Source organism: Tamandua tetradactyla, chromosome 16, assembly GCF_023851605.1.
Source record: "Tamandua tetradactyla isolate mTamTet1 chromosome 16, mTamTet1.pri, whole genome shotgun sequence".
Lineage (NCBI taxonomy): Eukaryota > Metazoa > Chordata > Mammalia > Pilosa > Myrmecophagidae > Tamandua > Tamandua tetradactyla.
Window position 1 is genome coordinate 19255097 of NC_135342.1, and position 133220 is coordinate 19388316.

The 133220-nt window shown below is 39.1% G+C and overlaps 1 protein-coding gene, 1 non-coding gene and 2 pseudogenes across 3 annotated transcripts; 1 reads left to right on the forward strand and 3 right to left on the reverse strand.

The window, feature by feature from the left end:
* The first annotated feature begins 34483 nt into the window (after nucleotides 1-34483).
* On the forward strand, nucleotides 34484-100543 carry LOC143659029 (uncharacterized). Of its 2 annotated transcripts, none has more exons than XM_077131525.1 (5): nucleotides 34484-34593; nucleotides 75916-75976; nucleotides 87971-88097; nucleotides 89080-89172; nucleotides 91651-100543. In XM_077131525.1, the coding sequence occupies exons 2-5, from the start codon at nucleotides 75962-75964 to the stop codon at nucleotides 93843-93845; spliced, it is 2430 nt and encodes an 809-aa protein (XP_076987640.1). In that variant the 5' UTR covers nucleotides 34484-34593; nucleotides 75916-75961; the 3' UTR covers nucleotides 93846-100543. The 2 variants fall into 2 exon arrangements, with proteins under 2 accessions (XP_076987640.1, XP_076987641.1); XM_077131526.1 differs by lacking the exon at nucleotides 34484-34593 and adding an exon at nucleotides 34600-34924.
* LOC143658333 (UBX domain-containing protein 2A pseudogene) lies at nucleotides 61546-64457 on the reverse strand (annotated as a pseudogene).
* LOC143659031 (protein MEMO1-like) lies at nucleotides 86245-86952 on the reverse strand (annotated as a pseudogene).
* A 4693-nt stretch (nucleotides 100544-105236) lies between the features above and the next one.
* On the reverse strand, nucleotides 105237-105343 carry LOC143660504 (U6 spliceosomal RNA). The gene has a single exon (XR_013164100.1). It is a non-coding gene; the product is annotated as a U6 spliceosomal RNA (small nuclear RNA).
* Between the last annotated feature and the right edge of the window lie 27877 nt (nucleotides 105344-133220).

A 133220-nucleotide genomic window follows, 5' to 3' on the forward strand; every position in this document is an offset into this window, starting at 1 on the left:
AACACACCAGAGATGGATTGGCTTTTAATAAAGTGGGGCTTAGTTAGTTAGAAACTTATAGCCTTATAGAAGGCACATGGCGATCTTTGCTGGCCTTCTCTCCCAGCTTCTGGGTTCCCATGGCTTTACCTGGGGTGATTCCTTTCTACATCTCCAAAGGTCTGGGTTGAGTGATGAGTACTGAGATGAGGTATGCTGAGCTGCTTGGGCTGTGCTGTATTGAGCTCTCTCATTTAAGCATCCAGCCAATTAAATTAAATATCACTCATTGCAGGAGGCACTCTCCTTAGCCAACCACAGATGCGATCAGTGATAGATGGGTTTCACATGCCAATAGCTCACATCTTCAGCAACAGACCTAGGCACCTTCACATGGCCAAGTTGACACTGGAAACTGACTACTACAGTTATCTCCACGGAGTTGTGATTCACCCACTTGTGGGTATTAACCTTTCATTAGTGGCAGTTGTGACTTCACCCATTCCAGGTGGGTCTTGATTACTTTACTGGAATTTTTAAAAAGAGGAAGCATTTTGAACAGACTTGAGATTCTAAGAGAGACAGAGGCCATGCAGCCAGTAGTGTGCTGGTTTGAAAGGATGCATGTCCCCTTGAAAAGCCATATTTTAATCAAAATCCCATTTCATAAAGGCAGAATAATCCCTATTCAATACTGTATGTTTGAAACTGTAATCAGATCATCTCCCTGGAGATGTGACTTAATCAAGAGTGGTTGTTAAGTTGGATTAGCTGGAGGTGTGTCTCCACCCATTTGGGTGGGTCTTTATTAGTTTACTAGAATCCTATAAAAGAGGAAACATTTTGGAGAAAGCAAGACATTCAGAGAGAGCAAAGAATGCTGCAGCGCCATGAAGCAGAGAGTCCACTAGCCAGTGCTTGTGAAATGAAGAAGGAAAATGCCTCCCAGGGAGCTTCGTGAAACAGAAAGCCAGGAAACAATGCTAGCAGATGATGCTGTGCTTGCCATGTTCCCTTTCACCCAAGAGAGAAACCATGACTGTGTTCACCATGTGCCTTCTGACTTGAGAAAGAAACCCTGAACTTCATTGGCCTTCTTGAACCAAGGTATCTTTCCCTGATGCCTTAGATTGGACATTTTATTTTAATTGGGACATTTTCTCAGCCTTAGAACTGTAAACTAACAATTTATTAAATTCCCCTTTTAAAAAACCATTCCATTTCTGGTATATTGCGTTCTGGCAGCTAGCAAACTAGAACAACTTGGTTTAGTTGGGACGTTTCCATGGCCTTAAAACTGTGAACCTGCAACTTAATAGATTCCCCCTTTTAAAAGCCATTCTGTTTCTGGTATATTGCGTTCTGGCAGCTAGCAACCTAGAACAGCTGGGTACAGAATTCTTGGCTGGAAGTCTTTCTTTTTCATGGTCTTAAATATGTCATTCTACTGCCTTCTCACCTCCATAGTACCAGTTGAGTAGTTTGAACTCAGTCTTATGTGGTTACCCTTGTATGTAGTAGATTGTTTTTCTCTTGCTGCCTTCGGGATTTTCTGCTTCTCTTCAATATTTGACATACAACCTATTTGGATTTATTCTATTTAGAGTTTGTTGGGCTTCTTTGATTTGCATATTTATGCCCTTTTTAGGGGTTGGGAAATTTTCCCCCATTATAGCCTCCATTAATCTTCCTAGCCCTTTACTCTTCTCTTCTCCTTTTGGGATACCAATCATTCTTATATTTGTTTTGTACATCATTTCCTTGTAATTCAATACAAATCTTTCCATCTTTTTTGTCATTTGCTGTTTTGAGTGCTTGAAATCAGTTTTCCTGTCCTGTAGTTTACTTATTCTTTCTTCTTCTTCAAACCATCTTCTATGTTCTCTAATATATTCTAATTTTGTCTACCACATCTTTAATCTCTGTGATATCTATTTTTCTCTTTATTCTTTCAAATTCCTCTTTATGCTTTTGCAATGTGTTCCTAATTCCCTTTTGTCATTAGCCATCCCATTTATTTTATTTAGTAAAGTTATACGAACATCTTTGATTAGTTGTTCCAAAGTCTGTGTCTCCTCTGGTGTTTTAATTTGGACATTAGACTGGGCTGTATATGTTTTCATCTTTGTATGGTTAGTGATTTTCTGTTGTCTTCATGGCATGTAAATATCTTGATAGGGTTACTTTGGATGTTGATTTCCTTTAGTAGTCTAAAGCTTCATATTTGTGGAATGTGTATGGAGCAGGATGCAGGGCTTGGGGAAGGGCACAATAGTGCAGTGATCAGGGACTCTATGATGGAACCTATAAGCATGGGGTGTGGGTCATATGGTTGTGGATGTGTAGTGCAAAGACCATGGGGGCAAGGTGCAGCTCAGACAGTACTTGGAGCATAGGAGCAGAATGCAGCATGGGGGTCACAGAGGTAGGGCACAGCAGGAGGCAGATGGGGCACAAAGCAGATGTGCTGGGGCTAGTATTTGGGCTGAATGTGAGTGGGCACATGAAGCATGTGGGTCATAGGTGTCAGGATGTTGGGTACAGAGTACAGAATTCGGGACACAAGGAGGTTGGGGCACAGGTGTGTTCTTGAGCAAGTGGAGGGTTTCAGCTGGGCCAGGATGCAGATATGTGAGTGTGTAGGAGTGGGGCTCAGGTCATGGAGGTTGTGGGATGTGTGCCAGGGGTGAGTGATGATAGGTGGGCAGGGCTCTGGCCCAGGTCCACAGGTGCAGGGGTGGGGTGGGATTGGGGCGCCTGCTTGTGCAGAGCAGAGGCTATGTGGCACAGATGGCCAAAGAGCCCCTGCCATGTGTGTGAGAAGGGCATTTTTGCTATGGGATGGGGCAAGAGTGTGCACATGTGTGGAGCAGGGTAGTGGAATGCAGGGTTAAGAGGTCCATGCACAGATATGTGGGTACCTGGCAGGGAGAATGTGGCTGTGCCAGTGTGTAGATCTATGGTGCAGGGCCCTGGTGTGCATGGGTCTGGAGGGCAGGGCCTGGTGTGCATGTGCACAGAGCTAAGGGGCATTGGGGTGGGATTGTGCATACTTTGGCTGGGAGTGGGTGTGGTCCATATGTGCAGGTGAGTGCTTGCCCAGAGCTGAGGGTTGTGGTGTGAGTGGTTGCATGTACATTCATGTGTCTTGGAGTCTAGATGTTTATTTGTACATGTACTGAGCTTGGGGGTGGGATGGGAGGATGAGCAAGATTGAACAACTATATGGTCTTGGTGCAAGTATGATCTGAACTGCAGCTCAGATGCACAGGTGATTGCAGTGGGCAGGAAGAGGGAGGTGGGTTGGTGGGTATGTGGGTCTTAGGAGGGTAGGGACAAGATTGTTGTTTCTGCAGGAGAGGTAGGTTAGGCTGGGCAGGCTTGCATGCATGTGCTGCATGGAGTGGGTGTGTGGGGTGGGATGCCAGGGGAGGTGGTTTGGGGGCAGGGATGCCTGGAGTGCAGTTGCGGGGTGAGTGACAAAATTAAAGGTGCATAGGGTGTGGGCTAGTCACAGGTCACAAGGTGGGATCAGCACATGTGAGGTTAGCACTCAAGGAATGTGGCTTGGCTTACTTCCTTTTCCCCTCTCCCTGTCCATGCACTCCTGATGACTTCTGGTCTCCATCTGGAAATGGATGAATATGCTAGGCTGTTTGCACTAGCTGGCAGGTCTCTGGTTCTCTGCATCTCAATTCTTCTGCTTTTTCAATAAGAGCCACTCTATGGGGTGTGGAAGGCCCTTCCAGGTCACTTATACCCTGGAATCACTCTCCAGTCTTTTTTTCTTTCCCTTCTCCAGCTTCTCTTTGGAGCAGGGGTGAACTTGACTGATCTTATCCTGCCATCTTCCCAGAGGTTGAGGTTTGGTTTTAAAGTTTTAAATGAGTATGACAGGATTTAGGTCCTCTAAGGTGGTTTAGTATTGAGAGTTCCTGTGCCCCTCTTTCAATTGTTTCCAATTATTAGATCTATTTTGCCTAAAACTGTGCCTTTGCTATTTTCCAAGGCAGTCCCTGCTCCTTTTAGGGAATTTCAGAGGGTTATTCCTTTTCAATGTCCAGATTTTTTTTTTAGTAATTACAAGAATGGAAGCTTTGAACCCTGGTGCCAGGAGGGCTTTTTCCTTTTGGGACTCCATGAATACCAATATACTTATATTACAATTTACAACATATGTTCATAATATATGCAATATATATGTGTGTGCTTTTTTATCTTCAAGCAATATCAATAGAGCTCCTTCAAGAATTTTTGTTTGCCAATTTGGTTTTACCACAGAGATAGCAAAATATGCATTGTAAAACAGTCGCAAATAGAAATTCAGACACAGAAAAAGCCAGAAACATAGAAATATAAAGCTCACTAATTTGGAATCTACTTTTTTCATCTTTTCTGGTATGTTTGACTATTATAAATCCTCTCGGGCCTCCCTGAGTGGACAGTTTTTTTACTCACACAGGCACTTGCCAGAGGGATAGAAGTTTTGCTAGTCACTTTTGCACCTCAGAAAAACACCCATTCATAACATTAGCCAAATTCATAAATGGGTTGTTTGTTCTTTTGTTGTTGAGTTGTATGATTTCTTTATATGCAGGATATCAAACTTTTATCCAATGTGTGATTTCAAAATATCTTGCTGCATTGAGTTGGCTGCCTTTTCACCTTTTTGACAGTCTTTGGAGGTACCAAAGCACTTGATTGAGGAGTTCCCATTTGTCTACTTTTTCGTTTCTTGCTGTGCTTTGGTGTAAAGTTTAGGGATCTTCCTCCTATTATTAGGTCTTGAAGATGCTTCCCTACATTTTCATCTGGAAGCTTGATGGTACCAGTTCTTATATTTAGATGTTTCATCTACTTTGATTTAATTTTTTCATAGCATGTGAAGTAAGGGTCCTCTTTCATTCTTTTAGCTATTGATAACCAGTTCTCCCATGCCCATTTATTGAAAAGACTATTTTGTCCTAGTTCAGTGGATTTGGGGTCCTTGTCAAAAATTAGTTGACCATAGATTTTTTTGTCTATTTCTGACTCTCAGTTTGATTCCATTGGTCAATACTTCTATCTTTGTGTCAATACCATGCTGTTTTGACCCCTGTGGCTCTATAATAACTTTTAAAATCAGGAAGTGTTAATCTTCCCACTTCATTCTTGTTTTTTAGGATGCTTTTACCTATTCAGCATCTTTTTCCTTCTCAAATGAATTTGGTAACTAGCTTTTCCATGTCTTTGAAGTAGGCTGCTGGAATTTTGATTGGTGCTGCATTGAATTTGTAGATCAATTTTGATAGAATTGACATCTTAACTATATTTAACCTACCTATCCATAAGCAGGGAATGCCTTTCCACCTATTTAGATCTTCTTTGATTTCATTTAGCAATGTTATGTGGTTTTCTGTGTTCAGGTCCTTTACATCCCTAGTTAAGTTCATTCCTAGGTACTTGATTCTTTTGGTTGTTATTTTGAATGGATTTTTTTCCCTTAACTGATTACTCCATTAGGCCATTGCTTGTGTATTGTAATGAGCTCGAACAAAAAGAAAGAGATGGCAGACTGAATGCTGTGTGAAGCAGAGGGCTGAAGCTCATTAAGGCAAGCAGCAGCATCAGCTTGCTCTGCATAACTTTTATTGCTTGTAAGAACAAAGAGAAAGTGACTGCTTGTGAAACATAAGCTAAGCAGCCAACTCAATGCAGCAAGATATTTTGAAATCACACATTGGATAAAAGTTTGATATCCTGCATATAAAGAAATCATACAACTCAACAACAAAAGAACAAACAACCCATTTATGAATTTGGCTAATGTTATGAATGGGTGTTTTTCTGAGGTGCAAATACAGATGGCTCAAAAGCACATGAAGAGATGCTCATTTTCAATAGCTACAAGGGAAATGCAGATCAAGACTAAAATGAAATACCTCCTTACACCTGTTCTGGTTTGCTAGCTGCTGGAATGCAGTATACCAGAAGCGGAATGGCCTTTAACAAGTGGAATTTAATAAGTTGCTAGTTTACAGCTCTAAGGCCAAGAAAATGTCCAATTAAAACAAGTCTATAGAAATGTCCAGTGAAAAGCATCCATCCAGGGAATGATACCTTGGTTCTAGAAGGCCAATGAAGTTCAGGGTTTCTCTCTCAAGTGGAAGGGCACATGGTGAACACAGTCAGGGCTTCTCTCTCAGCGGGAAGGGCACATGGCAAATAGGGCATCATCTGCTAGCTTTTTCTCCTGGCTTCCGGTTTCATGAAGCTCTCCGGGAGGCATTTTCCTTCTTCATCTCCAAAGGTTGCTGGCTGGTGTACTCTCTGCTTTGTAGTGTTGTTCTCTCTGAATCTCTCATTCTCCAAAATATTTCCTCTTTTATAGGACTCCAATAAACCAATCAAGATCCGCCCAAATGTGTGGAGACATGTTGTCCCCTAATCCAGTTTAACAACCACTCTTGACTAAATCACATCATCCAGGGAGATGATCTGATTACAGTTTCAAACATACAGTATTGAATAGGGATTATCCTACCTTTATGAAATGGGATTTATATTAAAACATGGCTTTTCTTAGGGGGTGTCATGGTTAGGGACACGTGTCAACTTGGCCAAGTTGTGGTACCTGTTTATTTGATTGGGCAAGCGCTGACCTGTCTGTTGCAATGAGGACATTTCATAGGATTAGGTCATGATCACGTCAGCTGCATCCACAGCTGTTTCATTTGTAATCAGTCAAAGGGGAGTGTCTTCTGCAATTAGTGATGCTAAATCTAATCATGGGAAGCCTTTTAAGGAGGACTCAGAGGAGACAGGTTCCATTCCTGCTTTGGCTGGTGAGTCTCTCCTGCGGAGTTCATCCAGGCCATCCATCGGAGTCATCGGCTTCACAGCCCGCCCTGTGGATTTTGGACTCTGCATTCCTGCGGTCACGTGAGACAGTTTTATAAATTTTATATTTGCAAGTGTTCCCTGTTGATTCTGTTTCTCTAGAGAACCCTAACTAATACATCTTGGTACCAGGGGTAGTTCTTAAGAAACAGAATCTTAAAAATGGGTTTTTATGAATGGTTTTCTACTCTAACTGGACTCAGAGACACTAAGGATTCTGATTCCCGTAATCAGAATGACACTCCCAATCCATGGAGTGAGTTGGCAAAGGAGATAGTAAAAATATCATCATTCGATTCTCCTAATGCTTCTGAAGCCAGACTCTGGGGGATAATGTTTTTGACACCTTCACAGAGTTTTGTAGAAATAAGAGTTATAGAGATGTTGGTTGGTTGTTGTTAGATACACTGTCTACATTAAGGGGTGAAAGGGATGGGCTTAAGGCTTCAAACAAGAAGCTTAAGCGCCGTCTGAAAGATGTAGAGGTTTCTATGAGTATCCTGAAGGAAAACCTTATTTCCTGTAGCTGTAGACTTGAGATCTCTGAAAATCAGACTCAGAATCTTATTGTTAGGGTAGCAACTTTACAATGTAAACTGAAATCTCAATCTTGCATGGTGTCTGCCATTAAAGTGAGGGCATTGATTGGAAAGGAGTGGGACCCTGAAAAATGGGATGATGACATATGGATTGATAATGATGTTGGGGGCGAGGTTTAAACCCTAGGCCATGCTGAGTCTTCTCTAGATAACCCTGTAATAGTCTGCCCTGAGGACAGAGCTGCCCCACCTCTAGCCTGCCTTGAGGAATTGGCCACCCAACCTCCTCCTGAAGGGATTAGCCCTAGAGTGATTATTCCTGTTTCACCAGATGAAACTGCAAATGAAGGCCCTGAAGCAAATGGCTTGGAAGATATTTCTAATTCTTTTCATGACCCACCCCCACCACCCTTCATTTCTTCCAGACCTATAACTAGACTAAAGTCCCAACAGGCCCCTAAAGATGAGGTACAAAGTATCACACATGAGGATGTACGTTATACTCCAAAAGAACTGTGTGAGTTTTCCAATTTATATAGACAGAAATCAGGGAAATATGTGTGGCAATGGATTTTAAGAGTGTGGGATAATGGTGGGAGGAATATAAGGCTGGATCAGGCTGAATTTATTGATATGGGCTCACTAAGCAGAGATTCTGCATTCAATGTTATAGCTCGAGTGGTTAGAAAAGGTGTTAACAGCTTGTTTGGGTGGTTGGTTGAAACATGAATCAAAAGGTGGCCAACATTACCTGAGGTTGAAATGCCAGAACTGCCCTGGTATAATGTAGATGAGGGGATCCAGAGGCTTAGATAGATTGGAATGTTAGAGTGGATTTATCGTGCAAAGCCTGCTCTTACACCCCAGGAATGTCCAGAGGATGCACCTTTTACCAGAACAGTGAGAAATAAATTTGTGAGACTAGCACCATCATCCCTAGAGAGCTCTGTGGTTGCACTTCTCTGTAAGTCAGATATTACTGTAGGAACTGCTGTCACTGAGCTGGAATCCTTAAACACAATGGGGATGACAGGATCCTGAGTTGGCAGAAGCCAAGTGGCAACACTTAATCACCAAAGACAGGGTAGGCATGGCTATTATAATAGACAGCAAACTCAAAGGAGGCATCAGAATTATATGACACGCAGAGATTTGTGACATTGGCTAGTAAATCATGGGGTACCTAGAAATACAATAGAAGGGCAGTCTACTAAATTCTTGTTGGAGCTGGATAAACAAAAGAGTTCTAGGTCAAGGGAACAGAAGTCTAACCTGAATTACAAAAACACAGAGTCACGGCCCCTTAATCAATTTCCAGACTTGAAACAGTTTACAGACCCTGAGCCCCTTGAATGAAGGGGAGGCCAGGTCCCTATGGGGGAGAAACCTATTACACTGCCACAAATTTATACTGTTAATCTTCCTCTAAGTCTTCCCCAAGGAGACCGATGGCCTTTTACCAGGGTAACTGTGCATTGGGGAAAAGGAAATGATCAGATATTTTGGGGATTATTAGACACTGGTTCAGAAGTGACATTAATTCCAGGGGACCCAAAACGTCACTCTGGACCACCAGTCAGAGTGGGGGCTTATGAAGGCCAGGTGATCAATGGAGTTTTAGCTCAGGTTCATCTCACAGTGGGGCCAGTGGGCCCCGGACCCATCCTGTAGTTATTTCCCCAGTTCTGGAATGTATAATTGGCATAGACATACTGAGCAACTGGCAGAATCCCCACGTTGACTTTCTAACTCATGCAGTGAGGGCTATTATGGTGGGAAAGGCCAAGTGGAAGCCACTAGAACTGCCCCTACCAAGCAAAATGGTAAATCAGAAGCAATACCATATTCCTGGAGGGATTGCAGAGATTACTTCCACTCTTAAGGACTTGAAAGATGCAGGGGTGGTGATTCCCACCACATCCCCATTCAAATCTCCTATTTGGCCTGGGCAGAAAACAGATGGGTCTTGGAGAATGGCAGTGGATTATCATAAACTCAACCAGGTGGTAACTCCAATTGCAGCTGCTGTTCCAGATGTAGTATCATTGCTTGAGCAAATCAATACATCCCCTTGTACCTGGTATGCAGCTATTGATCTGGCAAATGCTTTTTTCTCAATAGCTATTAGTAAGGACCACCAGAAACAGTTTGCTTTCAGCTGGCAAGGTCAGCAATATACTTTCACTGTCCTACCTCAGGGGTATATCAACTCTCCAGCCCTATGTCATAACCTTGTTCGCAGAGACCTTGATCGTTTCTGCCTCCCACAAGACATCACACTGGTCCATTATATTGATGATATCATGTTGATTGGACCTAGTAAGCAAGAAGTAGCAACTACTCTAGATTTATTGGTAAGGCATTTGCATGTCAGAGGATGGGAGATAAATCCAACAAAAATACAGGGGCCTTCTACCTCAGTAAAATTTCTAGGTGTCCAGTGGTGTGGGGCATGTCGAGATATCCCTTCTAAGGTGAAGGAAAAGTTGCTGCATCTGGCCCCTCCCACAACCAAAAAAGAGGCACAATGCCTAGTTGTTCTTTTTGGATTTTGGCGACAACATATTCCTCATTTGGGTGTGCTACTCCAGCCCATTTATCGAGTGACCAGAAAAGCTGCTAATTTTCAGTGGGGACCTGAACAAGAGGAGGCTCTGCAACAGGTCCAGGCTGCTGTACAAGCTGCTCTGCCACTTGGGCCATATGATCCAGCAGACCCAATGGTGCTGGAAGTGTCAGTGACAAATAGAGATGCTGTCTGGAGCCTTTGGCAGGCCCCTATAGGAGAATCACAACGCAGACCCTTAGGATTTTGGAGCAAAGCCTTACCATCTGCTGCAGATAACTACTCTCCTTTTGAGAAACAGCTTTTGGCCTGCTACTGGGCCTTAGTAGAGACTGAACACTTAACCATGGGCCACCAAGTTACCATTAGACCTGAGTTGCCTGTCATGAGTTGGGTGTTGTCTGAGCCACCAAGCCATAAAGTTGGATGTGTGCAGCAGCACTCTATTGTAAAATGGAAATGGTATATATGAGATAGAGCCAGAGCAGGTCCTGAAGGCACAAGTAAGTTACATGAAGAAGTGGCACAAATGCCCATGGTTTCCACTCCTGCTGAAACTTTTCCTTCTCTTTCCCAGACCAGAGCTATGGCCTCTTGGGGAGTTCCTTACAGTGAATTGACTGAGGAAGAGAAAACTCGGGCCTGGTTTACAGATGGTTCAGCACGATATGCAGGTACCACCCGAAAGTGGGCAGCTGCAGCATTACAACCCCTTTCTGGGGTGTTCTTGAAGGACAGTGGTGAGGGGAAATCCTCCCAGTGGGCAGAAATTCAAGCAGTGCACCTGGTTGTTCATTTTTCTTGGAAGGAAAACTGGCCAGAGGTGCGTTTGTATACTGACTCATGGGCTGTTGCTAATGGTTTGGCTGGATGGTCAGGGACTTGGAAAGACCATAATTGGAAAATTGGTGACAAAGAGGTCTGGGGAAGAAGTATGTGGATAGACCTTTCTGAGGGGGCTAAAAACATGAAGATATTTGTGTCCCATGTGAATGCACACCAGAGGGTGATTTCAGCAGAGGAAGATTTTAATAATCAAGTGGATAAGATGACTCATTCTGTGGATATAAGGCAGCCTCTTTCCCTAGCAACTCCTGTCATTGCCCAATGGGCTCATGAACAAAGTGGTCATGGTGGTAGAAATGGAGGTTATGCATGGGCTCAGCAACATGGACTTCCACTCACCAAGGCTGACCTGGCTACAGCCACTGCTGAGTGCTCAATCTACCAGCAGCAGAGACCCATATTCAGCCCCTTATACGGCACCATTCCCCAAGGTGACCAGCCAGCTACATGGTGGCAGGTTGATTACATTGGACCACTCCCTTCATGGAAGGGGCAGCGGTTTGTTCTAACTGGAATAGACACATACTCTGGATATGGGTTTGCTTTCCCTGCATGCAATGCTTCTGCCAAAACTACCATCCGTGGGCTTACAGAATGTTATCCATCATCATGGTATTCCGCATAGCATTGCTTCGGATCAAGGAACACACTTCACAGCAAATGAAGTGCGGGAATGGGCACATGCTCATGGAATTCTCTGGTCTTACCATGTTCCCCATCATCCAGAAGCAGCTGGATTGCTAGAACGGTGGAATGGCCTTTTGAAAACTCAATTACGGTGCCAACTAGGTGGCAAAAACTTGAAAGGCTGGGGTAATGTTCTCCAGGAAGCTGTGTTTGCTCTGAATCAGCATCCGCTGTATGGTGCTGTTTCTCCCATAGCCAGGATCCATGGCTCCAGGAACCAAGGGGTGGAAATGGGCATAGTACCACTCACTATTACCCCTAGTGATCCACTAGGAAAATTTTTGCTTCCTGTCCCTGCTACCCTGAGTTCTGCTGGTCTACAGGTTTTAGTTCCAAAATGAGGTGTGCTTCCTCCAGGAGAAACAACAGTGATACCACTGAACTGGAAGTTAAGATTGCCACCTGGTCACTTTGGGCTACTTATTCCACTTGATCAACAAGCCAAGAAGGGGATTACATTATTATCTGGGGTAATTGACCCTGACTATCAGAAGGAAGTAGGACTGCAATTACATAATGGAGGTAAAGAAGAGTTTTCTTGGAATATAGGATATCCCCTTGGGCGTCTATTAGTACTACCATGCCCTGTGATTAAAATCAATGGAAAACTGCAACAACACAATTCAGGCAAGACTACTAATGGCTCTGAAAGTTCAGGAATGAAGGTTTGGGTCACCCCACCAGGCAAAGAACCACGGCCAGCTGAAGTGCTTGCTGAGGGTAAAGGGAACATGGAACGGGTAGTGGAAGAAGGAAGTGATAAATATGAACTTCGACTACGTGATTAGTTACGGAAACGAGGACTGTAATTCTCTTTTGTTCATGTTATACTATTTAAGTTGTAAGATATCAAGTTTACGAATGAATGTTGCCCAAGGATTTGCACGCTATTCTGGAGAGATTTAATGTGTTTCCAGTTATATGCAGGACAGTTGAGTATTGTCAGGTAAAAGAAAAAATGTGTGCTTATTTGTTTTCATTTGGAAATTAAGTATGGTTTAAGGCGATATATATATAGGTGCCAAGTTGACAAGGGGTGGACTGTCATGGTTAGGGACATGTGTCAACTTGGCCAAGTTGTGGTACCTGTTTATCTGATTGGGCAAGCGCTGGCCTGTCTGTTGCAATGAGGACATTTCATAGGATTAGGTCATGATCACATCAGCTGCATCCACAGCTGATTTCATTTGTAATCAGCCAAAGGGGAGTGTCTTCTGCAATTAGTGATGCTAAATCTAATCATGGGAAGCCTTTTAAGGAGGACTCAGAGGAGACAGATTCCATTCCTGCTTTGTCTGGTGAGCCTCTCCTGCAGAGTTCATCCAGGCCATCCATCAGAGTCATCGGCTTCACAGCCTGCCCTGTGGATTTTGGACTCTGCATTCCTGCGGTCACGTGAGACACTTTTATAAATTTTATATTTGCAAGTGTTCCCTGTTGATTCTGTTTCTCTAGAGAACCCTAAGTAATACAGGGGGCATACTTCCTTTCAAACCAGCACATTCCACCCTCTGGCCCCTAAAAAAGACATGTTTTTCCCATATACAAAATGCATTAATTCCATAACAATATCAGAAATCCTTAAACTTTTCAGTAGCAATACAAATGAAGTACCAAATTAGAGACAGTATAAAATCTCATCAAGTCAGTTATAGGCATGGTCTGTCCTAAGGCAAAATTCTCTCCATTTGCTCTGGACCTTTGAAAATTCATAACAAGTTATTTGCTGCCAACATACAAAGGAGAAACATTCATAGGATACATATACACATTTCCATAGGGAGGAAGGAACACAGGGGTCACCGGACCCATACAGTTTTGAAAACCTGCAGGGCAAAGTCCATTAGATTTCAAAGTCTGAGCATCATTTATCCTCAGGGCTTTAGAAAGTGCCGGTCCCAAACTTTCCAAATGCCTATGCCTGCCTCTCTCTGAATGCAACCTTGGGGGATATTGGGAGACCATCTTTTTCTCGACTCCACCCTCTCCAAGCATTGGGGCCACACCTGGGCTCTCTGCCATCTCTGGGGCATACACTCAACCCCTCCATGTGGTGGCAGCCAGGCTCTCCCCAAACCCCAGGGAATTTGCTTCACCCTCTCCAAGGCCCGAGGTAGCATGACTCTTCCACTGCAATGAGGTGGAAGGCCCATCCTCTGCCTTTGGGGCAAACTCACCCTCTCCACGTGCTTGGATGGATCCGCTCTCCTGGCCTGAGGCTTCTTGACTTCAGACCTCAGCCTCCATGGTTTTGCCTCTGAAGTTATTTTTCCTCCAGTGTGTCCCTTCTCTGAACCCCTCAGTCCAGACTGGCAGCAGCTCTGTTTATACAGGTCCCACAGAACTCTCCTTGGCTTTCTATGCAGTAGTGTTGGATCATGCCCATCAGACATAAGGAGTTTCCACAAATCTTTCCTGGATAACTCCATGTCCCATCCTGGCTTTTTCTGAAATGGCTGAGTGGTTCCACATTTGGCCAAGACCTCATGTGGGGCACCATTCTCTGGGGTCTCTCTTCTTGGAGGCCCAGAGTTTTCCAGAACTTCAATTTCTGATTTCTTTGTACCCAAGAGTTTAGTTCTCAGCTTATCTCTTTCCTGATACATTTCACTATAACCTGCAAGGAGAAACCAGGCTGCACTTTTGACATTTAATTTGGAGATCTCTTCTGCTAAATATCCAAGTTCATGGCTTTTAAAATCTGCCTTCCAGCCAATGCCACTAGTCAACTTTGCCAGCTTATCTGCCATTTTGAAACAAGGATCACCTTCCTTCCAGTTGGTAATGACACATGTCTCATTTCTGTCTAAGACTTTATCAGAGGTATCTTTAGAGTCCACATTTCTACCAATAGTCTCCTCAAAACATTCTAGGCCTTCTCTATCAAGCTTCTTGAAACTCCTCCAGATTCTTCCCTTTATCCATTTAAAAAGCTGTTCCAACATGTTGGTGTCTGCAAACTGCAGCAGCAGCACCCCAATCTCTGGTACCAAAATCTGTTCTAGTCTGCTGTTGTGGGGTGCACCAAAAGAGAGACCACACAATTCAAAACTGCAAGCCAATTTGGAGTCTTTATTAGCCAACCGGCGACTGCCTCAGAAACCTCCAAGAAAGAGGATTCAGAGAGCAGCCCCTAGAGGTTTTCAAGGTGTGCTTATAAAGGCTAAAATCATGCTGTGTTTTTTTGTTTGTTTGTTTGTTGTTTTTTTTTTTTTTGCAGTTGCTAGCAAGCAAGCAATTCATAGGAGCAGAAGAATGCCATTAGTCATTACCAAAACCTATCCCATTCCCACAGTTTCTTAGCATTGGTTATTATTTAACTCTCGGGGATCTTCCGCCCCACTGGTGTGGGGACTCTCCCTGCTTGTGCCTGATTGATTCCTCCCGCTTGGGCCTGATTAATTGTTCCTGGCCCTACACATTCCCCACTGGTTTTATGAGAGAATCAAATCATTGTTTCTTCATTTTGATTATAAATCTGTTGATATTGGGTTCCAAGAACTAACAGTTTAACAGTTTGTATCTTTCTTTGCACGTATGAAGTTAGACAGTTGATTACACAGGGTCCAAACATTAAGCCTAATAATAGTGAATTAGGGGCCCTGCTGCAGCAGACAAGAGCGTGGTTAGCCATGGAGACCAGGAAAATAAGTTTTCATACCAGTTGGTTTCAGTTTGTTGGCATTCTTCCCACTCTCTTAACCTTCTATGGACTAGGGATAGACTATTTCTAATTATTCCAGAATGATTGGCATAGAAGCAGCAGGTTTCTCCAAGGGCTACACATGACACCCCTTGTTTCAGAAATAGGAGGTCTAAGCCTCTGTGGTTTTGGAGGATGACCTCAGCCAGTGAATTTAGGGAGTTTTCCAAATAGCTGATGGAGCTTTCTAATTCACTAAGATCCAGATCAACTTGTTTACTAAGAGTTTTAAAATTTTGGTCCCCGGTGATAAGAGCTGAAGTCCCGACTGCAGTTGATCCTGCAATGTCCAGTCTGACAAGGATGGGCACTAAGATTGGTAAGTGGCTTCTAAATGTTCCCTACCTCCTTCCCCAGAATAATAATATACTTGGAGGATAATATGACCCAAAATACAAAACTCCTCCTCGACTGTCTTTAGTGGGTAAGTTATACAGGGGGTGATGCCGGATATGCAGGCAAACCAAGTACCATCAGGGGCTACAAGGAGGAGGTTCCATCCACCTGGGGTTGAAGTTAAAATGCCCTTTAGTGACATGATGAGACCACAGGAGTCACTATAGGGGCATTTAGCTAGATTAAAATTCTCAGAATAAATACAGGTTCCCTGCCCTTGGAGATCTCCTAGGGTGAGATTCAGTTCCTGTCCCCACTTGCATAGGTGTTGGCCTTGTGCTTCTTGGACTGAGAGGTTTCTGATATGGGTATCCATGAGGCCTAGGGAGATATTAGCTCCTATTCCAATGTAATAAGGAGGTTCAGGGTTTAAGCAAAGCCAACAGTCTTTAGTAATAAGTGGATTGGTTTGAATCATAAACTGGAAAACTGAATTTAACATGTCAAGCAGGGGTTTCTTAGGGGAGGGAGAGGAATTTATGAGTCTGGGGGGCTGTGCCAGTTTAAGCCAGGGTTGAGAGCTCGATTAGGTCCTATGGGGTTGTCCACTTTATGGGGATGGAACCTTTGAATAATAAAAATGGTGCCCGGGTTGTGACCTGAGACACATAATTTCAATCCCCAAGTTTTTCCACCCACCCAGGTTTGGCTACACCAAGAATGGATAGTAATAATCACTTGGTTACAGGTGCCTCAGGTGCAACTGTTGGGGTTATGGGCTGGTGCCCTTGTTAAAGTTATGAATGGGTCTTGGTTAGTCCATTCTGTGATTGTTTCACAACCCCAGTTGGCACAGTAATATTGGCCTCCCCCTTGCCAGTTAGAACTTCCCTCCTCAGGACAGGCATAGTATTGGGTATGCCATAAGCCTTTTTCTTGTTTGGGGGTTGCACACCCATATCTGAGCATGTTACCATAACTCCCCTTCCCCAGGTGTCCAAACAGTTGGCAGAGATGTTGGGAGGGAGTGGTGGTTGTAGCCACCAGTACTCCATCCACCATTTTTGTGAGTTTTCAGGTATAGTTTATAACCTGGTGAGGGTTTTTTTCCGTGACCCCCACCAGGGATATTAAGAGGACCCAGAGGGATTTCTGGAAAATCTTATCTTTAGTGGATCCTCAGTTCATTGGATGGTCCATTTTTCAGGGATCTGGTCCCTGAAAAAAGGGGTAGCCTTTTTTATCTGGGTGTGATGAATCCAGTGCCATTTTCCTGCAACTTTCACTGCTGTTGGGGTTGAGAGAATCACTGGCAGGGATCCTGTCCATCGGGCTTCCAAAGTGGCTGGCTGAAGTTTCTTTATCCAGACTAGGTCTCTGGGCTGCACCTGAAATAAATCTCTTTTAGGGGCAGGATTTGTTGGTCCCAGATGGGCTGCCTTCACCAGTTCCCGAGTTTGCTGGGTGATAGACTGCAGGGCCTGTAATTATTTTAGAAGAGAATGGTTATTTAATTCAGCTATTTTTTCTTTCCCCAATTTAGGAATTAGTGGAGGTGGTTGTCCAAACATGATTTAATATGGGGTAATTCCCTTAACATAGGGAGTACATCTAGTTTTTAGGAGGGCAAATGGAAGGAGACTCACCCAGTTTTCACCAGTCTCAAGCTTTAGTTTATTTAAAGTTTCCTTGATTGCTCTATTCATTCTTTCAACTTGCCCTGAACTCTGTGGCCTATAAATGCAATGTAATCTCCACTTGATATTTAATATTTTTTGCTAGCAATTGGGTAACTTGGGCGATGAACACTGGCCCATTGTTGGACCCCATTGCAGTCGGGAAGCCAAATCGGGGACAATTTCAGAAACTAGTTTTTTTACTACTATTTGTGCTATCTCGGTTCTGGTAAGAAATGCCTCAGTCCATTCAGAGAAGGTGTCGATGAAGACTAACAGGTATTTGTATCCATATGGACCAGATAATATTTCTGTGAAGTCTATTTCCCACTGTTCCCCTGGGGCTTGTTCCCTCAGCCTGGTTCCTTGGGGCATTTCTCTCCCTCTGCTGGAATTTACCTGGGTGCAGATGTGGCATCTGGAAGATATCTGCCGGGCTTGTTGCTGCAATCGGGGAATGTAGTAATCCCTTTGTAAGAGTTCAGTTAGTTTTGTACTGCCCAGATGTGTACTTTGGTGAACCTGGGCAACCAAATTGTGCCCCAGGCACTCTGGCACTAGGATTCTCCCATCCGGGAGAATTTTCCAACCATCTGGATCTGTTTTGGTGCACAGTGTTTCACCTAGTTTAATTTCTTCCCTGATACATTCTGGAGGGCTCAGCAGCACTCACCCCAGTAAAATAGGAAGTATCTGCAGCATCCCCACTGGTTTTTGGGCAAGCTTTCTTGCCATTTTATCAGCCAGGGCATTCCTCTGGCAATTTGAGTTTTGGCAATCTGATGTCCTTTGCAATGTATAATGGCTGCCCTTTTTGGTAACCAGATAGACTCTAGCAAGGTGAGTATTTCTGGTATATTTTTAATTTCCTTTCCCCCCGATGTCAAATTCCCTGCTCCTGATACAGTGCCCCATGAACATGCACAGTTGCAAAGGCATATTTGTTGTCCATGTAGATGTTGACAATCTTCCCCTTTCCCCACCTTACAGCCTGAGTCAGAGCTATTAGTTCAGTCTTCTGGGCCGAAGTCCCATGTCCTAGGGTCTGAGCCCAGATGACCTGGTCCACAGTTACCACCGCTGCCCCTGCATACCTGATTCCCTCTGAGATGTAACTGCTCCTGTCTGTATATAATTCTTCATCAGGATTTGGTCAGGGGTTGTCAGTGAGATCAGCCCTCAGGTTAATGAAAGATTCTAAGATCTTGCAATAGTCGTGGATGGGCTTGGACAGGTCATCATCCGGAAGCAAGGTGGCAGGGTTAAGAGCCACCATTTTTAGGAAGCGGATTCTTGGGGGATCCAGTAACAATACCTGATACTGAGTTATCTGGGCATTTGAGAGCCATCTCTCGGGTAGGCTCCTTAGTAATGTTTCTACTGAATGTGGGGGCATTATGTGTAAGTCCTGTCCCAGAGTTAATTTAGATGCTTCTTCTACCAAAATGGCAGTGGCTGAAATGGCTCAGAGGCAGCTTGGCCACCCAACAGCTACATAGTCTAGTCTTTTGGAAAGGTAGGCAACTGGCCTTTTCCATGACCCTAGCATTTGGGTGAGGACTCCTTTTGCTATTCCTCAGGTTTTAGCGACATGTAGTTGAAAAGATTTGGACAGGTTAGGCAAGGTTAAGGCAGGGGTGCTTACAAGCACCTGTTTCAGTGTTTTAAAAGCTTTTTGCTCAGGCTCGGTCCAGGTTAGAGCTTTCTCCTTTCTCCCTGTGCTAGTGTACAGGGGTTTTGCTATTTCTGCAAATCCAGGAATCCAGAGCTGGCAGTATCCAACTGCTCCTAAAAACTCCCATACCTGCCTTTTTGTTTTTGGTTGGGGTATTTTTAGGATAGCTTCAATCATATTAGAAGACAGAGCTCTTTTTCCCCCTTCTAGTTCATACCCTAAGTATGTTGCTGAGCTGGTACAGAGTTGGGCCTTTTTGGCTGAGACGCGATAGCCCAACTGGGCTAGTTCCTGTAACATGTTTTTGGTTGCCTTTTTGCAGTTTGACAGATCATTAGCTGCCAGTAAGAGGTCATCCACATATTGTAGGAGGGTTATTTCTGGATGCTTTTGTCTAAAACGAGCCAGATCCTGGTTTAAGGCCTCATCAAACAGGGTGGGAGAATTTTTAAAACCTTGTGGCAACCGAGTCCAGGTTAGTTGTCCAGAGAACCCCCCCTCGGGGTCAGTCCATTCAAAAGTAAAGATGGGTTGACTTACCGCAGCCAGGGGAAGTGAAAAGAAGGCATCCTTTAAGTCCAGAACAGTGTAGACCTGCTGGCTGGGAGGTAACAGACTCAAAAGCATATATGGATTAGGCACAATGGGATGAATAGTTTCAGTTCTTTTGCTTACCTCTCTGAGATCTTGCACTGGCTGGTAATCATCGGTCCCAGGTTTTTGGACCGGGAGAAGGGGGTGTTCCAGGCTGAATGGCAGGGGACCAGAATACCTGCCTCCAGGAGTCTTTTGATATGGACTGCGATGCCTCTTTTAGCCTTTAAGCTTATTGGGTATTGTCGGACTCTGATTGGGGTGGTGGTGCTAGTTAGCTGGACAATGATGGGGGGCCAGTGGGCAGCTAATCCTGATAGGTTAGTTTCTGCCCATATGCCTGGTATTTTTTCTTTAAACTCCCACAAATATGGACCTGGGGCCAGCAGCGCCACCTCTGCAGTAAGTAAATACTCTTCTGATAAGGGGAAAATGAGGAGGATTGCCAAGGGGGTTGTATTGAAGGAGAGCTCAGCCGAATCATTTTTGAAAGAGATGGTGGCTTGCAATTTCTGGAGAAGATCTCTCCCCAAAAGGGGATATGCACACTCGGACACCACAAGAAATGAGTGGGTGATAGTTCACTTCCCCAAGACTAGTGATCCTAGTCTTAGTCCATGGGTAAGACTTTGTCTTTCCTGTTGCTCCCTGTGTTCCCCTCCACCTGCCCCGAATGGGACCCCAACACTGATAGAGGTAAGGAGGCTCTTGATCGGTATTGCCAGACTCTGCTCTGGGGGATAAGAGTGGCAGCCAAGAAGTCGACCAACTTGTCTTGAGTGAGCAAAACCAAACAAAAGCCAGACGAATCTCCAGCCGCTTTCCTTGAGCACCTCCTTGAGGCATACTGCTTGTACACCCCTATAGATCCAGAGGCACCTGAAAATAGGTGAGCTGTAAATATAGCATTTGTCACCCAGTTAGCCCCAGACATAAGAAAAAAATTACAGAGGTTAGCAGGATTTGAGGGTAAAGTGCTGTTTGAACTGATAGAGATTGCCCATAAGACTTTAATAACAGAGATGATCCTGTGACCACAAAGTCCAAAAACATAGCCAAAATTTTAGTATCCTCAATGGCTGAACAGGAAAAACAAAAAGAAAGATGGGGAACACAGCCTCTAATTGGGTTGATTCAATAGTAGGCTGTCCGTCAGGTCCAAGAATTAACTTCGCCTCTCTCCTGACTCAATCTCATTCCTTGGAAGTGAAGTGGGCCTGGAGGAGCTGTTGGAGTCATCCCAGGTGGGCTGGTGGGTAAAAAGACAGTCTCCAAAAGGGAGATGAGCCCTTGGGGCTTTTCAGAGAAAGAGGGATTCTGGTTTTTCCAATTGTACAGATCACTAGAGGAAAAGGGGACATAGACCATGAAAGGTGGGTGGTCGTCCCCCGGGGCAGGGCCAACCTGCCTTAAGGGTAAAATTGGAACTCTGGAAGAATCCGGTGATTGTGAACAAGAACAAGGGTGGTAAGCAGAGCCACTTCTGGTATGGGGGAGGCTGAAGGGCACCTCCCAGCCATTAGAGGAGCTGGTTGCCGCCTCTTGGCCGTTTGTCCCCTCTGGAGGTGGAGGTACTGTTGGGTATGGGGGAGGGTATATTAAGAGCGGATCTGCCAGTGGTCCTGTTAATGCTGGTCTCCCATTAGTTTTTTTTTTTTGAGAGGTTTTTATTAAGAGGGCTGTTTTAGCTCTGGGGGGGGGGCTTTCTTTTCAGAACTCCATGCAAGTCCGTAACCACTTGGGTTTTTCTGTTAAAATTTCAATCCAACTTAGTATATAGTGGATTTGGTCAGGGTGGTCTGGATCACCAAAAATCACCCTTTGGACTTTATAAGCTATAGATAGGTCTCTGGTTCCCTCAGGAGGACACCCAGAACCAAAAGTTGGCCACACCTGTGAGCAGAATTTTTCCAAGTCAGAGGCACTGACAAGGGCTCCATAGTCTCCAGCCTTCTGCCAAAATTCCTGGAAATGTTTCAAGAAACATTGAAGCAGAGTACAGACAGATGAACTTGACTGCCCCATGACAATTACAACAAAAACAACACAAAATGTGATGAGACCAACAATTAAGAGGAGGGACAACATGAACTAAGACATACAAATGCCTTATCCCTAATAGATTCCTAACCAGAATCCCAGGCAATGTCTTGCTCCGGGACTGGACCTTGAAAGTAATGCTGTGTCCAGCCTTCCAGAGGTCCCCATCTGATCCAGTAACAGACCTGTACTCACCGGTGAGGTTTCAATAAACAGATGACTCCACCAGATTTTGTATAATTTTGGAGGGTCCTGTAGAATGGGTCCAGTTCCTGGTCCTTGCCTGGGGCGGAGGAATGTCTCTCCAAGGTCTTCCCCTAGGCTGGACCTCAGTTCCGGGGGCAATCCCCAGGACCTGTGGTCACCAGATGTCCCATTAGAGATGATCTCCCTGGGGCCTCCAAATGTTGTGGAGCACGCCCAAAGAGAGACCACACAATTCAAAACTGCAAGCCAATTTGGAGTCTTTATTAGCCAGCCAGCGACTGTCTCAGAAACCTCCAAGAAAGAGGATTCAGAGAGCAGCCCTTAGAGGTTTTCAAGGTGTGCTTATAAAGGCTAAAATCATGCTGTGGTTTTTTTTTTTTTTTCATTTGCTAGCAAGCAAGTGGTTCATAGAAGCAGAAGAATGCTGTTAGCCATTGCTGAAACCTATCCCACTCCCACAGTTTCTTAGCATTGATTATTGTTTAACTATCAGGGACCTTCCACCCCACTGATGTGGGGACTCTCCCTGCTTGGGCCTGATTGGTTGCTCCTGCTTGGGCCTGATTAATTTTTCCTGGCCCTCCACATTGCTAGCTGCTGGAATGCAATATACCAGAAATGTAATGGCCTTTAACAAGTGGAATTTAATGAGTTGCTAGTTTACTGTTCTAAGGCCAAGAAAATGTCCAATTAAAACAAGTCTATAGAAATGTCCAGTGAAAAGCATCCATCCAGGAAATGATACCTTGGTTCTAGAAGGCCAATGAAGTTCAAGGTTTCTCTCTCAAGTGGAAGGGCACATGGTGAACACAGTCAGGGCTTCTCTCTCAGTGGGAAGGGCACATGGCAAATACGGTGTCATCTGCTAGCTTTTTCTCCTGGCTTCCGGTTTCATGAAGCTCTCTGGGAGGCATTTTCCTTCTTCATCTCCAAAGGTTGCTGGCTGGTGTACTCTCTGCTTCATAGTGTTGCGCTCTCTGAATCTCTCATTCTCCAAAATATTTCCTCTTTTATAGGACTCCAATAAACCAATCAAGATCTACCCAAATGTGTGGAGACATGTTGTCCCCTAATCCAGTTTAACAACCACTCTTGACTAAATCACATCATCCAGGGAGATGATCTGATTACAGTTTCAAATACAGTATTGAATAGGGATTATTCTACCTTTATGAAATGGGATTTATATTAAAACATGGCTTTTCTTAGGGGGTATACTTCCTTTCAAACCAGCACACACCTATAAGAATGGCTGCTATTAAACAAACAGAAAATTACAAATGTTGGAGAAGATGTGGAGAAATTGGGACACTTATCCAATGCTAGGGAAGACAGTTTGGCAGTTCCTTAGGAAACTAAATATCGAGTTTCCCTTTGGCCCAACAATAGTACTACTCAGTATAAACCCAGAAGAGTTGAAAGCAGGGACACAAATAAACTTTTGCACACCAATGCTCATAGCAGCATTATTCACAATTGCTAAAAGATGGAAACAATCCAAGTGCCCATCAACAGATAAGTGGATTAACAAAATGTAGTTATACAAATGATGGAATATTATGCAGCAGTAAGCATAAATGATGTCCTGAAGCACATGACAAGATGACTGAGCCTTTAGGACATAATGCTGAGTGAAATAAGCCAGACACAAAAGGATAGATACTGTATGACTCCACTTTATGACTATGGTAAAGGTAGCTGAGGGATGCACTGACTGAGAAGTAGATTGGGAAATGATGATGTATACATATGTTTGAATATTGTGCTGCTACAGAAATGAACAAAGTTGTCAAGAAGCATGTAACATTGTCAATGAACCTATGAGACATTCAGTGAGGCAAAGTAAGCCAGAAACAAAAGAGCAATTATTGTATAGTAACCTTTAAAAATGCTTAATAAGAAAACAGGACCCTAGATTGTAAGCTCTTATAGCAGGCACATTTTGTCTAGAATGGTAATTATTATTTCTGGATTTTTAGATGCTATTTTATATATATATAATTTGGTATTCAGAGATAAAAATGAAGGCAATCAGGTCAGGGTTAAGATAATTCAGAACACAGGGTTAAGGAAGATATTGTCTATATTTTAGAACCTCATTTACTTTTTGAGACCAAAGGAAGGAGGTTTATTTTGTCTAGAACTTAAATTTTCTGTAGCACATAATCTAACTCAACCTGTCTAGATAGCTCATTTAAACAATCAAAACATAGGGAGCCCAGAACAAAAGTAAGGCCTTTAATCCTTATATCTTAATGTAATGCCTGGGTATATCCCAGAATATATTAAGCAGATAATTTAAAAAGTATCGGCAAAGTTCCTTAATGGTTGGGAGAAAAAATATGGTACTATTAAGCTTTACCACTTGGGAAACCCCTGATACTATGTCAAATGTTAGGGACCTTGAGGCTTGCTCTTGTGAAGTTTATGTAGGTGGTGGAGAAGATTAGCCTATCTATAGTTATGCCTAAGAGTCACCTCCTGAATGCCTCTTTTGTTGATCAGATGTGGCCTCACTCTCTTTAAGCCTAACTCTGCAAGTGAAATAATTGCCCTCCCCCCTAGGTGGGACATGACATCCAGGGATGAAAATCTCCCTGGCAGTGTGGGAGATGACTCCTAGGGATAAGTCTGGCTCTGGCACCAAGGTAGGGTTTAACAAACAAGTATGATTGCTGAATCATTATATTGATATTTCTTTTAGTCTCCAGTATCTTAGAGCAGCTTGAATTAAAAACAGAAAATTGTGGAATTGTAACCCATCCAAACTCTGAAATCTGTTCTGTAACTAATACAACTGTGCTTTGAAATTTATGGCTTTTTTGTATATATATTAGTTTTCAAAAAATTTAAAAACTGATTTTTTTTTAAAAAAAAGGGCTGTGTTTTCAGGAGAACCATAGTCCCACAGCACAGTTCCTGTCCACAATGCAAGACTTCCAGATTTTACATTAGCTTTCCTAAAAGAAGAGCTATCAAATTCAACTTTCCTTTTAATTACACTTTTATTGAAGCCATTAAAAAACTTTGATGTGATTTTGTAATGTTTGTGCATTTATTGTTACTGAAATGGTTTAAGATTTTTGTGATATAGTGATGGAATGAATGTATTTTGTACATGGAAAGAAAATGTATTTGGGGTCCAGAGGGTGAATGTGCTAGTTTGAAACCTGTATGTACCCCAGAAAAACCATTTTCTTTTCCTTCTCCAATCTTGTGGGTGCAGACCTATTGTTTAGGGGGAAAACTTTGATTAGATTGTTTCCAAGAAGATGTGACATGTCCAATTGCAGATGTGACCTTTTTATTAGATTATTTTTATGGAGATGTGACATACCCAATTGTGGATGTGACTTTTTTTAATAGATGGATATGTGACCCCACCATATAATATGGGTCTTGAATACTTTACTGGAGTCTTTACAGAAGCTCACAAAGAAAGAAAGACTTCAGAAGTGACAGAGACACAGATATAAACATTTGGAAATGGGTGGAGTGCTGAGGGAGATGCTTGGGATGCCAACAGAGAAAGCAGATGCCTCGACACAGATGTTTGGAGATGCAAAGCACAGTAGACATTGCCATGTGCTTTCCCATGAGATACAAAGCCAGCAATCAGAAGGATTCACAGGGGCTGAGATGGCCATTTGAAGCCAGAAGCCAGCACAGGATTCACTGCCAGCCATACGCCTTCCCATGTGACAGAAGAAACCTGAACACCATCTGATTCTTTCTTCAGAATCAAGATATTTTCGAGGTGAGGTTGCCATATGATCCTGCAACCCTACTGCTAGGTATATACCTGGAGGAACTGAATGTGGGGACACAATGGACATTTGCATACTGGTGTTTACGGCCAGAGTGATCCTGATTCAGGATGTATGTAGGAGGCCTAATGGTACAATGACTGAGGGAAGGAAGGGGGAACTGTGGTGTATACATACAGTGGACAACTGAATAGCCACTAGAAGAAATGAAGTTGTGAGGCATGCAACTAAGTGAACAAACTTAAGGAATGTATCAAACAAAATGGCAGAAACAAGAAGATAAATATTATCATGCCTCATTCATATGGACTGTGCCGGTCTGAATCTGTGGTGGATCCCAGAAAAGCCATGCTGTTTAATCCTCATTCAGTATTGCTGGGTGGGAGCATATTGATTGTTTCCACGAAGATGTGACCCACCTAATTGTGGGTGGTAACTTTTTTTTTTTAATTTTTTTTATTAATCAAAAAAAAGAAAAGAAATTAACACAACATTTAGAAATCATTCCATTCTACAAATGCACTCAGTAATTCTTGGTATCATCACATAGATGTATGATCATCATTTCTTAGTACATTTGCATCGATTTAGGAAAAGAACTAGCAAAACAGCAGAAAAAGATATAGAATGTTAATATAGAGAAGAGAATTAAAATAATAAAACTAATAATATATATATATAAAGGAAAAAGAAAAAAAAACAAAAACAAAAGATACAAACACACAAACAAACAAACAAAAAACCATATTTCAGGTGCAGCTTCATTCAGTGTTCCAACCTAGTTACATTACACTTAGGTATTATTGTGCTGTCCATTTTTGAGTTTTTATATCTAGTCCTGTTGCACAGTCTGTATCCCTTCAGCTCCAATTACCCATTATCTTACCCTGTTTCTAACTCCTGCTGGTCTCTGTTACCAATGATATATTCCAAGCTGATTCTTGAATGTCGGTTCACATCAGTGGGACCTTACAGTATTTGTCCTTTAGTTTTGGGCTAGACTCACTCAGCATAATGTTCTCTAGGTCCATCCATGTTATTACATGCTTCATAAGTTTAGTCTGTCTTAAAGCTGCATAATATTCCATCGTAGGTATACGCCACAGTTTGTTTAGCCACTCGTCTGTTGATGAACATTTTGGCTGTTTCCATCTCTTTGCAATTGTAGATAATGCTGCTATAAACACTGGTGTGCAAATGTCCGTCTGTGTCTTTGCCCTTAAGTCCTTTGAGTAGATACCTAGCAGTGGTATTGCTGGGTCGTAATCCATTCTGCCATTCTATGTCTTTTGATTGGGAAATTCAGTCCATTAACTTTTAGTATTATTACTGTTTGGATAATATTTTCCTCTACCATTTTGGCTTTTGTATTATATATATCATATCTGATTTTCCTTCTTTCTACACTTTACTCCATACCTCTCTCTTCTGTCTTTTCGTATCCGACTCTAGTGCTCCCTTTAGTATTTCTTGCAGAGCTGGTCTCTTGGTCACAAATTCTCTCAGTGACTTTTTGTCTATAAATGTTTTAATTTCTCCTTCATTATTGAAGGACAATTTTGCTGGATATAGGAGTCTTGGTTGGCAGTTTTTCTCTTTTAGTAATTTAAATATATCATCCCACTGTCTTCTAGCTTCCATGGTTTCTGCTGAGAAATCTACACATAGTCTGATTGGGTTTCCCTTGTATGTGACAGATTGTTTTTCTCTTGCTGCTTTCAAGATCCTCTCTTTCTCTTTGACCTCTGACATTCTAACTAGTAAGTGTCTTGGAGAACGCCTATTTGGGTCTATTCTCTTTGGGGTGCGCTGCACTTCTTGGATCTGCAAATTTAGGTCTTTCATAAGAGTTGGGAAATTTTCAGTGATAATTTCTTCCATCAGTTTTTCTCCTCCTTTTCCCTTCTCTTCTCCTTCTGGGACACCCACAACACGTATATTTGTGCGCTTCATATTGTCATTCAGTTCCCTGATCCCCTGCTCAAGTTTTTCCACTCTTTTCCCTATAGTTTCTGTTTCTTTTTGGAATTCAGATGTTCCATCCTCCAGTTCACTAATTGTAGCTTCTGTCTCTTTAGATCTACCATTGTAGGTATCCATTGTTTTTTCCATTTTTTCTTCTTTGTCCTTCACTCCCATAAGTTCTGTGATTTGTTTTTTCAGATTTTCTATTTCTTCTTTTTGTTCAGCCCATGTCTTCTTCATGTCCTCCCTCAATTTATTGATTTGGTTTTTGAAGAGTTTTTCCATTTCTGTTCGTATATTCAGCATTAGTTGTCTCAGCTCCTGTATCTCATTTGAACTATTGGTTTGTTCCTTTGACTGGGCCATATCTTCAATTTTCCGAGCGTCATCCATTATTTTCTGCTGGTGTCTGGGCATTTGATCAGATTTCCCTGGGTGTGGGACCCAGCTGGTTGAAAGCTTTTTCTGTGAAATCTCTGGGCTCTGTTTTTCTTTTCCTGCCCAGTAGGTGGCGCTCGTGGCACTCGTCTGTCTGCACGGCAGTCGGCCCGGGAAACCGCGCGTGGAGGCGGGGGTCGCTGGCCGCCGCGGCTTGGGAGAGTGCTGGTCCTAATTGCCCAGCTGGCCCGAAACGCCAAGCGTGACGGGAGGGCCCCGCTATCCAACGTTCCCAGTCAGACCGGGGAGCCACGTGCGTGGAGGGGACCCCAGTCGCCAGCCGCCCCGGCCGGGAAAACGCGCGCCCCTCGGGTATCTCACCGCAGCAGATTCTCCCTGCCCGTTCAGCTGTTCCAGAATGGGGTATGCTGTCTTTTTGGTCTCTGTCGTGACTCCGGGAGCTGTTTCGTATTGTTTCTGTTTCTTTAGTTGCTTTTCTGGAGGCGGAACTAAGACCCGCACGTCTTACTAAGCCGCCATCTTCTCCGGAAGTCCCTGTGGGTGGTAACTTTTGATTAGATGATTTCCATGGAGGTATGTCTCCACCCACTGAAGGTGGAGTTGCTTACTGGAATCCCTTAAAAGAGGAAACATTTTGGAGAGAGTCCCTTTTAGTAGAACCATGAGAAAGCCAGCAGATGCTGCCACGTTTGCCATGTGCCCTTCCAGCTGAAAGAGAAATGTTGAATGTCATCGGCCTTCTTGAACGAAGGTATCTTTCCCCAGATGCCTTAAATTGGACATTTCTATAGACCTGTTTTAATTGGGATATTTTCTTGGCCTTGGGACTGTAAACTAGCATCTGATTAAATTCCCCTTTTAAAAAGCCATTCCGTTTCTGGTATATTGCATTCTGGCAGCTAGCAAACTAGAACATGGACTAACTATAATATAAAAGCTCAGTGAATTGAAGTTAAGAGTATGGGTTATCAGTTTGTGGACTATTGTAAAGGGTCCTACATGGTAAACTTTTACTCACATATACTCAGAAGTTGTAACTGTTATTTTAAATTCTGAGATATTGGGCTGTATTTATATAACCTGGTCATTCCCACAATCTTAGGGTATTTATGTGACACCTGAGACTCAGAATTAGAGTTCTGAAGCTATGAGAGTCTGCAGTACACCATACACACAAAACTGTTTAAAAGTTGAAAAAGAGATCAGACTTTGACTAGAGAAATGAATGAAGCTGACCTAGATAGGATGAAGGTAAATCAGAATACTGGGTAAAGGATGATATCATTCATATTTTAAAACTTCAACTTCTGTTTGAGCCCAAAGGGAGAGATGCTGTTTTGGTGCAAAAATTATATTATGGATTGTACATTACATAATTTAACTTTTATGGTCATTTTAGTTGAACACAATAAGTACATGGAATCTTGAATAGGGCATGCTGATTTGACCTAGTGTGATGCCCTGATATATCCCAGAGTAATTTGTGCTGTAAAGAAAAAAATATTTCCAAAGTTCCCTTGGGAGAATGGGTAGAAAAGAGAAAATACTCAACTTCTCTATTTACAGAATTCCTGATATTCTTGCAAGCAGTGGGTCAATAGGCTGAGCCCTTGATTTGAGGGTTCACCCTTATGTAACTTATTCCTGCAAATGATAGGCTAAGCCTATCTAAAATTATTCCTAAGAGTCAACCCCAGAGAACCTTTTTTGTTGCACAAATGTAGCCTGTCAACTTGGCAGGTAAAATCACTGCCCTCCCTTCTACATGGAATATGACTCCTAGGGGTGTAAAAGTATTCCTGGAAACATGGGACAGAACTCCTGGGGTGAGCCAGGACCCAGCATCATGGAACTAAGAAAGCCTTCATGACCAATAGGGGGAAGAGAGAAATGAAACAAAATAGTTTCAGTGGCTGAGAGATTTCAGAATTGAGAGTTTTCTTATACATTATATAGATATCCCTTTTTAATTTATGGTGTTTTGGAGAGGCTGGAGGGAACTTCCTGAAACTGTTGAACTGTGTTCCAGTAGCCTTGATTCTAGAAGATGATAGTATAATGATATAATTTTTACAATATTATTGTATGATTGTCAATATGATTGTATAATTTGTCAATAAAAATGTTTTTTAAAGAAGTATCAAGGTATTTTTCCCTGGATGCCTTAGTTTTCTCATCTTTTGTGGACTTAGAACAGTAAACTTGCTATTTAATAAATCCCCTTTTAAAAGCCTCCCATTTCTGGTACCTTGTATTCCATCAGCTTTAGCAAAGAAAAACAAGGGGCTAAAGTGTTTCCAAAGTGTCTGTTTGCTAAACATCTTCCATATGTAAAGATGTGTATAAAACCCATATTTATATTCCATAACTGTCACTGTGTAGAAATGTCTTACTTTGAGGATAGCTCCAATTCCTACCTTAAAAAATCAAACAGTGGCTGAACAAACATAAGATTTCAAAATGGTGAACAGCAAATCCTGGTGAATCTTGTTTACAGAGTTTCATGATATAATATGCAACTGCCCACCTCTCAACAAAAACATCACAAAGTATGAAACAGGAAAATAAGGATCATTCCAAGAAAAAACATAATTTCAGAAACTGTTCCTAAGGAAGTTCAGACCTTGGGCATGTACACAAAGATTTTAAATCAATTGTCACACATGCTGAAAGAACTCAAGGAACTATTTTCAGCACTGGTATTCAGTATTGTGCTGGAAGTTCTTTCCAGAACAAGTAGGCAGAAAATGAAATGAAATGAAAGGCACCCATACTGGGAAAGGAAGAAGTAAAATTATCTCCATTGATAGAGAATATGATCCTTTATATAGAAAAATCCAAAGAACCCACTAGAAGGCTACTAGAGCCAATAAATAGATGCGTCAAAGTTTCAGGGTGCAGGATAAATTTGCAAAGATCACTTCTATACAACAGGAACAAACTGTCCAAAATGGAAATTAAGAAATCGATTTCGTTGACAATAGCATCTAAAAGAATAAAATGCCTAGAAGCAAATTATACAAGGAGGTGAAAGACTTGTACACTGAAAACTGTAAAATACTACTGAAAGAACTTAAAGAAGACTTAAATAACTGAAAGACATTCTGTGTTCATGGATTGGAATAGAATTTTGTTAAGATGTCAGTACTACTTAATGTGAACTACACATTCAACACAATTCCTATCAAAATAGTAGCAAGTTTTTTGGCAGAAATGCAGAAGCTTATGATCAAAATTCACATGGAATTACAAGGGCATTGGAAAAGCCAAATCAGCTGTGAAAAGAAAAAAAAGTTGGAGGTCACACACTTCCCAATACCACAAGTTCATACAAAGCCACAGTACTGAAAACCATATGGTACTGTCATAGAGACGTATAGCACAATAGAGTAAAATTGAGAGTCCAGAGATGAACCTACTCATCTATAGCCAATCTGTTTTTATCAAGACTGACAATTACATTAAGTGAGAAAAGAACAGTTTCTTAAACATAAGTAAAACCATAAAACTCTTAGGAGAAAACGTAGTGGGAAATCTTCACACCTTTGATTTTAGCAATGATTCCTTAAATATGACACCCAAGCATGAGTGTCAAAAGAAAAAGATATAAAATGCACTTCATCAAAATTAAAAACTGTTGTAAATGAAAGGATATTATGAAGAAAGTGAAAAGACAACCTACAGAGTGGGAGAAAACAGTTATAACCGATAAGGGTTTAATATTCAGAATATATAAAAAAATGCTACAGCTCAACAAAAAGACAACCCAATTTAAAAATGGGCAGAGGAATTGAATAAAGATATTTCTCAAGGAAGACACACAAATGAACAATAAAGACATGAAAAGATGCTCACCATCATTAGTTTTCAGAGAAGTGGATATCAATATTACAATGCAATACCACTTCATACCCAACAGGATGGCTAGTATTTTTTTAAAAATGGAAAATAAAAAGGGTTGGCGGGAGACAGGGAAATTGGAATTCTTACACATTAAGGCATTTTAAATGGTGAGGCTGCTTTGGAACATAGTTTAGTGATTCCTCAGAAAGTTGAATGTAGAATTATCATTTAACCTGGCAATCTCAACTCTAGGTATAGACCCCAAAGAATTAAAAACAGGGATTCGAACAGATATTTGTATACCACCAATGTTCATAGCAGCATTATTCACAATAGAAAAAAGGTAGAAGAAACCCAAATGTCCATCAACAGATGAATGGATAAACAAAATGTGGCATAAAAATACAATGAAAGATTATCTATCCATAAAAAAGAATGAAGTTCTCATCCATGCTACAAGATGGATGAACCTTGAAGATATCATGTTGAGTGAAATAAACCAGACACAAAAGGACAAATGTTATATGATTCTACTTACCTAAAATAACAGGTAAATATATAAATTTATCAACCCAGAATGTATTACAAGTTACTAGGGGTTGGGAATCAGGGATAGGGAACGGGGTACAGAGCTTCTGTTTGAAGTGATGAAAACTTCTATAATGGATGGTGTTGATGTTAGCACATTATGAATGCAGTTAATGCCACTAAGCCTAACCCTTGAAACTGGTTCAAAGGGGACATTTCTAGATGCATATATGTTATCACAATAAAAGGCTTAAAAAGAAAAGATGATTGAGGGGCTTAAAAAGATATCCAGAATCAGCATATTTGACATAATAGAAAGAATGCTCAGCAATGTAAGGTCCATTTCAGATGCTTCTCCCAGTGAAGATAAAAGTTAAGTGACACCACAAGGGAGAAATTGGACAAATCTAGAATGCAGGCCATCTTACACGACATCATTCAGTAAGGCAAGCCCATGAGTAAAGTTTACAGAAAGACTGTTCTAGATTAAAAGAGACTCAATGGACATAATATAATGGGTGGACCTTTAAATATTGATATAAAACAAAAAGTCTATTATAAGCATTTTAGGAAGATCACTGGAAATTTGAATAGGGATTTTATGTAATATTAAAGTTATTTTAATTTTGTTTGGTGTAATTTTATATTTGTGATTAATCTATACATGTCTATTTTTTAGAAACATGTGTGGAAATACTTAGGGGGAAATGGCATGATGTTACAGATAGATTTAAAATACCACAGTTGCAAAAATGGAAATTTAAGAAAAATTCATAGATTGTCAAAAGATACAATGTTCATAGCAACATTTTGCACAGTAGCCTAAAGACGGAAACAACTGAAAAATCCATCCACCGATGAATGTGTAAACACAATATAGTATATTTATGCCAATGGAATAATATTCATACATGAAATTGATTGAAGTACTAGTAGATCCTAAATAAACCTTGGAAACATTATGCAAAGTGAAATAATTCCAAACCCAAAAGGATAAATATGGAATGATTCCACTTATGTGAAAGATCTAGAATAAGCAGAATTATACTAAGTGAATTGGAGGTTAATAGGGACTAAGGAGAAGGGCAATTAGCAGTTATTATTTAATGGGCAAAGAGTTTCTGTTTCAGGTGATAAGGAAGTTTTAATAATTTATTAGTGGTGATAGTAGGACGACATTGTAATACTAATGCCACGGAACTGTATTATTAGAAATGTTAAAATGGAAAGTGTATTTTGTATATATTCATACATAAATAGAATAAGGAATCAAAGATAAATAAAAGTGGCAATACATTAATAAATGTTGAATCCGGAGGATGAGGTCATAGGAGTTCATATTACTCTTCTTTCATTTTTTTATAATACAGTTTAAAATGCTTTTATGTTCTTTCTCAGTAGAAAGGTGGGCACTGCTGGCTCTCAAGGGTTAAATTTATTCGTTATCTGCACAGGAGACTCTAACTCTCCCCGACCCCCTCCTTTTTTTTGAATAGCCCTGGGTCCTGGATTTCAGTCAGTTTTTAGAAAAATAAGACAATCTATTGTGCTTATGATATCAAGAGCAGGATGGATGTGCATTATGAGATTTTTGAAGTTGGAAGAAACATTTTCAAGATATATTCAGATTCTTTTTTCAATTACAGTATTTCCTTCAGTATCCTGAAGTCCAGAGCCTTTCATTTCTCAGAATACAGATCATCAAAACGAGTAATTAAAGTCTATAAAAGTTAGAAGGTTGTTGTTATTGTTCTGTAGCCTGATCAGAGACTTTAGTATCTTGGAGTGAATGACAGGATTTATTATCAGGGGTCTAGATTCATCCAGTCACAGGTAAAGAAGACAATAGAAGCAAACCAAGTCTCAGATGCTCTGTTCTTAAATTCCGTGTCCTGTGCAACCCCAACCCATACCCCTGGAGGTTCTTCACTTTTATCTTAGACTTCACTTGTCTGGTATAATGTGATTTTATTTTCTGATCGCAAGCTTCACTTTTCTCTCCTATATGGCAGCATTTACGTAACAGTGGTACAGTAACTCAAAACTGAGGGGAAAAAAGGAAGACGGAAGGAAAGGAGGAAAGGAGAGAGGGAGGAGAGAAACGGAACGAGAAAAGAAAGAAAAAGAAAAAGTTCACAGTGAACTCTGAACTAAACGGGCTTCCACACAAAAATAGCGGCAATCGAGTGTTACGGTCTTGGATTCTGGGAATTGTAGTCCGTCAGCTGCGTCCGCACTGACGGTACTTCCGCACCAGGAAGGCAAGGCTGTGGCCATCGCTCTCGCGGAATTCCCGTCGCTGCCTCGGGTTCAGGCACTTCCGCTGCTGGAGAGCGTGGCCTCTACCATCTATCCCTACCCAGAGTGAGTCAGCCCAGCTCTCGGCGTCCTCTCCAAGGTTTCCTGGCCCGGATGTGGGGTCCGCAAGTGTAGGACCTCGCTCTAGGGAAAGAGAAACTGTGGCTAGCGGTGGAGGGCTCAAACTGGTGGTGGAGACAGCAGTTTGCGCCCCTTGGTGTTTAGGGCAGTTCATGGGTCCCCGGGTTGGGGGCGGGTCCGACTCGTGCCTCGCTGGGTTTCAGGGTCTTCCCGGCGCTTCACAACCTCGTCCCACCTTCCCGCTGGAAGTCAGGCCTGGGTGGGGGTTGGAGACGCGCAGCGGAGACTGAGACACGACACCGGCAGCGAAGGGAAGGTTTGTTAGCAGAGGGACAGCAGGGAGGGTTGACTCTAGAAATCAACTCCAGCCAGCCTTGGTTAGGGTAGGAGTTGTAAAGGAAGTTGAGGGTAGGGGTTGAGCAGGCGAGTTTATTTATAATGTGAATGCTACTGTGAAGGTCGAGTAAGGGAGGGTATCGCAAGGACCCTGCTGCTGGAGGGTGAGAAATTTGAGTTTGGAAAGTTCCCAGAGGAGTGCGGGGAAGTCTGGAGATGCTGATTCTCCATGCTGGGACATCTTTGCCTATTCCTCAGGCTCAGCTCTCAAGTATTCTGGTCTTTTTAATTATGTAGAAAAAAAATCAGAGGAGGTGGGGAAGAGTTAGAGGATGATGTGGTGAAACGGGGTTGTCAGATCTGGCTGCTTCCTGCTGTTAGGGGCCCACGGATTGGTTGGTTTCCTCTACCTTTTCGTTGGAGGAGTGGAGATTTAGTTTTAATTGATTATGTTGCTCACCGGAAGTGTTGAGACGCTGATGTTTGTAATCTTGGAGAAAGAGGATATGAATAATTTGGATGGGTATAGATTTAATAGGTTTGGTTTTTTTTGTTTTGTGTTTTATTTTACAGAATATGTGTTAAGACTTTGAAAAGGTGTTGTTCTAGAAATAGGAAAAGGAATATTAATAATTGGAGGGGAGCTAGAAATGGCAGAAGGATGGTTCCTGGGAATAAGTGAGACCCCCCTATTCCGATTTCTATTCCTGTGGTTATTCCTAGCCTGGTGAGGAGGGGGATGAGGTGCCTTGATTGCTTTATTTTGAAAGAGAGTGCTGATTTCCTTTTGGAGTGTTGGTGTATTTGGGGTGTAAATCCTGAGGGAAAGGGGGTTAGGGATGGCTGAGTATGCTGATTCTGAAAGAGAGACAGAGCCAGCACTTATAAGCAAGGGAGGAATTTGTTTTTTTTTTTTTTAAAGAAGTTTTTGAGTTCGATTGTGTGTGAATTCGAGGTGTTAGGGCGATAAGAGTTGCAGGACTGGCGTGGCAGCATAACAAAGGATAAGGATGAGGTTTGGGGGGAAGATAAAAAGGAAGAGGGTGACAGAGAGAGCGGTGTTTAAGAAAGTAGATTTATGACACATATGAAAATATAGAATTGAATTTTTTTCAAGGGTGAAGTACTGTAGGTTACCCTGTAGCCAGATTTCCCAGATGGAAAAAAATGAATTTGATGATTTACTGGGCTACAGGGTTTTTGGGTTTTTTTGTTGTTGTTTGTTTGTTTTTAGGTGCATGGTCCAGGAAAGAAACTACAGGGTGTTTTGATGTTGTTCTATTATTTTATTTCTCTAAGCAGAACTGAGAAGGTTTGGTTAAACAAAGAACTATGATTAGCAACATTATGCTGATGTTTAATGTTATGTAGATTAGTTATTGCCAGAATGTTAGAAAATGTTTTAATTTGTATAACATTTTCTAAACAATTTTATGCAACTTAAAACTTATGAAATGAACTTTATTTTTAGCACTTCATTTTTACAAAATTAAAGAGCAGATTTTTTTTGCCCCTGTTTGGAATAAAAAAATTTTTTCTGGGTTTGATTTTGAGAAAGCAAAATGTTAAAAGTCATTGGGTTTGAAATAGTATTGAGTTCCTTATTTAATAAGACTGAGGAAAAACTTAGCCTTCCTAAAAGTGAGATGATTCTTTTTAAACAGCCAAAATCATGATACAGTTAACATAAAGTACAAGAAGTTATTTTGATAAAATGCAGACTCTCTACTTTTTTACATTGATTATTTAGAAAATGTTTTAACTTTTTACTAAAACAGACCAACAGTCCAAGAAAACTTTGATGGTTTAATAGAGAGAAAACCAAATTTTAGTTTTGCATCATTGTATTATTTTATATTAAAGCTTTAAAAAAATTTCAGTGGGCCCATCAAATCTTTTTTTCAACTTTGACCATAATTTCCTTTTCTGCAAACCTTCAGCAATTTAATATATTTATTCAGGCTTTTTCCTACATTTCCTCGTTTTGTTAAAACCATTTATTTTATACAAATAAAACTACTTGCTCTGTTCTAGTTGAATTGATTTGATCGCCTTATCAAAGATCACTTGTCCACAGATGAGAGGGTCTATTTCTGAATACTCAGTTTGATTCTATTGGTCAGTACATCTATCTATATGCCAGAATACCATGCTGAGTTGGGGGTGTTTTTTTTCCCATTTCTTTGAAATTTTGAAAAATAATATGTATACAATAAAGCAATAAATTTCAAAACACACTGCAACAATTAGTTGTAGAGCAGATTTCAGAGGTTGGTATGGGCCACAGTTCCGCAATTTTAGGTTTTTACTTCTAGTTGCTCCAAGACACTGGAGACTAAAAGAAATATCAGTATAATGATTGAACAGTCATACTCATTTGTTCAATCCTATCTTTTCTGTTATAATGTCACCTTCTCTGGTATTTCTCCCAATCTTTAGGGGTATTTGGGCTTTGCCCATTCTAACTTTTTCATATTGGAAAGGAATGTTGGTAATATGGGATAAGGGGATGGAACTAGTTAATGTTCTAGGAGAGCCTGGCCCCGCCTGGGTTTTAGGGCTTAACCTGGCCTAAAACCAAACTGAAGGTTATAGGTTTCTGGATAGTAATCAAAGGGCAAGTACCATACTGTTTTGATCACTAGCTTTCTAACATGCTTTAATGTCGGGTAGTATGAGACCTACCACTTTATTTTTCTTTCTCAGAATATTTTTAGCTATTCAGGGCACACTGCACTTCCAAATAAACTTCACTATTGGTTTTTCTATTTCTGCAAAGTAAGTTGTTGGGATGTTGATTGTATACCATGGGATCTATAAATCAGTTTGGGTAGAATTGACATCTTAACTATTTTTAGACTTTCAATCCATGGGCATAGTATGTGCTTCCATTTACTTAGTTCTTCCTTGATTTCTTTTAGCAATTTTTTGTAGGTCTTTTATGTTAAAATTAGGTCTTTTATGTTTAATTTATTGCTAAATATTTGATTCTTTTGTTTGCTACTGTAAATGGAATTCTTTTTCTTAATTTCTTCCTCACATTGTTCATTTCTGTTGTTTACAAATACTGCTCATTTTTGCATATTGGTCTTGTAACCCCCAACTTTACTATACTCACTTATTAGCTCTAGTAGCTTTATTGTAGATTTTTTTGGATTTTGTACATATGGTATGTCATCTCCAAGCAGTGAGAGTTTTATTTCTTCCTCTCCTATTTTGATGCCTTTTATTTCTTTTTCTGGCCTAATTGCTCTAGGTAGAACTTCCAGTAGAATGTTGAATAACAGTGGTGACAGTGAGCATCTTTGTCATTTTCCTGATCTTAGAGGGAAAGCTTTCAGTCCTTTTCTATTGAGTGTTCTACTTTTCTAGCTGCCAGAATACAGTATACCAGAAACTGAATGGCTTTTAAAAGGAGGAATTTAATATGTTGCTAGTTTACAATTCTAAGACCGAGAAAATGTCCCAATTAAAACAAGTCTATAGAAATGTCCAATCAAAGGCATCCAGGGAAAGATACCTTGGTTCTAGAAGGTTGCTGAAATTCAGGGTTTCTCTCTCAAGTGGAAGGGCACATGGCAAACACGGCATCATATGCTAGCTTCTTCTCTCCTGGCTTCTAGTTTCATGAAGCTCCCCAGGAGGTGTTTTCCTTCTTCATCTCCAAAGGTTGCTGGCTGGTGGACTCTGCTTCGTGGTACTACAACATTCTTTGCTCTCTCTGAATCTCCTTCTCCAAAATGTTTCCTCTTTTATAGGACTCCAGTAAACCAATCAAGACCCACCCAAATAGGTGGAGACATGCCATCACCTAATCCAGTTTAACAACCACTCTTGACTAAATCACATCATCCAGGGATACATTCCAATCACAGTTTCAAACATACAGTATTGAACAGGGATTATTCTACTTTTATGAAATGGGATTTTGGTTAAAACATGGATTTTCTAGGGGACATACTTCCTTTCAAAACAGCACAATTGTGATGTTAGCTGTGGATTTTTCACACATTGTCTTTATCTGTTGAGGAGGTGTCCTTCTATTCCTATCAAATGAAGTGTTTTTATCAGGAAACGATGTTCATTTTTATCAGATGCCTTTTCTCCATCAATTGAGATGATCATGTGTTTTTTCTGCTTTGTTTTATTGAAATGGTATGTTGTATTAATTGATTTTAAGCCTTGCATACCTAGAATAAAACCCACTTGGTTTTGGTATATAATTCTTTTAATGTGCTGCTGGATTCTATTTCCAAGTTTTTTGTTGAGGATTTCTTCATCTATATTCCTTAAAGAGATTGGTCTGTAATTTTTTATTTTTTTTAATTTTTATTTATTTATTTATTTTACCTGGGCAGGCACTGGGAATTGAACCCGGGTCTCCGGCATGGCAGGCACGAACTCTGCCACTGCACCACCATTGCCTCCCCTGTAATTTTTTTTCTAGTATCTTTGTCTGGCTCTGGTATTAGGGTGATGTAGGCTTTGTAGAATTAGTTACATCATTTCCTTCCACTTCAATTTTTGTGAAGAATTTGAGCAGGATTGACACTCATTTTTTACTTGAATGATTGTTAGAATTCACATGTGAAGCCATCTGGTCCTGAATTCTTTTGTGTGAGGTTTCTGATGACTGATTCTGTCTCTTTGCTTGTGGTTGGTTTGTTGAGGTCTACTCTTTCTCCTCAAGTCATTGTTGGTTACTCATTCTTTCTAGAGCATTGTCCATTTCGTCTAAGTTGTCTAGTTTGAATATAGTTACTTGTAGTATTCTCTTAACTCCTTTATTTCTGTGGGGTTAGTAGTTATGTCCCTTCTCCCATTTTTGACCATTTGTTTGCATCTTCTCTTTCTCTTGGTCAGCTGAGCTAAGGATCCATTGATTTTATTGATTTTCTCAAAGATCCAATTTCTGATTTTATTGATTCTCTGTTGTTCTCATGTTCTTAATGTCATTGATTTTTGCTCTAATTTGTGTTATTTCTTTCCTTCTGTTTGTTTTGGATTTAGTTTTCTGTTTTTTCTCTAGTGCTTCCAGGTGAACAGTTCATTCCTCAATTTTTGCTCTTCTTTTTAAAAATAAGCATCTAAGGCAATAAATTTCCTTCTCAGCACTGCCTTTACTGCATCCCATAAGTTGTGATATGTTTTCATTTGCCTCAAGAAGTTTACTGACTTCTCTTGTAATTTCCTCCTTGACCTACTAGTTGTTTAAGAGTGTGTTGTTTATCTTCTATTTGTTCATTCCTTGCCTTCTTCATATCCTCCCTCAATTCATTGATTTGATTTTTGATGAGGTTTTCCATGTCTGTTTGTATATTCTGAATTAATTGTTTCAACTCCTGTATCTCATTTGAATTGTTGGTTTGCTCCTTTGACTGGGCCATGTCTTCAGTTTTCCTTGTGTGATTTATTTTTTGCTGGTGTCTAGGCATTTAATTATCTTAATTAGTTTATTCTGGAGGTTGTTTTCACTTCCTTTACCTAGGGTTTTCTTGCTGGATGGATCTGTTGTCGGTCTATTCTTTGACATTCAGTTCAGCTTTATCTGGACCTCTAGCTTAAATTTTGTTTAACAGAGGAGAATTTTTCAGTTCTTGTTTTCTCGTTTCTTGCCTTGCCTGTATGGTGTCTTTTTCCCCCCACCCTTAGGAGGGTCTACTTTGGTACTGTAGACCCCAGCCAGATTTTCCCAGACCAAACTGGCCTCCTATTAGGAGGAAAGAGTCACCTGCCTCAGTTTTCCCTGAGGGTGAAATCCCGCAGGTTGAAAGTCCTGTGAAGTCTCTGGGCTCTGTTTTTCTTATCCTGCCCAGTGTGTGGCGCTCGTCTGCCTGCAGGTCCCACCAGCATAAGATGATGTGGTATCTTTAACTTTGGCAGACTCTCCCTAGCTGGGGGCATGGTGGAGACAGAGGAGAAGTTGTAGGCTGGTTTTAGTGGTTTCAAATTACCAAGCCCTGGGGTCTGAATTCCTTAAGGGAGGGATTCCACCTGAGTTGGGCTTCACCCCTCCCCTGGGGAAGGCACAGGCTCCAGACAAGCCCGCAAACAAGCTTGTTTCTGCCTATTCCTGGGGCAGTTGCAGCCTGAGAAGTCCTGCTGCTGTATCCAAAGGCAGTCAAGCCTTTGTAGAAACAGCCACAAAAACCTGTTTCTCTTTTTTTTTTTTTCTTTTTCCATCAGCCCTGCCCCCTTGGAGTCAGGGCAAAAATGAGCGATCTCCGCTTTGACCAGGTTCACCTGAGCTGGGGGCCTATTTTTAGTTATCAGAATTTGTTAATTAATTCCACAATTGGTGTTTGGTTGCGCTCAGCCCCTGCTGCTGGCAAAGTCCCTTTCCTTTCCCCTCTGGGAAGCAGCCTGTGGGGGTGGGGCACTGGCTGCCGCTGCTTGGGGAACTCACAGTTCTGGGGGGGACTCGTAGCCGGTCCAGCTGGTCCAGATTGGGGTATGCTGTGTGTCCAGTCACTGATGTGGCCCCAGAAGTTGTTCTGTACTGTTCCTGGTTATTTAGTAGCTGTTCTGGAGGATGAACTAAATTGTTCACCTTGCTAAGCCACCATCTTGGCACCTCCTGGATTGGCTTTTAATAAAAGGGGATTTATTTCAGAGGAAAGGAAGCTAACTTTCAACTGAGGTTCTTTCTTACATGAGAAGACATAGGGCGATCTCTGCTGGCTTTCTCTCCAGACCTCTGGGTTCCAACAGCTTTCCCTGGGGTGATTCCTTTCTGCATCTCCAAAGGCCTGGGCTGAGCTGCGAGTCTGTTTAGCCTCTATTACTTGTGAATTTTCTCTCTTTCTTCCCATATTGATTTGCGAATTCATTCCATTATGATTTGAGAATGTTTTTTGGTTTTTGATTTTTAATTTAAGTCCTTTTAAATGTATGGAGACTTGCTTTGTGACCCAACATGTGGTCTATCCTGGAGAATGACCCAAGAGCACTTCAGAAAAATATGTATCCTGATGTAGTGCTATGTAATATCTGTAAATGTCTATTAAGAGTAGTTCATTTGCTAGTTCTTTTCCTAAATCGATGCAAATGTACTAAGAAATGATGATCATGCATCTATGTGATGATGTTAAGAATTACTGATTGCATATGTAGAATGGAATGATTTCTAAATGTTGTGTTAATTTCTTTTTTTTCTTTAATTAATAAAAAAAACTGAAAAAAAAGAGTAGTTCATTTATTGGACTATTCAAACTCTCTGTTTCCTGATTGATCCTCTGTCTAGATGTTCTATCTATTGATGAGAGCAGTGTTTTGAAGTCTCCAACTATTATTGTTGAGGTCACAGCTTCTCCCTTCAGGGTTGTTACTGTGTGCCTCATGTATTTTGGGACTGTCTGGCTCAGTGCATAAATATTTATGATTGTTATGTCTTCTTGATGAGTTTTGCCTTTCTTAATATGTAGTATCCTGTGTTTCTTTTAATTTTTTTGCATTTCAAGTCCTATTTTTCTGATATGAGTATAGCTACACTTGCTGTTTTCTTGTTGTAGTTTGCATGAAATATTTTTTTTTGAAACTTTCACTTTTAACCTGTTTTTGTCCTTATGTATAAACTGGGTCTCCTATAAAAAGCATATCGATGGGTCCCATTTTTTTAATTAGTTCTGCCAGCCTATGTCTTTTGATTAGGGAGTTTAATCCATTAACACATGAGTATTACTGTAAAGGCAGTGCTTTCTTCTACTGTTTTGTCTTTTGGATTTTATGTGCCATGTGTATATATCTTTCTCTCTTTTAATCCTTACTGATCATCTTCATTTCTACACGCTTCTAGAAACCTCTCTGTACTCTTTTCCTATCTGCCTATAGTGCTCCATTAGTATTTCTTGTAGAGTGGGTCTGTTGTTCACATACTCTCCATGTCTTTTACCCTGAGAACATTATAAACTCTGCCTCATTTTCGAAGGAGAGTTTTGCCAGATACAGATTTCTTCATTTCTTTCAGTATCTTAAATACATTATACCACTGTCTTCCTGCCTCCATGATTTCATCTGAGAAATCTGCAGTTAATCTGTGAGCTTCCTTTCTCTGTGTTTGACATTTGACATTTGTCAATCTGATTAGTAAATGTCTTGGAATATGTCTATTCAGATCTTTTCTATTTGGTGTATGCTGCACTGCTTAAATTCCATAACAGTTGGGAAATTTTCAGTGATTATGTCCTTCACTACTCCTTCTGCCCCTTTCCCTTCTCTTCCCCTTCTGGTACACCTATAACATGTATATTCATGTGCTTCATGTTGTCATTCACTTCTCTGAGACCCTTCTCATATTTTTCCATTCTTTTCCCTATCTGTTTTTTTGGGTGTAGGATTTCAGATGTCATGTCCTCCAGTTCACTAATCCTTTTTTTTTGCCACTTCAGATCTGCTGTTATATGTGTCCATTGTGTTGTTCAACTCTTCTGTTGTGCCTTTCATTCCCGTAAGTGCTGTGATTTGTTGTTTCAAGTTTTCGAGTTCTTCTGGATGGTCATACAGGGTCTGCTTTATATCCTTCAACTCCTGCTATATTTTTCTTCATTCATTGATTTGACTTTTGATTTGATTTAGACAATTTGTTTGAGCATCATTAATTAGTTACTTTAACTTCTGTATCTTTTTTTTGTATTAATTTGTTTCTTTGCCTGGGCTGTATCTTCGTGTTTCCTAGTATGACACATGTTTTTGCTGATGTCTAGTCATCTGACTTCCCTAATTAATTTATTCTGGAAGTTGTTTTCACTCTTTTAATTAGGGTTTTCTTTTTGGTTGACTTTGTCCTCTGTTCTTTGACATTCAAATCAACTTATTCTAGACCTCTTTCATAGCTTCTGTTTCACTGATCAGAAATTTTCAGATCTCTTTTTTTCTGGTTCTTGCTCTGCCTATATGGAATCTTTTTGAGGAGGGTCTCCCTAGATATGATGGACCCCAATCATCTATTCTGAGTCAAGACAAGCCCAAGTCTCAGGAAGATGGTGTAATCAGTTTCAGAGTTCCCTAAGGATGACACCCAGCAGGCTGCTGGTCTTTCTTGTGAGACCTCTTGATTCTGTGCTTTTGCTTCCCTGCCCAGCAGTTGGTGTTTGCCAGCCTGAAGTTCCCCATCTGTGTAAAATGATGTGGTACCTTTAAATTCTCAGCAGACACTGTCCCTGCCAAGGTGTGGTTGATGCAGAAGCTGAGGTAGAAAGTGGACTTAAATTGTTTCTGTTTTCCAGCCCCTGGGCCTGAATTCTGTGAATGAGAGCCACCACTTGTACTTGGCCCTACCCCCCTTTCCTTGGGGACGATACACCCTTTAGGGAATTATCCCCTTTAATTGAATTGTTACTTTGTTTCTCAGAAACCCCATAACTCTGCTGTTGCCTCGATCAGTGCTGACAATTGAAAATGCCTGACGTTTTCTTTGATAGGCTATTAAGAATACTTAATAAATCCCTTTCGGAACCAGGCCCCAGGCCCCATGTTTTCCATTCAATAGTCAGATTTTGTACTCAATTCTGTGTATGCCTCTTTTCATGTGGCACAGCCTCCTTCCAGTATTCTGAGCTCAGGCAACTCCAAAGCCCTGTTTTCTTTTTTTTGTTTATTTGTTTTTTAATATTTTTATTATAAACAACAACAGCAACAAAAATACAAACGTTCTTGACATACAAACATTCTTGACATAGTTACAATTAGTGGCTCACAGTATCATCACATAGTTGTGAATTCATCAGTATGATCATTTTTTGAACATTTTCATCTGTTCTAGTTTGCTAGCTGCCAGAATGCAATATACCAGAAACAGAATGGCTTTTGAAAAGGGGAATTTAATCAGATGCTAGTTTACAGTTCCAAGGCCAAGAAAATGTCCCAATTACAAGTCTATAGAAATGTCCAATCAAAGGTGTCTAGAGAAAGATACCTTGGTTCAAGAAGGCCGACGACATTCAATGTTTCTCTCTCAGCTGGAAGGGCATGTGGCAAACATGGTGGCATCTGCTGGCTTTCTTATGGCTCTACCAAAAGGGACTCTCTCCAAAATGTTTCCTCTTTTAAAGGATTCCAGCAAGCAACTCCACCTTCAGTGAGTGGAGTCACACCTCCATGGAAATCATCTAATAAAAACTTACCACCCACAGTTGGGTGGGTCCCATCTTCATAGAAACAACCAAAATGCTCCCACCTGGCAATATTGAATGAGGATCAAAGGGCATGGCTTTTCTCAGGTCCACCACAGATTCAAACTGGCACATCATCTCTCCAGCAAAAGAAAGAAAAAAGGAAAAGCTCATACATGCCATACCGCTTACCACTCCCTTTCATTAGCCACTAGTATTTCAATGTACTCAATTTATTTTAAACTTTTTCCCCCCTATTATTTATTTCTTATCCATATTTTTAACTTATCTGTCCATACTATAGATAAAAGGGCCATCAGACACAAGGTTTTCATAATCACAGAGTTGCATTGTGAAAGCTGTATCATTATAGTCATCTTCAAGAAACATGACTACTGGAACACAGCTCTAGAATTTCAGGCACTTCCCTCTAGCCCCTCTAATACGCCATAAACTAAAAAAGGGGATATCTATGTAATGCATAAGAATAACCTCCAGGATAATCTCTCAACTGTTTGAAATCTCTCAGCCACTGACACTTTATTTTGTCTCATTTCTCTCTTCCCCTTTTTATTCAAGACAGTTTTTTCCATCCCTTAATGCTGAGTTTCAGCTCATCCTAGGATTCTGTCCTATGTTGCCAGGGAGGTTTACACCCCTGGGAGTCATTTCCCATGTAGAGATGGGGAGGGCAGTGAGTTCACTTGCTGTGTTGGTTGAGAGAGGCCTCTGTTTTTTTGTTGTTGTTTTCTTTCAGGACCATGTCTGCTCTGGTGGGAGAGACTTCAGGGTTCCTTTTCTGCTTCTTCTGGCTTTCTCTGTGATTGGAGCTTATATTCAGCTGTGCAAATTTGTTAATTAATACTGTATTTGGAGTTTAGTTGAGCTTCCTTCCCTTGTTCCTAATAAAGATTGGTTACTTTTCCATGGGAAAGTATCTCCAAAACAGACTGCCATGACAGTGAAGGTAGGGTGCCAGCCTCCACAGTTTGGGAGATTAACTTGCAGTTCTGTGCTATGAATTCAGCTCTTCCACCCATTTCAGACTGGTATACCATGTGTATCCAGTCACAGCTGCCCTCCACACAGTTTTTCCAGACAGTTCCTGGCTGTTTACTAGCAGCCCTGGAGATGTAACTAAATTCCACTCCTCCCTACTCTGCCATTTGCCCCACCTGCTGATCTATCTTTAATATATAGGATTATGTGTGACACTAGGTAGGTGTTCAGTAAGTACGTGTTGGATAAATAAATGAATGAATGAGTCATCCCAGTGAGTGGTAATGAAACTCTGATCTAATTAATATAGGATATCAACTGTTCATGAGCTATTCATTTTAAATAATCTTTTTTTATTGTGGTAGCATATACAACATAGAATTTCCCATTTTGACCACTTTCAGGTTCAGTCATTCATCTCTTTTCAACAAATCTCTGTGGAGTGCTTGCTACAGCCCATGAAATCTGTTAGACACTGGAGGAAGAACAGTTAAGAAAACAATGTAGCTTATATTCTAAACAGGGTGGTAAAAATTAAGCAAGCAGCATAAATAAAACATGCTATTGAGTAATGAGTGCTAAATATAAAAAGGAAGTGAATGGGACAAGGAAAATGGCGGTGTGGGGCACTTAAATTACATAAAGGATTTCCAGGGAAGACTCTTGGAGGAGATGCAATTTGAAGGGCGATGGTTATTAATAAAGAAATGAATAAATACTCAAAGTTTTTGCCATATCCAGAGTCCATGATTGACCCTTTTATGAGTGATTCTAAGGATGACCTTGATGTTACTCAGGCAAGGCAAATAAGAGACCCAAAGGAAGAAATTGAAAGATAAAATTCATGCTTTCCTCCTTTCAGTTAGGAGCACCTCAGAGTTTTACAGCTCAGAGGATCCTTGGAGATAATTAGTCCATTTCATACCTGACTGAGAGTATCTTCAAATGTTCTTTGACTCCATGTTTTGAGCACACCCTGTATTTTAGACACTGGAGATAAAAAGACTAATAAGTGTTAATCATCTCACAGGCAAAGCAGTTTTTTAAATCACTAATTTCCCTCCCTGACATGGTGATGGAAGACTTCCAGAGGAGGGATTTGAAGGATGAGTGAAAATTCTTCAGGGAAAGAATGGGTAAACCAGTCCTCAAATTAGTTGGATTCACAGAAGGAAAAGCATGAGAGAACTTGACAACCCAGGAATGAGCAAAAAGTGAAAATTCATGCCTAGAAAAGTGGTCTTGCTGCAGGTAGTAAGCAGACTGAGCCAGGCATTCCAGACCACACTTGATTTTTCCTACTAAATGTTGTAAAATGTCAGGTCTCCTTACAAAACCCTGTTACTGAGAAGAGCAGGAGGCTATAGACCTTTAGAGCCAGAACAAAGGGAATTGGAAGTTATGAACTGATCTCTCTCCCAAGCTTTAACAGTGGGTACATTGTTGTCATCTCTTCCCTTCTAGAGCACCTTTGCTTGGAGGAGAAGATCCAAGAACATCGATAGCTGTCATGTATTAAATCCTTACTTGTATTTATTCACCAACACTTCTTAATAACCCCTCAGTTGGATGCCATTATCCCCATTTTGTAGATGAGGAAACAGGCTGTAAACGCCTGTAAGTTAGAAGAGTCAGTATTAGGATCCTGATGAGCTGACTCCATTCTTTCTTAGCAGATCATTTTCAGAAGATGCTGTATAGCCTCTAACCCCTCTTTCTCCCATCCATAAGTACATCCCTCCATCTCTTGGTTGTGTAATTAGAAACCTCATGGAGACAAGATGAGGGACCTGTGCTCCAGAGTCCTGGTTAGATTCCAATGCTGTCTCGCCTCTTGCCAGCCCTGTGACCTCAGGTAATATTCTCACTAATCCTCAACTTCTGCCTCTGTTAATTAAGGATAAAATCATCATATTGTCACTTACTGAGAGCTTATATAATGTATCAGGTACTGTGTCAGGCTTTCTTTATTTCCTGTTAATTGAGATGTACATCCTATTATAAAATACACCTTTTTGAAAAGTACTATTCAGGGCTTTTAAGAGTATCCACAGGATTGTGCAACCATCACCACAGTCTAATTCCAGAACATTTTCATCAGCCCAAAATGAAACCTAACATTCCTTAGCTGTCCCCTGCCCTCCTCCAATTCCCTTGTCCCCCAGTCCTGCACACCCCTTACTTCCTTGTTGTGTCTATAGATTTGCCTTGCCAAGGCTTGAATGGAGTCACTCACTTATCCCCAAACCTACCCAAGAGTTAGGTTCTGTTGTTACAGTGAGACAGCTGGTCAAACTTCTGTTTAAAATGAAAAAGCAGCAGAATCATATATTAAATTAGTTTTTCTCTGTGGTGGTGTGCATGGAAAGAGAAAGGATATACCACTGTGATGCTTCAGGCTATGTGAAGAAAATTCACAAGTCTTTGTATCTTTTAAGAATCCACAGCTGATGTTAATTAACTAACACTCTAGGATGACAAAGTTTTAAGTAATATATCAATGAGAATAACTCTTTGGAGGGAAAGGTGAAGATAAAGCAGTGGACATTCTATAACTGGATGTCATGAAAGACGCCTTTATATAAAAGTGATGACAAAAACATACCTCTCAAAATATTGAAAACAGGTACTGAAACACATGAACACGTGTGTCCTAACAGCATGTTCCCAGTAGCCAAAAAGTGAAACAGCATCAATGGGTTACTGGACAAAGAAATTGTAGTCTATTCATTCAATGGAATGTTATTCAACCATAAAAAGGATTGAAGTACTGATAGATGCTATAACTGGGATGAACCTTGGAAACATTATTGCTAAATGAAAGAAGTCAGGCACCAAAGATCATAAAGTGTATGATTCCATTTATGTGAATATTCAGGACATGTAAACCCTTAGAGACAGCCTGTATATTGGTGGTTGCCACTGGTTGGAGGGAGGGAGGAATGGGGGAGCAACTATTAGGAGAAGAGATGAAAACTCAATTAAAGGAGCTTTATTGTGAGGTTATGAGCAAGTAGGCTGATGCTTAAGATGGCAACAGCTCCAAACAAGGGAGGGGGTACAGGTTACATAGGATGGTTGGTGAGAAATAGGGAAAGGAAGGCAGTGGGTTTTCTTTGTCTAGCGTGGGGTGGGAAGTTGGCAGGTTTCCATTGGTTGATTTTGAAAGCAGTGGGCTAAGTTGGTAGTTGGCAACTCTCATTGGCAGGGTTTAGATTTTAAATGCCACTGTAGTGATGCAGTGTTGCAACTGCTGGAAGGTGGATGTTCTGTAAGGGAATTATCAGAATAATGAAGTTGCCAGAGGGCTGACATAGATACAGTCATGAGACTGATTCATTATTGGGATGGGAGAAGCTTCTTGTAATATTTGCTAGGGGTTGGTCATATCATGGAGGCAGGGGTTCTGCCTAACAGCAATTGCTTAATGGGTACAGGGTTTTCTTTTCAGATAATGAAAATATTTGAGGGCTATATAGAGTTGGTGGTTGCACAACTTTATGAATGTACTAAATGCTACTAAATCTTTCACTTTAAAATAGTTAATTTATGTTATGTGTATTTACCTCAGTTTTGAAAATTGTGACAAAAGATGTCATCAAGGTCAACTTTATGATTCACAACAATCTGCTCGTCAGCAGCAGGGAAATCATTTAGGAGTTTGGCACCTTCACACGTTTGACCACCACAACAACCCTGTGAGGTGAACAATGTATTTCTTATTTTGCTGGTGACAGAGTTAAGGCACAGGGTGGTTAATTAACTTTACCACCTTCAGATAGTAGCAGTACTAGGATTTATCTCTTGATCTTCTGGCCCCTGAGTCCACTTCTGCAGCCAGTTCATTCTACCAGCTTTAATTTCCCCCAGTGCCAGAATGATAATAATAATCCTCTGATCTGCAAGGGGCTCTTATGTTAGGCTTGCTCCTTAGAATGAGGCACATTGTTCACTGCTTGAGGGCCCCTGGCTGAGAGTTCAGTTAGGTGTACTAAAAGAGAAACCTCTTTTTTTTTTAACTTCTTTTTCTTATTGTATAATATAAATATATACAAAGCAAACAAAGAAAAAAGCAATAGTATTCTAAGCACTCTTCAGCAAGCAGTTATAGGAAAGATCCCATAGTTTTTCAAAGGCTACCAGACGATCATCTCAGATTTTTCCTTCTAACTGCTCCAGAATATAGGAAGCTAGAAGGCATTAATATTTTTCTATCAACTCTTTTTTCCCAAGGAGAAATGGTTTTTAGTCTGTATAGACATTCTATACATTAAAATAGAAGGTATTCCTCTTTATATATATATATATATATATATATATATTTTATAACCAATGAACAAACATATAAACATTCTTGACATACGTTCTTGACGTAATTACAATCAGTGGCTCAGAATATCACATAGTTGAATATTCATCACCATGATCATTTTTTTGAACATTTGCATCTCTCCAGCAAAAGAAAGAAGAAAAAAAATCATATACACCATACCCTATATACTTCTTTTCAGTGACTCCTAGCATTTCAGTCTACTCTATTTATTTTAATCTTCGTGCCCCCTATTGTTAATATCTTATCCATATTATTTACTCATCTCTCCTTACATAGATAAAAGCACCAGATACCAGATTTTCACAATCACATAGTCACATTGTGAAAGCTGTATCATACTGTCAGGCACAGAGTAGTTAAGGAGTCCATACAGGACTGTGAGTTTAACAGGTTTATTGAAAGGAAAGAAGAGGGAAAGAGCATACATGGAAGCCAGCAAAACCTGTTAGAGAAGGGAGAGGAAAAGTAGCTCTGGATCTTTGTTGTGGGAGCTGTGTTTTAAAGGGTAAGTGACACTGGGAGGGGAAGGCCCCTATCTGCTTCCTTCCTGTGTCTGTTCTGACCTGTTTGTTCATTATTTTTTACCTCAAGGAAAGTTTGGCAAGGGGAGTCAAGTTGTGGCAAGGAGGAAATGAGGGGAAAGGGTTACAAGTTTCAGCCATTGCAGCAAGGGGAGGGAGGGGAAGCGTCATGAGTTTCATCCCTTGTGACCTGTCATATACAATCATCTTCAAGAAACATGGCTATTAGAACACAACTCTACAATTTCAGGTACTTCCTTCTAGCCTGTCTAATATGCCATAAACTAAAAAGGGAATGTCTATATGATGTGTAAGAATAACCTGCAGGATAACCTCTCAAGTCTGTATGAAGTCTCTCAGCCACTGATACTTTATTTTGTCTCATTTCTCTCTTCCAGCTTTAAGTTGAGAAGATTTTCTCAATCTTTGACTGAGAGTTGATCTCTCAATTTGATCTTGATGCTGAGTCCCAGCTTATCCTAGGATTTCTGTCCCATGTTGCCAGGGAGGTTTACACTCTGGGAGTCATGTCCCATGTAGAGAGGTGCAGGGCAGTGAGTTAGCTTGCCATGTTGGCTGAAAGGCCACATGTGAGCAACAAAAGAGGTTCTCTGGGGGTAATTCTTAGGCCTAATTTGAAGTAGGCTTAGCCTATCCTTTCTAGGAATAAGTTTCATAAGGACAAACCCTAAGATTGCAGGCTTGGCCTGTTGATTTGGTTGTCCCCACTTCTTGCAAGAATATCAGGAATTCACCAAATGGGGAGGTTATATTTTCCCCCTTTCTTCCCATTCCCACAAAGGGACTTTGCAAATACTTCTTTAGTCACTGTTCAAATAACTCTGGGACATATTGGGGCATCCCACTAACCTGGGCAACCTACAAAATCTCACGCCATATTCAAGGTTCCATGTACTGCTGGAGTTCAATTAAACTGTCCATATATGTTGAATTAGCAAATGCACTAATCAGAATATAAATTTTGTACCAAATGGACATTTTTGGTTTTGTCTCACAGAAATTGAAGTTTTAAAATATCAATGACCATCTATTTTCAACACCCTACAATGTTGACATTCCTTTGTTCTTCCTCATACAAAAACGTTTTTAAATTTGTACAGTTAGTCACTATCAGTGTACACTCTAGGCATTTTTAGATTGTAACATCTCATTTTTTATCATCTATCTTTCCTTCTGATTTCATATGTGCCCCTGCCCTCCTCCCTCTATCATCCTCACATTCAGCTTCATTCATTGTACTTACATTATGGTACTACAGCCAGGTAGTATTGTGCTATCCATTTTTGAATTTTTACAATCAATCCTGTTGCACAGTCTGTATCCCTTTAGCTCCAATTACCAAATATCTACCCTATTTCTATCTCCTGATAACCTGTTTTCTTAACTGAAACTCTCCAAGAGTAATCATTAGGGTTCATATCAGTGACACCATACAGTATTTTTCCTTTTGTTTCTGGCTAATTTCACTCAGCATAACATCCTTAAGGTCCACCCACATTGTTACATGCTTCATACCTTTATTCTATCTTACAGCTGCATAATATTTTGTCATATATATATATATATATATATATATATATATATACACCACAGCTTGTTTAGCCACTCATCTGTTGATGGACATTTGGGCTGCTTCCATCTCTTGGCAATTGTAAATAATGCTGCTATAAACATTGATGTGCAAATGTCCATTTGTGTCCATGCCCTAAGGTCTTCTGAATAGATACCTAGCAGTGGTATTGCTGGATCATGTGGCAACTCTTTACTTAGCTTCCTGAGGATATGCCAACTGTCTTTCACAGCAGTTGTACCATTTTATGTTCCCACCAACAGTAGATAAATGTGCCTCTTTCCTCACATCCTCTCCAGCACTTCTCATTTCTGTTTCTTTTACAATTGCCATTCTGGTGGGTGTGAGATGATACCTCATTGTGGTTTTGATTTGCATTTCCCTAATAGCCAGGGAAGTTGGGAATCTTTTCATGTGCCTTTTAGCCATTTGCATTTCTTCTTCTAAGAAATGTCACTTCAGGTCTTTTACCCATTTTGTAGTTGTGTTGTTTGTCTTTTTGTTGTTGAGTTGGACAATCTCTTTATATATTTTGGATACTTGACTCTTATCTGATATGTCATTTCCAAATATTGTCTCTTGTTGTGTAGGCTGCCTTTTTACCATCTTGACAAAGTTCTTTGGTGCACAAAAATGTTTAATTTTGAGGAGTTCCCATTTATCTATTTCTTTCTTCAATGCTCGTGCTTTGGGTGTAAGATCTAGGAAACTGCCTCCTATTACAAGTTTTATAAGATATTTCCCTACATTTTCTTCTAAAAGTTTTATGGTCTTAGCTTTAATGTTTCAGTCTTTCATCCATTTTGAGTTAATTTTTGTGTCAGGATATGGATCCGCTTTCATTCATTTACATATGGATAGCCAGTTCTCCAAGCACCATTTATTGAAGAGATTGTTCTGTCCCAGGTCAGTTGGCTTGACTGCCTTATCAAAGATCAAATGTCCATAGATATGAGGTTCTACACCTGAACCCTCTATTTGATTCCATTGGTCAGTATATCTATCTTTATGCCAGTACCATGTTGTTCTGACCACTGTAACTTCATAATAAGCCTTAAAGTCGGGTAGTGTGAGACCTCTGACTTTATTTTTCTTTTTCAAGATATATTTAACTATTCAGGGCACACTGTCCTTCCAGATAAATTTGGTTATTGGTTTTTCTATTTTGGCAAAGTAAGTTTTTGGGATTTTAACTGATATTGCATGGAATCTATAAATCAGTTTAGGTAGACTTGACATCTTATCTATATTTAGTCTTCCAATCCATGAATATGGTATGCCCTTCCATTTATTTAGGTCATGTGTGATTTCTTTTAGCAATTTCTTGTATTGTTTTTTTTTGTATAGGTCTTTTGTATGCTTAGTTAAATTTATTCCTAAGTAGTTTATTTTTTTGTTTGCACTTGTAAATGTAATTTTTTTCTTGATTTCCTGCCCAGATTACTCATTACTTGCATATAGAAACATGACCAATTTTTGAGTATTGATCTTGCAACCTGCCACCTTCCTGTACTCATTTATTAGCTCTAGTGGTTTTGCTGTGGTTTTTTGCAGTTTTCAATATATTATATCATCTGCAAACAGTAAAAATTTTACTTCTTCTTTTCCAGTTTTGATGCCTTGTATTTCTTTTTTGTGTCTAATTGCTCTGGCTAGAACTTCCAACAGAATGTTGGATAACAGTGGTGACAGTGGACATCCTTGTCTTGTTCCTGATTTTAGGGGGAAAGCTTTCAGTCTTTCCCCATTGAGGATGATGTTAGCTATGGGTTTTTCATATATTCCCTTTATCATGTTGAAGTTCCCTCCTATTCCCAGCCTTTGAAGTGCTTTCATCAAGAAAGATGTTGAATTTTATCAAATGCCTTTTCTGCATCAGTCAAGATGATCTGTGGTTTTTCTGCTTTGATTTGTTGATATGGCATATTATGTTAATTAATTTTCTTAAGTTGAACCATTCTTGCATATCTGGAATAAACCCCAGTTCATCATGGTGTATAATTTTTTTTGTTTTTTTTATTAATTAAAAAAAATAAACAACAAACAAAACAATAAGATATATTCCATTCTACGTATGTAATCAGTAATTCTCAATATCATCACATAGTTGCATAGTCATCATTTCTTAGAACATTTGCATTGATTAGAAAAAGAAATAAAACAATAATAGAGAAAAAAAAGTTATACATGCCATACCCCTAACCTCTCACTTTCATTTACCACTAGTGTTTCAAACTAAATTTATCTTAACGTTTGTTCCCCCATTATTTATTTTTATTCCATATGTTCTACTCTTTGGTTGATATGATAGATAAAAGGAGCATCAGACACAAGGTTTTCACATTCACAGAGTCACATTGTGAAAGCTATATCATTGTTCAATCATCATCAAGAAACATGGCTACTGGAACACCACTCTACATTTTCAGCAGTTCCCTCCAGCTTCTCCACTACATCTTGAACAACAAGGTGATATCTACTTAATGCATAAGAATAACCTCCAGGATAACCTCTCAACTCTGTTTGGAATCTCTCAACCATTGACACTTAGTCTCATTTCACTCTTCCCCATTTTGGTCGAGAAGGTTCTCTCAATCCCTTGATGTTAATTCTCAGCTCATTCTAGGGTTTTTCTCAGTCCCTTGATGCTGAGTCTCAGCTCATTCCAGGATCTCTGTCCCACGTTGCCAGGAAGGTCCACACCCCTGGGAGTCATGTCCCATGCAAAGATGGGGAGGGTGTGAGACTGTTCATCATGTTGGCTGGAGGGAGAGGCCTATTCTGAGCAACAAAAGAGGCTCTCTTCGGGGTGACTCTTAGGCCTAAATTTTAAGTAGACTTGACGTATCCTTTGTGGGGTTAAGTTTGTATGAACAAACCCCAAGACTGGGGGCTCAGCCTATAGCTTTGGTTGTCCACACTGCTTGTGAGAATATCAAGAATTCAACTTGGGGAAGCTGAATTTCTCCCCATTCTCACCATTCCCCAAAAGGGGCTTGCAAATACTTTTCCAGTCACTGATCAAATCACTCTAGGATTCATCAGGGCATCACTCTGGACAAACCAACAAAATCTCATGTCCTACCTGAGATTCCAAGTACTTATGACGTTCAATCGAATGATCTCATAAGTTATATTAGGAAATACACTAGTCAAAATATAAGTTTTGTAACAGATAAATATTTTTTGCTTTAGTCTCACACATAAGGTGGCATTTTAAAATATTAATTACCATCTATTTTCAGCACCCTGCAATATTCTTCCTCATGCAAAAACATTTTTAAAATTTGTGCATTGTACATTTCACTGTTGTTATACACTCTAGGCATTCCTAGATTATACCATCTCAATCTTTAACATCTATCTTTCTTTCTGATTTCATTTATATCCCCAGCCCTCATCCCTCTATCATTCTCACATGCAGCTTCATTCAGTGTTTTAACATAATTGTATTACAGTTAGGTAGTATTGTGCTGTCCATTTCTGAGTTTTTGTATCCAGTCCTTTTGCACAGTCTGTATCCCTTCAGCTCCAATTACCCAATATTTTATCCTATTTCTATCTCCTGATGATCTCTGTTACCAACGACATATTCCAAGTATATTCACTAATGTCTGTTCATATCAGTGAGACCATACAGTATTTGTCCTTTAGTTTTTGGCTAGTCTCACACAGCATAATGTTCTCAAGGTCCATCCATGTTGTTACATACTTCATAAGTTTATTCTGTCTTAAGGCTGCATCCATTGTATGTATATACCACAGTTTGTTTAGCCACTCGTCTGTTGATGGACATTTTGGCTGTTTCCATCTCTTTGGAATTGTAAATAATGCTGCTATAAACATTGGTGTGCAAGTGTCCGTTTGTGTTTTTGCCCTTAAGTCCTCTCAGTAGATACCTGGCAGTGGTATTGCTGGGTTGTATGGCAATTCTATATTCAGCTTTTTGAGGAACCACCAAACTGCCTTCCACAGTGGTTACACCATTTGACATTCCCACCAACAGTGAATGTGTGCCTCTTTCTCTACATTCTCTCCAGTACTTGTCATTTTCTGTTTTGTTGATAATGGCCGTTCTGGTGGGTGTGAGATGATATCTCATTGTGGTTTTGATTTGCATTTCTCTAATGGCCAGGGACGTTGAGCATCTCTTCATGTGCCTTTTGGCCATTTGTATTTCCTCTTCTGAGAAGTGTCTGTTCAAGTCTTTTTCCCATTTTGTAATTGGATTGGCTGTCTTTTTGTTGTTGAGTTGAACAATCTCTTTATAAATTCTGGATACTAGACCTTTATCTGATAGCCAAAGATATCTCCCTACATTTTCCTCCAACTGTTTTATGGTCTTAGGCCTAATGTTTAGATCTTTGATCCATTTTGAGTTAACTTTTGTATAGGGTGTGAGATACGGGTCCTCTTTCATTCTTTTGCATATGGATATCCAGTTCTCTAGGCACCATTTATTGAAGAGACTGTTCTGTCCCAGGTGAGTTGGCTTGACTGCCTTATCAAAGATCAAATGTCCATAGATGAGAGGGTCTATATCTGAGCACTCTATTTGATTCCATTGGTCAATATATCTATCTTTATGCCAGTACCATGCTGTTTTGACCACTGTGGCTTCATAATATGCCTTAAAGTCAGACAGTGTGAGACCTCCAGCTTCGTTTTTTTTCCTCAAGAAACTTTTAGCCATTCGGGGCACCCTGCCCTTCCAGATAAATTTGCTTATTGGTTTTTCTATTTCTGAAAAGTAAGTTGTTGGGATTTTGATTGGTAATTGCATTGAATCTGTAAATCAATTTAGGTAGAATTGACATCTTAACTATATTTAGTCTGCCAATCCATGAACACGGTATGCCCTTCCATCTATTTAGGTCTTCTGTGATTTCTTTTAACAGTTTCTTGTAGTTTTCTTTGAATAGGTCTTTTGTCTCTTTAGTCAAATTTAATCCTAAGAATTTTATTCTTTTAGTTGCAATTGTAAATGGAATTCGTTTCTTGGTTTCCCCCTCAAATTGTTCATTACTAGTGTATAGAAACACTACAGATTTTTGAATGTTGATCTTGTGACCTGCTACTTTGCTGTACTCATTTATTAGCTCTAGTAGTTTTGCTGTGGCTTTTTCAGGGTTTTTGACATATAGTATCATATCATCTCCACACAGTGATAGTTTTACTTCCTCCTTTCCAATTTTGATGCCTTGTATTTCTTTTCCTTGTCTAATTGCTCTGGCTAGAACTTCCAACAGAATGTTGAAGAATAGTGGTGACAGTGGACATCCTTGTCTTGTTCCTGATCTTAGGGGGAAAGTTTTCAGTTTTTCCCCATTGAGGATGATATTAGCTGTGGGTTTTTCATATATTCCCTTTATCATCTTGAGGAAGTTCCCTTGTATTCATATCCTTTGAAGTGTTTTCAACGGGAAAGGATGTTGAATTTTTCAAATGCCTTCTCTGCATCAATTGAGATGATCATGTGATCATCTTTTTGTCAATCTTGCTAAGGGCCGATCAATCTTATTGATTTTCTCATAGAACCAACTTCTTGTTTTATTGATTTTCTCATTTGTTTTCATGTTCTCAATTTCATTTATTTCTGCTCTAATCTTTGTTATTTCTTTCCTTTTGCTTGCTTTGGAGTTAGTTTGCTGTTCTTTCTCCAATTCTTGCAAGTGGACAGTTAATTCCTGAATTTTTGCCCGTTCTTCTTTTTTGATATAGGCATTTAGGGCAATAGATTTCCCTCTTAGCACTGCCTTTGCTGCATCCCATAAGTTTTGATATGTTGTGTTTTCATTTTCATTCGCCTCGAGATATTTACTGATTTCTTTTGTAATTTCTTCCTTGACCCACTAGTTGTTTAAAAGTGTGTTGTTGAGTCTCCACATATTTGTGAATTTTCTGGCACTCTGCCTATTATTGATTTCCAACTTCATTCCTTTATGACCTGAGAAGGTGTTGTGTATGATTTCAATCTTTTTAAATTTGCTGAGAGTTGCTTTGTGACCCAGCATATGGTCTGTCTTTGAGAATGATCCATGAGCACTTGAGAAGAAGGTGTATCCTGCTGTTGTGGGGTGTAATGTCCTATAAATGTCTGTTAAGTCTAGCTCATTTATTATAATATTCAAATTCTCCCTTTCTTTATTGATCCTCTATCTAGATGTTTTCTGTCCATTGATGAGAGTGGGGAATTGAAGTCTCCAACTATTATGGTAGATGTGTCTGTTTCCCTTTTCAGTGTTTGCAGTGTTTGCCTCACATATTTTCGGGCATTCTGGTTTGGTACATAAATATTTATGATTGTTATGTCTTCATGTTGAATTGTGCCTTTTATTAGTACATAGTATCCTTCTTTGTCTCTTTTAACTGTTTTACATTTAAAGTCTAATTTGTTGGACATTAGTATAGCTACTCCTGCTCTTTTCTGGTTGTTATTTGCATGGAATATCTTTTCCCAACCTTCACTTTCAACCTATGTTTATCTTTTTTTTTTTTGAGTATTACAAACATTTAATTAACATATCATTTTTTCCCACTAGACTTACAACTTTTTAACTTTCAGACAAAAAGCTTTAAAGGATATTCTCATTATAGAAAACCTTGCAAATATTATTCACATTAATGAAAGTTTTTAGTTACAAAACTGAAGGTTATTGCTGATGACAATTTTTTATAAGGCCCTCTCCTTGGGGTCCCTAAAAACCCAAGAGAACCTCAAAATGTAATCTCTGATTAAATAATTATAAACTGGAAAATTCACAAAGGAAGCTTTTCTATATGTACATAGAAACCATTCCCAATGAGAGGTCCCTATATAGAAATATACAGAGTCATGTATTATTACAATTATGCAAATGAAAATTATAACATGCTTCATGACAGGCCTTTATGAAACATTTTCTTAGAGATTCCTGCACATAACAATCATCTCAAGTTATTTTCTATATCTGAAGGGTAAGTTCATTGATTTTATCCTCCCCTCATCTTTTTGCAAAGAACACAATTATTTTTATTTTACTATAGAGTGGGCCCTAAGACTGCTGTAAATGTAACTGACAATGCATACTGATTTTCTATTATGGACCTGTTTATGTCTGAGGGACCAAAAGAAAGGACTCTCCTTTGTCCTCCCTTCATTCCCAATAAAAAGATGGACTTCTGCCATGTGGAAGGTTGGGAGCTAGGAAAGGAAGCATTCTTAAAATGGACTGCAAATAAAAAAATATACTTTTAAGTCAGGTCATTCAGTTATGTGTATATTTCCCTTTTGTTATTCATAAGCCTGTCATAAAAACCTCATTTAAATGTTCCAGCCTTGTCTCAACTGTGTATAGGAGATAAAGCACAGGGCTATGTCATGATTAATTCACTGTTAAAGGGGAACCATCTTTCTAAGAGGAACTTATGGGAGTGAGGATCAAAACTTATAGGTCTAGCAGACCCATTTCAGTGGAGAGTCTTCCACTGCTCATGAATACAGGTTTTATTTTGTCAAGGTGGAAGCTTAGCACAGGATTTCCCCAAGAATGGTTCTTTGACCACATACTTAAAAATCACTTAAGATTTAAAATACTGAGATCTGGGACCCACCCCAGGTCTAATGACTCAGAATGTGTGTAGTAGATGGTAGGAATAGACATTTTTAAAAAGTTTTCCAGGTGATTCTTACACTAAGACTCTCAAAGTGTGGTCTGGGTACCTTTGGAGGTCCCTGAGACCCTTGTGGGGGAGGAGGGAAGGTCTGTAAGGTCAGAACTAGTTTCATTATCACATTAAGATGTTATTTGCTTTCTTCACTCTCTCCTGAGTATGCAGTGGTGTTTTCCAGAGAATAATAATGTATGATGACAGCAGATTGAACAGAAGTTGATATGAGAATTCTGCTTCTTTAAGCCAGACATGAAAACTGCTTCCAAAAATGGAAGGCAATGCCACTTTTCTCAATAAATCTTATTTTTGGAAAATCATTTTTTTTTCATTAAAATGGTGTTTATGTTAACATATAATGCTTATTATTTTGAATGAAAAAAACTTTTAAACTGTTTCAACTGCTAAGATAATACCGATGGATATAACCACATAAAGGGTTTTGATATAAAAAGTTTGAGAACTGTTGCTTTGGGGGATACACCCAGCACCCGTGCACACTGCAGTTCGCAGGGCAGGGCCAGTTAGTTCTTGTCCACCTCATATCTGATTCAACAGGCCATCTGCAAAAAAGCTTCTTACGCTTATAATTTTCAAGCAAGGGAATTTAATCTGACAGTGAAATATCAAAGTCTAACTGGTTTTAGTTAAAGTCTAAGAAAGCAAAGCATGTTTTCCTTGGTGACATCAGAATGCAATAAATCATCCTTTAATGTAAATATAGGTTGATTCTGATGTATGAAGTGAGAAACCATACTTTATGTGATACAGTTAAAAAAAGTCATTAATTAGTAATGTGACAACACACACATTAGCGTCTAAGTGATGGCAAATGAATGGCTAACAGCAAAAGTAAGCTAAAAATAAAGCCATAATTTTCAAAAGGACATAAAATAGAAAAGTTCCTGGGGAGGAAAGAATTTTTTTAAATTACATTTTTAGAAAACATAGAAATGTGAGTAGGCAGAATAATACGGAATTATACTAAACTACAAAATTTTGTTCATAAATAAAAATACATCTTAGTTATTGTTGCCAAATTAATATTTGAGTATAACTTATGATTAGAGAATGGAGACTGAGAACTCTAAGAGGTTTAGGCACAGTTGGCGTGAAAAGAATATCATCCAGCCCTTTGACTCTATCTCTGTTACAAAAGAATTACGTTGATAATCTTAACTTGCAATGTGTAATTTTTAAAATTTACTGCCATCTTTTAAATCGGAAACAGCTAACCTTCTAATAAATCACTGCTGTTTGGGAAGGTAGTAAATACTGCTTTGAATTGGGAATGACACTGTGAATGTGTCTGGTAATGTATATCATATTAAGATTCTAAATGATACAGTTATTACAATATACCTTATGCTGATTAATCGGTTTTAAAGATAAGTCTATTTTTCTCTCAGCAGCCTTTTGGAAAAAGTACATTGGAACCAGTTTCCAGTCATATTTTAGACTGTGCTAACTTGTACTTATTTAAGAAATCTTCCCTCTGGAGAAAGTTATAGTACTTGAATCAAAGTCCAGTGAATCTGACTTTTTTTCCCCATCTCGGTGTGCGTGACCATTTACAACCATCATTTCTCTGCAAGTTGTCCACTTAAGTCTGTCGAAAATCAATGCTATGAAAGTTCTCTAAAAGGTGCAGCTATTTTTTGGAGTCTCTGAATGATTACAGCATTCTGTAAATCTGCTTCTTCCAGTGTGAGAGTTTCATTCAGCAATCTGAGGACAGGAAGAGCTGTGGCCAGAGAAAAGGGAGCACTTCTTTGAGATCCCTGGTATTTTTCAATGAAGTCTTTGATGTGGCTTACCCTTCCCAGTCTGTGACCCTGTCCTGAGAAGGGCTGGAATACAGGCTTTGCTGACACACATACTTCATTTTTCTTATCTTCCACTTTAACACCCACCTCTTCTTTATCAAAAATTCCCTGTAATTCTAAAGGTAATTCCCCCTTTTTGATGGAGTTCAGAAATTGTTGACTTGCACCATCAGAATAACTTCTGAAATCATCATTGACTGTAAACCCATTTTTCCATAATTTTATACTAACATCTACCTGCTTCTTTTTTTCAGTGGATGACAAGCATTTGCCACCAATCTTCTTTGCTTCCTCAAAAAGGTTGTCAACAAAATATTCACAGTTTGTTTGCTGGTTGTCATTAAGAGGCTGGTTGTCAGATCCTGTTTCACAAACCCATTCTTCTTTTATACTTTCAACTTTTGCCTTAGTCTGGGCGCGGCCGCCGCGCGGCTTCGTTCTCAGTTTCCTCAGGTGCCAATGGGCGCCACCACTGTTGCTTCGCCGGAGACCCTCAGACTCGGAGTACCGCACCCCCGACCACCTCACGCTCCCCAGGCACCCCCGCCGCCGGCTTCCCGCCTGCCGCGCTTGGCCTCCCCCGCCGGACGCATGCCGGGGCGACCTGTGCAGACCGGGGCCGCGCTGGAGCACGCCCGGGGGCGGGGCTTGGTGGGGACGGGGCTTGGCAGGGCAACCTATGTTTATCTTTGGGTCTAAGATGTGTTTCCTGTAGACAGCATATAGAAAGATCCTGTTTTTTAATCCATTCTGCCAGTCTATGTCTTTTGATTGGGGAGTTCAATCCATTAACATTTAGTGTTATTACTGTATGGGTAGCACTTTCTTCTACCATTTTGCCTTTTGTATTTTGTATGTCATATCTAATTTTTCTTCTTTCTACACTCTTTTCCACACCTCTCTCTTCTGTCTTTTCATATCTGTCTCTAGGGCTCCCTTTAGTATTTGTTGCAGAGCTGGTCTCTTGGTCACAAATTCTCTCAATGATTTTTTGTCTGAAAATGTTTTAATTTCTCGCTCATTTTTGAAGGACAATTTTGGTGGATATAGAATTCTTGGTTGGCAGTTTTTCTCTTTTAGTAATTTAAATATATCATCCCACTCTCTTCTCGCCTCCATGGTTTCTGCTGAGAAATCTACACATAGTCTTATTGGGCTTCCCTTGTATGTGATGGATTGCTTTTCTCTTGCTGCTTTCCAGAGCTTCTCTTTCTCTTTGACCTCTGACATTCTGACTAGTAAGTGTCTTGCAGAATGTCTGTTTGGATCTATTCTCTTTGGGGTGCGCTGCACTTCTTGGATCTGTAATTTTAGGTCTTTCATAAAAGTTGGGAAATTTTCAGTGATAATTTCTTCCATTAGTTTTTCTCCTCCTTTTCCCTTCTCTTCTCCTTTCGGGACACCCAAAGCATGTATATTTGTGCACTTCATATTATCATTCAATTCCCTGAGTCCCTGCTCATATTTTTACATTCTTTTCCCTATAGTTTCTGTTTCTTTTTGGATTTCAGATGTTACATCCTCCAGTTCACTAATCCTAACCTCTGTCTCTTGAAATCTACCATTGTAGGTTTCCATTGTTTTTTTCATCTCTTCTACTGTACCTTTCATTCCCATAAGTTCTGTGATTTGTTTTTTCAAACTTTCTGTCATGGTTAGGGACAAGTGTCAACTTGGCCAAGTTGTGGTACCTGTTCATCTGATTGGGCAAGTGCTGGCCTGTCTGTTGCAATGAGGACATTTCATAGGATTAGGTCATGATCACGTCAGCTACATCCACAGCTGATTCCATTTGTAATCAGCCAAAGGGAAGTGTCTTCTGCAATTAGTGATGCTAAATGCAATCATGGGAAGCCTTTTAAGGAGGACTCAGAGGAGACAGGTTCCATTCCTGCTTTGGCTGGTGAGCCTCTCCTGTGGAGTTCATCCAGGCCATCCATTGGAGTCATTGGCTTCACAGCCTGCCCTGTGGATTTTGGACTCTGCGTTCCTACGGTCACGTGAGACAGTTTTATAAATTTTATATTTGCAAGTGTTCCCTGTTGATTCTGTTTCTCTAGAGAACCCTAACTAATACACTTTCCATTTCTTCTTTTTGTTAATTCCTTGTCTTCTTCATATCCTCTCTCAATTCATTGATTTGGTTTTTGATGAGGTTTTCCATGTCTGTTCGTATATTCTGAATTAATTGTTTCAGCTCCTGTATGTCATTTGAATTGTTGGTTTGTTCCTTTGACTGGGCCATATCTTCAATTTTCCTGGTGTGATTTATTATTTTTTGCTGGCATGTAGACATTTAATTACCTTAATTAGTTTATTCTGGACATTGCTTTCACTTATCTTACCTAGGGTTTTCTTGATAGGCGAGTTTGTTGTCTATCTGTTCTTTGACCTTCAGTTCAGCTTTTTCTGGACCTCTAGCTTAGGTTTTGTTTAACAGAGGATAATTTTTCAGTTCTTGTTTTCTTGTTTCTTACCCTGCATGTAAGTTGCCTTTTCTCTCCCTACCCTTAGGAGGGTCTACATAGGTAATATAGACTCCAGCCTGGTGTTCCGAGACTAAACTGGACTCCTATCAGGGGGAAGCAGTCACCTGCATCAGTTTTCCCTAAGGGTGAGACCCAGCAGGTTAAAAGACTCTCCTGTGAAGTCTCTGCACTCTGTTTTTCTTATCCTGCCCAGTATGTGGTGTTTGTTTGCCTACAGGTCCCACCAGCAAAAGATGTTGTGGCACCTTTTAAGTTTGAAAGGCTCTCCCTGCTGGGGGCATGGTGGAGGCAGAGGAGAGGTTGTAGGCTGGTTTTAATGGCTTCAAATTGCTGAGCCCTGGGTTCTGAATTCCTTGAGAGAGGGATTCCACCTAAGTTGGGCTTCACCCCCCTTTGTGGAAGGCACAGGCAGGAGACAGCCCTGAAAGCAGTTCGTTTCTGCCTATGCCTGTGACAGTTGCAGCCCGAGTAGTCCCACCACTGAATCCAGAGGCAACCAAGCCTCCATAGAGACAGCCACAAAAACCTCCATTTCATCCTTTCCTCTTTTTTGGTTAGCCGAATAAGCGACCTCTGCCTTGACCAGGTTCGCCTGATTGGGAGCCTATTTTTAGAAGTTGGAATTTGTTAATTAATGCCACAATTGGTGTTTGGTTGGACTCAGTCCCTGCCACTGTTAGTGTCTTTCCTTTCCCTCTGGGAAGCCACCTGTGGGGGAGGGGCGCCAGGCGCTGGCTGCTGTGGCTTGGGGAACTCACGGTTCTGGGGAGACTTGCAGCTGATCCAGCTGGTCCAGACTGGGGTACGCTATGTGTCTGGTCACTGTCGTGGCTCTGGGAGCTGTTCTGTACTGTTTCTGGTTATTTAGTAGTTGTTCTGGAGGACAAACTAAAACGCGCACCTTGCTAAGCCACCATTTTGGCCCCTCCTATAATTCTTTTAATGTGCTGCTGGATTTGACTTGCAAGAATTTTATTGAGGTTATTTGCATGTATATTCTTTAGAGAGATTGGTCTGTAATTTTCTTTTCTGGTAGTATCTTTGTCTGGCTTTGGTGTGAGGGTGATGTTGGTGCCATAGATTGAGTGAGGTAGCCTTCCTTCCTCTTCAGTTCTTTTGAAGAGTTTTAGCAGGATTGGTATTATTTCTTGAAGACTTGGTAGAATTCACATGTGAAGCCAGCTGTTCCTGGACTTTTTTGGGGGGAGCTTCTTGATAACTGATTCAATTTCTTTACTTGTGATTGGTTTGTTGAGGTCATCTATTTCTTCTCAAGTCAATGTCAGCTGTTCATCCTTTCTAGAATGTTGTTCATTTTACCTATACTTTCTAGTTTATTAACATTAAATTGTTCATAGTGTTCTCTCATTACCTCCTTTATTTCTGCAAGTCAGTGGGTAATGTCTCCTCTTCCATTTCTGATTTATTTGCATCCTTTTCTTCTTCTTTTTGTCAACCTTGCAAAGGTCCATCAATTTTATTAATTTCCTCAAAGAACCAACTTCTCGTTTTGTTGATTTTCTCGTTTGTTTTCATGTTCTCATTTTCAATTATTTCTGCTCAATTCTGCATTATTTCTTTCCTTTTGCTTGTTTTGGAGTTAGTTTCCTGTTCTATCGCTAGCTCTTCCAATTGAATAGTTAATTCCTCGATTTTTGCTCTTTTTTCTTTTTTAATACAGGCATTAAAGGCAATAAATTTCTCTCTCAGCACTGCTTTTGCTGCATCCCATAAGTTTTGATATGTTGTGTTTTCATTTTCACTTGTCTCAAGAGGTTTATTGACTTCTCTTGGAATTCCCTCCTTGATCCACTAATTGTTTAAGAGTGTGTTGTTTAGCTTGAATTATTTGTGAATTTTCTCTCCTTCTGCCTGTTATTGATTTACAACTTCATTCCATTATGATTTGAGAAAGTGATTTTTTAAAATCCTTTTAAATGTATGGAGACTTGCTTTGTGATCCAACATGTGGTTTGTCCTGGAGAATAATTCATGAGCATTTCAGAAAAATATGTATCCTGCTGTTGTGGGTTGTGATATCTATAAATGTCTATTAAGAGTAGTTCATTTATTGAACTATTCAAACTCTCTGTTTCCTGATTGATCTTCTGTCTACATGTTCTACCATTGATAAAAGCAGTGTTTTGAAGTCTCCAACCATTATTGTAAAGGTGACTGCTTCTCCCTTCAAGGTTGTTAGTGTGTGCATATTTTGGGGGACTCTGGCTCAGTGCATAAATATTTATGATAGTTATGTCTTCTTGATGAATTTTCCCTTTTACTAATACTTCATATCCTTTTTTGTTTCTGATAATTGCTTTACATTTCAAATCCTATGTTTCTGATATTAGTAAGGCTACTCTTTCTCCTTTCTGGTTGTTTTTTGCATGGAATATCTTTTTCAAATCTTTCACTTTCAACCTATTTTGTCCTTTTGTCTGTAGTGAGACCCCTGTAAACAGCATATAGATGGGTCCTTTTTTTTTATTCTACCAACTTATGTCTTTTCGTTATGGAGTTTAATCCATTAACATTTATTGTTATTACTGTAAGGGCAGTACATTCTTCTACGTTTTTTTCTTGTCATGGGCAGTCTCCAGGAATTGAACCCAGGTCTGTAGTATGGCAGGTGAGAACTCTACCACTGAACCACTGTTGCCCCCCTTCTACTATTTTATTTTTGAATTTTATATGCCTTGTATTACCCTTACTGAGAGTCTTCATTTCTACACTCTTCTAGAAACCTCTCTGTCCTCTTTTCCTATCTGCCTTTATGCTCCATTAGTATTTCTTGTAGAGTAGGTCTATTGTTCACAAACTCTCTCCATGTCTGTTTCTCTGAAAACAATTTATACTCCCCCTCATTTTCTTTTTTTAAATTTTATTAATTAAAAAAAATTACAAGAAACAAACATTCCCAACACATACACTCAGCAATTCACAATATCATCACATAGTTGCATATTCATCATCATGATCATTTCCAAGAACATTAGCATCAATTCAGAAAAAGAAATAAAAAGACAACAGAAAATACAACAAACAGAAAAAAAATTTACATGCCATACCCCTTACTGATCCCTTTCATTGATCACTAGCATTTCAAACTAAATTCATTTTAACATTTGTTCCCCCTATTATTTATTTTTATTCCATATGTTCTACTCCTTTGTTGACAAGGTAGATAAAAGGAGCATCAGACACAAGCTTTTCACAATCACACAGTCACATTGTGAAAGCTGTATCATTATTCAATCATCCTCAAGAAACATGGCTACTGTAATACAGCTCTACATTTTCAGGCAGTTCCCTCCAGCCTCTCCATTACATCTTGGTTAACAAGGTGATATCTACTTAATGCATAAGAATAACCTCCAGGATAACCTCTCGACTCTGTTTGGAATCTCTCAGCCATTGACACTTTGTCTCATTTCACTCTTCCCCCTTTGGTCGAGAAGGTTTTCTCAATTCCTTGATGCTGGGTCTCAGCTCATTCTAGAGTTTTTCTCAATCCCTTGATGCTGAATCTCAGCTCATTCCAGGATTTCTGTTCCATGCTGCCAGGAAGATCCACACCCCTGGGAGTCATGTCTCACGTAGACAGGGGGAGGGTGGTGAGTCTGTTTGCTGTGTTGGCTGGAGAGAGAGGCCACATCTGAGCAACAAAAGAAGTTCTCTTGGGGGTCTCTTAGGCTTAATTTTAAGTAGGCTTGACCTATTCTTTGTTGGGTTAAGTTTCATATGAACAAACCCCAAGACTAGGGGCTCAGCCTATAGCTTTGGTTGTCCAAACTGCTTGTGAGAATATCAAGAATTCAACTTGGGGAAGTTGAGTTTTCCGCCGTTCTCATCATTCCCTGAAGGGGACTTTGCAAATACTTTTCCACTCACTGATCAAATCACTCTGGGATTCATCAGGGCATCACCTGGACAAACCAACAAAATCTCATGTTCTATACAAGTTCCATGTACTTAAGGTGTTCAATCAACTATCTACATAAGTTATATTAGGAGATGCACTAGTCAAAGTATAGATTTTTGCCAAATAAACATTTTTTGCTTTAGTCTCACACATTAGTTGAAATTTTAAAATATTAAGTACCATCTATTTTCAGCACACTGCAGTAATGACATTCTTTTGTTCTTCCTCATGCAAAAGTATTTTTTAAATTTGTACATTTAGTCACTATCATTATACACTCCAGGCATTCCTAGATTACACTATCTCATTCTTTATCGTCTATCTTTCTTTATGCCCCAGCCCTCCTCCCTTTATCAGTCTCATATGCAGCTTCATTCAGTGTTTTAACATAATTGTATTACAGTTAGGTAATATTGTGCTGTCCATTTCTGAGTTGTTATATTCAGTCCTGTTGCACAATCTGTATCCCTTCAGTTCCAATTACCCAATATCTTACCCAATTTTTATCTCCTGATGGTCTCTGTTACCAAGGAAATATTCCAAGTTTATTCACTAATGTCAGTTCATATCAGTGAGACCATACAGTATTTGTCCTTTTGTTTCTGGCTAATCACACTCAGCATAATGTCCTTAAGGTCCATTCATGTTGTTACATACATCATAACTTTATTCTGTCTTACAGCTGCATAATATTCCATCTTATGTAAATGTCACAGTTTGTTTAGCCAACTCTCTGTTGATGGACATTTTGGCTGTTTCCATCTCTTGGTAATTGTACACAATGCTGCTATAAACATTGTTGTGCAAATGTCCATTTGTGTCCAGGGTCTCGTGTCCTTTGAGTAGAGACAGCATATAGATGGGTCCTGTTTTTTTTGTTTTTTTTTTTTAACATGGGCAGGCACTGGGAATCGAACCCGTGTCCTCTGGCATGGTAGGCAAGCGTTCTTGCCACTGAGCCACTGTGGCCCACCCTGGGTCCTGTTTTTTAATCCATTCTGCCAGACTATGTCTTTTGATTGGAGAGTTTAATCCATTAACATTCAGTGTTATTACTGCATGGGTAGTACTTTCTTCTACTATTTTGCCTTATGGATTTTATATGTCATATCTAATTTTCCTTCTTTTTACCTTTACTCATAGTCTTCCTTTCTACACTCTTCTCCACACCTCTCTTCTGTCTTCATATCTGTCTCTAGTGCTCCCTTTAGTATTTCTTGCAGAGCTGGTCTCTTGGTCACAAATTCTCTCAGTGATTTTTTGTCTGAAAATGTTTTAATTTCTCCCTCATTTTTGAAGGACGATTTTGCTGGAAATAGAATTCTTGGTTGGCAGTTTTTTAATAATTTAAATATATCATCCCACTGTCTTCTTGCCTCCATGGTTTCTGCTGAGAGATCTGTGCATAGTCTTATTGGGCTTTCCTTGTATGTGATGGATTGCTTTTCTCTTGCTGCTTTCAAGATCCTCTCTTTCTCTTTGACCTCTGACATTCTGATTGTTAAATGTCTTGGAATATGTCTATTTGGATCTATTCTCTTTGGTGTACACTGCACTTCTTGGATCTGTAATTTTAAGTCTTTTATAAAAGTTGGGAAATTTTCAGTGATAATTTCCTCCATTAGTTTTTCTCCTCCTTTTCCCTTCTCTTCTCCTTCTAGGACACCCACAACACGTATATTTATGCACTTCATATTGTCTTTCAATTCCCTGAATCCCTGCTCATATTTTCCTATAGTTTCTGTTTCTTGTTGAATTTCAGATGTTCCATCCTCCAGTCCAGAAATCCTATGTTCTGTCTCTTGAAATCTACCATTGTAGGTTTCCATTGTTTTTTTCATCTCTTCTACTATGTCTTTCATTCCCATAAGTTCTGTGATTTGTTTTTTCAGACTTTCAGTTTCTTCTTTTTGTTCATTCCTTGCCTTCTTTATATCCTCCCTCAATTCATTGATTTGGTTTTTGATGGTTTTCCATGTCTGTTCGTACATTCTGAATTAATTGTTTCAGTTCCTGTATGTCATTTGAATTGTTGGTTTGTTCCTTTGACTGGGCCATATCTTCAATTTTCCTAGTGTGATTTGTTATTTTTTGCTGGTGTCTAGGCATTTAATTACCTTAATTAGTTTTTTCTGGAGATTGCTTTCACTTCTTTTATCTAGGGTTTTCTTGCTGGATGAATTTGTTGTCTATCTGTTCTTTGCCATTCAGTTCAGCTTTTTCTGGACCTTTAGCTTTAGTTTTTTTTCCCCTCTGGGAAGTGGCCTGTGTGGGAGGGGCACTGGCCACCTCAGTTTTGGGAACTCACGGTTCTGGGGGGTGCTTGCAGCTGGTCCAGCTGGTCCAGACTGGGGTACGCTGTGTGTCCGGTCACTATCGTGGCTCCAGGAGCTGTTCCGTACTATTTCTTGTTATTTAGTAGTTGTTCTGGAGGACGAACTAAAATGCACACATTATTAAGCCGCCATCTTGACCCGGAAGGTCCCTTATTTTCAAAGGAGAATTTTGCCAGATATTTAGAATTCTTCATTAGCAGTTTTTCTCTTTCCATATCTTAAATATATCATACCACTGCCCTCTTGCCTCCATGGTTTCTGTTGAGAAATCTGCACTTAGTCCTTAAGTTTCCCTTCTCTGCCTATGGCATTTGACATTTGCCAATCTTCTTAGTAAATGTCTTGGAATAGGTCTATTCAAATCTATTCTATTTGGGGTATGCTCTATTTCTTGAATCTGTTAATTTTATATCTTTCATAAGCGTTGGGAAATTTTCAGTGATTATGTCCTTCATTATTCTTTCTGACACTTTTCCTTTCTTGTCTCCTTCTGGGACACCCATAACATATATATTCATGTGCTTTATGTTGCATTCAGTTCCCTGAGACCCTCTGCTATCTGTTCTTTTGGGTGTAGGATTTCAGATGTCCCATGTTCCAATTCACTAATCCTTTGTTCTGCTTCTTCATTTCTGCTTTTGTGTGTCTACATAATGTTATTCATGACTTCTGTTTTGCCTTTCATTCCCATAAGTGCTTTGTGATTTGTTTTTTCAAGCTTTCGAGTTCTTCTGGATGGTCAAACAGTGTCTGCTTTATAGCCTTCATCTCCTGCTATATTTTCCCTCATTCATTGATTTGACTTTTGATTGGACTTAGACAATTTGTTTGAACATCTTTTTTTTTTTTCATGGACAGGCACCATGAACATCTTTAACTAGTTGCTTTAACTTCTTTATCTTTTTTGTTGTATTAGTTTATTCCTTTATCTGGGCCATATCTTTGTGTTTCCTAGTATGATGCATTATTTTTTTTTTTTTTTGCTCGTGTCTAGGCATCTGATTTCCCTGATTAATTTTTTCTGGTAGTTGTTCTCACTCTCTTATGTAGGGTTTTCTTGTTGGTTTGCTTTACCCTCAGTTCTTTGACATTCAGTTCAACTTATTCTAGACCTCTCCCATAGTTTCTGCTTCACTGATCAGAAATTTTCAGCTCTTGTTTTTCAGGTTCTTGTACGACCTATATGGGATCTTTTCCAGGAGGGTCTCCCCTGATATGGTGGACCACAGCCATCTAAGCCCAGGTCTTAAGAGGATGGTGTAGGGCAGGCCACGGTGGCTCAGCAGGCAAGAATGCTTGCCTGCCATGCCAAAGGACCCAGGTTCAATTCCCGGTGCCTTCCCATGTTAAAAAAAAAAAAAAGGATGGTGTAATCAGTCTCAGGGATCCCTAAGGGTGAGACCTAACAGGCTGCCAGTCTTTCTTGTGAGACTCCTTGATTCTGTGCTTTTGCTACCCTGCCCAGCAGTTGGTGTTTGTCAGCCTGCAGTTCCAAATCTGTGTAAAATGTTGTGGTGTCTTTAATTCTTAGCAGGCTCTGTCCCTGCCAGGGTATGGCTGGTACAGAGTCTGAGGTAGAAAGTGGACTTAAGTTGTTTCTGTTTTCCAGCCTCTGGGTCTGAATTCTGTGAATGACAGCCATCACTTGTGCTGGGGGGAAGATATGCCCTTTAGGAGATTATCCCTTATAATTGAATTGTTACTTTAAAAGTGTCTCTCAGACACTCCTTAATTCTGCCCTTGCCTGGGCCAGTGCTGACAATTGAAAATTTCTGGTGCTTCGTTTGATGGGCTGTTAAGAGTACTTAAAAAAAATCCTTTCCAGAGCCAGTCCCCAAGCTCCAGGCACCATACCCCATGCCCATGCCCTACATTTGCCAATCAAGACCCAGATTTTGAACACAACTCTGTGTGTGCACCTCTTTCTTGTGGCATGGCCTCTACCCAGTATTCTGAGTTCAGATGATTTCAAAGTCCTGTGTTTATTTTTGTTGTTGTTGTTTTCTGTCATCCCCATTTCCTTTCTACCAGGAGAGACCTCAGGGTTCCTTTGTTGCTTGCTCTGCATTTCTCTGTCCTGGGAGCTTGTATTCAACAGTCCAGAATTGTTAAATAATACTACAATTAGAGCTTGGTTGAGCTTCCTTCCTTTGTTCCTAATAAAGGCTGCTTATTTTTCTGTGGAAAAGTATCTCCAAAACAGACTGCCATGCCAATGAAGGTAGGGCACCATCCTCCACAGTTTGGGAGATTAACTTACAGTTCTGTGCTATGATATTGGCCCCTCCACCCATTCCAGATTGATATACCATGTGTGTCCAATCACAGATGTCCCCATTCATTTTTTGAAAACAGTTCCTGGCTACTTACTAGTGCCCTGGAGAACTAACTAAATTCCACTCCTCCCTACACTGCCATTTTCCCCACCTCCTGATCTATCTTTAATATATAGAATTGTGCCTGGTACTAGGTATGTGTTCCGTATGTACTTGTTGAATGAATAAATGAAAGAATGAGTCATCCCAGTGAGTGGTAATGAAGCTCTGATCTAATGTAATATAGGATATATTTCTATTAACTATTCATGAGCCATTCATTTTAAATAATTTTTTTATTATGGTAGCATATACAAAATAGCATTACCAATTTTAACCACTTTCAGATTCAGTCATTCATTTTTTTTTTTTCAACAAATATCTGTGGAGTGCTTACTGCAGCCCATGAAATCTGCAAGACACTGGAGGAAGAAAAGTGAAAAAAAAATGTAGCTTATATTCTAAAAAGTGTGATAAATTAAAGAAGAACATAAATAAAACATGCTAGTGAGTGATGAGTGCTAAATATAAAAAGGGGGTGAATGGGACAAGGGAAATGGTGGTGTGGGGCACTTAAATTACATAAAGGATTTCCAGGGAAAAATTATTGGAGGAGATACAGTTTGAAGACTGATGGTTATTAATAAAGAAATTAATAAATTCACAAATAAAAGGATTTGCCTATTCTAAGTCCATGATTGACCCTTTTATGAATCATTCTAAGGATGACCTTGCTGTTGCTCAAGCAAGGCAAGTAACAGACCCAAAGGAAGAAATTGAATGATAAAATTCATGCTTTCCTCCTTCCAATCAGGAGCACCTCTGAGTTTTACAGCTCACAGGATCTTCAGAGATAATTAGTCCATTTCATGTCTTACTGAGAGTATCTTCAGACATTCTTTGATTCCATATGTTTTGACCACTCCCTATATTTTACACTGGAGATTAAAAGACTGATGAGTGACTGATAAGTTTCTAATAATTCCCTCCATCTCCAGCCCTGCACACCCTCTATTTCCTTGCTCTCTCTATAAATCTGCCTTGCCAAGGCCTAACTAGAGTCACTCACTTATCCCCACACCTACCCAGCAGTTAGGTTCTGTGGTTATAGTGAGACAGAGACGGTCAGGCTTTTGTTTAAAATGAGAAAAACAGCAGAATCATATTTTAAATTAGTTTTTCTCTACCATAGTATGTATGGAAAGAGAGACCATATGCCACTGAAATGCTTCTGGTTACATGAAGGAAATTCACAAGTATCTGTATCTTTTAAGAAGCCAGAGGCTGATGTCAAATCACTAACACTCCAGGATGACAAAATTTTAAGTAATAGCACCAATGAGAATTAATGACTGTTTGGAGGGAAAAGTGAATTTCTCAAGACAAAGCATTAGACCAGTCTATAACTGTGGATGTCATGAAAGACTCCTTTATATAAAAATGATGACAAAATCATATCTCCCAAAGAATTGAAAACAGGTACTGAAACATACATGAACACATGTTTCTAACAGCATGTTCCCAGTAGTCAAAAAATGGAACACCATCAGTGGGTGACTGGACAAAGAAGTTGTGGTCTGTTCATTCAGTAGAGTGTTATTCAGCCATAAAAAGGATTGAAGTACTGATAGATGTTACAACTTAGATGAATGTTGGAAACATTATTGCTAAGTGAAAGAAGCCAGCCACCAAAGATCACAGAGTATGTAATTCCATTTATGTGAATATCCAGAACATGTAAATCCATAGAGACAGCCTGCATATTGGTGGTTGCAGCTGATTGGAGAGAGGGAGGAGTGGGGAACAATCATTAGGTTTTTAACTAGGAGGGAAGAAAACAGACCAAAACTCGATTAAAGGAGCTTTATTGTGAGGCTATGAGCAGGTAGGCGGATGCTTAAGATCCACAATAGCCCCAAATGAGGGAAGGGGTACAGGTTATAGAGGATGGTGGGAAATAGGGAAAGGGATGCAGTGGGTTTTCATTGTCTAGCTTGGGATGGGAAGTGGACAGTTTCCATTGGTTGGTTTTGAAAGCAGTGGGCTGTTGGGAGTAAGTCTTCATTGACAGGGTTTTAAATTTAAACACTGCTGTAGTGATCCAGGGTTGCAACTGCCTGAGGATGAATGTTGTGTAAGGGGATTATCACAGGGATGCAGTTGCCAGAGGGCAGATGTAGGTACAATTGTGAGACGCTGCCTGAACTGTAGTGGTAGGAGCTTCTTGTGATATTTGCTACAGGTTGGTCATGTCATGGGGGAAGGGGTTCTGCCTAACAGTAACTGCTTGATAGGTACAGGGTTTTGTTTTGGGATAATGAAAATATTTGGGGGCTATATAGTGTTTGTGTTTGCACAACTTTGTGAATATACTAAATGCTCCTAAATCATTCACTTTAAAATGGTTAATTTATGTTATGTGTATTTTACTTCAGTTTAAAAAAAGATGACAAAAGACATCATCAAGGACAACTTTATGATTCATAACAATCTGGTTTTCTGCAGTGGTAGGGAAATCAGGAGTTTTGCACCTTCTCACGCATTTGACCACCACCACAACCCTTTGAGGTGAACAATATATTCTTACTTTGCAGGTGACAGACTTGAGACACAGGGAGGTTAATTAACTTTTCTACCATCAGTTAGCAGTACCAGAATTTGACTTTAGATCTTCTGGCCCCAGAGTCCCATGATACCCAGATTGAAAGTAGTCCTGAGATCTGCAAGGGTTCTTGTGTTAGGCTTGCTGCTTAGAGTTGAGCACATTGTTCACTGTTAGAGGGCCCCTGGCTGAGAGACCAGTTAGATGTGCTGAAGGAGGGGTCCCTTTTTTTTTTAATTCATATGGCATAGGGATGTGTCTCATGGTTCTTTTCCCAGCTCTGCTTCCCCAGGACTCTTATCTCCTCCAAAGGAGCAAGAGAAAATGACCAGGTTTCAGGTAAGTTGAGTTTCAATTTTATCTCTTAAAATGACATCTCTTTTGTAAAGATTGGACACATTTTTTTTCTCTTATTTGTGAAAGATAAAGGAGGACAACAGGTATTTGTTATATGTGAATTACTTGCTTTTTTATTTGTTCTATTTCTTGTTTTTATGTTTAGCTTAGTTTTGTTTTTAGCATTGGTTTGTATCATCTTCTATTCACATATGGTAGGGCAAAAATTCATAGATATCAAAAAATGAAATTCAAATCAAACCATGGTATTATACTGCTTGCCAGTGTATTATTTTTTCTCCTCTGTTAAGAATAGCTAAAGAAAATTCTTTATACAGAAAGGAATGAGAACAGAAGGAGGCTTGGGCCTCCAGGAAGGAAGAAAGAACAAAGGAATGGGTAAAAAGAGTTAAATACAATAGACTGTCCTAGTCTTGAGTTTTCTATTATGTTTCCTGGTTGAAGCAAAACTGATATTACTGTCTTCTGTGGTTCTACATGTATGTAGAGGAAATATTTAAGAAAATTATAAGTGAAGTAGTGTAAAGGAAGTTATAAGGAAGTAAGATTCCTATGCTTCCCTCAAACTTGTAAAATGTTGACACCAGTAGACTGTGATATATGTATATCACGTAGTACCAGAGCAATTACAATTAAAGCTACAAAAGAGAAGGTGCAAAGATAGTAGTGTTACCAGAGAAAGGCCATGGATTCTTCTGCCCTAGGCACTCAATAAGCTATTTATGAGACACTGGGGTTTCAAAGAGAGACAAAGTTTATTACTACACATGTAGTAGGAGAGCAGACAGCTAAGAACCCAAAATCTGCCTCTCTGATCTAAGGGGTAGAGATTTTTAAGGATTCTAGCAAGGAGAGATGAGGTCATTTCAGATAATAAGTTCAAAGCAGAAATGAAAACATTGTTAACGTAAGTTAACATAAATTGAAAGGAAGGGAGGCAGAGCTATTACTTCAGTACTACAGGTGTGAACCAGAAGGAGAGAGGTAAGTTATCTTTCAATAGCAGAGCTTAGTGGATATGATTTACAAATGTAAGGGACTGAGGCTAGTTAATGACTGTTTTCCTTACCGTTAGAGCCTACTAAGAAAATGACCAGATAAAGGGCATAACAGCTCTTACAGTCACAAAGGCACCAGACAAGAGATAAAGGCTTTTACAGTCCTTTCAGATATCCAGACAGCTTAATTATAGTTTAAGTTTTTCAGATATTTCCCTCTGTAATCCCCCAAAGCAAGAGGAACATTTATATAATGATTCAGTAATTAAAGTAATCCCTTAAATCCTGATTTCTCTGTTAAAATTCATCCCTGTCATTTGATAATTACCTCTCAATCTTGAGGGATTTGGGCAATGACTCTTCTGCTTCAAGCCTGAAAAGATGTGTTGTTATTAAGGGGCAAAGGGATAAGCAATGAAACCAGTTATTCTTGAAGAGTCCCGTATCTCTGGGTTTTAGAGCTTCTCTGTCATTGGAACAATGTGGAGCTTTTAAGTCTCTGAAAAACAAACTTAATAAATAAAATTTTATAGAACACTGAATATTTATTAGGGTTTCCAGGAACACCGTTGGTTGGGTTATGCCATATTGCAGCAGTTTGCAATGTTTAGCTGAAGCTTGCATGAGAGTAACCTCCAGATTGACCTCTCAACTTGATTTGAAATATCTTAGCCATTGAAACTCTATTTCTTTTCCTCTTTTTGGTCAGTTCATCTGTGATGTCAGGGCCAGGCTTATCCTTGATTCTCACTGCCAGGTGTCCCATGATGCTAGGGCCAGTTATGTCCGTGGTGCCAGAGCCAGTTATGTTTCTTGAAGAAATTATGTCCCACATTGGGGTGAAGCTCAGAGTTTGGCTTAGAGAGGGAGACCACATTTGAGCAACAGCAGAGATTATCTGGAGATGGCACGTAGGCACTAATCCTAAATAGGTTCAGTTTGTTATTACAGAAATAAGCTTTATAAGGGCAAACCTCAAAATTGAGGCCTTGGCTTATTAAATTGGGAGCCTCTCTTGCTTAAGACTAACATCAGTAATTCCCCAGGTGGGAAGATTAATACTTCTAGCTTTCCCAGTCATTCTCTTCCTAAAATACTCTGAAATACATCATTGCATAACATTAACTTGTACAGAACCCTTATTCCAGGTTCCATATCAGATAAAGCTGAATTAGGCTGTTTAACTGATTAGACAGATTAGATAGTGCAAGTCTTGGATGAAATGAATTTTTTTTTGTAGCGTGAAAACCAGGAATGAGGCCACAGGCCTCCAGGAACATTCTGGGAAGTTAGAACAGGCTGAGACTAAGGATCCATGGTTTCGGGAAGCAGGATTTATTTGCTATGGCCATAGGGCTCAGTGAGTAACCTCTGAAAGTCTGGGCCCCGAACAAAAGGCAACCTTAGCTTTTATAGACTCTTTGACATGTTAAAGACAAGGTAAACAATTGGCTGATTTAAGTTGAGAATGGCCCAAAGCTGAACCATTAAGGGAGGGGTCCCCACCCCAGAATGTCTTATTTTGCCTACTTGCAGCTTCACCAGTTCTTGAAGCCTAGGGGAGGGGGTTTCTATCCCAGGAATGTGTCTTATCTCGCTTGCCTGCAGTTTTACCCATTCCTGAAGGTCAGGAGGGGGGGTTGAGGATTTTCCACAGAGAGCACAGCTGAGCTAGAAAGAGGGGAAGGCCTGCCTGCTACATTTTCACTCACAGAAAAGTTAAAGCTTTAAAATACAGACAGTATTATTCTTTAACTTGTATATTGATTTATCTTAGTTTTAACCAGATCGTTTTTATCACATCTTTAATTGAAGCTTGATCTCTTTCAGTTTTTTTTTTTTTAAACCATTGCTGTGTGAATCCATGCTAATTTCCAGAACTGGAGAACCAAATCTCAATTTCGGGTGTCACACACATATTTAAAGTTCCAGGGAACTATTGGGCTATATGAAGAGTAAAGCACTTCAGAATTTAATGATAATAGCTAATGCTTACTATTTGAGCTTTAATCTTTATAAACATTTTTAAATGAAGCTTCTTTCAGAAATAAAAACATTAGATAGCTGTTTTATGTTAAGAAGCGATAGCAGAAGTTTTGTACTGTTTCACTTTTATAAATTTATCAGAGTTGTTATTTAACAGATAAAATATAACATATATGTTTGTTCAACCTTTCTTTAACGTTGAGCACAACCTAGCCTAGATCCAACCAATCTGAACCTCAGCACATCTTCCTTGACAGGGCAGATGTATATGTAGCTGATTGAGCAAAGGAATTTTCTATACTCAGCAGCCACACACCATGCACTTAGGAAACACCCAGCTTTTTAGGCCCACATCTAATGCATCCTTGTAATACTGTTGTACTCCTTCATAAGTATCTTTCTTAATTGAAAAGGTAAACTTGAGCATTTATACTTTTAGATAACTATTAGAGCAAAGCAGTGTGACAAAAATTTGGCTGTTTCTATGATCTATAGCCTTTAGAATAATTAACACCATGACTAGCAACACCATACCATTGCTTAACATCATACAGATTAGTATCAGGATATAACATGGACAGTGAGAACATTATTAAAGTTTTAGGAATTTATACAACCTCTAAGTATATTGTAGCATGAAAACCAGGAACAAGACCACAGGCCTCCAGGAACATTCCACCAAATTAGAACAGGCTGAGACTAAGGGTCTGCAGTTTTGGGAAGCAAGTGATTTATTAACTTGTACACATGGGGCTCAACCGAGTCACCTCGAAAGTTGCCCGGAACAAAAGGCAACATTGGCTTTTATAGACACTATTACATGCTACAGATAGGACAAACCTAATATGACAAATAGCAATACTAAAGGAAAGACAATTGGTCTATTTAAGGCACCAAGTAGGTTACAGAAGCAGATGAGCTGTTGGGGGAGGAGTTCCTATCCCAGGAATGTGTCTTATCTTTATTGCCTGCAGTTTCATCCATTCCCAGTGGTCAGGAGAAGGGGTCTCTACCCCAGGAATGTATCTTATCTTTATTACCTGCAGTTTCGCCCATTCCCAGAGGTCAGGAGAGGGGGTCTGGGGTTTTCTACAGAGAAGGCAGCCGAATAAGAAAGAGAAAGGGGGGGGCCTGTTTGCTACAATATGAATAATACTTTACCTATACAAATCTAACCAGCCACAGGATAGAAGATCCCTTTTAAACACTGTAATACTTCCAAGACACCTCCTATGCAGTAGGTTAAACTATTTTAACATCTTACCTATACAAGGTGAAAGTACAAATTATTTGTAATGGTTGTTCCATTAACAGTGAGAAGACTTGTCTTCTAAAATAGAGGATAATGCCAACAGGAACATTAAGAAGAATATTGTTCTGATGCCCAAATTTATTATTATTATTATTATTATTATTATTATTATTATTATTTGTATGCTGTATGGCAGGGTCACATTTCATTATTTTTCCCATGCGTGCGTCCCATTATTGCAGCACCATTTGTTGAATTTTTGTATGTTTGTTTTACTTGTTTATTTTGGGGGAAGTGCATGGACCAGGAGTCAAACCCAGTTCTCTCACATGGCAAGTGAGAATTCTACCAGTGAACTACCTTTGTGCCCCCTGATGCCCATATTAATTTTAACAGGGAGAAAACTAAACTTTAGTTCTGAATGAATACTTAGCTTAACACAAAAGCTTTCTTTTCTTTCTTTAATATATGATACACAAAGCTTTTGCTCCTGCATACTTCCTTCCAATAGCATATTTATGAAGGGAATAAGAGACAGAGATACTACAAAATAATGGAAGAAAGAAGAAATTTATGCTTGGGTTTGGAACACAGCCAGACGTCTATATACTTTTTACTCAGAATACACAAATGATATACTTAAAATTTTTCAGTCCAATTCATCACTACCTTCAGAGGTCAGAAAAGCCCTGAGTAAGAAATATAATCAGCTTTTTATATTTAAGAGATTTATATCCAAAAAGACTCAGATTTTCTCAACATTATCCCCAAATGCTAAATAATGCCAGAATGTGTTACCAAAATTGTTATGGTTTTTAAAAACTAGGTCAGAGTTCTATTTGTTTAAATGCTACTTTTTCTTAAAGGTCCTACAAGTATCATCTCTTCTATGAGGATTTCTTAGGTCATTCTTTATTTATTTGCTTTTTAAATTCTTCCAGCATTTGATCACTTTGTTACCACTGTCATATACTGTGCCTTAGTACATGTATCGTCTAACTAGGATATAAACCCTTTAACGCTAAGACTTATGTCTTTTTCTCCGTGACAGACTGACATTAACAAAGTCACTACAAATTCAAATTCTTACACGTACTGAGGTAATAAGTAACCAAGTGACAAAAAGCTAGATTATTTGAAATCCAGGCAATTAAGGTTATAAGAAAATCCATTTATATTTCTTATTAAATTTAACTGATTTCTTAAATAGAATATATTTGAAGCATTATTAGATCCTTATTTTTATTATATTTTATATAGCACTTAGATTGCCGTATATATTGCTCAGTTTATGCAACGTTTCAGGCTATTTCAAGAGAAATTTTGATAATGTATTTATAATACTAGCTTATTTTTTAATAAGCTTATATAGATTTAAGGAGAACACATCTAAGCAGAATAAAACTGCATTTGTTCAGTTCACAATTTATCATAAAATTCCTTTTCTCTGAGGTTGGAAAAAATCTCTTTGTTTTAATACCTTAAAATACAAACAATTTCAAAAATATCTTGACATCAATTTCTGGGAAACAAACTGCAATTGTTTAATTTATCTGAAGTCTAAATTCTGGAAAAATTTTTCCATGTCTCTGAACGATCTTTCATTTTACTTACTGAAATTTGATAATTAAATTTTATTCAGTTAGTTGTATCCCAAAGCTATTTATAGTTTAATAATCTGATTATTAGTTACCACTGCAAAAAATAATATTAGCAAACATAGCTTATACTATAGCATTTTTATGCTTACCATTTCCAATCTCCAGGCCCACTAAAAAAAGATTCTAAACCACACCTCCCTTTAGTCGTTATGTGACTAGCCCTTCCGCATAACTGCTTTATGTGGTTGGGCCTTAGGGTAGCAATAGGTTGCACAAAGAGAAAGATAATAGATTTTTTGAGTTTGAAAGTTTTAGGTGAAGGCCATGGAATTTTGAGAGTTCCTAATGCTCTTCTCTTTTTTTTTTTTTTTTTTTTTAAAGGGAGGAAGGGAAGGAAAGACAGAGAAGGAAGGAAGGATGGAAGGAAGGAAGGGAGGAAGAAAGGGAAACATTTTTAAACATTTTCTTGTTTTATTATATTTTGTTTGTTTGTTTGTTTTTTACATGGGCTGGGGCCGGGAATCGAACCGGGGTCCTCCGGCACGGCAGGCAAGCACTCTTGCCCGCTGAGCCACCGCGGCCCGCCCTAATGCTCTTCTTTTAACTATTTTTAATTATTAGAATTGTTTTACTAAAAGTTGTAACCAAGACCAGTGGAAAAGATCTTTGCTTTTTCCAGAGGCAGCTCTTTGGCAGTTTTCTGCTGCCTTAGGGAAATTCCAGGGGCAGTTTCTTTCTAATATCCCCTTTGTTTGCAGTAATTACAAAACAAAAGTTTTGCAATCTTGCCATTCAGAGTTTTTTCTCTTTTATTTCAGAAGTACCAATTTATATATATATGTATATCAGGTACCTAATTGTTTCTAAGCAGCTCAAATAGAGCTCTTTTAAGAATTTTCTTATTGGTTACTCAAAAAAACAGACACACAGAAATACTTTTGAAAGGGACAAATAAAGGATTGAATATATTATCTCATCCCATTTCTACTTTTTTGCAGAAAAATTCTAATTGTAATATCTTTAACTATAATGGTAGTATTTTCATTTTAAATCACATTGAGGTCAGATTATGTTACATAAAAAAAACTTTTTATACACTCATAACCAAAATCTTTTCAATTGTCAGTACAGCCCAAAGATTTTCTTTTCAAAAGAATTTCCATAATCAGTTACCAGTTACAAGCATTTGATGAATACAAATGCAGGAACACACCGATTAATAACTATGAACACTCCAGCTAACAAATAGACATTAAACGCTTAATGCACTGATTAACAATTAAACAAACATTAACTTCTTCTATACCCAGGTACCACACTGGCTAGTATTTATGCAGGTTTACTTAACTTCATTAAATATCAATTAATTGTTGAATTACTCATTTTTTAAGTATAGTCAACAAATTTAGGCCAGGGCCTCAAACCCTGTATAGAGCACAAACCAAATACATCAGTTAACAGTTAGACATAGAACACTTATTAAACCAATTTAACAATTAACCAGTTCCTAGGTTATACACTGCTAGCACTTAAACAGGCCTACTTAGTTTTTATTAACCACCAATTAATTGTTAGATTCAGTACATTATGGTACCCAAAATCAGAAGGTGTAGAGGTCAGAGCAAAGGGATCATTCTGGAAGTATGACCCAGGCCTAGGTCAAAGGGGAATTGAATTGCCTATTTACTTCCTGATCCACTTCTACCTTGATAACTCACTCATCCAGTCTGATGTCCTGACCTGGAACTGGAAATGGTTTATCTCTTTGAAGCCATCTTAAGGTGCCAAAAGTCTCTGAAGTGCTGGCAGAACAGAGAAACCCCAGTGGCCAAGCCTCTAGACTAAATTCAGTCCAGTGGCTGCAAAAGGCTAGGTGGCTTGGCTTACCTGCCAGAGATTCAGGCATTCATCCCTTCTGGGTCACCATCTTGTTACTGAACAAAGACCATGGATTTTTTTTTGCCTGATGTGCTCAATAACCAATTCCTGAGACATGGGTTTCAAAGAGAGAAAAAGTTTACTTTTTCTACATGTGTAGCAGGAGAGCAGACAACCTAATGGCCAAAAATCTGTCTCTCTGAACAAAGGGGATTTGAGATTTTTAAGGATTCTAGCAAGGAGAAGTGAGGTCATTTTGGATAATACGTTTGAAGCAGAAAAGAAAACATTCACTGTTAGTGTAAGTTAATATAAGTTGAAAGAAAGGGAGGCAAAGCTATCACTTCAGTTGTACAGGTATGAGCCAGAAGGAGGGGAGACAAGTTATCTTGCAATAGCAGAGCCTAGTGGATATGATTTACAAATGTAAGAACTGAGGCTAGTTAATGACTGTTTTCTTTACCATTAGGTCCTATTAAGAAAATGACCAGATAAAGGGCTCTTACAGACCCAAAGACACCAGACAAGAGATAAGGGCTTTTACAGTCCTTTCAGATATCCAGACAGCTCGATTATAGTTTAAGTCTTTCAGATATTCCCCTCTGTCTACTCCAATATCCCCCAAAGCAAAAGGAACATTTATATAATAACTCAGTAATTAAAATCATCTCTTAAATCCTAATTTCTCAGTTACAGTAGGAGAAGTCCCATGTAGCCTCTGCCCAGTGTACCCCAATAGTTACATCTTAAGGATCTTTAGTACAATATCAAAACCAGGAAATTGATGTTGGTATAATGTGTGTCCACAGCTCTGTGTCATTTTAGCACATGTGTTAGCCTTGTGTAACCATCACTTGCAGTCAAGATATAGAACTATTCCACACCACAGAGACCTCCTCCTGTAAGCTCATTATACTGACATCTATACTCCCTCTTCTGCCATCCTTTACCACTGGCAATTACCATTCAGTTGACTGTGTCTAAGATGGTGTCATTTTGGAAATGTTATACAAATGGAATTATACAGTTTGTAGCTTTTGAGATTGACTTTTTTCACTCAATATATTGTTCTTAAGTTCCATCCAAACTGCATGTATCAGTAATTCATTCCTTTTATTGCTGAGTTGTATTCCATAGCCTGGGGTACCAAAGTCTGTTAAACCATCCACCCATTGAAGGACCTGGATAAATTCCAGTATTAGACTATTTAGAATATAGTGGCTATGGATAGTCAGGTACAGGCTTTTGTGTGGATGTATTTTTATTTCTCTGGGATAAATGCCTAACAGTATGGCTGCTACTGTTAGCACTGTGGTAAGTGTATGATTATATTTTTATATTCATTTAGCCATTCATGCTTCCTTATGATTAATGTGGCTCATGTGACCAATAAACTGAATTTTAAACTTTATTTCATTTTTAATGGACTTAAATGTACATAACCACATGAAGATGGTGGCTACTAAAATGGACAGCATGATTCTAAGAACTTTATATGCATTCCTCAATTCTGAGGTAGGTGCCTTTCTGCAGATGAAGAAATTGAGAGTTTAAGGAATGTCTTTGTCTGAGGTCATGTGGTTGGTAAGAGGCAGAGCTTTGGAAATTAAACTACGGTGTTGTGGTTTCAGAAACTTTGGTATTAACTTCAACCCTCTGAGTGCCCTCTTAGATGGTTGTCACAGATAGGTGCCATGTGCCTTGAGAACACTGAGGATGATTTATATAACTCCCCAGGAAGGGTGACTGAAGGGCTTTTGGTTTATCAGAGTATCAAAGTGACATTCCCAGGTTTAGTGAATGTATGAATGAGAAAGGAAAGATGGAAATTATCAGACCTTGTTGGAACTAAATTGACCCAACAGTTCTGGGACAATTTTTTAGTATCTATCCACTTTAAAATGTGTGTACTCTGTGAGTAAAGAGTTACAGTTCTACGGATTTACTGTAGGCATACTCATCGGTGGTGACAAATTAAATATACAGGGATCATTATTATTATTATTTCAGTTGTGAAACCTTTTATTAGCAACTAAAATAGATGGTATCTGTTGTACAACACAGGTCATAATTGTCTATAACTGGAGATTAGTTATAATCTAATACAGATCATTTATAAATGCGATTTATTTATTAAAAAGCTTCTACCCTTCTTTGTATACAATTTGCAAAACTATACTGAAAGCAGAATATATATGCATAAGTCTGCAAAGAGTTTAAATTTAGGATAGGTAAATGTTTTGTAGGTTATTTTCAGAAAACCATCTGCTACAACTGTGCCTTTATGTTGTCATCATTTTTTCTTTATCATATTTTGATGCCTGCCTGCCTTCCACTGCCCTAAACAATAAAGCATTTGTTTAACAAGTTGAAATTAAGGGGGAACTACACCTACTAGAAAAGAAGGAAAGAACATTCTATTGGTTTGAGGTTTCAGAATCCCCCCAAACCAAGAAAAGTATCTTTTTAAGGACTAGGCTAGGACCCAGACAGAGTATGAATATGTGCAGGTGGCATCCCTGAGGATTCAGAGCTTCAGTGGATTGTGAGTGCTCCAGCTGCATAACTCACTGGACTGACTTACCAGATTCTACACTGGCTTCACTGGGTATAATTCAAAAAGTAAAAGCTCATGTTCATTCCATTCTTCTGGAGTTCAACCAATGGGATATCTTCCACATATTGTATTACGGTATTTCTTCAACTAATTGCTAAAAGATACAGAGTCTAATTGTTCTATATTACTCATACCCATTTTATCTCGATGTTCATTGGATCTGTGAATCTTTTCTTGGGATTCATCATGCTAACTGTAATGCAATGCTTGACCCCAATGGCAGAAATGAGAGGAAACCACTTACTAGGATCTGCTAGATATTTACTGAAGAGTTTTCCAAATTCCTTTTCTTTGGACTCAGAGCTCCAGCCAGTACACGAATAATGGTAAACTCATCCTTATGGCTTTAGCTCTGTAAGGCAAATGCATTTCAATACCTTGTTCATCTTCATCCATCTGCAGAGACATGCATTCAAACATTCCTGTCTTCCATAGTTCTGTATAAAACTTTTGGTCACTACAAAGGTCATGCAAAGATGTCGTGTATATAACCACATTGAAAAATGCATATTGGGAGAGGGGCACATGATGGGAAGACCCAAGGATAAAAATTCTTTGATTAATAGATGAATCTGCTTGTTTGTAAGCATGAGCAGTACAAGACCCATAGTATGTATATCCTGCATGGGATGCAATAATGGCTCTAGCAGGTCTTTCTGTAGACTGTACTTGTGAAAGACAACCTACTAGCTGTGCATTTAGCTGAAGTCTTGAGGCTGTGTACCAGCTCCTCACATAACTGGCTTCCTGGCAGACCACACAGGTTGAACATCTTAGAGCTTGTGCCACCTATGATGCATGAGGATGAATGAGGAGGCAGTGTCTGCAGGAGCAACTCTGTGAGGGGAAAAGATAACATGAGCTCAGCCCAAGAGGAAGTGGCAGCAAGGAGGGAATCAGGCCAGCCCAGAAGGAGGAGGAAGAGGTGGTGGCAGCTGGAGCAGCAGCAGCAACAATCACCATGAACTCACGACCACCAGAATATGATACCCAGGGTGGTCCCACTGAAGTCCAGAGAGCCCAGGCCCTGAACCCCACAGTTGCCGCTGCTTCACAGCAGGGGCTGGTTCTTGCCAGAGATTATTTTTTAGTTGCACAAACTTTTGATGTGATTGTGGAAAACTTATGTGTAGAACACGGGAGAAAAGGAAATTTCTTAGAGTTAACTCAGGTTCCCCAGGATCCAGAATGCTTCCCATACATCTTCCATCTTCTCAGTGCTAGCCTTGTTCCAGTGGACAGTTGTTTTTTTGTTTTTGTATGCTGCATGGTGGGGATCACATTTCATTCTTTTCCATGTGAGTATCCCATTATTGCAGCACCATTTTTCATTGAATATTTGTTTGTTTTGTTTGTTTCATTATTTCCTTGTTTGTTTTTGGAAAGTTTGTGGGCCAGATATCAAACCCAGGTCTCCCACATGACAAGCAAGAATTCTACCACTGACATGGCAAACTCTGGGATCTATCATGTAACCACTTTTTGAAGAGTGCTTTGAAAACTTGCTTTTTTATTTCTTTGCTTTATATATATGTTATACTATAAAATAAGAATGTTTGAAAAAAAAAGAATTCTACCACTGAACTACCCTTGCATCCCCTAGACAGTGGTTTTAAGATTGATGAGTGGTGTTTCACATTGTAGGAGGCAGTGACATTCAAGGATGTAGCTGTGGTCTTCACAAAGGAAGAATTGGGAATGTTGGATGCCACTCAGAGGAAACTGTACCAAGATGTGATGGTGGAAAACTTCAGGAACCTGCTCTCTCTGGGTGAGGAGAGGAGTCTTCTGCACTAAATATTATTCCTTTGGAGTGTCTTTGTGTCCTCAGGTGTTTAAGACTTTGGAACTCTTGAAATGCTTCCCTGAACTTGGGGATCTGAGTTTTCTAATTTCTGTGGGACAGTTTGTCTCTACCCTATTTTTTGCAAATTGAAGTTGTGACATATTATTGGGTTATTAAATCAATTTTTAGTTGCATCATAAATGATGTTTGATGAAATAGAATACAATAGAAATATCATAGCTCCTTCTTAGGAATTACATATTGTGCAACAAAAATTGTGAATGAAAACATGGGAGGTGTATAACAATAGATAATGGTTAGAATCACATCACTTGATGCAGTGATTTACATTAATGGATTTGTGTAACGGCTCATAACATAAAAGGTATTTATTAGAATAGGTGGCCATCAAAAGTTTGAAAAACATTGCTTAGAACTTATATTAGTTTCCTAGGGCTGTCCAAACTAATAACAACAAACTACATAGATTAAAACAACAGAAATGTATTATTTTATAGTTGTAGAGGCCAGAAGTCCAAAATTAATGTGTCAGCAGGGCCACACTCCCTCCATAGCCCTAGAGAAAAATCCTTTCAGCTTCTGGAGGTTCCTGACATTCCTTGGCTTATGGAATTATCACTCCATTCCCTGCCTTCATCTTCACATGGACTTTTCATCCCTGTGTCATTTTTTCTTTCACTCTTTCTGCCTCTCAATCTCTTCTAAGGTGACTTGTCATTGGATTTAGGCCCTCTCTCATCCAGGGAGATCTCCAAGATCTTAATTACATCTCTAAAGATACTTTTTAAAATCAAGTCACACTTGCAGGCTACAGGTGAAAACTATTCTTAGGAACCATAATTCAACCCACTTCAGGAACATGAAAATTATGGGGTTAGAACTAAAATTCAGTTAATTTTTGCCTTTGATGTATTCACCTCATTCATATACCATTTCCTTTCCACAGGATTTCAACCCTTCAAACCAGATATAATATTACATTTGGGGAAAGAAGAGGAACTTTTAATGATGGAGTCAGCAATTCAGGATGAACATTCAGGTGAGAGTTGTACAGCCACATGCTTATAATTAACAAACCCAGTACTGTACTTTTCACCACCTCTTTGCATACCACCTGGCCCAAGCCCCCATTCTTCATTACTCTGCTTTGATTAGAACACCTTTCTCTTTGCCACCCTGCCTCCACTTTTGCCTGTTTACAGTCCATTCTCTGCACAATTAGCCAGAGGAGTCCTTTAAAATGTAAATCAGATGATGTCATTTCTTTGCTTAAAACTATCCCATGCCTTCCCATTTCACTCAGCAAAATCCAAAATCCTTACAATGGCCTCCAAGGGCTTTATATAACCCAGCCACCCACTACCTCTCTGAATTATTTCCTATCCTTTACTCCTTCCTCAGTCCCTTCAGACAGATGGGATCACTTTCTGCTGAAGCTAAGAGATAATGCTATTTTGATCGAATGGATCACACACACACTTGAACGTTTTAGAGGGCCTCATATCTAACTGAACACTACTCTGTGTCACTACCTTTGATCTTTCTGAAGTCTTAACAAAAATTTTTTCATTCATGCCCCTAAGTTTATTTTTAGGCCATATTTACTGAGAATGCCCAGGATTAAATCTTGACTCAGATGTTATTTCTTCATTGTAACATCATTTAACATCAAGATATTTAAAGCCAGCAATTATTGAGTCCCCTTAATTTAACAGTCCTTCTTTAGCTAATTTTCTCTTCTCACGTTTTATTAGAAGCAGGAAGAAGAAACTAGGCAGCACCTTCAACATTGGCTAGCTAGAGTACCTGATTTATTAAATACATTTTTTTATTTTCCACATAACTACAAACAACAGTATTGCTAAATGTTGTGCCACTACATTAGGATCCCCCTTTGTCCCATTTCCAATTACATTTCTTTGCTTCCCTTTAGCTTCTCCCTAACCTCCTCAAAGTCCAGACTTCTACTAAATGTCTTGAGGTACTTCACTAACACTCTCTTAAAAGGCTCTCTAGCTTCCCCCCGTTTCCAAGCCCAGTCCCACAATTTTAGGCTTTTGTTATGAAGCACCCCAAGTACAAAGTCCATATTAGCTACCACTTGCTATATAACACATTACTCCCCACCCCAGCTTAGCAACTTGCACCAACAAATATTTATTATCTTTCATAGTTTCTGAGGGTCAGAAATTCTGGAGCACTTTTAGTCTAGCTCGCCATCTCATGAGGTTGCAGCAAGGTGTCGACTTGTGCTGCAGTCATTTAAAGGCATGCTTGGGGCTGAAGGGTGTGCTGCAAAGATGGGCTCATTCACATGGTTAATGGCCAGAAGCCTCATTTCCTCACTGGCTCTTGGCAGCAGGCATATCCTTGCTCAGTGGGCCTCTCACTAGAGCTGCTGAGTCTCTTCAAGGGGCAGCAAGGTGCAGCAACTGGTTTCCCCTATAGCAAGTGATCCTCAAGTGCAGAAGAAAGAAGCCACAAGTCTTTTATGACCTATGCTTGGAAGTGACATACCATCATTTCTGCCATATTCTATTGATTTCAGAGACTAATTCTGATACACTGTGGGAGGGCTCTAAAAGGTATGAATACCTAAAGGAGTCATTAGGAGCCATCTTATATGCTGGCTGCTGCAGCATCTTTTGGTACAGTTACATATCTGTGAAGTCTAGAAGATAATATTAGCCATTCATGTTTATACAAAAATTTGGAACAAGTAAACAGCAAAAATTATCAAAGGTTCACTCCCATTACAAATGTCAGCTATGGGAATGAATTTCCCAAATTTTTTCAGGTTCTAATGTTCACCAGTAGAATATTATATACTAGAAATTCATTGAAATCAAGGGAAAATTCTCTCAAATGTAGCTCATTAACATGTTGATTGAATGACTAAATTAAGTGAATAAAGGTATAATCTTATGGATTCCTTATTGGAATAGCAGAGATATTTACTTTTGCAAATATATTCTTAGTTTTTCTGAGGATGTCCCCTCTTCTCCTTGGGAATTAGCATACCATGATAATCCATCAATATCCACTAAAAGATCAATTCAGGCTTTTCTAGATATTTTGCATTTCCTTGCCACATACAGATATGTAGGTTGTACTACACAGCCTTGTTTTGAAATGTGTAATTAGCTAGGATTATGTAGATCCCATAAACCTACTACAAAAAAAGAGGAACAGATTTTAAAGTGTTTATTCTTGTGGAAAAGGAGGTAAAGTTTCTCCTCTATTTTATCTTTATAAGACATCTTGTTGTTGTAGCTCAGGTTCCTTATTTCTAACTTTGACTACATTCATAAGACTTGGTATAGTTCTACATGAGTCCCATTAAACACTTAGTGGATAGGAGCCTAGTGACTACTTTGTCTCCATAGGCATGGAAAAGCAAAGTCAAGCTGGACTTTGCAGTGGTTGAATAGGGCTTACAGTGTGCATGTGAAATCTTTGTTTCTCTGAGCAATCCCTTGTGCACACTATCATCTCTGAATTCTCCTTATCCTTCCAGGAAACAGGAATAAAAATGAAGTAAAGACTCTTCAAGAAGTAGCATTAAAATACATTTTACATGAAGATCTTACATGCTGGCAAATGTGGAAACAATCTACAAGTAAATTAGCCAGAAATCAAGATGAGATAATATATCCTAATTTGAGGAAATCAGAGTTGTTACAACAAGGTGATGCCCCCTCTCAGATGTGGTCATGGGAATCTATTCAGGTTTCTGAAGATGAGAACTATGTAATGAAGCTTCAAGGGAAGAGTACTAGTAGCATTCAAAATGCAGAGTTTCCAAATAGGACCACCTGGGATTTGGGGAGGAAAATGTGTCTGAGAGAGACACAGAATGATCAGATGCATATAAGAAATAAACTGGGTAAATATGATCAGTGTGTCACGAAAAGGTTCTCTCATCACCAGGATGGTCATGGAATACACAGAAGAGAAAAAACATTTAACCATAATAATTGTGGAAAAGACTTGAAATCATCCCAGCTTAGTGTAATCTACCCAGGAAAGCAAATCTTTAATGAGAATGGAAAAGTCATCAGTATTGGCTGTAATCTTGAACTTGATCAGCAATTACACATAAGACAGGAGCCTCATAAATGTGTTGAGTGCGGAATGGGCATCAGTTATAGCTCAGTGTTGCCCATTCATCAGAGTGTTCACACAGGAGAGAGATACTATAGGAATGATGGGTGTGGTGAGGGCCTCAGTGAGAGTTCACAACTGCAAACTCAGCAGAAAGTCAACACAGGAGAGAAAACCTACAGATGTCAGATATGTGCTAAGAGGTTGAATCAAAACTGCTTTCCCACATATGAACTTATTCACACAGCAAAGGAGCCTTATAAGTGTAACAGGTGTGGGAAAAGCTTCAATCACAGCTTAGATCTTAACATTTGCTGTGCAGATGACACTGGAGAGAGATCCTATAAATGTGATGTGTATGATAAAGATTTAGGTCAGACATCACAACTTCAGGCCAATGAGGGAACCCACAATGGAGACAAAATTTACAATTGGGAAGCATGTGATAGAGTAAATAATCAAAATTCTGGTCTTCATCAGAGAATCCACACCAGAGAGAAATCATATCAATGTGAGGTGTGTGGTAAGGGCTTCAGTAGGGCCTCAAATCTTCAAGCCCATCATAAAATACATACTGGAGAGAAACCATATAAATGTGACCTGTGTGAGAAGAACTTCAGCCGCAATTCTAATCTTAAAGCCCATCAGAGAGTCCACACAGGACAGAAGCCATACAAATGTGAGACATGTGGTAAGGGCTTTGGTCAGATTTCACATCTTCAGGCTCATCAGAAAGTTCACACAGGAGAGAGGCCATACAAATGTGAGATATGTGGTAAGGGACTTAGTCGGATTTCACATCTTCAGGCTCATCAGAGAGTTCACACAGGAGAGAGGCTATACAAATGTGAGATATGTGGTAAGGGCTATAGTCGGAGTTCAAATCTTCAATACCATAAGAGAGTCCATACAGGAGAGAAACCCTACAAATGTGACCTGTGTGATAAGAACTTCAACCGTAATTCTAACCTTAAAGTCCATCAGAGAGTTCATACAGGACAGAAACCATTCAAATGTGAGACATGTGGTAAGGGCTTTAGTCAGATTTCACCTCTTCAGGCTCATCAGAGAGTTCACACAGGCGAGAGGCCATACAGATGTGACATATGTGGTAAGGGCCTTAGTCAGATTTCACATCTTCAGGCTCATCAGAGAGTTCATATAGGAGAGAGGCCATACAAATGTGAAATATGTGGTAAGGGCTATAGTCAGAGTTCAAATCTTCAATATCATCAGAGAGTCCATACAGGTGAGAAACCCTACAAATGTGATTCATGTGGTAAGGCTTTCAGCTCAAGTTCATATCTTCATACACATCAGAGAATCCATACAGGAGAGAAACCATACATATGTGAAGTGTGTGGGAAAGGCTTCATTTGGAACTCATATTTTCATCTTCATCAGAGGCTCCATAAGGGGGAGAAACGCTATAAATGTAGCATATGTGGTAAGAGCTTCCTTCAGGCCTGTAATCTTCAAAGCCATCTGGGAGTCCATACTGGAGATAAACCATACAAATGTTTTGAGTGTGGTAAGGGCTTTAGTGAGCGTTCACGACTTCACGTTCATCAGAGAGTCCATAAAGGTGCTAAATCCAGTGCACAGTAGTGAGTATTGTAAAGGCATCCTTCAGAATTTAGATTTCCTAGTTTCATCAGAAAATATCTGCACAACAGAGAATATTTTTGCAGTGTAGTGTTTTAAGATTCAAGAATGAGCTGAGGACAGGCCACAGTGGCTCAGTGGCAGAGTTCTCGCATGCCATGCCCGAGACCTGGGTTCAATTCCTGGTGCCTGCCCATGTTTAAAAAAAGAATGAGCTGAGTTGCTCAGTCATGCTTTTGAAGAAAACGTGTCATGTATATGGCCAGTGTTTGAGGGAAGGCTCTAGTTTTCACAGTTAATCAAGAGAACACACAGCAGAGAAACCCAATAATAAGAATTTCACATTCAACAAGAGTCTATGAAGGAAAGACCTTAAAAGTGATGAGTAAGGTCAAGACTTAAGCAAAAGTTAACAGTGGACATGACAAAATCCATGTGCACCAGAATATAAGCTCCATGAAGGGAGGAACTTTGTTTACTACCTTATCACCGTGACTTCAAACTTGTGCCTGAAAAATAGGTGCATTTTTATAATTGCTGCTTAAAAATCATTGTCAGATAATTCCAATTTCTGAGTCTCTTGTTATGGCATCTGTGATTGTCTTTTCTCTTTCAAGTTGTTACTATTCTGTTTTTTGGTATGATGAGTCATTTTTTATTATATCCTGGACATGTTTGGTATTCTGTTGTGAGACTGAGTCCATTTCAGTCCTTTTTAATTTATGTGTAGCATGCAAATCCATGTGGTAGTTCAGTTCCCCCTCTCCCCCAAATTACACTGGGGGAGGGAAGGAGCAGAGTTCCATGTGCTTGCTCCTGGGTGGGAGTGGAAAGTTTCCTGGTGGGCTCTGCAGACACCAATGAAGGTGAGGGGATGTTAATATCAAAGGGCTGAATGGTGCCACATTGTTCCTGCTGAGTAAAAGTTGAAGGTCAGCTCCCCAACCTTGATGACACCACCCTGTTGGAGGAATTGGAGTGCTGACTAGATCCTTTTCATTCTGCTTCATTGCTGAGGTGGAGTGAGCACTGGATGGGTGGAAACTCAGTCCTCTACTACCCTGCTGACATCATCCCTGTGAGAGAAGGGTCAACTCGTTGCCTCCTCACCACTAGATGGGAGTAGAGGTTCAGCATCCTGTTTGGTGTCACTGATCCTAAGAGGGGGAAATGATGGGCAGACTTGCACCACTTCGTTGCTCCCAGGTTGGGGTGGAGGTTCAGCTGTCCACTGTATACTGCTACCACAAGGAATTGAGGAGAGGCAGTTTTCCTATTGGGGTTTGGCTAGAGTAGGGTTGATGCTATCAATAAAGATTTTCTTTTCTGCTAGACCACTATTTTCCAAGTTCCTTTTTGCTAAAAGCAGGATTTTATTTTTCTTGTCTTAAAACCTGTTTGTTCCCAGTTGCAGACTTTTAGCACCTCACCTAGGTTATTTGTGTGGCAGACTCACTGCCATATCATTTTTTTAATGCTTTTATTGACAAATCTTCACACACAGTCCATACATGGTGTAAAATCAGTGGGTCAAAATATTATCAATTGTTGTGTATTTATCACCATAATCATTTTTAGAACATTTGCATCACTCCAGAAAAAGAAAGGAAAAGAAAAACCTCATACATCCCATACACCTTACCTCTGCCTCTCAGTGACCACTAGTATTGCCATCTACCCAACTTATTTTACCCATTATACTGCCTATTTTTTAAATTTATTTTTATCCATATTTTTTTTACTCATCTGGCCATCCCATGCATAACAGGAGCATCAGACACAAGGTATTCACAATCACACAGTCACATTGTAAAAGCTGTATCATACAATTGTGTTCAAGAATCAAGGTTACTGAAACACAGTTCAACAGTTTCAGGTACTTCCCTCCAGCCACCCAAATATACCATAAATTAGAAAGAGATCTCTATATAATGCATAAGAATAACCTTCAGGATAAGCTCTTGTCTTTGTTTGAAGTATTTCAACCACTGAAACTAATTTTTTTCTTCTCTGTTTTGGTCAAGAAGGCTTTCTCAATCCCATGATGCCAGGTGCCAGCCCATTCCAGGAGTTCTGTCCCATGTTGCCAGGGATATTTCCACCCCTGGGAGTCAATTCATACATGGGGGGCAGCAGTGAATTCACCTGCCAAATTGGCTTAGAGAGGCCACATTTGAGTAACAAAGGAGGTTCTCTGGGAGTGACTCGGGCATATTTTAAGTTGGCTTAGCCTTTCCTTTGCAAGAATAAATTTCATAGGGGCAAACACTAGGTAGATGGCTCAGCATATTGATTTGGTTGTCCCCACTGCTTGTGAGAATATCAGGAATTCTTCAAATGGGGAAGTTGAATATTTCCTCCTTTCTCTACAGACTCCCAACGGGACTTAGCAAATTCTTCTTTATGCACTGCCCCAATTTCCCTGGGATATATTGGGGCATCACAGTAACCTGGACAAACCAACAAGGTCTCACTCCCTTTTCAAGATTCCATATAGTAGTTCTGGGAAGATGGCAAAATAGGATAGATCAAGTTCACCCCTACTCCAAGGAACAGCTAGAGAATGGGTGAGAAGATGACTGAGACAGCAATTCCAGGGTGTAACTGATCTGGGAGAATCTTCTGCACCACATAAGGAGGCTCTGGTTGCAAAAGCTGAGGAAGTGAGAAGCAGAGAACCAGAGACCCTCTGACTGGTGCAAAGAGCCTAATGTGGTAATCCAGAGCCCTCAGAACTGCATGGACAGGGAAACGGGGACTAGGAAGTAAGGCAAGCTGTGTTTCTTAAACATCCTACCCTCACCTGTGCAGATCCGCGACCCACAACTCATCCCATACATTACACACCTGAACCATATCACCTGCCCCTCCTCCTTATGCTTCAAGTGCCCTCACCCCACCAACCCCCCACATGCATACCCACTTGACTTCTCCACCCCAAGGGTATGCACACCTGCTCCAGCCCAACCCACCTCTCCTGCAAAAGTGCAGTCTTACTATACCACTCCAAGCCCTACCTTCTGGTCCCTGCCCCCTGCAGGCAGTTGCCAGCACATAAAGGTAGCAGGTACTTACTTCCAGACCCAGACTATACCCAACTTCAACCCATACAGTTATGAACTCCACCCCACCCTGAGCTCTGTCCACATGTACTTCAGCTTACATTTCTCAGAGATCTGAACGTGCACAGGGCCACCAGTCATGCCCCTATGCTCTGAGCAAGCACTGACCTGTGCAGCTGGGCCACATCTACCTCCAGCCCATGCAGGAGCAACGCTGACCTACTGATCTGAGCTCTGTGCATGCATGTAAAGGGCCCAACACCCCAAACCTGTACACCTGGACAGGCACATCTTCACCATGCTGGGCATCCAGGCTCACAAGCACCAGCATAACATCCCCAAACAGTGCCTGTACCTGCACTGCAACACATCACCACACTGCACTCTGCGTTTTGCTCTACATCCATCCTGCAAAGGCTTTAGACTACTGAAGTAAATCAACTTCCAAAGTAAACCATTCAAGATTTTTACATGCCATGAAGAAAGCACATCACTAAACATATCATGATACAGACAGATATAGCCCAGCTAAGGACCAAATTAAAACACCATAGGAGACACAGACATTGCAACAGCTAATCAGAGGTTCATATGACTCTACTAAATAAAGGATGGTTAATGACAAGGGAGATCAAGAAGGTAGAAGGGCATAATGAAGAATTTGAAATAGAATAATAGCAGAATTTGAAAGAGTAAATAGAATAACAACAAATATCACAGAGATTAAAGATGCTGTAGACTTAATAAAAATGATTGAGACACAACAGCAGATTTGAAGAGGCAGAAAAGAGAAGAAGTGAACTAGAGGACAGGATAACTGATTTCAAACACTAAAAACAGGCAGTGACAAAAAAGACAGAAAAATTTGAATTGGATCACAGGGAAATGATGGACAAAACAAAGCACACAAATATAAGAATCATTGGTGTCCCAGAAGGAGAAGAGAAGAGTAAAGCGCTAAGAAGAGTAATTGAGGATATGATGGGGGGGATTTGCCAACCCTTATACAGGACATAAATATACAAGTCAAAAAAGGTCAATGAACTGCAAAAAGAATAAATCCAAATAGACCTCCCCCAAAACACGTACTCATCAGTCTGTCAAATGTTGAAGAGAAGCAGAAAATCCTGAAAGTGGAAAGGAAATAACAATCTACTACATACAAGGGTAACCACATAAGCCTGAGATCAGACTTCACAACTGGCACTATGGAGGTGAAAAGACAGTGGTATGACATATTTAAGACCCTGAAAGAGAAAGACTTCCAGTCAAGAAGTCTATACCCAGCCCCAAATTGTCCTTCAAAACTGAGGGAGAGATTTAAATATTCACACACAAACAAATCCTGAAAGAATTTGTCAATGAGAGACCAGCTGTATAAGAAATACTAAAGGGAGTTCTACCAGTAGGAAAAAAAAAAAGGAATGGGAGGTCTTGAAGGGGACACAGAATTGAAGACTACCAGTAAGGGCAAAGCATAAAATGAGAAAGACGGAAAAGAATATGTAGATCTGACAAATAAAATCCAAAAGATAAGATGGTGGATTCAAGAAAAACATTTTTAGTAATAATTTTGAATGTAAATGGATTAAATTTACCAATTAAAAGTTACAGATTGGCAGAATGGATTAAGAAATATAATCCAGATATATGCTGCTTACAAAAGGCACGTCTTATACACAAGGATACAAATAGATTCAAAGTAAAAAGATGTTCCACATAAGTTGAAACCAAAAGAAAGCAGGAATAGCTATACTAATATCAGGCAAAATAGATTTTAGATGTAAAAACATCATAAGACACAAAAAAGGACATCATATATTAATTAAAGGGGCAATTCACCAAAAAGAAATAACCAGAAATGTTTATGCTCCCAATCAAGGAGCTTCAAAGTACAAGAGACAGACATTGGCAAAACTGAAGGGAGTGAAAGAATTTTCAATTATAATAGTAAGGGACTTCAATACACCATTCTCCTTTATAGATAGACAATGAGACAGAAGATCAACAAGGAAATAGAGAAGTTGAATAACTTGATAAATGAATTAGACCTAATAGAAATATATAGGTCATTACACCCCAAAACACCAGAACATACATTCGTTTTTAATTCTCATGGAACATCCTCCAGGATAGATTGTATGCTGGAGCACAAAACAACTCCTTATAAATTTTAAAACAATGAAATTATTCAAAGCGTTTTCTCTGATCACAATGAAGTGAAACTGGGCATCAATAATCACCAAAGAATGAGAACTTTCACAAATACATGGAGATTAAAATACACACTGTTAAACAACCAATGGGCCAAAGAAGAAATTGCTGGGCAAATCAGTAGCTATCTGGAAATGAATGAAAATTAGAATACAGTATATCAGAATTTATGGGATGAGGGAAAAGCTGTGCTGAGGGAAATTTATTGTCCTAAGTGCCTATATTAAAAACAAGAAAGAGCAAATATCAAGAAATTAACCACACACTTAGAGGAACTTGAGAAAGAAAACAAACTAACCCCAAAACAAATAGAAGATGAGAAGTAACAAAGATTAAAGCAGATTAAAGTAATGGGAGAACAAGGGAAACCATCAATAAAACCAAAAGTTGGTGCATTGAGAAAATCAATAAAATTGTTGGGTCACTAGCAAGACTGATAAGAAAATAAAAGAGAGAAAGAGAGAGGGTGCAAATAAACAAAATAAAGAACGAGAATGGGTACACAGACCCTGAAGAAATAAATCATAAGAAGATACTATGTACAACTATATACCTATTGCTTTCACGGACCGGAGCTGAAAGTATATTAAGGAATGACGAGAGAGACAGATGGGAACAGGGCATCTGAAGATTAGTAACAACACACAACTTTTTGAAAATTTATTTATTAATTAAAAAACTAACAAACCAAATAAAACATCAACATATATAATCAGTAATTCACAATATCATCACTTAGTTGCATATTCATCATTTCTTAGAACATTTGCATTAATTCAGAAAAAGAAACAAAAAGACAATAGAAAAAAGAAATAAAACAAACACAGAAAAGGAAAAAACAAAAGATTATACCTACTATACCCCTTACCCCTCGCTTTCATTGATCACTAGCATTTCAAACTAAATCTATTTTAACATTTGTTCTCCCTATTATTTATTTTTATTCCATATGTTCTACTCATTTGTTGACAAGGTAGATAAAAGGAACATCAGACACAAGGTTTTCACAATCACACAGTTACATTGTGAAAACTATATCATTATTCAATCATCCTCAAGAAGCATGGCTACTGGAACACAGCTCTACATTTTCAGGCAGTTCCCTCCAGCCTCTCCATTACATCTTTTTTTTCTCTCTCTCTCTCCATTACATCTTGAATAACAAGATGATATCTACTTAATGCGTAAGAATAACCTCCAGGATAACCTCTTGACTCGGTTTAGAATCTCTCAGCCATTGCCATTTTGTCTCATTTCACTCTTCCCCCTTTTGGTTGAGAAGGTTTTCTCAATCCCTTGATGCTAAGTCTCAGCTCATTCTAGGGTTTTTCTCAATCCATTGATGCTGAGTCTTAGCTCATTCTAGGATCTCTGTCCCACATTGCCAAGAAAGTCCACACCCCTGGGAGTCACATCCCACATAGACAGGGGGAGGGTGGTGAGATTGCTTGTTGTGTTGGCTGAAGAGAGAGGCCACATCTGAGCAACAAAAGAGGCTCTCTTGGGGGTGACTCTTAGGCCTAAATTTTAAGTAGATTTGACCTATCCTTTTTGGGGTTAAGTTTCATATGAACAAACCCCAAGGCTGGGGGCTCAGCCTATAGCTTTGGTTGTCCACACTGCTTGTGAGAATATCAAGAATTCAACTTGAGGAAGTTGAATTTCTCCCCATTCTCACCATTCCCCGAAAGGGGCTTTGCAAATACTTTTCCACTCACTGATTGAATCACTCTGGGATTCATTGGGGCATCACTCTGGACAAACCAACAAAATCTCATGTCCTACCCGAGATTCCAAGTACTTACAGTGTTCAATCAAATTATCTCATAAGTTATATTAGGAAATGCACTAGTCAAAATATAAATTTTGTAACAAACATTTTTTGCTTTAGTCTCACACATATGGTGACATTTTAAAATAAAATTACCATCTATTTGTAGCACCCTGCAATAATGACATTACTTTGTTCTTCCTCATGCAAAAACATTTTTTAAATTTGTACATTTAGTCACTATTATTATACACTCTAGGCATTCCTAGATTATACCATCTCAGTCTTTAATGTCTATCTTTCTTTCTGACTTCATTTATGTCCCCATCCCTCCTCCCTCTATCATTCTCACATTCAGCTTCATTCAGTGTTTTAACACAATTGTATTACAGTTAGGTACTATTGTGCTGTCCATTTCTGAGTTTTTGTATTCAGTCCTGTTGCACAGTCTTATCCCTTCAGCTCCAATTACCCAATATCTTACTCTATTTCTATCTCCTGATGGTCTCTGTTACCAACAAAATATTCCAAGTTTATTCACTAATGTCTGTTCATATCAGTGATACCATACAGTATTTGTCCTTTAAGTTTTGGCTAGTCTCACTCAGCATAATGTTCTCAAGGTCCATCCATGTTGTTACATACTTCATAAGTTTATTCTGTCTTAAAGCTGCATAATATTCCATCATATGTATATACCACAGTTTGTTTAGCCACTCATTTGTTGATGGACATTTTGGCTGTTTCCATCTCTTGGCAATTGTAAATAATGCTGCTATAAACATTGGTGTGCAAGTGTCTGTTTGTGTCTTTGCCCTTATGTCCTCTGAGTAGATACCTAGCAATAGTATTGCTGGGTCATATAGCACTTCTGTATTCAGCTTTTTCAGGAACCGCCAAACTGTCTTCCACAGTGGTTGCGCCATTTGACATTCCCACCAACAGTGAATAAGTGTGCCTCTTTCTCCACATCCTCTCCAGCACTTATCATTTTCTGTTTTGTTGATAATGGCCATTCTGGTGGGTGTGAGATGATAACAGACAACTTTATTCTTAACTAGTTCCTGCTTATATTTTGCAGGGTTCACATGACAAAAAGCATGCATACACCTGGCAAGAAAACAAAGTGCTTACTTAAGAGAACCACAAAGAACCTCAGGCTAAGACAAAATAAACATTCTCTTTCTCCAAGACTGTTCTCCATTAAGCAAATAACAATCTCCACAGTTTGGTGCTGCCACCACACTGAAGCCAGCTGTTCTCAACAAATTCTACAGGTCTTGTTTTAACCCTTGCTCCTACACATGCCAACAAACTAGGCAACTTGGTTGAAATGAATACATTCCTGGAAGCACACATGCACACACACAAAAGGTACAGTGACTCAGAAAGAAATAGAAGATCTCAACAAACCAACCACAATTAAATAGAGTCAATCAATCATTAAAAAATCTTCTTACAAAAAGAGCCTAGGTAGATAACTCCCAGGGATGATTTTGACACTCATGCCAAAATCAACAATTCCATCCTTACCAAAAGGGGGGAAAGAAGTATAATTAATAAAGTATCAGGGGCTTAGAGAGTTCAAATAGAATTGAGAGGTTACTCTGGATGTCACTGTTATGCAACCTTCAGTTAGACATTGTTACCTGTCACAACTTGCCAACCCCCAACCAAAGGATTCCAGCCAATCCTAAAGAACTTCTATGACAATATATGATTCTACAAAGGTTCCATGCACAAGGGTAACTTTCCAGAAACCTACAACCTCCAGAAGGGTCCCTGGGCCAGATAAGTCCTGAAACCTAGAGGGCCCAGTTCTCCAAAACATCAGCTAGTTCCATCTCGTTACCCCATATTACTGACAACCCCTTCCAATATGAAAAAGTTAGAAGGGCCATAACCCAAATACCCATAAAGAGTGGAAAAGAAAGATCAAAGCTGATGGTGGAGTTATACAAAGAAGGTAGGGTTTAACAAACTAATATGATTGTTGTATCATTAAATTCATATTTCTTTTAGTTTCCAATATCTTGGAGTAGTTAGAAGGAAAAACCTAAAATTGTAGAATTATAACCCATAACAAACTCTGAAATCTCTTCTACAACTAATTGTTGTGCTGTGCTTTGAAATTTGTTGCTTTATTGGATATATATATAGCTATTATTTTAACAAAAAAGAAAAAAAGTGGATTGTGATGATAAAAAAAAAGTTTATTCCTTCTGACCTCCTGTATTCTGGAGCAGCTAACAGGAAAAATCTGAGATGATGGTATGGTAAACTGTTCTAGTTTGCTAGCTGCCAGAAAGCAACACACCAGAGATGGATTGGCTTTTACTAAAAGGGGATTTATTTCATTAGTTCTTCAGAAGAAAGGCAGCTAACTTTCAACTGAGGTTCTTTCTTGTGTGGGAAAGCACAGATAGTGGCCTTCTCTCCAGGCCTCTGGGTTCCAATAACTTTCCCCAGGGTGATTTCTTTATGCATCTCCAAAGGCCTGGGCTGAGCTGCAAGTGCTGAGATGAGGTATGCTGAGCTGCTTGGGTTGTGCTATGTTGCACTCTCTCACTTAAGCACCCGCCAATTAAACCAAACATCATTCATTGCATCAGGTATGCCTACTAACCAACTGCAGATGTAATCAGCAACAGATGAGGTTTACATACCATTGGTTCATGTCCACAGCAATAGAACTAGATGCCTTCACCTGGCCAAGTTGACAACTGAATCTAACTACCACATAAACCATGACTAAAAAAAAGGGAGGAAGGAAGGAGGGAAGGAGGGAAGTAAGGAAAGAACGAAGGAAGAAAAGAAGGAAGGAAGGAGACAGAGAGGGAGGGAGGGAGGGAGGGAAGGAAGAAAGGAAAGATAGAAAAGCCCAGGGCCAGATAGCTTCACAGGGGGAAGTTTATCAAACATTCCAAAAGAAATTAACACCAATCCTGCTCAATCTTTTCCAAAAACTTGAGAAAAAAGGAATACTACCTAACTCATTTTATGAAGCCAATATCACCTTAATACCAAAACCAGGTAAAGATGCTACAAGAAAGGAAAACTACAGGTCAATCTGTTTAATGAACATAGATGCCAAAATTCTCAACAAAATACTAGCAAATCAAATACAACAACATATTAAAAGAATTATACACCATGACCAAGTGTGATTTGTAACAGGAATGCAAGGATAGTTCATCATAAGAAAATCAATTAATATAATACAGCACATTAACAAATTGAAACAGAAAAATCACATGATCATCTCGATTGATGCTGAAAAAGCTTTGACAAAATTCAACATCCTTTTCTGATTAAAAAACACTTCAGAAGATAGGAATCTTAGGTAGCTCCCTCAAAACAATAAAGGGCATATATGAAAAACCCATAACCAGCATCATAATCAATGGAGAGAGACTAACAGCTTTTCTCCTAAGATCAGGAATGAGACAAGGATGCCCTCTGTCACCTCTATTATTCAACATTTTACCTGAAGTTCTAGCCAGAGCATTCAGGCAAGACAATGAAATAAAAGGCATCCAAATTGGAAAGGAAGAAGTAAAACTTTCATTATTTGTACATGACGTGATACTATACTTTCCAAATCCTGAGAAATCTACAACAAAGTTACTTGAGCTAATAAGCAAATTCAGCAAGGTGACAGGTCATAAAATTAATGTGCGATTGGTTGGGCCAGGGTGGTTCAGCAGGCAGAGTTCTGGTCTGCCATACTGGAGACCAGGGATCAATTCCTGATGCCTGCCCAAGCAAAAAAAGAAAAAGAAAAAAAGATTGAAAATCAATATGCAAAAGTCAGTAACATTTCTATACACAAGCAATAACCCAACTAAAGGGTCAGTAAAGGAAAAAATTCCATTCAAAATAATAAGTAAAAGAATCAGGTATCTAGGAATGAACTTAACTAGGGATGTAAAGGACTTCTACACAGAAAACTACATAACATTATTAAAAGAAATCAAAGAAGATCTAAATAGTAGGAAAAGCATTCCCTGCTCATGGATAGGAAGGTTAAATATAGTTAAGTTGTCAAGTCTACCCAAATTATCTGTACAGTCAATACAGTACCAATCAAAATTTCAACAGCTTACTTTGAAGAGTTGAAAAGTTAGTTACCAAATTCATCTGGAAAGGAAAGAGACCCTAAATAGCTTAAAGCATTGTAAAAAAGAAGAACAAAGTGAGAGGATTACCACTTCCTAATTTTAAAACATTATAAAGCCACAGTGACCAAAATAACATGGTAGTGGCACAAAGATAGAAGTATTGACAAATGGAATCCAATTGAGAGTGCAGAAAACCACCAAATCTATGGTCAACTTATTTTTTTTTTTAAATATGGAACGCTTCACGAATTTGTGTGTCATCCTTGTGCAGGGGCCATGCTAATATTCTCTGTATCATTCCAATTTTAGTATATGTGCTGCTGAAGCGAGCACGGTCAACTGATTTTTGACAAGGTTCCCAAATCCCCTGAACTAGGAAAATAGTCTCTTCAATAAATGGGCATGGGAGAACTGGGTATCAATAGACAAAACAATGAAAGAGAACCCTTACCACACACCCTATACTAAAATAACTCAATAAGAATCTAACACTGAAATATAAGAACTAGTACCATCAATCTTCTAGAAGAAAATGTAGGGATACAGCTTCAAGATCTAGCACTAGGAGGTAACTTCTTAAACTTTACACCCAAATCACAAGCAACAAAAGAAAAAACTGATAAATGGGAACTCCTCAAAATCAAATGCTTTTGTAGCTCCAAAGACTTTTTCAAAAAGGTGACGATGCAGCCAATTCAATATTTGATAATCATACATTGGACAAAGGTTTGATATTCTTTATTCATAAAGAAATCATACAACTCAACAACAAAAGAACAAATAACCCAATTATAAAATGGGCTAAAGATATGAATATGCATTTTTGTTAAGAGCAAATACAGATGGCTCAAAAGCACATGAAGAGATGCTCATTTTCATTAGCTATAAGGGCAATGCAGATCAAGACATATAGTTCTAAGTTTCACAGATTGAGAGCCAGAGGAGAAGTTTTGCCTTAGCATTGACCATGCCTATAAATGACTTTCATGAGATTTTGTGATGGTTGTATTTTTAGTTACTGAAATGATATAAGACTTTTATAATATTGTGATGAATGAATGTATTTTGTATATGGAAAGATGTATTTTGGGGATCCAGAGGGTGGATGGGCTAGTTTGAAATTGTTATGTACCCCAGAAAAGCCATGTTCTTTTCCTCACCCAATCTTGTGGATGCAGACCTGTTGTTTAGAGGGGGAACTCTAATTAGATTGTTTCCATGAAGATGTGACACCCAACTGTAGATGAGACCTTTTGATTAGATTATTTCCATGGAGATGTGACACACCCAATTGTGGGTATAAACATTTTAATAGATGGAGATGTGACCACACCTATTTAATGTGGATCTTAAATAGTTTACTGGAGTCTTTACAGAAGCTCTTGAAAAAAGAAAGAGTTCAGAAGTGACAGAGACACAGATACAGACATTTGGAAATGGGTGGAGTGCTGAGGGAGATGCTTGGATTGCAAACAGAGAAAGCAGATGCCTCGACACAGAAATTTGGAGGTTCAGAGCCCACCAGATGTTGCCATGTGAATTCTCATGAGATACAAAGAAAGCCATAAGCTGTAAGGATCCACAATGGCTGAGGCAGCCATTTGAAACCAGAAGCCAGCAAAGGATGCACATGTCAGCATGTGCCTTCCCATGTGACAGAAGAAACCTGAGCATCATCTGATTCTTTCTTCAGAATCAAGGTGTTTTAGAGGTATGGTGGCCATATGATCATGCAACCTTGTTGCTAGGTATATACCTGGAGGAAATGAGTGTGCATACATGAATGGACATTTGCGTACAGGTGTTTATTGTGAGTATCCTTGATTCAGAATGGATATAGGAGGCCTAATGGTACAAGAACTGAGGAAAAGAAGGGGGAACTGTGGTGTACACACACAATGGACTACTGAGTAGCCACAAGAAGGGATGAAGTTGTGAGGCATGCAGCCAGGTGAATGAACCTTCAGGACTATTTGTTGAATGAAATGGCAGAAACAAAAGGACAAATATTATATTTCACTCATATGGACTAACTATAATATAAAAACTCAGTGAATTGAAGTTGGAAGCATGGGTTATCAGTTTGTGGCCTATTGTATTGTAAAGGTCCTTGTTGCAACTTTTACATATATTCTTGAATTGTAACTGTTAATTCTAAATTCTGAGATAATGAGCTGTTCATGTATAACCTGGTCATTCTCAGTATCTTCGGGTATGCAATATTATACCTAAGACTCAGAGTTAGAGCTCTGAAGCTATGAAAGTCAGCAGTACTCCATACATACAAAACTAGTTAAAAAGTTGAAAAGTGATCAGACTTTGATTAGAGATGTGAATGAAGCTGATCTGGATAGGATAAAAATAAATCAGCATATTGGGTAAAGGATGATATCATCCATACTTTAAAACTTCAACTTCTGTGTGAGACTAAAAGGAGAGATGTAGATTTGGTGCAAAATTTATATTATAGGTAGCACATTACATAATTTAACTTGTATGGTCAGTTTAGCCGAACACAATAAATACATGGAATCTTCAATAGGGAATGAAATCTTGTTGGTTTGACCAAGTCAGTGTAATGCCTGGTATATGCCAGAGAAATTTGTATGGTGAATAAAAAAGTAGTCACAAAGTCTCCTTGGGGAACTGGGCAGAAAGAAGAAAATATTCAACTTCCCCATTTGCAGAAGTCCTGATATTATTGCAAGCAAGCAGTGGGTGAATAGGTTAAGCTCTTGATTTGAAAGTTCACCCCTATGACACTTACTCCTGCTAAGGATAGGCTAAGCCTACTTAAAATTATCCCTGAGTCACCCCCAGATAACTTCTTTTGTTACTCAGATGTGGCCTCACTCTTTCTAAGCCAATTCAGGAGGTGAACACTCTGCCCTCCCTCCTACAAGGGACATGGCTCTCAGGGGTGTAAATATTCCTGAAAACATGGGACAGAACTCCTGGAATGTGCCTCCACCTAGCATCATGGAATTTAGAAATCCTTCTTGGCCAAAAGGGGGAAGAAAGAATTGAGACAAAATAAAATTTTAATGGCTAAGAAATTTCCAAGTTGAGAGATTATTCTTATGCATCATATAGATATCCCTTTTTAGTTTATGTTGTATTGGGGTATCTAGAGGAAAGTTCCTGAAATTGTTGAATTGTGCTCCAGTAGCCTTGATTCTTGAAGTTGATTGTATAATATATAGCTTTTAGAATGTGATTGTGAAAACCTTATGTCTGCTGCTCCTTTCCTCCAGGGTATGGGCAGATGGGTAAAAAAATGTGAATAAAAAATGAACAAATAATAGGGGGATAAGGAGCAAAATAAATAGTATACTATTTATTATTTATTCATAAAAAATGCTAGTAGTCAATGAATGAGAGGGAGCAGTAAGTGGTAAGGTATGTAAGGGGTTTTTCTTTTTTCTTTTTATTCCTTTCTCTGGAGTGATGCAAATGTTCTAAAAATGATCATAGTGATGAATACACAACTGTGTGATGATATTATGAGCCACTGATTGTATACCATGTATAGACTGCATGTGTGTGGAAGATTTGACAATAAAAATATTTTTAAAAGAATTATCAAGGTATTTTTCCCTGGATGCCTTAGTTTTCACATTTTTCTGGCCTTAGAACAGTAAAATTGTTTAATAAATCCCCTTTTAAAAGTCTTCCATTTCTGGTACCTTGCATTCCAGCAGCTTTAGCAAACTAAAACAAGGGACTAAACTAATTCCAGAGTATCTGCTATATAAATGTTTTCCATATATAAAGATATGTGTAAAATATAAATATATATTCCATAATAATTGTCACTGTGTAAAAATGTTTTTCTATGAAGATAGTGCCATACATTATACAGTAAGAAAAAGTTTCAATTCCAGCCTTAAAATATCAAACAATGGCTGAACAAAGGTAACCTTTCAGCAGTGATGAACAGCAAATCCTGGGGAATCTTGTTTCCAGAGTTTCATGATATAATATGCAACTGTTGACTTCTAAACAAAAAAAAAAATCACAAAAAAATGTAAGGAACAAGAAAATAAGGATCACTCCAAGAAGAAAAATAGTCAGAACCTGTTCCTGAGGAAGTGCAGTCCTTGGACTTATACACAAAGATTTTAAATCAACTGTCACATGTGCCCAAAGAACTCAAGGGACCACTTTCACCACTAGTATTCAATACTGTGCTAGAAGTTCCTGCCATAAAAAGTAGGCAGAAAATGAAATGAAAGCCGTCCAGATTGGAAAGGAAGAAGTAAAATTATTTCCATTGACAGAAGACATGATCCTTTATATAGAAAGACCAAAGAATACACAAGAAGGGTACTAGAGCTAATAAGTAAATACACCAAAGTTTCATGGTGCAATATAAATATGCAAAGATCAATTATGTTTCTATACAACAGGAATACACTATTCAAAATGGAAATTAAGAAATCAGCTTCCTTGACAACAGCGTCTAAAAAAATAAAATGTCTAGAAACAAATTATGCAAGGAGGTGAATGACTTGTACACTGCAAACTATATGATACTGATGAAAGAATTTAAAGTAGACCTAAATAACTGTAAGACATCTTGTGCTCATGGATTGAAAGACAATTTAGTTAAGATGTCAATACTACTTAATATGAATGACACATTCAACACAACCCCTATAAAAATACTAGCAGCCTTTTGGCAGAAATGCAAAAACTTATGATCAAATTCACATGGAATTACATGGGCCCTAGAATAGTGAAGTCAGCTGTGAAAAGGAAAAAAAAAATTGGTGGTCACAGACTTTCCATACCACAAGTAAATACAAAGCTGCATTATTGAAAACCATGTGGTACTACCATAGAGACATAGCCCATAGATTAAAATTGAGAGTCTAGAGATGAACTCAGTCATCTACAGCCAATCTATTTTTATCAAGGCTGACAATTATATTAAACAAGGAAAGAATAGCTTCTTCAAACAAATGGTGAATTGAATTGAGATATTGAATTGAACAAAGATATTTCTCAAAGAAGATATACAAAGAGCCAATAAGGACATGAAAAGATGCTCAATATCATTAGATATCAGAGAAATGGATATCAGTATCACAACACAATACCACTTCACACCTACTGGGATGGCTAATATTTTTGTAATGAGAATTGGCAAGGAAGCAGAGAAAATGGAGCCCTTATACATTGTTTGATAGGAATTTAAAATGGTGAAGCTGCTTTGCAAAACAATTTAGTGATTCCTCAGAAAGGTGAATGTAGAATTATCATTAACCTGGCAATCCCACCTTTAGGTATAGACCCTAAAGAATTGAAAACAGGGATTTGAACAGATATTTGCATACCACCAATGTTCATAGCAGCATTATTCACAACAGACAAAAGGTAGAAGCAACCCAAATATCCATCAACAGATGGATAAACAAAATGTGGTATAAAAATAGAATGAAAGATCATTCATCCATAAAAAGGAATAAAGTTCTCACCCATATGACAAGATGAATGAACCTTGAAGATATCATCTTCAATGAAATAAACCAGACACAAAATGACAAATGTATGATTCTACATATCTAAATGTTAGGCAAATATGTGAGTTCATTGATGCCGAAAGTATTACAAGTTACAATGGGTTGTGGATCCAGGATGGGGAATGGGCTATAGAGTTTCTATTTGGAGTGTTGAAAACTTCTATGCTGGATGGTGCTGATATTAGCACAACATTATGAATGTAATTACCACCACTAAGCCTAAGCACTTGAAACTTGTTCAAAGGGGAAATTTGGCAATCCCACCTCTAGGTATAGATCCCAAAGAATTGACAACAAGGATTTGAACATTTCTAGTTGGATATATGTTACCACAATGAAAGGCTTAAAAAAGAAAAGATGATTGAGGGGTTTGAAAGGATCCAGAATAAGCATATTTGACATATATGGAAATACTGTTCAGGAATGCAAGGCCCATGTCAGATTATGTCTCTCAGTGATGATAAAAGTTAAATGACATCACAAGGGAGAAATTAGACAAATCTAGAATGCAAGCCATCTTACATGGCACCAGCCTAGATTATTCAATATGCAAGCCCATGATTAAAAGTTACAGGAGAGACTGTTCTAGACCAAAAGAGACTCCACAGACATACTATAATGAATGAGCCCTTAAATACTGATATAAACATTAACACTTGAAACTGGTTCAAAGGGGAAATTTCTAGTTGGATATATGTTACCACAATGAAAGGCTTAAGAAGAAAAGATAATTGAAATTTGAATAGGGACTAGTACTATGTAATATTAAAATTATTTTTCATTTTGTTTGGTGTAATTTTGCATTTGTGGTTAATACATACATGCATACATGTCTTTATATTTTAGAAATATGTGTGGAAATACTTAGGAGGAAATGGCATGTTACAGATAGATTTAAAATACTACAGTGGCAATAATGGAAATAAGAAAAAGTCACAGATTGTCAGATACAATGTTCATTGCAACACTTTGCACAATAGCCTAAAGATAGAAACAACTGAATTGTTCATCCACAGATGAATCTATAAACACAATGTAGTATTTTCACACAATGAAATAATATTCATCCACAAAATGGATTGAAGTGCTAGTAGATCCTAGATGAATCTTGGAAACATTATGCAAAGTGAAATAAACCAAATCCAAAGGATAAATATGGAATGATTCCACTTATATGAAATATCTAGAATAAGCAAAATAATAGGAAGTAGATTGGAGATTAGTAGGGACTGGGTAGAAGATTAATTAGGAGTTATTGCTTAATAGGCAGAGTTTCTGTTTCAGGTAATGAAGAAGTTCTATTAATGGAAGATGGTGATAGAAGGACAACATTGTAAAAGTAATGCCATTGAACTGTATTATTAGAAATGTTAAAATGGAAAGTGTATTTTGTATATATTCATACATAAATAGAATAAGGAATCAAAGATGAATAAAGGTGGCAATGTATTAATAATTGTTGAATCTGGAGGATGAGGTCATGGGGGTTCATTTAACTCTTCTTTCAATTTTTTAAAATAGAGTTTAAAATGCTTTTACGTTCTTTCTCAGTAGAAAGGTGGACAGTGCTGGCTCTCAGGGGTTGATCTACACAGCAGCCTCTAACTTCCTCCCCCATTTTTTTAAATACCCCTGACTCCTGGATTTCAGTGTTTGTGGAAAAATAAGACAATCTATTGTGTTTATGTTGTCAAGAGCAGGATGGGTGTAAATTATGAGATTTTTGAAGTTGGAAGAAATATTTACAAGATATACACAGATTCTCTTTTCCAATTACAGTATTTCCTTAAGTATCCTGAAGTGTACAGCCTTTCATTTCTCAGAGTACAGTCCAACAAAATGAGTAATTAAAGTCTCTAAAAGTTGGAAGGTTCTTGTTATTGTTTTGTGGCCTGATCGGAGTCTTTAGCATCTTGAAGTGAATGCTAGGATTTATTATCAGGGGTTTAGATGCACCCAGTCACAGGTAAAGAAGGCAATAGAGGACTTCCTGGAAGATGGCGGCTTAGTAAGACGCGCGGATCTTAGTTTCTTCTCCAGGACACCTACTAGGGGAGTAGAAACGATACAGAAAGCGCCCAAAGCCACAACAGAGATAAAAAAGACAGCGTACCCCATCCTGGAACGGCTGGCTGGCTGAGAGAAGCAGCTCGGGTGAGATCGCCGAGGCGCGCGGGCCTTACCGGGCGGGGTGGCAAGTGGCCGGAGTTACTCCCTTCCCCCTTCCCGGGCCGGCTGGGAGAATTGGAGAGGCGGTCCCCTGAAACAAAGACGGCTGGCGCCCACACCACGCGCAGCCCCCGGACCAACTGAGAGAATTGGATCGGAAACCCCCAGGCCGCGGAGAACGGTGACGGGTGGGGGAGGCCCCTTCCAAACCCGTGACTCCCGGGAACGTGCACTCTCTCGGGCGGGCCGCTGCCGCTGGCGCCCTCCCGCCACGCTTGTTGCCCAGGGCCGACTAGGAAATTCGGACGGGCTCTTTCCCTGGCTGCGGCGACCAGCAACCCTCCCTGCGTTCGGACCCCGGGCCGGCTCAAGCCGTTTCGGCTAGCGAACCCCCAGGACGGCGAGAGTTTTCCAAAGTTTAAGGTCCCACAGCACCTTTTACTGGTGGGACCCGCAGACAAACGGGTGCCACGAGCGCCACCTACTGGGCAGGATAAGAAAAACAGAACCCAGAGATTTCACAGAAAAATATTACAACCTTGCTGGGTCCAACACCAAGAGAAATCTGAATAAATGCCCAGACGCCAGCAGCAGAAGATAACTGTCCACGCTCAAAAGATTGAGAATATGGCTCAGTCAAAGGAACAAACCAATAGCTCAAATGAGACACAAGAGCTGAGACAACTAATGCTGAATATACGAACAGAAATGGAAAACCTCTTCAAAAATGAAATCGATAAATTGAGGGAGGACATGAAGAGGACATGGGCTGAACATAAAGAAGAAATAGAAAAACTGAAAAAACAAATCGCAGAACATATAGAAGTGAAGGATAAAGTAGCAAACATAGAACAAATAATGGATAGCTACAATGATAGATTTAAAGAGACAGAAGATAGAATTAGTGATTTGGAGGATGGAACATCTGAATTCCAAAAAGAAACAGAAACTATAGGGAAAAGAATGGAAAAATTTGAACAGGATATCAGGGAACTCAAAGACAATATGAACCGCAGAAATATACGTGTTGTGGGTGTCCCAGAAGGAGAAGAGAAGGGAAAAGGAGGAGAAAAACTAATGGAAGAAATTATCACTGAAAATTTCCCAACTCTTATGAAAGACCTAAAATTACAGATCCAAGAAGTGCAGCGCACCCCAAAGAGATTAGACCCAAATAGGCGTTCTCCAAGACACCTACTAGTTAGAATGTCAGAGGTCAAAGAGAAAGAGAAGATCTTGAAAGCAGCAAGAGAAAAACAATCCATTACATACAAGGGAAACCCAATAAGATTTTGTGTAGATTTCTCAGCAGAAACCATGGAAGCTAGAAGACAGTGGGATGATATATTTAAAATACTAAAAGAGAAAAACTGCCAACCAAGACTCCTATATCCAGCAAAATTATCCTTCAAAAATGAGGGAGAAATTAAAACATTCTCAGACAAAAAGTCACTGAAAGAATTTGTGACCAAGAGACCAGCTCTGCAAGAAATACTAAAGGGAGCACTAGAGTCAGATACAAAAAGACAGAAGACAGAGATATGGAAAAGAGTGTAGAAAGAAGGAAAATCAGATATGATATATATAATACAAAAGAGAAAATGTTAGAGGAAAATATTATCCAAACAGTAATAACACTAAATGTCAATGGACTGAATTCCCCAATCAAAAGACATAGATTGGCAGAATGGATTAAAAAACAGGATCCTTCTATATGCTGTCTACAGGAAACACATCTTAGACCCAAAGATAAACATAGGTTGAAAGTGAAAGGTTGGGAAAAGATATTTCATGCAAATAACAACCAGAAAAGAGCAGGAGTGGCTATACTAATATCCAACAAATTAGACTTCAAATGTAAAACAGTTAAAAGAGACAAAGAAGGACACTATATACTAATAAAAGGAACAATTAAACAAGAAGACATAACAATCATAAATATTTACGCACCGAATCAGAATGCCCCAAAATACGTGAGGAATATACTGCAAACACTGAAAAGGGAAATAGACTCATATACCATAATAGTTGGAGACTTCAACTCACCACTCTCATCAAGGGACAGAACATCTAGACAGAGGATCAATAAAGAAATAGAGAATCTGAATATTACTATAAATGAACTAGACTTAATAGACATTTATAGGACATTACATCCCACAACAGCAGGATACACCTTTTTCTCAAGTGCTCATGGATCATTCTCAAAGATAGACCATATGCTGGGTCACAAAGCAAGTCTTAACAAATTTAAAAAGATTGAAATCTTACACAACACTTTCTCGGACCATAAAGGAATGATGTTGGAAATCAATAATAGGCAGAGTGCCAGAAAATTCACAAATACGTGGAGGCTCAACAACACACTCCTAAACAACGACTGGGTCAAAGAAGAAATTGCAAGGGAAATTAGCAAATACCTCGAGGCGAATGAAAATGAAAACACAACATATCAAAACTTATGGGACGCAGCAAAGGCAGTGCTAAGAGGGAAATTTATTGCTCTAAATGCCTATATCAGAAAAGAAGAAAAGGCAAAAATTCAGGAATTAACTATCCATTTGGAAGAACTGGAGAAAGAACAGCAAGCTAACCCCAAAGCAAGCAAAAGGAAAGAAATAACAAAGATTAGAGCAGAAATAAATGAAATTGAAAACATGAAAACAATAGAGAATATCAATAAGGCCAGAAGTTGGTTCTATGAGAAAATCAATAAGATTGATGGGCCCTTAGCAAGATTGACAAAAAGAAGAAGAGAGAGGATGCAAATAAATAAGATCAGAAATGGAAGAGGAGACATAACTACTGACCTCACAGAAATAAAGGAGGTAATAACAGGATACTATGAACAACTTTACGCTAATAAATACAACAATTTAGAGGAAATGGACGGGTTCCTGGAAAGACATGAACAACCAACTTTGACTCAAGAAGACATAGATGACCTCAACAAACCAATCACAAGTAAAGAAATTGAATTAGTCATTCAAAAGCTTCCTAAAAAGAAAAGTCCAGGACCAGATGGCTTCACATGTGAATTCTACCAAACGTTCCAGAAAGAATTAGTACCAATTCTCTTCAAACTCTTCAAAAAAATCGAAGTGGAGGGAAAACTACCTAATTCATTCTATGAAGCCAACATCACCCTCATACCAAAACCAGGCAAAGATATTACAAAAAAAGAAAACTACAGACCAATCTCTCTAATGAATACAGATGCAAAAATCCTCAATAAAATTCTAGCAAATCGTATCCAACAGCACATTAAAAGAATTATACATCATGACCAAGTAGGATTCATCCCAGGTATGCAAGGATGGTTCAACATAAGAAAATCAATTAATGTAATACACCATATCAACAAATCAAAGCAGAAAAATCACATGATCATCTCAATTGATGCAGAGAAGGCATTCGACAAGATTCAACATCCTTTCCTGTTGAAAACACTTCAAAAGATAGGAATACAAGGGAACTTCCTTAAAATGATAGAGGGAATATATGAAAAACCCACAGCTAATATCATCCTCAATGGGGAAAAATTGAAAACTTTCCCCCTAAGATCAGGAACAAGACAAGGATGTCCACTATCACCACTATTATTCAACATTGTGTTGGAGGTTCTAGCCAGAGCAATTAGACAAGAAAAAGAAATACAAGGCATCAAAATTGGAAAGGAAGAAGTAAAACTATCACTGTTTGCAGACGATATGATACTATACGTCGAAAACCCGGAAAAATCCACAACAAAACTACTAGAGCTAATAAATGAGTACAGCAAAGTAGCAGGTTACAAGATCAACATTCAAAAATCTGTAGCATTTCTATACACTAGTAATGAACAAGTTGAGGGGGAAATCAAGAAACGAATCCCATTTACAATTGCAACTAAAAGAATAAAATACCTAGGAATAAATTTAACTAAAGAGACAAAAAACCTATATAAAGAAAACTACAAAAAACTGCTAAAAGAAATCACAGAAGACCTAAATAGATGGAAGGGCATACCGTGTTCATGGATTGGAAGACTAAATATAGTTAAGATGTCAATCCTACCTAAATTGATTTACAGATTCAATGCAATACCAATCAAAATCCCAACAACTTATTTTTCAGAAATAGAAAAACCAATAAGCAAATTTATCTGGAAGGGCAGGGTGCCCCGAATGGCTAAAAACATCTTGAGGAAAAAAAACGAAGCTGGAGGTCTCGCGCTGCCTGACTTTAAGGCATATTATGAAGCCACAGTGGTCAAAACAGCATGGTATTGGCATAAAGATAGATATATCGACCAATGGAATCGAATAGAGTGCTCAGATATAGACCCTCTCATCTATGGACATTTGATCTTTGATAAGGCAGTCAAGCCAACTCACCTGGGACAGAGCAGTCTCTTCAATAAATGGTGCCATATGCAAAAGAATGAAAGAAGACCCATCTCTCACACCCTATACAAAAGTTAACTCAAAATGGATCAAAGATCTAAACATTAGGTCTAAGACCATAAAACAGTTAGAGGAAAATGTTGGGAGATATCTTATGGATCTTACAACTGGAGGCGGTTTTATGGACCTTAAACCTAAAGCAAGAGCACTGAAGAAGGAAATAAATAAATGGGAACTCCTCAAAATTAAACACTTTTGTGCATCAAAGAACTTCATCAAGAAAGTAGAAAGACAGCCTTCACAATGGGAGACAATATTTGGAAATGATATATCAGATAAAGGTCTAGTATCCAGAATTTATAAAGAGATTATTCAACTCAACAACAAAAAGACAGCCAACCCAATTACAAAATGGGAAAAAGACTTAAACAGACACCTACCAGAAGAAGAAATACGGATGGCCAAGAGGCACATGAAGAGATGCTCAATGTCCCTGGCCATTAAAGAAATGCAAATCAAAACCACAATGAGATATCATCTCACACCCACCAGAATGGCCATTATCAACAAAACAGAAAATGACAAGTGCTGGAGAGGATGCGGAGAAAGAGGCACACTTATCCACTGTTGGTGGGAATGTCAAAGGGTGCAACCACTGTGGAAGGCAGTTTGGCGGTTCCTCAAAAAGCTGAATATAGAATTGCCATATGACCCAGCAATACCATTGCTAGGTATCTACTCAAAGGACTTAAGGGCAAAGACACAAACGGACATTTGCACACCAATGTTTATAGCAGCATTATTTACAATTGCAAAGAGATGGAAACAGCCAAAATCTCCATCAACAGAAGAGTGGCTAAACAAACTGTGGTATATACATACGATGGAATATTATGCAGCTTTAAGACAAGATAAACTTATGAACCATGTAATAACATGGATGGACCTAGAGAATATTATGCTGAGTGAATCCAGCCAAAAACTAAAGGACAAATACTGTATGGTCCCACTGATGTGAACGGACATTCGAGAATAAACTTGAAATATGTCATTGGTAACAGAGTTCAGCAGGAGTTAGAAACAGGGTAAGACAATGGGTAATTGAAGCTGAAGGGATACAGACTGTGCAACAGGACTAGATACAAAAACTCAAAAATGGACAGCACAATAATACCTAATTGTAAAGTAATCATGTTAAAACACTGAATGAAGCTGCATCTGAGCTATAGGTTTTTGTTTTGTTTTGTTTTGTTTTGTTTTGATTTTACTATTATTACTTTTATTTTTTTCTCTATATTAACATTCTATATCTTTTTCGGTTATGTTGCTAGTTCTTCGAAACCAATGCAAATGTACTAAGAAATGATGATCATGCAGCTATGTGATGATGTTAAGAATTAATGATTGCATGTGTAGAATGGTATGATCTCTAAATGTTGGGTTAATTTCTTTTTTTCCGTTAATTAAAAAAAAAAGAAAAAGAGAAGGGATAATTGGAGATGAAGGGATACAGACTGTACAACGGGACTGGATATAAAAACTCAGAAATGGACAGCACAATACTACCCAATTGTAATGCAATTATGTTAAAACACTGAATGAAGCTGCATGTGAGGTATAGGTTTTTTGTTTTTGTTTTTTTTGTTTTTTTTTCTTTCTATTATTGTTTTAATTCTTATTCTGTTGTCTTTTTATTTCTTTTTCTAAATTGATGCAAATGTACTAAGAAATGATGAATATGCAACTATGTGATGTTATTAAGAATTACTGATTGTACATGTAGATTGGAATGATTTCTAATTGTTTTGTTAATTCTTTTTTTAATTAATAAAAAAAAAATCAAAAAAAAAAAAAAAAGAAGGCAATAGAAGCAAACTAAATCTCAGATGTGCTGTTCTTAAATTCCATTTCCAGTGCAACCTCAGCCCAGACCCTTGAAGGGTCTTTGCTTTTATCTTAAAAGTCACTTCTGTTTTATGATATGATATTATTTTCTGATTGCAAGCTTCACTTCTCTCTCCAAATGGTCACATTTACATTGCAGTTGAATTCACTGTCAGGTCTTAGAAATGACATACAAAATGGATTCTGAAGCATGGGGCCCCTTCAGTTTCTTTCCCTCAGCAGCTCCTCTGACAGGGCCTGATATGCCAGCAAGATAGATGAGCACAGATATGCCAACACTCCACCCACCAGAGGCCAGACCAGATAACCATGTGCATGAAGTTATGATCTGCACTAGCCTAACATCCCCTGGCAATGCCTGCAGTCTTTCCACACCCCCACCTCACTCCTTTATAAAAAATGAGCCCCAGAATGAGGGTCAGAGCCTTCTCCTTCCTGTGCATTGGCTCTCACTCTGTTGCTTTCGCAATAAACCTGTTCTGCTTTGACTTGCTATCATGCATGGATTCCTTAATAACTCCATGCCCAACATTTTATGCCAAAACTTGGGACAGAGGTCTGACTGGGACTTAGCTTCCTGGCCCCTTGGGGCTATGAGACCACCTTCTAGTTGACCCCATACGGAGATTAGATTGAAGTTTGAGCTTATGGCACCCTGGGGTTATGGGAGTAGCCTTTCAGTCAACCCCATCCCCCAAATTGCATGGTCATTCAAGGCTTCCATGTACTTGATGGCTTCAGTCCATTGGCTCAGACCATCTAGACGTGATGTCAACTGACATCCATGCCACTCAAATGTCTACAACTAATTTTGGTCCTAGGTAAGTGATGTCTTTCTGCCCAGATTCTCCCCTTGAGAGTTTTGGGTCCCACAGACAGCTACCTTGTGGTGTTTCGGCCCACTTTAATGCAGCACCCTGGCCAGCTCCCCAAACATTTTTTATCAGCCTGAAAAATCTGAGTGCTGTGTCAAAACTCTCCACCTCCAAGATCATTTTCCTGTGCAGCAATCAAAGTAATTCATAGGATACCTTGAGTGAAAGACTGTACACACCTCCCTGGTCTTTGATGACAAACTGGGGATGCCTGCTTTGTTGTCATGAAGGATCTTGGATCTGGGTGGTTAGTCTCACTTAAGTGCCCCACCTCAGTATCCCAGAGACACCCCAAACTGGTGTCTACCTCAGCACCTCTAAGACACCCTGCTGACCTGCTTTAACACAGCATCTACTTTGGCAATCATGGGCAGTGCTCAATCAATCCCTGAAACTACTCCTCTAGGATGTTTACTTCATAATCTCACTAAATTCCAATTAAAAAAGAAAATAAAACTCGGAAAACTTATTTTTCTCTGCAATTCAGCTTGGCCACAATACCCTTTAGAACAACAAAGACAGTGGCCAGTTAATGTCCATTTTGATTGGCAAATTGTCATGGAACTTGATAATTTTATCTGGCAGAACAGGAAATAGTGTGAGGCCCCCTACTCTCAGGCCCTCTGGACCCTCCTTCTTTGTGCCATTCTGTCACTTTGAGCCAAATCCTACTCCTCCATGAAAACCTCCCTTATGGAGACTAACAATAAGGAATCTTCTAATGACCTCTCCTCCTTCGACCCTGCTGACCATCCACCTCCTGGATGTGCTCCTTTTCCACAGCTTTCTCCAATTCCCTCCACTCCTCTTCCCTCCTCCTCAATCTCTTCCCCTTCCACACTTCCCCTAAATCCTATAAGCCTTCTCCTACTTTAGCACCAACCTTCTATCCCCCACTCCCTGACACTACTCAATCTCCACCGTCTTTTTTATCTCCTTTCACTCAATCTCATGGTCCAGCACCTGTAGTAGAATCTCGTTGAAGGGCATTCTTCCCCTATGAGAAGTAGCAGGATGAGAAGGCATAATAAAAGTTCATGTTCCCTTGAATAGGGCATGAGATTTTGTAGGTTTGTCCAGGTTAGTGTGATGTCCTGATAAATCACAGAGTGACTTGGACAGTGAATAAAGAAGTATTTGCAAAGCCCCCTTGAGGGAATAAGAAGAAAGGGGGAATAATTCAACTTCGCCATTTTGAGAATTCCTGATATTCTCACAAGCAGCGGGGACAACCAAATCAATAGGCTGAGCCTTCAATATTGACATTTGTTCCTATGAAACTTATCTCCACAAAGAATAGGGTAAGCCTACTTAGAATTAGGCCTAAGAGCCACCCCCAGAGAACCTCTTTCATTGCTCAGATGTGGTCTCTCTTTCTCTCAGCCAACACGGTAAGCAAACTCCCCCAGACCAAGCAGGAACATCTCTCCTTTCACAGTTTAGCCAATTTTTTTCCAGACCTGGATTCCTAATTTTGGGCTTATAGCTAAAAGCTTATATCAAGCCACTGCAGGAGACCTCTAGGACCCACTAGAAAATACTTTAGCTAACAAACACTCATTCATGCAGCTTAAGACAGTTCTTGCCCAGATCCCAGCCTTAGCTCTTCCAAACCCCAGCATGCCTTTCATATTATATGTAGACACCAAAGACAGCTTTGCTTTTGGAATTTTAACCTAGACAAGTGGGCCAGACACCTATGTAATTGCTTATTTCTCTAAAGCCTTAGACTCCCCTTTCTTAGGATGGCCGCTTTGTCTCAGAGTCTTAGCCTCTGCAGCACTCCTTATACAAGAATCTCTTAAGCTTGTGCCATTACTTAATTATCTATCCTTTCTTCTCATAACCCACCTTCCCTTTTAACTCACCAAACTATCTATAGTGCCTCACCTTCTCACATTCAATCTCTACATGTGAGCTCCTTTATAACCCTCAAGTTAAAATATCCTATTCACCTACATTTCTAAGCCAGCAAAATTCTTTACTCCTATAAAGGACCAAAAATCCATGCATAACTATAGAAGCTGCAAATCATTTTCTTCACCCATTTCCTAATATAAAGTACTCCCCATTGCCTTCCTTTTTATAATAACACAACTATCCTCTCAACTTCAACACCCATTTGCACTTGTTATCCAAAGTATTGCCACTACCCTTAACAAAACAAACTGCTGGATATGTCGAGAGTCTATACACTCTACTTATCTCTCTATCTCAGCCTTTCCAGTAAGCATAGAAATGCTGCCTACAATTGCTCCCCAATATTACACAGGTGACCAACCCAAAGTAATTAAGCCTAAAATAGTGAGTGGGGGAAAACTAATATCAGAGAGAGACCCCAAAGCCAGAAAAACTAAAAGGCCCAGGTCCCACTGAAACAGTACACCAACTAATAGACCCTATATTTGCTTTTCCCACTATTCTTCCAACCCTCAAACTACTTATTTAGGACATCTTAATGCTTCCTTTTATAATTATACCCTTTTAACTCAAGTCTCCTTAAATGGATGCACAATCCCCTAAACCATTTCACCATACTAAGAAGCCAAACTACTACTCTATTTTGGGGCACCAAATTACATATTCTACTGGCCCCTACAATGAGGATATAATCTTATTACCTAGCCCTATAAATAATACCCTCACATTTGGTCTGGGAACTTGCCTGGCCCAACTTTTCAATCTAACCAATCATAAAGTCACTGGAAACTACATCAGAACAGTCAAGTATTTGAGTTCTCCTGATGAAACCCTGTAAAATTGCAATTCTGAGCTGTTCTGGCTGTATTAAAACTAACACCTGTAAAGTAACAGAAGGCCCCACTAACTCAACTGCAAAAGCTCATTCCCAGCAGTACCAAAGAAAAACAATTTACTCCAACTCCTCTTCTGCAATATGTCATGTCAAAGCCTAGTACCTCAAGAAATTCAGCTTTGTAAACCCTATTCTTCCCTATGTGAAAACGAATTTTATACAGCCTGGAATAACTTCAAACCCTGCTCACTCACCATAGCCATTTCAGCTGCCAATGTTCAAGCTATTTTCTGCTCTGTTAACACTAGCCACCACCCATTAGCTATTGCTGCCAGCTGTGCCCAAGCTGTCTTCCTGCTTTCCTGCCCAAAGGCAGGAAATATTTCTTTATTTAATAGGCACAGGATATTAATTCTTATGTGGAAACACAGCTTACTTGTTACTTCCTAACAATTGGACAGGAAACTATACTATTGTTACATTAGCAACACCTTCTGAAATGGCTTCCTCAGGACCAATTTCCAGCCTTGGCTCTTTTCTTGAAAACCACCTCAACAAGCCCCTAAAACAAACCTATAGGCATGTCCAAGGGCACATCAACCACATTCTAGATAACCCAGGGCTAGGTCACACTACATATCAAAGCTTTTTCTGGTTTGTTGGCATCCCCATAGCAGAAGCCTCTATTCTAAACATATCCCAAATGATGCAGCAACCATGGAATGCTACCATCCAAGCTTTAGAACAGAACAATCTTTGAATAGCTTAGCCAAAGTAGTCCTACAAAATAGAAGAACTCTGGATGTTCTAACCGCAAAAGTGTGAAGAACTTGTCCTATATCAAATGAAACTTGCTATTTTTACATCAATAATACAGAGAAAGTAGAACAAAATTTAAAAATACTAAAAGAAAATGTGGCCATAATAAGTAATAGCTCAGCAAATGCTGATGCAAATTCATCCTGGCTAGAAGGCTTTCTCTCAAATTTTCTTTCATTCTTCTCCACCCCTCTATGAGCTATCCTGCTCCCCCTCATTGGGCCCTTAATTATTCTCCTGTTAATCTTCCTCTTAGCATCCTGCCTCTTATGATGTTCAACTAGTTTTATTTACAGGTCAATAACAGCCATGACCAACCAGCAGAATTCTGAAAACATTCTCCTGTCACGAGATCTGCTCCTGTCACAGCAAAAACCTGGCTATCAGCTGTCCTAACCAAAGGTGTCCAAAAACCAATTAATAATGCCTCTGCTCCACTCCAAGAAATCTTGTCTCCCCCCAACTACATCCTTTTGTAGCTAACAAAAGAACACAACATCCCTGCTCCCTACAAATATTGCTTTGAGCTGAGCTAAGGCATCTCCCCAAACCTAACCACAGCTCTGGTCAATTTTATTAAAATAAAAAGGCAGGAATGTCAGGTCTCAGAAAATAAAGTCGGACATACAAAAGGGATTCTGTGGCATGGGGGTGCTTCAGTTTCTCCCCCTCAGCACCTCCTCTGAAAGGACCTTATGTGTTGGCAAGATAGAAAAGTATGGATGTGCCAATTCCCCACCTACCAGAGGCCAGACCAGAAAACCATGAGCATGAAATCATGATCTGTACCAGCCTAACATCTCCTGGAAATGCCTGCAGTTTTTACACACACACACACACACACACACACACACCTCACTCCCTTTAAGAAAACTGGAACCCAGAATGAGAGTCAGAGCCTTCTCCTTCCTGTTCATTGGCTCTCACATTGTCACTTTTTCAGTAAACCTGTTCTGCTTTGACTCGCTGTCATGCATAGATTCCTCGATGATTCCATGCCCAACACTAACTAGTGCTGCAAGCAGCTCCTGTTTGTAAAGACACTTCCTGTTGCAGCAGGCAGGTCCCTGTTTACTGGGGCCCTTTCCTCATTAAAAAGCCTCCCAGGCCCCAAGGATGGTCAAAACTGCACATAGGTTGGATAAGAGAGGTCCCTATGAAACCCCCTTCTCCGTAACTGCTCATCAGCTTCTGTAAACTCAACTTTGCAGTCCTTCCAGGTCTGATCACTGGCATGTAGCCAAGCACTTCCCTTAAAACCCTGTAACAACCCCTGTTTGTGGCTCAGACTTTCAGAGGCTACTCGGCTGAGCCCTATGGCCATAGACAATAAAACCTACTTCCTGAAATTTCAGAGCCTCAGACCCAATTTGTTCTGTCTCCGTGTAACATTCCTGGATGCTTGCAGCCTTGTCCCAAGTTTCATGCAACATTTCTGGGGGTTCATCCAGGATTAAAAGACTGGTGATATTCTCACTTCCCTCAACTGTGGCAGCTGTGTCACCCAGACTGGAGACCCAATGGAATCCAAAGTCGGCAATGGGGCTTTTCCCCATCTTTCTGATTCCTGACCTCCCTGGCTGGGGAACTCATCACTACCAGAGCAGTGATGGATCCAGGACAGTTTCTGGAATCAGGCTCCTGGGAGCATTGCCCATCTGGCTGGTAAGCACCTGAGTGCATCAGTCTCAGCTCACTCACAAAAGGCTAGGAGAGCCTGAGTGGAAGGGGAGCCTGGTCACCTCCCAGAGACTCTCTGAGTACTGGTCTCCAGTTGGAGGACCAGGGGAAATGGAAGTTTTCAGGTTTGGTTCCAGGAGGGGTGGTATGGGAGGGATGTTGGAGTGTGTGTGTGTGTGATCATTGTGAGTATAAAGGAAGTGCTGGGCCACAGGAGCTGTGCACCAGGCTGCAATTCAGTTTGGACACTGTGGTTCCTGCGATCCTGCTAAGGGCCAGGCCAGACTGAATTAAGTGATTGTTTGTTCAAAACCCTTTGTTGTTTGTCTGTAAGCCTTCTCCCTAATCATTAGCACCACCAATATGGAAGGGGAAGTCAGTAAGACACCATTATGGTGCATAATGTCTAACTTTAGGAAAGCTTTTACTTATGACTAGGGAGTCAGGCTGACCCCTGGCTGACTTAGGAAACTGTGCTAATTAAAGTGGATCACTTTTGTGGAGGATAAAAAGAAATTCTCTTGTATTACAGCTTATCATTATTCTGTCTTATAAATTGAAATTTTCACATTTCAGAGTAAGAGGAGAACATCTGTGGAAGGGTTTTAAAATTTATTTCACTAAGAGAGTCTGTTCTGTACAACTAATGTTGCCATTGTGTGGCCTTGGTAAGAAACAGTTGAAATATGCACTCTAGCTGGGAGGATTTGCTCTCCTCCCAGAAAGAAGTAAACTTTAATAAAAATATCTAGGTGCCAGGAAGCTCCTCTTGGTCCCTAAGCAGTTCCTAGAGGACCAAACTGGGCCTGGTCACATAAGTTAATAGGAATTTGGCCACTATTTTGTCAAGATATCATAAAAGAGGGGGGTACTGCATACAAGCAGTTAGAGAAAGAAAGAGGAGAAATTTAGGAGAAGAAGAGAGAAAAGAATCTTATGAGAGAGGGAGAGCACCTCATCAGACTCTTATGCTCTGCTATGGATCTTAACTAAGGAGACTCCTAATGCTGTTCCCAAGATTGCTGTGGATTTTTACTAATAAGAGTTAAAATACTGCTTCTGAAACTCTCCAGAGCTTCTCTTCAGGTGTTGGTGTTATCTTATCTGGTTGGTGATGTAACTATGCTTTATTTTTGAAGACTCTTTTAATTATTAACTTTCAATTATTTTCTCTAATTACTTTTCTAAGAAAATCTGTTTTTATATCACTGAAGTCTGTGTTGTCCATGAATCCAAACCTATAAATTAAATGGTCACAAATATCACCTTGCCTTTTGTGTGACAAAATTGGCTCTGTGAGCAGGATTTGCATTTTAGCAAGGCTTCATAATGGTAAAGGTCATTAAGACCAGCTTTGGAAAATTTGTGCAGAAAATGTGGACTGTGTTCCTCTGAATATTGTAATGCTTTATTATGAACATTCTTGATAAATTTAAAGTTGCCAGCTTCTTGTCCTTTTCTGTATGCAGAATATTTTGGATTTAAATGTTTTGTCTTCCTGGTTTTTACTTTCTAATGTTATAAGACATTTGGGAATTTTTAAGTCAGTAACCCCTCTTCAGGATTTACTTGAGATAGATTAATAGTGGGCTATAAGCTTTGGACATAGGTTAGGGAATAATGTCATTTTTTAAAAAGTCCTCTAAGCTCAAAGTTAAAAAAAAATCAGCAACAGAAAATCCCAGGATGGAATGATTTACCTTACTCCTCACTTGCAAAGGAATAGGCAAAATGCACAGGGCCCTGTGAAGATTGGGGAACAGAATTAAACAGGGAGAGCCTATTCACATTGCTCTGTGTCTGGAAAATTATGGAATGTGTAGAAAAGGATGGGCTTTGTTAATGGAATATAGAGAAATGTGTGAACAGAGAGGTCAAGAAATCTCTGAAAAAATAAAATATGAAAAAATGACAAAATTAAAGAAAATACTGTCAATGTTTCAGAATCAAAATTTTGTTTTGGAAAATAAAATTTGTAATTATCAGTCAGTAGCTGAGAGGGCTGCAGTCCCTGTGATCCAATATAAATATAAAAAAGATGAAATAAAATGAATAAAGGGAAAGTCAATATGATACAGCCACTGCCACTGCTAACTGGGACCCTGATAAGTGGGATGGTGAAGTGTGGGATGAGGCAGATGAGGAAAATAAATGGGAATATTTTAGATGAGAAAGTTTGTCAGAAAGAAAAAAGGTAAATTTCTTCCAAAAATAAGAGCTTGCCAATACAATGCAGAGAGAGAGAGAGAGAGAGAGAGAGAGAGAGAGAGAGAGAGAGAGAGAGACAGGGCAATCAGATTACTTTCAAAACCAGTATTTAAAAAAAAAAGAAGAAAGAACTGACATTCTTAGGCATTTTACTCAGAAAATTGGTGAGCCGTTTATTGCCTGGATGGTCAGAATTGCTGATGCAGGGGCTGAAGAAGTGGTGCTGGACTATGCCAACTGCATGAAACGTAGTAATTAGCACCAATCCCTATCTACAAACTGCTTTTCAGGGGTTTAGTCAGCAGACTGGAAAAGTTCTAACTTGCTGGCATTGGATGCACAAAGGTGTAATGAGCAATGCCCTGCTGACACTATGTGGCCATGAAATAATCAACCCTGGTACACTTTGTGAGATGCTATGCAGAAATTTAAAAAGGAAGTTATGAAGTCATCAGTTGTATTGGGAGAGGCTGATACATACCACCTCCTCCCTGTCAATGCTTCACAAAGAAATGCTATCATTAAGGCAGCACCTCCAGCATATAAACACTTGATAATGACTTTATTATTAGGAAAAGCAGGCAATGCATTTATCAATGTCTTAAATAAAATGGGAGGGCTGGGAGACTGGAATACAGGGAAGGGAAAGGCCAAAAGATACCAATACCAATATCAGTAATAGGATTTCCCACAGAGACATATTCCAAGCCCTGCTGGAAGCTAGGGTCAACCAAAAAATTATTAATGTTTTGTCAAATAATGAAATAAAGAGAATGTATGAAGAAAAATGTAAACCAAGTTATAATCATAAAGTGAATAGTGCTCCTACTCCTGGCAAGTCAGAAGGCCTGCGTCCAGCTCCCTTGGCACCTCTGTACCCTCATTTAGTCCTTTTCTTCCAGACAAACGGATTAGGCCAAACCCCATTATCATTGACTCCAAATTTGTGGCTCCCCTTTGGTTTTATGTTTCATATTTTTAAATTGGGGAAGTTGTTTAATATTGAGAAACTCCTTGCTTGCAAATTTTATCCTTACAGTTTTTTGAAAAAGTCTTAATATGTGCCATTAATTCTTCAAAAATTGTATATTGATGTTTCAAATATGCATTGACTAAAGCATTTTAAGCATTTAACATTATTCTGACAAATTCAATTTTTTTATTTATTACTTTTTAAACTTTTTTATTGCATAGTATAACATGAATACAAAGCAAAAAAAAAAGCAATAATTTTCAAAGCACTCTTCAAAAAATGGTTAAAGGATAGACCCCCAAAGTTAGTCATGGCCTACCATATAATGCTCTCATATTTTCCCTTCTAGCTGCTCCAGAATATAGGAGGCTAGAGGGCTTAAATATTTTTTTATCATCACAATCGACTTTTTTCTTTCTTTTTTTTTGTGAACAATGACATACATACAAAAAAACTTTAAATTTCCAAGCACAGCACCACAATTAGTTGAAGAACATATTTCAGACTTTGACATGGGTTACAACTTCACAATTTTAGGTTTTCACTTCTAGCTGCTCTAAAATATGGAGACTAAAAGAGATATCAATTTAATGAATCAGCATTCATATTCACCTTTTAAGTCCTACCTTCTATGTATAATCCCACCATCACCTTTGATCTTTCCATACATCCCATTGGGGTTGTTTGGGCTAAGGTAGTTTTAAACTTTTGATATTGGAAGGGTCTGTCACTAATATGTGATAGGGAGCTGGAACTATCTGATATCCTGGAGAGGTTGGGCTAGGTGTCAGGACTTATCTGGACCAGGGACACATTTGGAGGCTGTTGGTTTCTGGCAGGTTACTTAATGCCTGGAACCCTTGTAGAATCTCATAAATTGCTCTAGGTGTTCTTTAGGATTGGCTGGAATTGACCTGGTTTGGGTTTGGCAGGTTTTGGTAGGTAGCAAAGTTTACCTGAAGCTTACATAAGAGCAACCTCCAGAGTAGCCTCTCAACAATCTCTGCCACTGATACTTTATTAATTACTTGTTTTCCCCCATTTGGTCAGGATGCAATTGTTGATCCCATGGTGCCAAGTCTGAATTCATCCCTGGGAGTCCTCTCCCATGTTGCCAGGGAGACTTTCACCCTTGGATATCATGTTCCACATGGGGGGGGCAATGATTTCACTTGCAATGTTGGGCTTAGAGAGACTAAGGCCACATCTGAGCAACAACAGAGGTCCTCCAGAAGTAACCCTTAGGCAAGCCTATAGATACTCTAAGTTTCTCCACTACCTACATAAACTTCACAAGAGTAAGCCTCACGATCAAGGGCATGGCCTATTGATTTGGGTGTCCCTAAAGTTTGACACAGTATCAGGAGATTCCCTGATGGTAAGGTTTAATAGTTCCATAGTCTTTCTCCCCTCCTTCTTTTTATTATTTTTTTATTTTTTATTTTTTTATTAACGGAAAGAAAAAAAAAAGAAATTAACACAACATTTAGAAATCATACCATTCTACATATGCACTCAGTAATTCTTAACATCATCACATAGATGCATGATCATTGTTTCTTAGTACATTTGCATCGGTTTAGAGGAACTAGCAACACAACAGAAAAAGATATAAAATGTTAATATAAAGAAAAGAAATAAAAGTAGTAATAATAGTAAAAAACAACAACAACAAACAAACCAACAAGCAAACAAAAACAAAAAAAAACCCTATAGCTCAGATGCAGCTTCATTCAGTATTTTAACATGATTACTTTACAATTAGGTATTATTGTGCTGTCCATTTTTGAGTTTTTGTATCTAGTCCTGTTGCACAGTCTGTATCCCTTCAGCTTCAATTACCCATTGTCTTACCCTGTTTCTAACTCCTGCTGAACTCTGTTACCAATGACATATTTCAAGTTTATTCTCGAATGTCCGTTCACATCAGTGGGACCATACAGTATTTGTCCTTTAGTTTTTGGCTGGATTCACTCAGCATAATATTCTCTAGGTCCATCCATGTTATTACATGGTTCATAAGTTTATCTTGTCTTAAAGCTGCATAATATTCCATCGTATGTATATACCACAGTTTGTTTAGCCACTCTTCTGTTGATGGAGATTTTGGCTGTTTCCATCTCTTTGCAATTGTAAATAACGCTGCTATAAACATTGGTGTGCAAATGTCCGTTTGTGTCTTTGCCCTTAAGTCCTTTGAGTAGATACCTAGCAATGGTATTGCTGGGTCGTATGGCAATTCTATATTCAGCTTTTTTTTTTTTATTAATTAAAAAAAGAATTAACAAAACAATTAGAAATCATTCCAATCTACATGTACAATCAGTAATTCTTAATAACATCACATAGTTGCATATTCATCATTTCTTAGTACATTTGTATCGATTTAGAAAAAGAAATAAAAAGACAACAGAATAAGAATTAAAACAATAATAGAAAGAAAAAAAACAAAAAAAACAAAAACAAAAAACCTATACCTCACATGCAGCTTCATTCAGTGTTTTAACATAATTGCATTACAATTGGGTAGTATTGTGCTGTCCATTTCTGAGTTTTTATATCCAGTCCCGTTGTACAGTCTGTATCCCTTCAGCTCCAATTATCCCTTCTCTTTTTTTTTTTAATTAACGGAAAAAAAGAAATTAACCCAACATTTAGAGATCATACCATTCTACACATGCAATCATTAATTCTTAACATCATCACATAGATGCATGATCATCATTTCTTAGTACATTTGCATTGGTTTAGAAGAACTAGCAACATAACCGAAAAAGATATAGAATGTTAATATAGAGAAAAAAATAAAAGTAATAATAGTAAAATCAAAACAAAACAACACAAAACAAAACAAAAACCTATAGCTCAGATGCAGCTTCATTCAGTGTTTTAACATGATTACTTTACAATTAGGTATTATTGTGCTGTCCATTTTTGAGTTTTTGTATCTAGTCCTGTTGCACAGTCTGTATCCCTTCAGCTTCAATTACCCATTGTCTTACCCCGTTTCTAACTCCTGCTGAACTCCGTTACCAATGACATATTTCAAGTTTATTCTCGAATGTCCGTTCACATCAGTGGGACCATACAGTATTTGTCCTTTAGTTTTTGGCTGGATTCACTCAGCATAATATTCTCTAGGTCCATCCATGTTATTACATGGTTCATAAGTTTATCTTGTCTTAAAGCTGCATAATATTCCATCGTATGTATATACCACAGTTTGTTTAGCCACTCTTCTGTTGATGGAGATTTTGGCTGTTTCCATCTCTTTGCAATTGTAAATAATGCTGCTATAAACATTGGTGTGCAAATGTCCGTTTGTGTCTTTGCCCTTAAGTCCTTTGAGTATATTCCCAGCAATGGTATTGCTGGGTCGTATGGCAATTCTATATTCAGCTTTTTGAGGAACCGCCAAACTGCCTTCCACAGTGGTTGCACCCTTTGACATTCCCACCAACAGTGGATAAGTGTGCCTCTTTCACCGCATCCTCTCCAGCACTTGTCATTTTCTGTTTTGTTGATAATGGTCATTCTGGTGGGTGTGAGATGATATCTCATTGTGGTTTTGATTTGCATTTCTCTAATGGCCAGGGACATTGAGCATCTCTTCATGTGCCTCTTGGCCATCCATATTTCTTCTTCTGGTAGGTGTCTGTTTAAGTCTTTTTCCCATTTTGTAATTGGGTTGGCTGTCTTTTTGTTGTTGAGTTGAACAATCTCTTTATAAATTCTGGATACTAGACCTTTATCTGATATGTCATTTCCAAATATTGTTTCCCATTGTGTAGGCTGTCTTTCTACTTTCTTGATGAAGTTCTTTGATGCACAAAAGTGTTTAATTTTGAGGAGTTCCCATTTATTTATTTCCTTCTTCAGTGCTCTTGCTTTAGGTATAAGGTCCATAAAACCACCTCCAGTTGTAAGATCCATAAGATATCTCGCAACATTTTCCTCTAACTGTTTTATGGTCTTAGACCTAATGTTTAGATCTTTGATCCATTTTGAGTTAACTTTTGTATAGGGTGTGAGAGATGGGTCTTCTTTCATTCTTTTGCATATGGATATCCAGTTCTCTAGGCACCATTTATTGAAGAGACTGTTCTGTCCCAGGTGAGTTGGCTTGACTGCCTTATCAAAGATCAAATGTCCATAGATGAGAGGGTCTATATCTGAGCACTCTATTCGATTCCATTGGTCGATATATCTATCTTTATGCCAATACCATGCTGTTTTGACCACTGTGGCTTCATAATATGCCTTAAAGTCAGGCAGCGCGAGACCTCCAGCTTCGTTTTTTTTCCTCAAGATGTTTTTAGCAATTCGGGGCACCCTGCCCTTCCAGATAAATTTGCTTATTGGTTTTTCTATTTCTGAAAAATAAGTTGTTGGGATTTTGATTGGTATTGCATTGAATCTGTAAATCAATTTAGGTAGGATTGACATCTTAACTATATTTAGTCTTCCAATCCATGAACACGGTATGCCCTTCCATCTATTTAGGTCTTCTGTGATTTCTTTTAACAGTTTTTTGAAGTTTTCTTTATATAGGTTTTTTGTCTCTTTAGTTAAATTTATTCCTAGGTATTTTATTCTTTTAGTTGCGATTGTAAATGGGATTCGTTTCTTGATTTCCGCCTCAGCTTGTTCATTACTAGTGTATAGAAAAGCTCCAGATTTTTGAATGTTGATCTTGTAGCCTGCTACTTTGCTGTACTCATTTATTAGCTCTAGTAATTTTGTTGTGGATTTTTCTGGGTTTTCTACATATAGTATCATATCGTCTGCAAACAGTGATAGTTTTACTTCTTCCTTTCCAATTTTGATGCCTTGTATTTCTTTTTCTTGCCTAATTGCTCTGGCTAGAACTTCCAACACAATGTTGAATAATAGTGGTGATAGTGGACATCCTTGTC

Excerpts from the sequence above, each read along its gene's own strand:
- LOC143659029 (XM_077131525.1), top strand. Across the intron at positions 88,098-89,079 it reads CAGGAACCTGCTCTCTCTGG|GATTTCAACCCTTCAAACCA; the intron begins GTGAGGAGAGGA and ends TCCTTTCCACAG. Across the intron at positions 89,173-91,650 it reads AATTCAGGATGAACATTCAG|GAAACAGGAATAAAAATGAA; the intron begins GTGAGAGTTGTA and ends TTATCCTTCCAG.